Below are 120,336 nucleotides of genomic sequence, written 5' to 3' on the forward strand. Positions count from 1 at the left end.
AGGGTGTGGGGTGGCTGAGGGCAGCCATGCCAAATCGGGTCCAAATAGAAGACCGGACATTCTGCACAAACCAAAATAGAAGTCGGACATGTGTTGTTTTGTACCTAAAAACAAAAACAAGTAGCCTTAAGCATAATAATTATAATATATTTTGACAAGGGAATACAGAGACATCCTTCACTCACCAGCAAACCTGCTTTGCCATCATCCTTCATTTACCTGCAAAACAACACAACCAGATACTTCAAGTTAACTTCATCTTATCAAGAATTGAGTGGAAAATAAACATTCACTAAAGAATAGTAGACAACCAAACAATACAAAGACATTCACTAGATTACAAATTTAGGGAGTGAAAGGAAGTAAGGCAAGGCCTTACTCGGACCCGACAAAGACAAAAGTAAAGGGTTATTATTATTATTATTTTTTTTTTTTGAGTAACACGTAAAGGGTTCAGGATATAGAAAAGACACAACAAAGTCAAAAGTAAAAGACTTTTTAGCAAAAATGATCGATGAGATTTACATAACACATCACTTTGGTCCCTGAGATTGAAAATCAATAGAAATGGTCCCTGAGATTGTCCACCCTCCATTATTTTGGTTCTTCCGTTAAGTGTCCCGGAGCTCTTGCTCGGAAGTTTAAGCAATTTTAAAAGCTTCGTAACTTAATCGTTTCTTAATCAAATTCAACCTATAATATATCAAAATGAAGATAAGAAAGTGTAAAATAAGATTATACCTATTTGGAAGCCCAATGGTTGTGGAGATGACCGGAAAATAGCCTGAAAGGTGACTAGTCCGCAGAAAAACTGGAAAACTCGCCGGAAACTGGGTAAACTTTAAACGTTCATAACTTCTTCAATACTCAACGAAATCGAGTGATTCAAAAACCAAAATCATACTTCTCAATGAGACGAAGATAATGGTACCTTTATTGACAGATAAATCGTAATGGTTTTGCTGGAAAATGGCTCGAAAATGTTTGTCTTGGTCTCAAGTTAGCCACTTTCAAGCTGTTTTTCGGCCAAACCAAGGCGAATTAGCCATTGATAAAGACACCATTATCTTCATCTTGTTGAGAAGTATGATTTTTGTTTTTGAATCACTCGATTTCGTTAAGTATTAAAGAAGTTATGAACGTTTAAAGTTTACCCAGTTTCCGGCGAGTTTTCCAATTTTTCCCCCAGCTAGTCACCTTTCAGGCTATTTTTCGGCCATCTCCGGTAACCATTGGGCTTAGAAATGGTATAATCTTATTCTACACTTTCCTATCTTCATTTTGATGTATTATGGATCGAATTTGGTTACGAAACGATTAAATTACGAAACTTTGAAAATTGCCTAAACTTTTGGCCAAGAGCTCTAGGACACTTAACGGAATTTTTAACGGAATGACCAAAATAATGGATGGTGGACAATCTAAGAGACTATTTCTATTAATTTTCAATCTTAGAGATCAAAGTCATGTGTTATGCAAATCTCAATGATCATTTTGACTAAAAAGCCAAAGTAAAATTACTATTCTCTTGAGTTGTCCCGCATGTGGGTGCACGAAGAGACACGTGTGTGTGCACCCTACAAAACGCAATAACACATTAGGAATAAACCTAGTATCAAACTTTGCTCTCTAATACCAAGTTAAACAAATAATTTGGATACGTAATAATTCTCCCTAAAGATGTTATTTATAATAAAACAAGATACAAACCTAAACTGAACGAGCAAGCCAAAATAGAGGAGTAATCTTGTAATACTGTCCTATTTTCTCACTCTCCGCCATTTAACCTCATGCACAATTAATGTGTATAATGTAAAGTGGTAAAAGTGGCTTACCACTCTCAAAGACACTGCCAATCATGGTTCTTCAATTTCAGTGGTGTCTATCCCCAAACCCCACGCAATGAAACCTGAGAATCTGCTTTCAATTTGGTCCTTAACATTTCTTCCAACGAGAGATGGGCAACGGTTATGACAAGCGGGTAATCGTGGTTATTTATCTATAACCGTTTATGTTCCTACCCGTATAACCGTTTACCCGTTGGGTAATTGCATAAACGGTTATACCTATAACCATAACCGTTTATAAACGGTTATCCATACCCATTTAACCATAACCATTTACCCATTTAACCATGACCATAACCATTTACCCATTTATCCTTTTTTTTACCCATTTACCCCTTTATTCATCCGTCTACATGTTTTTTTTTTAACAACTTGAAAATTAAAGATGAAAAATTTGTCATTATTTTCGTTTTCTAACAATTAAACACCGTTATAGGTACATTTTAGCATGCATTTCCTTATTTTAATAATTTAAGTCCTCATACAAGTCTAATAATTGAAATAATAGTTTACGAATGATATTTTTCTGTTACACCCAAGTAAGTCTTTAATTATAATCTATATGATTACAAAGTAAAGCTTCTAAAAACAAAAAGTAGTTATTATCTTGAATACTAGATGATTCAAATACTTTCATAATATCCCTCTTGATAGTAATGCTAGCAATAGCCTTAAATAAGGGTTGCAATGAATTGTAAAACCTCTTAAAACCCAAGTGGTCCACCATAGATAAAGGATACTCATGTAAGATAATCATATAAGCTAGCTCTTTCCTAGCATTACCTTCATCAAAACTATGTGCACCATGTTTAACAGACCCATCACCAGTTATAACTGGACTCTTTTTCTTTATCGTCAATATAGGACATGTTCTAACATGTGAACGTAAAGATGAAGAGGGTTCGGACTAGAAGGGGGGAGAGAGAGAGAAAGAGAGAGAGAGAGAGCCAGTTTCCAAAACCCTCAAAATCCTTGCGATAATTTTTTTTTAAATTTTTACATATATTAAATTAAATGGGTAAATGGATACCCGTATAACCGCGGGTAATACCCATAACCAATGGATACCCGTTATAACCATGGGTAATACCCATAATCGCCTATTTAAATTTCACGGATAAATGGTTATACTCATAGCCGTTTATTCATTTAAACGGTTACCCATAATCGTAACTGTGAACTTTTCCACTCACCAGCCAACACACGATTCTTTTGGAAAGATTCATCCTTGTTACGTTGATGGGGCCACCGGATGAATACCATAGCAAGATCCTCACCTATTTTTCAAAATGATTATTTATCTTTTTACATAGACTTTACTTTTAGAAAACAAATTGATCACCACCACTTGTCATTACAACCACTAACCTTACATCACCAGTGTCATTACCATCACCATCGTTACGACCATTACTGCCACCGTAATCATCATCACTAGCACCACCACCACCGTTGATGCCACCACCACTACTACCACCTAAAGAAAGTTGAGGTTCCACCAAAAAACCAATTGTCAATATAGGGAATAACCCAACTTCTTATAGGCCCTTGCATGGTTTGATCCCTTACTGATGTGGGACTTTATCCTTGCATTCTCACACACCTCTTCCAATGTGATGAATTTTAAAGCCTAACAAGTGTACAACACAAATTGAGTGGCGTGTAGTACGTGTGGTCGTTGGGCTTCGCACGTTCTACTCTGATACCATAAAGAAAATGTTCCACCATAAAACCAATCGACAATATGGGGAGTGGCACAACTCCTTATAAGCCCTTGCATGGTTTGGTCCTTCATTGTTGTGGGACTTTGTCCTCACATTCTCACACCACCACAACTGCCACCACTAGCACATCAACTACAATTGCCATTAACATTGTTGTCATTATCATAGCAACCATTACCACCACAACCACAGCTACCACCACTAGCACCATAATTACAACTGCCATTACCACTAACATCATCGTTATCATAGCAATCATCACCACCACAACCACAACCCACACCACTGCCATCATAACAACCACCTTTACCACCATTGTAACTAGGAACATGAAATTTCCCAAATTTTCAATGCCTACAGTGACACGCCCAACCCTAAAATTCTCCAAACACCAAAGTAGGCACGTGTTGGTCGATGCCTGAAGGTGACAAAGCCATATTAGGATGCATGAGAAATAATATAGACAAAACTTATAAATTTAAATACAATGAATATGCAATATAGGAACTTGTTCAGAGCATACAACTAACTAGAACACTAAAAAGAAATAATATAAAATTGAATGAGCAAAAGAATGAGTCCTACACCGAGAGGACTCGAAGATGATGATGCGGAAGTGCCTTGACGCTGGGATTGTACGCTTTGATTCTAAACCCTGAAGGGGTGTAAAATAAACATGAATGGACCAAGTTGATATATATATATATATATATAATACTGAAACAGTTGCCAACATACTAACCCCCAAAGTTTTATGAAAACTCAATAGTATAATATGTAATAGGTTTTCAGAAAACCCTTGCATGCCATAAAACTTCCCATGAAACATACATTGAAAAATGTGCTAAATAGTGGTATCATGTAATTGTATCTCACGGCCAAAGCCACCAACCTACGCCCGACCGAAGCCACCAACCTACTTCCGGCCAATATATGAGTATCATCGGCCTTAGGCCGAACAATGACCACTAATTATGCACAAAAAATTGAATATACATTCTTTCTAACATAAGTATGTATATCTCAAAGACATCTTCATGGCATATAGTCATCCATCATATAGATTATAAAGAAGTGTAAAAACATGTTCATAAGTAGTATATAGTCATCCATCATATATACTACAAAGAACATAAGTTCAATAAAATATGGTATTCCAAAATATTCTCCGTAAGCATGATAAACATTAAGTGTAAATCTAATTTACTCATAAAACGTAACCATTAAATCATGCTTTTCATGTATGCATTTCTACTAATAAAACATGCATTTTGGAAGAGGTCCACTCATAGATACTTCGTCATCGAAGAGCCATGCAAACTAGCGAAGATGGAAACGCCACAATAATCGCACCTAAGCACATAAATGGTCCAAATAAAACTCTACCATAATGGTTGAATTTGGGAAAACGGACGTAAAAAAATGGATTCAGGACGTCACAATTAGCCTAGGAAGGGAGATTAGAGAGAGTGCACGGGAGAGTTGAGAGAAAGAGAGAAAGTGAGGGAGAGAGGTTGAGTGTTCTGGGCCAAAGAACAAAACAAGGGTGGGCCCCTCTTGGGAACACCTATTAAGATCCAAAAACAATATTTTAAACAAATATCTCATACCCCAAATGAATTTACCACAATACCCTTCCGTTCTAAAAAAATTCAGACAGGGTTGTTACATACATTTATATTTATACCAAACGACCACACCCCACTATAGACACCACCATAATACCTTTACAATTGTTAATACCATCACCATCGCCAGCCCCACTATTACTGCCATCGCTACCATTTTCGTCGCCACCACCTATGACTGCAACTGGCAACATTACACCATTGTCGCCATCACCACCACCACCACCACCATTGCGACCGCCAACTATGTTGCAATTGTCACCACTACTGCTATCACCAATGCTAGCTCTACACCCCAACCACCACACCCTATTATTAGTACCACCACCCTCTCCAACCATTATCCTCAACACCGCTGTCGTTGCCAACACTACCCCACACACTGTCTATTTTTGTTACTACATACAATTATATCACTTTTACATTGAAATTTACCAAATACTTTTACACCGGTTTTCTTACTCACAACACTTTTAAAAGTAAAATTTATCAAAAGCCCAACTACTTTAATTTATAGCTAATTATTCTTAAACACAGCAGAAGCAGTATTTTTGAAAAACACAGCAATTCCAAGCTAATTGTAAATTTGAAAAGATTAAGAGAAAGGAATTTAGGTGAGAGAAAATAAGTTTCATGGGGAACTCAGTTGTAAATGGCAAAAGTACATACATTATAAGAATTGCATTTTTGTACAATCAAGGCTTGACAACTAATTTATCAATCAATCAACATGTTTCATGATCTGAGTTTGTAATAAAGGTGTTTAATCCATTTCAAGCATCTAGATGAACAAGTAGAAAACCGTTAAGGGGAAGCCCCAAGACGAGTCTCTAACCACAACCATTTCTTTCTACTACAACAGACCGACGATATTCTATCGAGCAGCCCCACTGCTAGAACATGTAAATTTTATGAGGTTATATAATTAAAACGCAAACAAGGACCTGATCGTGAAGTGATAGTCATTGGAGACCAAGTGGAGATGATGTAGGATGCGGCAACACCAAAGTCTTCTACAAAGCACCTAGCTGATACAACTATTTTATGGGAAGTGTTTGTTGTGTATCTAGGATTCACAGTATCTACATTAATCTCCAATATTACATTCCTATTATATGTTGTAGACCATTTAAGGTTGATTTACATCGGAATAAATCCAACATTCTCCCATTGGTGTGCACATATAATATTTATGTTTATACTTGAAATTGGAAATTAATGCCACTTTAATGGCCATGTAGTTGTGATAGCATCCTATCCTTGATACAAGTTTCTGTCAAATAAGTCTATCAACATGGAACTAATAAGGTTGTAAGGTTGACACAACCCAAAACCTTCATAATCACACATGCTAAAATCCTCATTCACATGAAACACCGTCAAATTATGATTGTAGAGATGAACTTTAATTACCTGAATGTGTCTCAACTTTTATCATCTCAGGTCCTCTTTAATGCAAACTTCTATTGCAGTTGCAAACAAAACTTCATAAAACATAATTAATTCAAAACCTACGAGCAAGATGAATTAACATGTTTTTAACACTGGTTCATATACCATATCAATTACTTTCGTGAGAAAATTTTCAACACTTATGAGCAAGATGAAAAAACCGTCACAACTAATACAACATATAAATCATGTCATGCCATTTTAAGTTGAACCAAAAGAATTAATCCAAACTTACAAGCAAGAAGATTAACCCTTCCGTTATGATTTAAAATACAATTTGATTAACTTGATATCAGATATATAGTCATCTGATAATTGACCAACACATAAAAATATGACTATATGAATCCAACTGGAGATTGAACTGAATAAATGGATTCAAACAACCATACATACCTTATAGGTCATCTGCAAATGTAAGGTATTAATTACATGAAACTCTAGCTTCCATTGATTTGCAACATCGTCACTTAATTTGCAAATCATTACTTAAATCATACTTTTGAAATATGCTTGTGGGAACACCCTTACTTAGTCAATGAATGCATATCACTACAAAATTGTCTTTCTTTATCCTTTCCTTAACACCTTAAATAGCATAATCTCAATGAAAGGTAAAACTAAGACATTCACCACTGTTTATACAATATCATGCATCCAACAACCACCTTATTTGTATTAATAATTCCATATTTATTCCAAGTCCCCATGAGCCTCAAAATTCTTTCTAAAGATTAACAAATAATCAACCAAGGCATCCAAATGATTGCAAGTAAAAATATTGACATACAACAAGTACTCATTCTACAACTTAAACATATTATTGTCATTCGAATCATGGCATAATTCTAATTTCATCAACCAAAACACATATTCATGGAAGATAGAATGACACTTTAATAGATTCATGCAAATCCACTTAATGCTCAAAACTTTAGAACAACTCCCACTAAACTTTTAGAGTTTATACACTTACAACAAATAAGTTAATAAGTGTGAAGCCAAATTTTCTTTCACTAATTCTCCCACTTGGGCAAACACTCATCAGTACTTAATGTACATTATTTCAAAGATATACCAAAATAAAAATGCTTCATATTTTAGACATAATAAAATAGACATCACAACCAACATAAAGTTGTCAAACAGAATTTCAGCTATGAATTACACTTACTTTAGAATTTATCATAATTAATTTATAAGCTTGATTGCTACCAAAATTTTACAGATCAAAATAGACATACTAATCTTAATAAAATAAAAATATAGAGTCGTTTTAAGTCAAAATAATTGTCTAAAGTGACGTCCCAAAGACAAAAACAATCTGCCAGCAAAACTGTCTGTATGAGCATGGGTTACTAGTAAATTCACTATAATTACATTACATTGCAAAAAATTACGAACGGTTACAGACACATAGTAGACATATATATGTTGAACATATCAAAAATTCAGGTCATTTGGTGATCATTAGATGTGTCATTCATCTGATTTTAACCAAGACACGCAATCTGCCAGAAACAATTATGTGCATCTATCATGAATTTATGCATCCATAACAAATTCAATTTCATATCATTTCAATTTCAATGTCCAAAGGAAACTCTAGTAGTCAAATTTTATCCTCTATACCGATATCATAGTTGAAATTGAAAATATTTACAAGCATAAAAACTCAAATAATGCGTACCTTGGCAATCCTTGATTAACCTTCATGGGTCCAATACTTTGCATCAACAAGTCTCATGAAGAGACACAAAATACGTCATGAAGCAACCGATTTCCATGCCTTAAAACCACAACCTATTATGGGGCTCATAGTGGAAATATCTGTAACTGATGGTATGGGACTTTATCCCCAATAAGCTTCATGAAACTAGATTAATGTAAACCTACGGGCAAACAAATTAATTAGTTTCTAGTATTGGATTATATGTGACAAGAATTACCTTCATGAAAAAACTTCAACACCTACTGGCAAGATGAAGCTTTCACAAACTCTTGTGAAATAAAACTCATTCTATGTCATCTTAATTAAAAAAAAAAGAAACGATCCACACCTACAGGCAAGAAGATTATCCCTTTCATTCTAATAAAGATGCAATGTTGATCGAAATAACTTAAAACCATAGTCCCAGCATCAACTAAGCCGCTACGGCTTGCTTAGTTGACAAGACATTGATCAACTCCAGCCTGAAACCATACAAACGTCACATAGATTAATTAGCTGTAAGTGTAACATCCCGTTCCGGGATTTATTAAAACGTACGTGTGAATTTACGATTTTACCCCTAGATCGTTTTTGTCACGTTTTTGGTTGTTGGTGTGGTGTGGAATGTATTGGATTACACCCACACACACAATCACTTTAACTTTCCCGGGATTTCCTCCCTCATTCCCTCACTCTGTCTCTCTCTTTTTCTTTCTCTTTCTCTTTCTCTTTCTCTCTCCCTCCCCGAGCTCCATTATTCCTCTTCTTCTTCCTCTACACACGGCCACACACACAAACCAACTCAAACCTTCACCAAACAAGAAACCAATTACACCATTGAACTCGTGAGGTTGTGAGGAGCACAACCATACCAATTCCAGGTAAGAATTCGAACGTTTTCACGTCGTTTCAACAATGGCCGATTTGAAACACTGTTCATGCAAACCTAATCTAGCTTGTTTTTGGAATTTCTAAGCTTGTAGATGTGTTTGTGAGGTCCCAAGGAGCCTCGGAGTGGTTCGTTGGGTGAATTTGGACGTTGGGAAGGCTAGGTTCGAAGTTGGCCGAACTTGGATCGTTGTTGCAGGTGAGATTCTTTAATTTTTAGGTCTTAAAACTAGTCTAACGTTGTTCTACTAGTTCTAAGCTTCATTTTGGTATAAAGAACGTGAAATTTGGTTGAAAAACGAAGGAGAAAACAAAGTTGGAAAATTTCCCAGTTTTCCGGCCACCGGCGCCGGAGGTTCGCCGGAGAAGAAAGGGGAATATTCCGTTAAGTCTAACGGAATATTCCTAACGGCAGTGGACGGAATCTGGTTAAGTTTAACGGAATATTCCGTCAGTTAACGGAATATTCCTGACGCCGTCAGTGTGCAGTGCACGTGGGCCGCGCGTGGGGGCGCGTAGGTCCGTGCGTGTTCAGGCGCGTGGGGGCGCGTGCGTGGTCCAAAAATTTTTCTAAAAATATGTGTGTGATCCTGAGGTTGTGTAGGTCACGTTGGTATATTCAATTGTCCAATTTGAGCAATGTATGAGAAGTTATTACGAGAAGTTGCTTAGGTGCTTTTAAATTAACGTTTTCGTAACTTTGTCGCGTTTAGGTGATTCGTATTCCGAGGACGAGCGTACACACTCGAGGCAGGGGGGCTACGACCCTTCTAATTACCAGTGAGTGGGCTTTTGTTTTCCGTATATACCTATATACATATTAATTCCCAGAAATTAAATAGAAAAGGTTATATGTTTTATGCCATGCATCATTTGAATATTGTTTACGCATCATCGCATGTATTAGTAGTGGCATACATATATATATGTGTAATTGGTGCTGTGGACGCACAGGTAAGTGCCAGGTAAGCGGTATTCATGTGGTTATGCATTCCTGTTTATTATGCAATAGTAGTTTGAAATTTTTAGAGAGCTCATAATCTGCACCCCCGGTGTTAGTGCTCCCGCCCAGGGCCAGGGCACAGCCTTCACGTGTATGTTCACCAGCACCGCATGCTCGCCTTGGATCCAAGATAGGTGCAAGCCTGTCGTACAGACCACAATAGGTGGTTCCGACTTGTAGGTGACCCGCGATTTATCGCACAGCTTCACGTGATCGTAGCACTAGAGCATACATATATATATTACACCCAGCCTGTCGTACAGACCACGTTAGGTGGTTCCGACTTGTGTGCAGATTCAGTTATTGAGTTGAGAGTGGAGCTCTAGATGCAGCCGTACAGGTCACGTTAGGTGACTCCCGGCTGCCAAATTATATGTTATTGATGTGAATTACGCTTGAGCATTTACATTTGATTATGAAGTTCTGTTGTGGCATATTCTCAAGCATGAATGGCATATTGTGAGCATGAATGGCATATTGTGAGCATGAATGGCATAGTGTGAGCATGAATGGCATATCATGGAACATGATTGATATATCTATACATACGTATATGTTCATTTTCTGGGAAGTATACAGGTTTTACGGCGAGGGGTTAGAATGTGTTTTGCTAAAGAGTTTTCAAAGAACTTTGTTTTTGCCCACTCACGCTTTTGTTTTTGCGCCCCTCCAGGTTCTAGTGGTCTAGCAAGTTCGGTGGTTTATCCCAGAGGGCGTCCCGGCATTTCTGACAGACATTCACCATTGTAGGGTCACCTTCGGGTGTAAATATGTCGTATCTTTTCCTTTTGGACTGTTGTAGACTTGCTCTGAATTGTGTCTCACATACACTAGTACTTTGTATGCTATTAAGTTTTTAATTATTAGTACTTTTATATTACCTTCTTATTAGCTTCCGCACGCGCACATGGCTACGTCACCTTCGTGTGACGGCCAGCATGCCCTGATCTCGGTCGGGGTGTGTCAGTAAGTGACAAAATTATGATAACCTGATTTAATCTTAGAGTCTTGCCAACACATGGCATTAATTTAATAATCTTATGCATGACTCCCTTCGATATTTAATTAATCTCAAGAAACCTGACAACATACTTGAAAGAGATTAATCACGAACAAGTTGTATAAGAACTGTAATATTAGTCTTCCACCACAAGGATGTCAATACGCATGAGAGAACATGATGGAGCTAATTGATTCAAAATAGAAACACTTTAAACAATACAGTCGCTTTAATTCAAGAGCCAAAATTGTGATATCACCTAAATGCTTTCTTAAGTCAAATGGGTTCCCTTCCTTCTGTGCCTTTCTTTCCATAGTACAAGACTCCTAAAAACTTTAGTATCAAAATCGTGCATTAGCCTTGTAAATACCAAATTAAATAAAGGAACAACTAAAATTCTTTTCCTCCAAAAGCAACATCTCCAATATATTGCCATACATTAGCCTTGAATAATTTATTTTCTTCTCCCCTTATGGCACATAAAAATTAACTGATAAAAGCATTGTTTAAATTCTTTAAGCATAAGAAAAACTAAAACTATATACAAGTTTGAAAACTTATGCTTATCAATTAAGCCACATGCTTTGAATGAAATACTTACCTCATGCCTTCATATGTTCACTACTTTATAAACATATATATAATCACATGATTAACCAAAAAGCTATAATTCACCACATTCCAAACTCACAACAATGTTTAAAATTGCATCATCTCATACATGCTTGAACCAACACGCCATTTGCTTAATAATGTTGCCAAAATTTATATTAAATTACTTTCATATTTAAGAAATACATTAAATTCATTGACAAGCATGTATAAAGTTGAGCTGCGGAAAACTTAACATATGCATCCTTGAAACACAACTTTAATATATGTTATCATAATCATACATATGATCACAATCTATATACCAACAATAGTATTGAGACAATCTAAAAGTGAACTAATTCCGTCTCCTGTATTTAGAAAGATGTCAAGCAGCATTCGAAATCTCATGCCCATCTCTTAATTGTAATAATTAGGTAATTGGATTTGAACTTAATTTAATTTACCATTCATACGCAAAGCCATAGGCAACATATACGCTTTTGCACTAGTGTCGGAATATCCAAACTATTTTGACAAAACAGTCTCGAACAAGTACGATAATCTATATGCATATATAAATGCTTCTCGGCATGCCTTCTTTATGCATACAATTTGGATAATGGTGTTATGATAAAATTTACACATGCAATGCAAGCTCTATATGCATAATTGGCTTTGGAAAATTACATGTACTTGCTTGATCAAAATATTAGCAACTTCCAGGCTTCGGTGGTGCGACCAAAACATATTATATGCAATATAATGCATGCATAAACCATATTATATGCAATTATTATAGGTATGGTTTGAATACTGTTGGGATTGGAGGCTTATTCCATATTTGGATCATCACCATTTAAATTTTTATGCTTCAATATGTTCAATCATATACCATGGTTACAATATTCATGGACGCTGAAGAAATTTGCTTGCTTAGATCATCAATCAATGGTTTTGGAATCCAACACAACCATTCTTGTATAACTGAACATGAAGACCAAAAGAGAATATCATACCAGGATCTCATATGCCGATGAACTTCCCCATTGGGCTTGCTGATGTACAGGTATCTCCATATTTTCTCCAATACAAGGTTAGAACAAATGTAAGTATATACACAACTTGAAATTATAATTGTATATATTAGCCATACTTTTGCAGAAGCTACCAACTGGTCCAGTCTTTGATTTTATCATTCCTTTTATATTTAACTGGGTAAATATACACAATAATGTAGGCTTGTGACCCAAATGTGCGGCATTAAAGATGGTGTGGAAGATAAATGCATTAAGTCGATCTCACTCTCTCCTCGGGAAGGTGTCTTCCTATGTATACGTACATAACGGAGCCAGCCATAGGGGCCTCTTCACTGGGACGGCAGGGCCGCCACACCGACAACCTCTTAACCGTGCGGCCTCCATCTTTGATTTTTATATTTAATTAACAGTTTCAATTTATAGGTTCAAAAGAAAATAATAGGAAAAACACCTTTACATAATAGCACGATATACATATATTTATCTGCTTCTCCAAATTCCTATATAATTATAGGATTGGTCCACAACTTGCTGCTATTCTTGATAAAGTTTCCCCAGATTCATGCCATAAGATTATTAAAAGATATTATTGATTAAAACAGAATGGTTATACAACCTATTAATAATCCTCAAACTCCACTATCCAACACGGTGGTGTTGCCGTGTACATGCAGGTATGCAGTTTTCATGGAGGTTCGGCGTGGTGGTGTTGCCAAGTGCAATCACAATTTGAATGTAAGATCAAAACCGCAGTTCATGAAAATATTATATAATCAACCTTCAAACTTAATAAGTCTTAATCATATAACCAGTGGCTCTGATACCACGTGTAAACTTTATGTGGTTATATAATTAAAACACAAACAAGGAGTTGGCTGACTTGATCGTGAAACAATAGTCATTGGAGAACAAGTAGAGATGATGTAGGATACGGCAACAACAAAGTCTTCTACAAAGCACCTAGCCAATACAACTATTTTATAGGAAGTGTTTGTTGTGTATATAGGGTTTGCAGGGACCTTAGTATTTATACTGGATAAGGCATTAAGGTTTCGTCTATAAAGAAATCTTAAATCCGACTTTTTTAGCCTATCAATTAGGTATCATAATCACATAAAATCAAGAACTCCATCAATCTTACTTGTAGTACAAGACACCTAATATAAGATTTGATATCTTTAGGAAATCAAATCACAATATATACATTAATCTCTCATATTACATTCCTATTATATGTTGTAGACCATTTAAGGTTGATTTACATCGGAATAAATCCAACACTTGACCCTATACTCAAGAACTCCATCAATCTTACTTGTATTACAAGACACCTAATATAAGATTGATATCTTTAAGAAATCAAATCACAATATCTACATTAATCTCTCATATTACATTTCTATTATATGTTGTAGTCCATTTAAGGTTGATTTACATCGGAATCCAACACTTGACCCCATACTTTTGGCAATCGTTGGACCCTCCACTGTTATATATACAGAAGAAATTAAGGAACCCAAAATTGTTATGGTTAATTTTTATTCAAGCGGAGAAAAACAAAAGTAGTTAATTCAAATTATTGTATATTGCTATTAATGTAAGTAATATATTAGTTACCATTTACCAGTTGTCACATCCCGGTCCAGGGTCCATTATATTCAGGGCCCGTTTCATCACCGTAATACGATATTGTCTGTTTTGGACTCCGACCATGGCCTCACGGTTTTATTTCTGGGAACTCATACGAGAACTTCCTAGTGGATCACCCATCATGGAAGTGCTCTTGTGCGCTACTCGTTTAACTTTGGAGTTCCCAAGGAACTCGAAGTCAGTGAGCTCCCAAAAAGCCTCGTGCTAGGTAGAGATGAGAATATACATATAAGGCTTCCAGGATTCACTCCCCTAATGATGTGGGACGTCACACTAGTAGTACTGGGAGCAAGACTGTTGGCAGTTTTAGTAGAGTTGCCTTCCAATTGATAGAAAACTTGAGCTTCTGGTGATTTAGGATCCAGATGCAGAAGTTCTGCGCGCATTCAGTAATTCCATGCCAACCAGAAAATTAAGCAGAAAAAATAGCGTGTCAAAATTAGAATACTACTGCAGAGTGGTATGTATGTATGTATGTATATAAAACTCGAAATACTTATGTACGTACGTACCGGGACACTTGGAGACATTAGCAGGGGCCTTGCAAACGGCAGGCAGACCTAAAGCAAGCGTTACATTCATCTGTAGACTTAGTGCAGGATCATTGCGATTTTTAATGATAACACAAGGGCACCTCTTATTGTTGTTGCCACTTGTTTGTGAGCAGTGCAACAGACTGGTGTAGGAGCCTTGGCTTGACCTCCAACGTAAGGCAGACACGTGGCCATCCCTACTAACTGCTGTGTACATTCCTCTCTGTCTTTTGCTGAATCTGCTGTTGCAAAGCTTGCTGTATAACTTGATGTCATAATTAACAGGACTAGGACCAAGTAGACAAACCCTAATGCCATTTTCTGAACTGAAATTAGTAAAGGATAATATTTCAGTACAAGGTAGAAGATAGAGAGAGAGAGAGAGAGAGAGAGAGAGAGAGAGAGAGGCCCTTTGTTAATTTATAAGAGAAATGAAGGCGGTAGCTAGAGTGTATTGGTGGACTAGTAATGGTCTGGTAGCTAGAGTGTATTGGTGGACTAGTAATGGTCTGGTCTTGTTAGATTTTTGGATCGGCGGAGCCCCACTCTATCAACACCATATCATATTAGATTTTTGGATCAGCGAGCCTGCGAGGTTTCACTCTATCAATATTGATATTGTTATAACTTTATTACATGCCAAATTGATCAAGTGTTGGATTTTATCACAAAAGATGTGACAGCCCGTTCCGAAAATTTTAAAACGTACGCGTGAAAAGACGATTTTGCCCCTAGTGCGATTCCTTTATGTTTTGTGGTTGTTTTTGGGTTTTTGTTGGCATGTTTTGGGCCACACACACACTAACCTACACCCACACCCTTTCCCCTATCCCTGCACCTGTCCCGAGCTCCCTTTCCCTCTCACTTTCACCCATTTTGTACGGACACACACACAAACACACCAAATCGTCACAGATCAAAGAAACCAAGTACATATCCATGCTCGTGAGGCTCGTAGGAGTCTAACCATACCCATTTCAGGTAAGAATACCTTCGTTTTCACGTCGAACTCGGGATACCCGATTTTGGGTACTGTTCATGCACACGTAATTTCTTATGTTTTTGGGAATTTCAAGCTTGTAGGAAGCTTGGTGATGTCCTTAAGAGGCTCGAGGTGGTTCGTTTGAAGGTTTTGGACATCGAGATCACGAGTTTCGAGGTTGGCTGGAGTTGGGGTGATTTTCGAGGTGAGATTTCGTGGATTTTGGCACTTGAAAGTGGTATGATCTTGTTCCTCTCGTTGTAAGCTTCATTTTGGTACCAATTTTGTGAAATTTGGTTGAAAAACGAAGAAGATATCACGATTTGAAAATTTCCCGATTTTCCGGCGCCGGCGACGACGCCGGAGTCTCGCCGGAGAAGACGACGGAATATTCCGTCAGTTTGGACGGAATATTCCTAATGCCGTTGACAGAATCCGTTAGAGATAACAGAATATTCCTGACAGCATTAACTGACGCCGTCAGCGTGCCAGGCACGTGCCTGCGCGTGGCCGGCGCGTGGGGGCGCGTGGCCGGCGCGTGGGGGCGCGTGCGACGGTGAAAAATTATTTTTAAAATATGGGGATGTTCATGAGGTTGAGTAGATCACGTTGGTGTATTCATACACCCCATTTGAGCATTGTATGAGAAGTTATTTCTTGAGTTTGGTTATGTGCTTTAAAATTAACGTTTTTGTAGTTGTTTCGCATATAGGTGAATCCTATCCCGAGGACGAGCGTGGTCACTCGAGGCAGGGGGGCTACGACCCTTCCACTTACCAGTGAGTGGGCTTTTGGTTTTCCGTATATAGCTATATACTTATATTTTTCCCAGAAAGTGATTTAAACGTTTATTAGTTATATGCCATTTGTTATGCATGGTTAGTTGCATATATATATGTACATGTATTGGTGCTGCGGACGCACAGGTAAGTGTCAGGTGAGTTGAGATTTATGTTTACAGTTAGTAGCGATTTGAGATGCATAGAGAGCTCATAACCTGCACCCCCGGTGTTAGTGCTCCTGCCTAGAGTTGGGCACAGTCCTTCACGTGATGTTCACCTCCCGCACCACACGCTCAGCTTGGATCCAAGTTAAGTGCACAGTCCTGTCGTACAGACCACTTTAGGTGGTTCCGACTCGTAGGTGACCCGTGATTATTCGCCCAGCCTTCACGTGATCGTAGCACTTGAGCGTATATATATGTTACACTCAGGCCTATCGTACAGACCACTTTAGGTGGTTCCGACTCGTGTGCAGGTCTAGTTAGTGAGATTGAGATTTGAGCTTTAGATTCAGCCGTACAGGTCACGTTAGGTGACTCCAGCTGACAGTTTATTTGATGTTGATGTGTTATTACCTGAGCACTTGCATTTCATTTTGAGGTTTTGGCATAGCATATTCTTGAGCATTGGTATATATATCTATATATCTATTTTCTGGGAAGTATACAGGTTTTACGGCGAGAGGTTAGAACTTATTTATTAAATGGTTTTCGAAAAGCTTTGTTTTTGCCCACTCACGCTTTTGTTTTGCGTCCCTCCAGGTTCTAGTTGGCTAGCACGTTTGGTGGTTTCCCTGAGGATCTTCCCGGCATATCTGACAGACGATCACCAGCGTAGGGCCACCTTCGGGTGTACTTTTGTTGTGTCATTTTCTCCCGGACTGCTTTAGGCTTTATGCTCTGAACTTAGCGTCACACTGGCTTGCACTTGTTGTTATTACTTTATGTAAGACTAGTTTTTATTTATTGGTATTATTATTTTATTAGTTTCTGCACTGTGCACATGGTTACGTCACTTCCATGTGACGGCCAGCATGCCCTGATCTCGATCGGGGTGTGTCAAAAGATATCTGCATTAGTTAAAATGAGGTAATCGTATTTAAACCCTATTGTTTTCTTTTCACCCACAGATGTAAAATTCCAACAAGCCTTTGGGTTCATTCTTTCCGATGGCCACTTCCATTTCATAATTTTCTTTCAAGGCTATTTTTCAGCGTCGATGCCACCATGACATCGTTCAACCGTATTGTCGACATCATGCACAACACATCTTATTTCATTAAAATAAATAAAGATTTGACAGGGTTGTGGTGATACACACACTAATTTTTTATTTTTTTATTTTTTTACGCTCTTGTTTTATCTTGTGTATTGTTTTTTTATTTGATTTATTTCATCTAATGGGAACACAAATAATAATAAATACTGTGAGGCTAAAAATAGTATGTGAAAATCAGCAATCTACGAAAACTTTTTCTCAAAGTGCACTTGGTTAGGGCTTGTTTGATATCTAGTTCACTTTCAGTTTCTAGTTTTAATATTTTTGTGCTTAAGCTATGAAAACAATATATGGAAAAAAAATATGGTGAAGAAGGATGGTGATAGGAAGGAGAAGAAACAAAGAAGGAGAAATGAATCTTAAAACTTAAAACAACACATAAAATGATTTTGGTTTTCATTTTGTGTGTCTCTCTTACATTATGTTTGGATGAGGGAAATAATTTTGGAATTTGGATAAAAGTCAAAATTTATAAATTGATATGCACAAATTCACTTGTTTGGATCCATAACTATAGAAATTTAGAATTTCCACATTGAAAAAAAACTTGAAATTTAAGACCTCCAATTCCTAAGTTTAAATTCCTTGTAAATATGTGTCATTTCTCAATTTCTATGATTGAGAGTTTAAAATAACAAATTTCGTATTCAATTCCATTTTAATTTTAGGTTAACCAAACAAGAAAATTCACAAATTTTAGAAAATAAAGTTCCGTCATTTCAATTTCCGTCAATTCCTTAATAATATTAAATTTCTTCATTCAAACTATGTTTCTACGTCTCTCACCATCCTTCATCCACAGTTCTATTTCTCTTATGTCTTCCATCTCCTTCTCCGCTATCTCTAACACAAAAATAACAAGAACGAAATGGTTATCAAATGAGTCTTTAGGTGGCATGGGTTTCAACCGAATCAGTAGCAAATGATTTTGGTTCGTCTCTCAGCATCCTTTTTGCCTCGATGAGTTCTTCCTTCCTCTAGTTCTTATTTATCTCAAATTCTAACCATCTTGTTCGCTCAGTACTTCTCTCACTTTCGACCGGTGACATAATTTAGAATTTTTGAGCCAGATGCTGGTCTTGAGTTTGTTGTGTTTTGTAGTTTCTCTAGAGGAGTTTTTTCAGTGTGCTTTCAGGGCTCTTGGTCTTTTTATTGGTTGTGAATCTCTTTGACTGAATCTTAGGATTTTGCCCCTCTCGTGAAACTTCTCATGGTTCACTTTTATGGGCTTGCTCTGTAGGAATTTCCCATGTCCCATGGCCCTTGGATATGGTCAAGTCGAAAATTACTTAAGACAAACTATTGGCAAGCAATACATATAATTGAGATAGGTCATTTACTTTTGCACTCAAGATCCTTACATGTACCATCTAGTGATTTATATCGAATATTGACTTTATGTGGAATCGAGTTGAAATTACCCATTGCAAGAATTAAAGCCCCAAAGAGCTCGTAGAGAAAGTGAAATAACCGAAGAGCTTCATATCCGATCGAATAAGAAAGCAAAAGGATCAAACAAGAAGGAAACAATCCCCAAAATATATATATATAATTTGGTCCACCTATATATTTTCTTCCAGATCTCTCCCAAACAAATATAAATTCCTTCAAAATCAACCTTCAAATCCCACTCTTGATGACTAAGGCCTTCTGAAATTTCATTATCTACTAAAGAGCTCATAGAGAGAGTAGAACTTGATTGGTTGTAATTAGAACACACTAACGATATAAATTCACTTCATTCCTATTCTTAGTCTATTTTGTTAGTAAACAATTTAGTGGCATGAGTTTTCCCATACCAACTTCTTACTTTTCCTATTCCTAGGCTATCTGATCACTTACTTCTCATTAAAACTTACTTTAAGTAAACATGCCCTTAATGAAACAAACAAACCTAAATCTACAACTACTAGAAAATCTAAATATTGTTTTATGCTAAAAGCTAACTTAAGAGATAACCTCGAAAATACAATGCGATTATGAAATTGTCATAACACATTCATATTTTGTCCCTCTCCAACATAAACAACCATAAGAAGAAGACAAAAAAACGATATTGCATCAACAAAGAAAGAATAAGCCTTCACACATATCCTATGGTAAAGACTAACTTGTACAACAATGTATGATACAATATAAAGGAATGTTTACAATCATTAAACGTTCTACCTTCTTTAACTCTCATTCCAACCATGTTGTGTTGCACCATGTTCTTAACTATTTTCTTTATTTTACGAGTCACTCCTTAAAGATTAAAATGGACCAAATCCAACAAATTAATTATGATATGAATACAAGTGGTATACCACGTGTCTTAATAGAAGTGATGAAAAATTTTATTTTTTAAGTTATTAACATTTTAACACGCATATTCTCATTCACCATTTATATAATAACACGTGATGTACAATTCTGTGCATCAGTCACATTGAAAAATATCTCCAAACACAGACGTTCGAAGTAAGACAAGGACTCCACCCTCCACTCTCTCATTGAAAAATATCTCCAAGCCCAGACGTTGGAAGTAAGACAAGGACTCCACCCTCCACTCTCTCGTTGAAAAATATCTCCAAGCGCAGACGTTCGAAGTAAGACAAGGACTCCACCCTCCACTCTCTCCGCTCTCACTCTCGGGCTTCGCTAGGGCTAGGCTAGGGTTTCTGAGAATTGGAATTGTAATTGGAATTGGGGCACAGAAACAGCAGCAGCAGCTGCAGAAGAATATGGCATCCACCTCCATTGCACTCTCGGCTCTCTCAATATCACCCTCTTCTACCTCTCAACCCCACAGAAACCCTAGCGCCTACTCTTCTGCCTCCCTTCCCCGCCATCTTCCCCCCTACAACCTATCTACCACATTTCTCGGCTCAAGGCTTTCCATTCGAATTCCGAATCTAAAGCACATGGCTTCCAAGCCTCGGACGGCCGTCGCCACCGTCCTCTTCAGCCTCCCAACAGCGTAAGTCTTCTTCTCCCAAATGGTGGTTTTGTAATTGGACCTAGATTAAAGCCCAGCCCATCTTAGTGGTACTGTACTGATTGTTTTGTTTTGCAGGAAGCCCGACAGGATTTCTACTGGGGAAAACTCCAAGTGAGTATATTCGTTTCATTTGATTGCATTTCTTGTGTTTCTTCTTTCTTGTGCGTGCCTATATGTTTCCATGTGAATGTGAGCAGTGAGTTATTTATTGAATTTTGGTGTTTAGATGGTCCGCTAGAGCGATAAAGTCGTTTGCTATGGCTGAATTGGAAGCAAGGAAGCTTAAATATCCCAATACAGGGACCGAAGCACTTTTCATGGGGATGCTGGTTGAGGGTTAGTCAGCTTCTTTCGAGCTCATTCTCGTCCGTATTTGTGCTTCCATTTTGTTTTATTTTTTATTGATTTTTTGTTATGAAATGTTAAAACGCTGGTAATTGCCCTGCCTTCGTAGAAGTGGTTCCTTTTGTAGATTACAAAACGGTTCTGTGTAAGTAATGTGTTTGCTAAGAGAAAGTGTGCCTGCACTTTAGCATTTCGAGAAGTATGAATGGCTTTGAACTTGTCACTGATGATTTTATGATTTGATGATGCTGCATCTTGGGTTTATGGAAAAACCACAGAGGAAACAATATTTGTATTTTCTGTCAAGGGAGTTGATTTTCCCACACCCTTTTTAGCCTCCCGCAAACCCATCTTTGTTTCTAACCATGATATTGAATCAGTTAAACTGAAACAACGAACATGATTAAATAAGGTTGTGTAGGAAGGGATAAAAGGGTGTGTGTTTATCATTTCCCTTTTTGAAAAGTGGTATGTTTGAAGTCTTTATTATGGTTCTTGTTATCTTTACAGAAACCAAGAGAGGAAAGTTTGTTCATTTTCAAATCATTAGTCTTATTTCTACTTGATCTTTAACAATTAACCTTTATCTGGATGAGCTTTGGTTCACTGGATCATAAGTTGTTTACTTTAAGAATCTTACCATGCTAAAGACTCACCTAGCAGCTCCTTCAGTGGCTTCCATGTGCCCTTGCCTCTTTGTCAACGTTTGTTTAGTGTTCTTTATTTTTTCTTGTTCATGTTAATCAGATATATTACTTTTGACTTCAGGAACTAGCCTAGCTGCAAAGTTTCTTAGAGCTAATGGAATCACGCTCTTCAAGGTTCGAGATGAAACTGTAAATTTACTTGGAAAATCAGACATGTACTATTTCAGCCCTGAGCATCCTCCATTAACTGAACCAGCTCAGAGGGCCCTTGACTGGGCTTTTGATCAGAAACTAAAATCAGGTTGGTAAATTTAGGTTCAGAAAATCTAGTGATGGTGATTTTGTGGTTCTTTGAAATCTAGGATTGTCATCAGTTTCCACCTTTCCCATGTAGGCATGTATGCTCTCCATGCATAATTGTTTGGTTGGCTAGTGCATTTTTATCCTCACTTGTTATTGAGATTGTCTTCTCTGATGCAGGAGAAAATGGGGAAATAACAGTAACTCATCTGCTTCTTGGGATTTGGTCTGAAAAAGAGTCGGCAGGTCACAAGATCTTGGCTTCCCTAGGTTTTGATGATGATAAAGCTACAGAGCTTTCCAAATTTGTAAGTTTTAAGCTGGATTTTCTTCTTGAGTAGTTTTTGTTTTAACGACTGCTAATATGGCTATTGTTTCATACAGATGGATAAGGATTATGATCGTAGCTTTAAATAAGGTATAAGGAAGCAAAAACGTCCCATTCTCCAAACAATTGCTTGCTGTCAAACCTTCGCCTACACAGCCTCGAAAAGATATCGCTTCCTGGTGCTTTTGGTTCAGGAAGTTCCTCTGCATATGGTGTGTTTCAGGATGGAGATTCGCAAACAATTGTTCGTTGATATAAATTTTGTATTCGTTGTATTACCGAATTCATGGAATTCAAAAATTCCATGCAGCAGTAACATGGCGCGTAATTGACTCTTACTTGCAAGAAAGAAAAGAAAAATGATTCACTTGTTTCTATTTCATTAGTTTTTACCTTGCCTTGCTAAGCATTCAGCCGCTTTCCAACATCTGATGTATTGACGCTTTCATTGTATTATAAGACCAAGAGTTGAAACATTCATTGAACTCGTACAATGATTTTCGAGGTATGGATGTTTATCCTTGGAATACATTGTGGCGTCGTTTATTCTTGTATTCTGTAATTTGAGATATGTGGCAGGTTCCAGGTCGGTTAAAGAAACAGCTGTTTCTAAGTGCATAAACTCAAAGAGGTTCTAAGTGCGTACGCTGACGGTCAAATTATCACGTCTTGTTTTGGCCTTTTGGGGTAGTAGTAATCTGATGGCTCGTGCATAATCTGCTACAAAATTAGTTTCACTGAATGTAGCGAGGAAGAGAGAGAAAGTAGTGAAACGCTAGAAATAAAAAAAATTATAAATGCACAGAGTTGCTCCTTGGATCATTCTTTCTATGTTTCTCAGTTACATTTGATCTGCCACGGTGGTGGTGGTGCATGATGAAGAGTCACTTGCCACCGGAGAGGACGCAAAATGGGGACAAAACTTGTCCATTGAAAGAAATTCTTAGTTGTGATAAATCTTATCGACGGTAATGCCAACCCTAGTTGGAGATTATCTTCTTTGTTGAATGATATCTCACACTTTTACACAGTTTTACCAGTCACTAGTCACCCATTTGGTCGCATGTGTACTTGATACTCATGGCCCCATTTTAAACAATCTTTTTTATATGTGTACCATAACTTCCCATACAACAACATACTTAGGACTTGTCAAGTTAGCTAAATCAGTGTGTTTCATTATCTGCACTTAAGTTCAAATTTCATTGTTTGTCCTTTAAATAAATTTAGTTTAATATTTTTACCGCTTGCATTTAAACCTCCCAAGGGGAGCCAATTAGTAATTTGAGCATGCAATCAATAATGTAGGAGAGGAAAAAGAGTGCAAAAACTAATTTTCTAATTATACCATGTGTTTTGCACATAGTCCACATGCATGGTAATAAAACCAACAAATGTCATTGCATGAGTAATTTTGCCACTAGGTGTAATCTCAGGTGCAAATTTTTTATGGAGTTTAAACGAAAATCGTGATGTTAGCCTTGACGTTCTGGTGGAGCTTGATTCTTTTATACCCACCTCCTCCTTCTCCTCCTCCTTGTGCGCGGCTGTTTATGCCTTTAATTTATTTTTCTCTTTTCGCTTTTCCTTTTTCTTTTGCTTTTATCTAATTTCAACCATGATTGATAGGCTGATCGCTAAGCATTTGAAAAAAAAGGGAAACCAAAATGCATACTTGCAGCGAAGAACCGGTAGATCAAAATTCCTATCAAAGTGCTCCTGGACTCACTTTTTTCATAAAAGAATCTGCAAAATTAATTTTTCTAAAAAAGAAGAGAAAATATACTATGTCTAAAAGTAGGAGCCCTCTAAAGAGGAGAATTTGCTACCTAGTGGCCAAGATAAAAAAGAACATTATCATCTGCCCTTCTATAGTGTATATGCTTTAAGCTACAACAAAAAATACTCACTGAGCATTGGGAATCCCACTTAGTGCCTTCTCATTTTACATGTTAGCATAAGGCTGGTTGAAAATTTGATATGCTAGCTACGAGAAAATTATCATCTTCCCTTTTCTGTGACTAGCTGCTAGAAACTTTTTTTATTATCGAGAACAAAAATCATCAAGTGGTATGCCAATCTACATGTTATAACAAATGTGGACAACAAAACTGATATGTTCCACATCTGGTATATTTTATTAAAAACAAAATTCACGTGGTACAATTAGTATCATTGGAACGCCAAGCGATCAAGTGGTTACTACCGCAACTGCTACCACAAAAAATAACCCACCTTCTTGGCTGCAGTTGCAATCTCCCAACCCCTCTGATTGTCACCACCGCTTGCACCAAATGACCACCACCAAAAATTGACTTCTTGTCTTGAAGGCTCGACCAGCAACCCTATCGCCGCCGCCACCATGAGAATCTGTCACATCAGTTTTCTTCTTCTGGATCTAGAACTAAGAACTCGTTTGAACGTACTTTTAAAGTGACTAAAAGCGTTTTTGGTGAAAATGTTTTTAGAACCAATCATTAGTAAAAATGAAAGTAAATTATGGAAAAACACTTAAAGTATAGACTAAATTTTGAGGTTTGTTATTGAGTACATTGTGGATGCAAATTTCCATCTTCTTCTTGGACAAATTTGCACCTACAAAACAAATAATACCTTAGGTCAAGGCCAAGAGCCTCACGCGCCCACGATGAATGTGGGGGGGGGGGGGGGGGGTGCTTTGGCCAAAGAATCTCCGATGCCAAAGTTAGAATTTTGAGGGAAAAGTGTTTGGAGAATTTTGCAAGAGAGTTGGAATTGAGTTTTGGAGAAAATGAGGTAGTATTTATAGGGGTATGGCCAGCCCCTTTGGGAGGATGGGGACCAGCCACTTGAATGGTTTGGGTGTGATTCATAATTTGTTAGCTAATTAGTAAATTAATTGAGCAATAAATCAATTAATTAGCTAATTAATATAATTTGAAATGAATGATTTTGGGTTACCTTGTGGAGAAGATTTGATGAGGATGGATGAAATAGGTTTTGAATAATTACCTATTTTGAGCACTTTTGACCTTAATTGAGTCATGATTGTCCACTGCTCGCACGTAAGAGTTTCGGTATTCCTCGAGAGTGATTTTGTCCTTTTTACCCTAGAATCCACCCGTCGCCTCCATATTTTTCTTGATTATTTTTGGCTCCACAAATGTCCCCACACCTGTTGGCCTGCTCGCAAGAAAGGGCAGTAGGTGTAAAGATCTTCTTGCTTTAGAAAACGTAGGATTGTTTCCTATTTTGATGTAGATTCTTTCTTTAATTGGAAATTAGATCCTTCTAGGAAAGGGAAATAAATCACTTCTAAAGTCTATTTAAGTCCACCTTAAGTAGATGATTAAATCAACTTTAGAGAGCAATTTATTCTACCCTACTAGAGAAAGAAAGCTAGAGGATATTTGTTCCTCCTCCCCTAGCAATCTTTTACAATTGCCCATGCAAAGGACCGTCTTTTGTTGCTTTCTTCGTCTTCTCCGCGCCACTTAATTTTCCTTGTCTTCTTCTTGGATAATGCTACCACGGGGCAACCGTCGAGGTGGTGCAGTATGACGGTTAGCAGGGGCCAGGAGTTGGCTAAGCATGGGTCGAGGAAGTGTTGTGGCAGGGACCATTGCTTGGCCTGCTCAGCTTGGCTAGAGCCAAGGGCAGTTTGTGTGGCTTGGGTCGCGAATTAAGGTGCTGAGGTGAAGTGCTAGGCGAGCCACATGGCTCATGTCCTTTGGGCTCTTGGTCCTGACGCAGGCCAGGTCGGTGATTGAGAGAAATGAGGAGGTCATGGGTTTTATAGGCTGCTGGAATGTTGGGCATGCAGGTCTCATGGTTGCTGGTCCAAGAGAAAAAAATGAAGGAAAAACCAGTATAGGTTGAGCTCCCCTATTGAGTACCGTGAATGGCGTTGGCTGCTTAATCCTTTTTGTCGGGAGAAAAGTGGGCTGCTCTCGAGAGAGGAGGTAAAGAGGATCAAGGCGAATACATTGGCTCATTTGATCGTTGTCGTGGAGCCTACTATGAATGAAGGTGGAAAGAAGAGATCTTCCCCTCTTGCTAAAAAGATGCCGGTTAAGAAAGAACTGAAGACTTCATCCGCTACTCGTAAGGGTCCGCCTGTTGCCGAGAAGCCTGTGATTGACATGACTTCTTCCAATGGAAAGAAAAATGAGGCTGCTAGATCTGAGCCTGTGGTGCATGCCATGTCGAGAATGGCTAGTACGATTGCTGATAGGATTGCTCAGCGTAGAGGTTTTGTCATGTTCCAATGCCGAAGTCTGTACCAAGACGTTCGTTGGGAGTTAAGTCTGGTTCACATTTAGAGAGGCTTGCTATTTATGAAGAGTGATAATATGGACTCTACTGCTAAAGTGGCGCAAGGTCCACTCCTCCTGTTGCTGAAATTGATTTGCCTGTTGGGAATGAGGAGACTGCTCACGTGGGCAGCTGTGAGAAATCCATTAAGCTTGCTTCTGGGGAGGCTGCTGAGATCTATGCGTTTTTTAAACTAGATCTGCTTGAAGACATGGATGTTTGTGCCAAGTTTGTCGATGGCGTTACAAGGGTTGTTTGCCCAAGTTCCTTTGCGAAGCATATGACCGAGTATAAGAAGATTGCTCTACTTGCCATGATGCAGAAGATGACTATTTTGGCAGCCGAGTCTATGCTCATTAACCAAAAGGATACCAAGGCTGCCAAGGAGATGGCAAAAACTGTGGCAGCCGAAGCTTATTATTCTGCCGAAAAGATCAAGAGGTTGGAATCTAAGCTCGTCTCTTTGAAGAGGTCTAATATCTCTGCCCCCACGTCTCTGCAGCTTGAGACCGCTCGCCAATAGATCGTTGACTTGAAGACTAGGCTTGACGCAATCCAAGTTAAGTATGAAAGTGTAGAGAAGGAGATCGGATGTTATAGACCACATATTCAAGATCTTAAGCGTGCCATTTCTGAGCTTTGTTCTGCTGCTTATAACCAAGTGATCCATTTCAAGAAAATCGTTGATAGGCTTGAACCCCAGGTGTTAGAACTCCAAGGTGTGCTGAAGATCAACGAAAGTTTGAAGAAATAAGTGGATGAGCTGTCGCGCATCTGTGTTGGTGTGCTCGAAGAGAACGAGCTGCTGAAAGGTGAGAAGGCTGGGCTCAAGGCTTCACTTGTTCAGAGTCATGCCGATTTCTACAAGCTGGGTTATGTAGATTATCTCTTTGGTAGGTTGTCTGGCTTTAGTTTGCTGGGAAAGACTTCGAAACCTTTTCTATTTCTCAGGAAGACTTGTTTACCTTTACTTTTGAGGCTTCCATTGGTAAAGTAGTCGAAGAAGTTGGTGCCGAGGTTGGGGCAGTAAAGGATAAAGTGTTGGATGGTGCCGCTGCTGCTAAAAGTGTGGCGACCGAGTAGTCGCGGAGCGTCCAAGCTGCTAAGGAGTAGTCTTCTATGTAGTCTTTAAGACTTTCTTTATTTTCCTTGTTGCTTTTGCTTTGCTTGAACTCCTTCGGTCTTTGCTAGTCGTTTATCAATTTTGCTCGAAAATTTAATAAACTTGCTTCCTTCGTTTTTCTCCATCTTCGCTTCTTTTGTTCATGCCCTAACCTTTAGACTTTATAGACCAATGGCAAGCGTGCTACTTTTCTATAAGCAGACAGACGGCGTAGCCTATCCAGCCGTAGATGTTGGTGTAGAACTTTACAAAGTTGTTAGCCATATGGTCGGTAGCCGAATGTCTTACTTACCAAAGCAGACAAGTCTGCGTGACCACTAGGTTGCTAACCTTGGCTTTCTCCAATTCCATAAGTTGCGTAGCAAGTATCACAACACTTTAGGACTTGGTGTAGGTTGTTCCGCACTTAGCAGAGGTGAAGCTTATCAACTACGTAGCTTGTCGCCAATGAATAAAACTTCGTATATGCATGCTAGCTTGTTTAACCTTTCACAAGAATGTGTGGTTGTATAAGTCTAGCGCGGCTTTACTGCTCGAATGGTAAGCCGTAGGCAGTCTTTCAAAAACCGTAGGCTACCTTAGTCTACTCAGTAGCAGCTTTAGGGTTCCAGGGCAACCGTCCATAGAGCGTACTGCGTAATGTGCCTCATCTGTTTCTGAGGCCTAGTTCTCCACGGATTAGGCCAAGAGACCCAAAATCCTTTAGTTAGCTAATCCTTGAAAAAGACCTTTATGGCTATTTCTAGGAATCTCGACGCAAGCCATCGTGCACCTAGTTATACCAGGGCAGCTAGGCTCATCCACGTCTGGATATTCGGAGTGTAAGTTTATCATCTTGCCTTAGAGAGTATACCCATATGGGTGTCGGGGAATTGGTTTACCCTCTCACACTGGAGAGCAATTAGTTTATCCTTTCGCACTAGAGAGCATGTTTGGTCCTTCAAGGGGCGCAATTTCTGCATTAAGTCCTTAAGAAGGGCGTGATCTTCTTTTGAAGTGCAAGAATGATCAGTTGTTGTAACCATGCAGCCGAGCCAAGTTATAGATTACTTCTAAATTCCTCATTGAAAAATGAGTGAAATGAACGAGAACTTAGCTGTAAGGTAAGAACTGCATAATAACTGGATGGTCCTCAGCTTGGGAGGTGGTGCCCGTCTAGCTACTTAAGTCTTCGAGCTTTGATGTGGCAGGAGGTCACACATGGTACTTCCTCAGATTATAAATGTTCCACTGCTTTTCGATCTCTTTGTCGTTTATAGTGGTGAGGGTGTAACTACCCTTGCCGCCTACTTTGCTGATCTTGTACGGACCTTCCCAGATGAGATCCATCTTTTTAGAGCCTTCTTTACAAGGCAGTGATGAAGGCTTTTCTTAAGACTAGATCTCTGGGTTGGAACAACTGGATCTTGGCCTTTTTGTTGTAGCTGGAAATGAGTTGCTACTAATAGGCTGCGATGTAGGTGATGGTCTGCTTGCGCTTCTCCACTGCCAGATCTAAGCATGTGGCCATCTCCTTACTATTCTGCTCAATGCCTAGCAATAGAGTGCTGATACTTGGCATGGTGACATTTGGGAAAAATGATTGCTTCTGAACGAAATGCCAAAGAGAAAGAAATCTCATTGGTGGCTTGTTATTTGGTCGTGCGATATGCCCATAAACATCTAGGGAGTTTGTCTGGCCACTTTCCTTTCTTTTTGGAGAAGGATTTCTTGAGGCAGTCGAGAATCGTTTTACTGGATGCTTCAGTCTCCCCATTGCCTTGGGGATATCTCAGTGTGGACATGTGCTGCTTGATGTTATACTTTTGGAAGAACTTCGTCAAATCTTTGCCCATTAATTACGAGATGTTGTCGGTGACGATGAATTGGGGATACCAAATTGGCAAATAATGTTCCTCCATATGAAGCGCTATATGTCCTCTTGAGTCATCATTGTCATGGGCTTTACTTCTACTCATTTGGTGAAGTAATCGGTTGCCACGATCATCATGCCTTTGCCCACAGTAGTGGGCAGCATTGGCCCTACCAAGTCGATTACCCACTGCATGAATGGCCAAAGACTCATCTGTGGGTGTAGCTCGCTGGCAGGCAATATTGGTACCAGCTTGTAGAGTTGGCAACGATCGCACTTTTGCACTAACTTATTAACGTCTTGATGCATGGTAGGCCAGTAGCAGCTTGTATTAACAGCCCTCTGGGCTAAGGATCAGACTCCAGAGTGATTTCCATAAACGTCTTCGTGGATTAAGCTTAGAACCATTAAGTCGTCGAGAGGCGCTAGGCAGCGAAGATGTGGTCCAGTGTAGGATCTTCGGGCAACAATGCTATGATACTTTGGCTGCCAGTTCTTCTTCTATGTTTGGCTTGTCTAAATATTCCATCGGGATAGAGCAATTCAGTTGGTGGTTGAGGGTGGAGCCTAGGCCGACTAGTGCGTCTGCGTGGGCGTTGTCTGCCCTTAAAACTTGAGTAAGGGTGTAAGTCTGAAATGCCTCAAGCTGCTTGCGTACTTTTTCTAAGTATTGCGCCATCTTTGGATGTTTTGCCGTGTACCCCCCAGTGCTCTAGTTGGTGATCAGCTAGGAATCGGAATGAATTGTAAGCTTTTTCACTGCCAAGTTTTTTGCCATTCAAAGGCCTGCTAGTAGGGCTTCGTACTCTGCTTCGCTGTTGGATGCGTTGAAGCCTAAAGTATTCGCCTGCTCGAGCATCAAACCGTCTGGGGTGACAAGGACCATGCCTGCTTCCGAGCCTTTGTAATTGGATGCGTCGTCGACATGCAAATGCTAGAAGTCTCCATCGGGCGAAGCAGGTGTGGCTAGGGTGTGCTCGGCTGCCTCCGGAGTGTCGTTGGGTCGCTATGTTGCGTCGCCTAGGCTAGGTGTGAAGATGCGGTAGGGAGCTATGGAGCTAGGGCCATGATACACGTAGTAAGAGATGCTCAACTGTTGGTATCGGGCCGCTCTAAAGCTGAATTATGAAGCAAGGTCGGCTTAGGCCATATGACGCGTAGCAGAAGTGATGTTCAACTTGCTAGTATATGTTACTCCTATGTAGAATTTTCTTGGGTGAAGAGGATAAAACTTGCTTCTGAGTGTCCTTGTAACATCCCAAATCGTCCAGGGGAGTGGATCATGTAAGCCTTATATATATATATATATATATATATATATATATATATATATATATATATATATATATATATATATTCTAATCTCTACCTAGCACGAGGCATTTTGGGAACTCATTAGCTTCGGATTCCATCGGAACTCCGAAGTTAAGCAAGTAGTGCGCGAAAGCAATCTCATGATGGGTGATCCACTGGGAAGTTCTCGTGTGAGTTCCCAGAAACAAAACCGTGAGGGCGTGGTTGGGGTTCAAAGCGGACAGTATCGTGCTACGACGGAGTCACGCCTGGGATGTGGTGGGGGCCCAGGCTAGGATGTGACAATTTGGTATTAGAACCAATCCCTAGCCGGAAGTGTGCCGACGAGGACGTCGGGCCCCTAAGACCACCTCCAATGGTGGGCTAAATGCTAAATTCCCCCCCCCCCCCCAAACCATCTCCAACCCATGCTAAAACATTGGGCTAAATGCTAAATGTTAAAGCTGGGCCAAATACCCCGCAGAATTCCCCCCCACCGTGCGACTGGACTTGTTGGCCATTGGGCCAGTCTTGGCCCGTTCACGCTCTAATGCGCCCTACTTGCAACTCCTGCAATTCATTCCCGACAAGGGTGGGCCCCGCTGTCAGCAGTTTATCGACCACCCAATGCAATCTAACGGCTACATTTTCAATCCGATGGCTGGTTTTCACGTACCGTTGGTTGATCCAACGGCCCAGATTCAAATTTGATTTTTTTAAATATGTTATTTTAAAATATATTGAATCCAACGGCTAAGATCGAATATAATCAAATCTAACGGTAAAAAAAAAAAAAAAGATCTAACAGCCCAAATTTAAATCCAACGGCTAAAATAATTTTAAAAAATTATTTAACTCAAAATTCACCTAAAAACTCAATAAATACATATGTATTTGTTCAAACATCCACACAAAACTCAATTTTCTCTTACAATTCTTCCAATTTATCTTTCTACCATTTCCAAATTGTTTAACATGGCAAGAGAGCATATTAGCGGTCGTAATTGGAGTTGTGAGGAAAATGTTGCTCTATGCTTGACATGTTCTGTTAGCGAAGATGGTGCAGTTAGCATAAATCAAAATAAGAAGGTTTTGTGGGATAAAATCATTGCAAAGTTTCAAGAAAACTACAATGACGGCGGGCGGGATGGTGGTGGTGTTTATGATCGGTGGAAGACTATCAAAAAAGCATGCAATTTATGAAAGGGAAGCTTGGAGAGAGCTGTGGTTGGCATGGCTAATGGAAGGAGCGCCACAGAAATTGTGAGTTTTGTTCTTGATATTTTATTTGTCATGTACATAATATTATGTTGCAACTCATTATTTTTATGTATTTTTTGCATAGGGTGACAAAGCAATGGAAATTTATAACACAAGAGTAACACCAAAAAATCAAGTTTTTAAGTTGCAACATGCTTGGGACGTCCTCAAGGATTGCCCGAGGTGGGGAACCGATGTGGACCAACAATGGGGAAGATTATTTCAACGTGAAGCTGCACAGACAAATGACAGAGATGAAGGTGTCGATGAAATGACCCCATCTCCTTCTTTTGCAAGGCCCTTGGGAAGAGATAAGCAAAAGGAAGCAAAGAGAAAAGGGAAGTCCCAAGATCTGATGAGTGGACACTTTGATACCGGAATTGCAAAATTGAACGAAACTCATAACGCTCGCCAAGAAGAAGCGGCCCAAATGCGTTTGCAAATGAAGGAAATCTCGGATAGGGAGGAAAATAGGTTTGAAATTGAATTCATGATGAAGGACCTTAGCAAATACACTCCAGAGAGGAAGAAGTTCTTACGTGGTAAGCAAAAGGAAATTATGCGAAAGTCTACCTCAAGGAGTATGTTTCAAGATGATGAATCCTCTGAACCCTATATCCCAACATTTCAACGAAGTCCATCACCAAGTGAAGATGGTGGATATGATTGTTAAGTTTATGTAGTGTATGAATTATGTGCTTTATTAATTGTCGTTTGTATTAAATTTATGTAGTTTATTAATTATGTGGTTTATGAATTATCGATTGTATTAAGTTTATGTGGTTTATGTACTTTATTAAATTTTTGTCTTATTAATTATCCAATAATTTATGTCTTATTATTCCACACTTTGATGTAGAATAGATGCCTTCAATAATTCAACCTCCATTCAATAATTTATCCAACGTACTAGACAAAATACTTTGCATAAGAAGACACTTAAATTTATTTCTCGAAAATAACAACATAGTACATTTAAAATTATTACATAAATGCTTAACCAACATCATCAACATTCATTTTCTCAGCGCCATACATGCTCAACCAAATCCTTACGGAGTGTGTCATGACATTGAGGAGCTTGAATTCTATTTAAATGTCTCATATACTCACTTAAGGTGACCCTATCCTATCGAGTCTCATTTGTGGTTAGAGCGAGATATTCAACATCTCTTGCAATAGCTCTCGCATGTGTTGGTTGGTCATCATCCACATCTTCTTCTAAATCTTCTTCAATTATGATGTATTCATCTTCCATAATCATGTTGTGCAAAATTATGCACGTCACCATCATTGAATGGAGGTCTTCGGACTGCCAAAATCGTGCAGGCCCTCTAACAATGGCCCATCAAGCTTGTAGGATCTCGAACGCTCTCTCCACATCCTTATTGTAAGACTCTTGCCTCTACGAAAATAATTTCTTCTTTGCACTATTGAGATGAGAAAAACTTTTGACAAAGGAAGACCAACTAGGATAAATACCATTAGTTAGGTAGTAACCTAGCTCATACCTATTACCATTTACCTTATACTGAAATTCTGGTGCCCATCCATTGACAACATTATCGAACAAAGGAGAAGACCAAAGAACGTTGATATCGTTGTTTGATCCAAGAGCGCCGAAGAAAGCATGCCAAATTCATGTGTCGTAAGACGCCATAGCCTTGAGCACGATGGTTGGCTTGTCATGACGGCCTTTAAATTGGCCAGCCCAAGCAGTAGGACAATTCTTCCAGTCCCAATGCATACAATTGAGACTTCCTATCATGCCAAATAAGCCTCTTTTGTCTGCCTTGCGTAGAAGCTTCTTCAAGTCTTCACGATTTGGGTTGCGGAGGTATGTGGCTCCATATATGCATTCAATTGCCTTACAAAAGCACTTCAGGTTCTCAATAGTAGTACTTTCTACAAGTCGGCCATACTCGTCAGTTGAGTCTGCAGAGCACCCATTAGCTAGCATGCAAAAACCAGATGTGAGCTTCTGATGAGGTGATAGACCTTGTCAGGTTGCAGCATCTAGCCTCCTTGCAAAGTAGTGGTTATGATTGACAACTGCATTCAAGATGCTTTCAAAAAGCTATCTCCTCATCCGAAACCGCCTCCGAAAATCATGAGCAGGAAATCTCGGACGCTCGATGAAATAATCTTTCATCATTCGGTCATGACACTCTTCTCTAACACGCTATACATATGAACGTCCCGTGATAGAACCACGATGGCTAGATTCGCCATGGTGCTCATATTGCATAAACGAGTTGATAAGTTCAACTTTGGCGTTGAACAATTCTGCATCCTCAATCTCGATCCTTGCTTGGTATTGCGCCATCTGCACTGCCATGCTACGCCTTCTTCTATCACCCATTGATAAGATATTGAGGATTTTTAGGAAACAAAAACTCTTTGAAAGTTGAAAGATTGGTGAATATAGAGGATGATTGAAGGTTGAAAGGTTGTGTGATCAATAAATATTGGACATATGTTTATATACAGGATGATTGATGAAAGTTGAAAGTTTGGTGTTGAACGGTTGGTGAATTGAAAATTTGGTGTTGAAAGGTTGGTGAATTGAAAGTTAGCCCAGGGTTGAAAGATTGGTAAAAGTTGAAGGCTTGCTTTGTGGAAAATTTAGTGATTTTTCAATATTTATCGAAATTTAAATTTTCTTAGATTAAAATGTTCATAAAATTAATTTACAGTAGTCTACATTTTTTTTTTTTTGAAATTTAATTTTTAAAAAAATAGCCTAAATTTATTCTTTAATAATCCCAGGCTAAAATTTTAGACCATAACGGTTGGAGTAAAAAAGTTGTTTCTGGGCTAAAAGCTAAATTTTTCGAGCTAAAATATTTGGCTTTTAGCCCAACCATTGGAGATGGTCTAAGGGGGGTGGACTATAACATCCCACATCGCCTAAGGGAGTGGATCATGTAAGCCTTATATGTATATTCTCATCTCTACCTAGCACGAGGCCTTTTAGGAAATCATTGGCTTCAGATTCCATTAGAACTCCGAAGTCAAGCGAGTAGTGCGCGAGAGCAATTTCATGATAGGTGACCCACTAGGAAGTTATCGTGTGAGTTCTCAGAAACAAAACCGTGAGGGCGTGGTCGGGGCCCAAAACGGACAATATCGTGCTACGACGGAGTTGCACCCGGGATGTGGTGGAGGCCCATGCCTGGATGTAACAGTCCTTCTAGTGTTCGTCTGCCCTTGGCGTGCCTTTTGAGCTAAGTTGTTGCATTCATAAAAAAATTTTGCACCACCAGTGTCTGCGCCTTTATCGTCGCGTGTCTGGATTAGGCAGAATAGTGTGTCATGAGGATGATTGAGTGCATCTAAAGGTATAACTTGAGTTTTCAGGTTGCAACAACTATCGCCAAAGTTACCTTTTGAATTTCTGGTAGCTGGTTTCCGCATCGATGAAAGATTTTGAACTATGGAATATAGGTAATTGGGCCCCCAGCTCTTCTCGTATAAAGGTAAAGCTTATTGATGATTCAAATGCGGCTACTCGTCCAGTCAGACCTTGAATTTCCTCCAAAGTAATGGGGGACTTCATATTCAAGATCGCTCGGATTTGCATTGAATGTGCATCGGCGAACCTTGTCCCAAAGTGCATGCTTTTCCGCCAAAGCGAAAAAGTCTACCAGAGTTAGATCTTCTTTCATGATCAATTCTCCGAATAGTGGGTGGTCTGCTGGGAGTCCTTTTTGAAAGGCTACTCTAGCTATCGAGTCATTGCATCCAACTATCTTTGCCTTCTCTACTTTGAACCTTTTCACATAGTCGTGAAGCGACTCCTTTGGGTTCTTCTTGACTTTGAACAAATGGTAGGACTTTTTCTTGATCAAGCGATATGATGAATATTCTTTGGTGAAAACCAAAGAAAATTCATCGAAACTCCGGATGGATTGTGGCGGCAGGGTGTAGAACCAATCTTGCGCCTTGCCTTGTAGAGTGGTGGCGAATATCTTGCACATGAGATCGTTGTTGTTTCGATAGAGGATCATTGAGCTTCGATAATGCTTTAGATGTCTCTCCGGGTTTTCATCCCCTTTGAAGAATGTGAAATGTGGCATGCTGGAATTGCTTGAGCAACTGCTTTAATTAATACCTTTTTGCTCGCTTGAGGGAGAGTATTTTGCTTCCACCCTTGTATTTTCCACAAAATCCTACCTTTGACATAAGCAAGATCTTGCCACTTTGATCTTCTCCACATGGCAGGAACACTAAGGTATGTCCCCAGATCGGAAACAACATGCATATTAAGAACTTGTCCCAACTTCGTCAACACTGCCATCGGCATATTGGCACCAAAGAAAAAGCACAATTTTTGTAGATTTACTTAGTCTTCAATGATTTTGACTAGATTGCACAATAGTCTTTAATGATTTTGACCAGATTGCAACAGTTCATTCTAGTGGGCTTCAAAAATATTAGTGTGTTATGAGCAAAGAAAATATGGGATATTATCAGACCATACGGCTTCATCTTCACCCCTTCCAAATGTTTTCGCCACACCGCTGATTGAAGCATCTTGGAAATAACATCACTGACCAATAGGAACAAATAAAAAGATAAAGGATCCCTTTGTCGTAAACTTCTTGAATGAGCAAACTTCTTGCCCGGTAGCCCATTAAGAATTACCGCAAAGTTAATCGAGCTCACACACCCCATGATAAGCTTCCGCCAACTAGAATTAAACCCATCTTCTCCATAACCGCATCAAGGAAATCCCACTCCATTCGATCATACACTCTATGCATATCCAGCTTAATGTCAAGCTCAAACTTACTTCTTGTTTTCCTTAGTTTAAGGAAATGGAAGAGTTCATGAGCAATCCCTACATTATCTTGAATTTGTTATGAGAAAAATGCTTGATGGTGAAACGAGCTATTTATGTGGATGAGGAATTACAGGACATCCCAGTTGGGTATTAGGATATGTGGGAGTTCATGGAGGAGGTCTCTGAGCATAAGAGTGAGGCATTATTGGCCTGAAAAGAGGGAAAGTCTTCTTAAGGTGGTGGCGGTCGGCCTTCAACAACCACAAAGTCACCATGATTTACGTCTTTTGGAACTGTCGTGGTCTTGGGTCGGACACAATAATTCAAGCCCTTCATGGGCTTATTCGGAAATATAGGCCCTCTATGATTTTTCGATCAGAAACTAAGACGAATGATCATAGAATTAATGGTGTGAGAAGACGAATGGGGTTCAAGAATGGTTTCGATGTTTCCCCAACTGGTAAGTCTGGTGGATTGAGCCTATGGTGGAATGACCAATTGGAAGTTGACATCAGTTTTTCTTCAAAGCATGTTATTGATGCTCGGATGTGAACGGTGGGGGAGTCTCGATGGGTGAGAGTGACAGGGGTCTATGGCACTGCTTATCGAATGAAGAAAGCACTGCTTTAGGATTGGATGAATACTCATTTCAACCCCTCTAGTATTCCTTGGCTATGTGGCAGCGATTTCAATGAGTTTATTTGGGATTACGGGAAATCTGATGGAACGGATGTTTTGTATAATAGGCCCCAATATCTGGCAGATTTTATGAACACGGCGAAGCTGGTTGATCTCAACTTCAATGGCCTCTCCTTCACTTGGAAAGGTACTAGAAATTGAGAACTAGTGGAGGGGAGGTTAGATAAGGGGCTTATCAATCAGTTACGGCAGGTTTCTTGGCCGTATACTATGGTCACACACGGTACTATTTTGGGTTCAGACCATTGCCCTATTATCATCTTGTGATCCCGGCGAACTGCTGGTCAAAAGTTATTCCACTTCGAAGCTTTTTGGGCTAAGGATAAAGAATGCAAAAGGTTGGTGAAAGCTTGCTGGGACCGTCCTTGCAGTAGCGATGCGTTTGATCGATGGCAAAAACAAATCAATGATTGTCAATCTCAACTCATTACTTAGAGTAGAAGGAAATTCAAAATGAGGGAACAAGAAATTGCGGAGCTTATGTCCCAGCTTGGGGAGCTTCAAAAAGATTGGGGAGCACATATTGATAAGATTCATGAGAAGACAAAGTTGATTGATAGGTTATCGGCACAAGAGGAAAGCTTTTGGCAACAAAGGTCAAGGGTTAAATGGCTTCGTAAAAGAGATGCTAACACCAAGTTTTTCCATCAATCCACCATGCAACGGTAGAGGAGAAATCATGTGATGAAACTTAAAAAGGAGGATGGCAATTGGGTGGAGCATCTGAATCGAGTGAGGAAGCTAATAGATGACTATTTTCTAAATCTCTTCACCTTTGCAGGGAGAAGGGAGTGGGGACCAATATTGGAGTGTGTAACTCCGTCGGTTGCCGGCAGCATGAATAAGTCCTTGATGTCTTCAATCTCGGATGTGGAAATTAAAGAAGCAACGCTGCAAATGGGCAGTCTCAAGGCTCCGGGACCTGATGGCTTCCAAGGTGTGTTCTATCATTCTTTTTGGGAGAGTATTAGGGAGGAGGTTAATGCTCTGGTTCGGATGCTGGAATTTGGGGAGGTTAATCCTCGCCGACTCAACGCAACTCATATTGTGCTTATTCCGAAAGTTCAAAATCCAAAATATGTTTCCTAGTTCCGACTGATTAGCTTATGTAATTATTCTTATAAGATCTTGGCTAAGGTTTTGGCTTCACTATGACATGACGTGTGTGAACTGCAAAAAATGTTCAATACTTGAACTTTACTAAATATGTATAAAGAGTTGAATTACTCTTAATATCATTATATAATTGTATGTTGGAGAATAGATTATTACAAATGAAAATATAACGAAATAATATACAACTTAGATGTAAGAATTTCACTACTAATATCACTGAAACTTTTGTAAAATTCAATACAATAAATGGTTGAAATAATATTGATGATGTTGATTAATCATAATAAACCTAAAAATTTATCAAATTGTGACAAAACCTCAACTTTCCTCTTCATTAAGAGTTGGACTTGTTTCGTGAATTGGTTTTATTGTTCATGTACTCACCTTGTACACGAGAGAGTGAAGCAGAATATGAAAACCTCTACGGAATGGGGATAGAGAATATCAAAAAGCAAAAGAAGAAGAGTCAGCTTTCTGCTTTCTGCTTTCTGCTTTCATGCATCATCTTTATTAGCCATATTCTTTTGCTTTGCTGATGCTTTTTCAGCCACCTCTAACAGTAGATCTGAACTCCATATTAATATGGTGAATGAGATTTAAAGACGCCCCCAGTGACCAGTCAGATATATTTCCCCACAATATCGCCCTTTATTTACATATTAAGTAATTCTAGATAGACTAATTTTTTTTAACTAAATTTACAAATTTTGTGATATGTAACCAATAACGTTAATTGAAACTTAATCATACAATCATCAACAATCACACCATATTATTTATAAAATTTAATGATTTCCGTAGCATTATTCTTACACAATAAAATGTAATGGTTTCCTAGCATTATCCTTACACATTAGAATGCATGCAACTCTGGCCCCGGCCCCTGCTTAATAATTTGTTTTCTTCTCCCATAGTACATATAAAAATAAATAATGCATTTCCATGCATGAAGATAAGGTCCTCACATGACATTAAGTAGACCATCTCCATGGCACCTACTTAATTACTACAACTACTTCTAGACAGAGACAAAATCGCAATCGATCAGTGATCACTGCGTACTATATATAGCGGCTGCAACTGCAAGTCTGCAAGCAAGACAAAAGATAGGTAGCCAGAGAAACGATTAGAGATTTATAGATGTTGTCACAGCTGTGGTCGTTGCTGGGGCTGCTGACAGTCCTCCAGAATGTGCTGCCTTCCCAGCTGCTCTCCCTCCTCCACTCCCTATACGAGTCCCTCCAAGACATGCTCAGCCCCTACTCCTACTTCGACGTCCCCGAGTTCAACGGCTACTGCGGCGTCCACCTCAATCACCTCTACCGCCACGTCAACCTCTACCTCAACTCCCTCGTCAACGCCAACGCCTCTGCCAGTTCTGCCACCTCCTCCTCCTCCTCATTCAATTCCCGCCTCACCCTCTCCCGCTCCAACTCTTCCAACCGCATCTCCTTCACCGTCGCCCCGAACCACTCCGTCCACGACTCCTTCCGCGGCCTCACCCTCTCCTGGACCCACCACGTCGACACCGTCCAAGACTCCCTTGAAGAGAAGCGCTCCTTCGTCCTCAAGCTCCCCAAGCGCCACCGCCACGCCCTCCTCCAGCCTTACCTCCACCATCTCACCGCACGTGCCGAGGAATTCGAGCGCGTCTCTCGTGAGAGGCGGCTCTTCACCAACAACGGCCACGCCTCCTACGAGTCCGGCTGGGTCTCCGTCCCCTTCCGTCACCCCTCCACCTTCGAAACCCTCGCTCTCGAACCCCAACTCAAGAACCAGCTTACCGGAGACCTCACGGCGTTTGCCGAGGGCAAAGAGTTTTACCACAGGGTGGGACGCGCGTGGAAGCGGGGTTACCTTCTGTACGGCCCTCCCGGTTCAGGCAAGTCGAGCTTGATCGCTGCCATGGCCAACTACCTGTGCTACGACGTCTACGACCTCGAGCTCACCAAGGTTTCTGACAACTCGGAGCTGCGAGCTCTGCTTATACAGACCACCAACCGCTCCATCGTAGTCATAGAAGACATAGACTGCTCCCTCGATCTGACGGCTGACAGGCAGCAGCAAATGATCTCGAATTCAACTTCCAAGACTAGGCTGAGATCATCGAGGAAGCAGGCTCAGCAGAAGCAGGACGACGACGAGCAAAACGGCGGAGGGAGAGTGACGCTGTCGGGGTTGCTCAACTTCACGGACGGCCTCTGGTCTTGTTGCGGAGATGAACGCATCATAGTGTTCACCACCAACCATAGGGACAATGTGGACCCGGCGCTGCTGCGCTGCGGACGCATGGACGTCCACGTCAGCCTCGGCACCTGCGGTCCCCACGCGTTCCGGCAGCTGGCAAAGAACTACTTGGGGCTCGATGCCCACCCGCTCTTCGAGGCAGCGGACGGGTGCGTGAGGTCGGGCGGGGTACTCACGCCGGCCCAGGTGGGAGAGATTCTGCTCAGGAACAGAGGGGATGCTGACGTGGCAATGAAGGAGGTGGTGTTGGCGATGCAGGCCAGAATCAACTTGGGTGTTGATGGGGGAAGCCGAGATCAACTACCGGAGCTTTACTCATCGTGTGATGATCAGACGGTGAGGATGAGGTCATCGTCACCGGAGAGCGTGCTGGTGGGAGTGGGTGGTGGGTCACCGGAAAATTGGGTGACGTCGTCACCGCGGGGGATGGGGAGGAAGAAGAAGGCGGCTGCTGGAGCTGAAGCTGAAGGGGATCAGAGCAGCCAGAGGATGAAGATGAAATTGTTAGTGAGGCTTAGGTCTTTGACCAAGTCCGACTCCGGAAGGAGGGGAGTCTGACCCTCCGCACCTTTCATAACTCCATCATTTGTTAATTAATTAATTATCTAGTAAATTAGTTTTTTTTTTTTTTTTGGTATAGATTTGTTATATTAGAGGGTTGATGGGATTTAAACTCATGTCATCGTGTAAGAGCAACACTAAAATTTGATGAAGTTTAGAAAAATGTCTTATACAAGATTAAAATTTGATTCTAGTCCCTAAACTCTAATTAATGTCAGTATATGCTTTCAATGTCTTCCTTTTTTTATAATATGTTTAGGTACAGACATTTCGCTACACTAATTTAGCATAATATTTAGGTACGGACATTTCGGTACATTTATTTAATATAATATGTTTGGGTACGGACTTTTCGTTTACACTTATGTTGACACACCCCGACCCGAATGGACTCCAAATCGAGTTATGCTGGGCAATACCAGGAGGGTGACGAAGCCATAAAGTGTAGTCATGTGGAAAATGCCAGTAAATTTAAACCTAAAAGTGCCAAAATGGAAGAATGCATAAGTGAGCATGAATGAACCCAATTCACATATGATGTCAGAGCATAAGTAAAGTACAATAAAGGTAGGATAAAAATTATACCGTTGAAGGTAATCACCTATACCAAAGTTTGTCAAGAATCCTCGTCGACACAAAAGCTCAGCCACTAAAACCTGGAGGGGCGAAAAACAAGGTGAGTGGGCCTAAAAATAAAGTTTTGTAAAAACCTTTTTGAAAACATAATAACCCCTTGCTGTAAAACAATTATAGTTTCCAAATATAACATACTACGTATAGTATGAAAATACTTACTGTAAACGATAATATCTCGAGCATACAACATTTTACAACATCTCCAAAATAAACACATAATAATCCGGTAATCACAACAAATCGCATAATTGAATGTCAAATCGAGTGTTCATCAACGTATGCTGACATACGAGTTCATGCAAAGATATTCTAACATGAATAGGACTAAGTGTAACAATGATTTACACTCTAGCACTGCAATCACGTGAAGACTGGCACTATGCGCATCACGTACGAGTCTTAATTGCCTATAGCAATCTAGGACATGATTGGCACCTACAATGGATCCAAAGTGAGTGTGCAATGCGATGTAAACATACACATGAAGCCTGGCTAAAACATCTCATATTAATACGCATACATGTGCATCCCGCAAGATTTAGAATAATTTCATAATTTTCACCATTTCGACAATTCTTATAACGTCAATTTAATTATGCCATTACATGGAAAAGACATTATTAATATATGTATGGCAACTCAAATAATATATATACACACACTTTATGAAAGAAAAAACCCACTCACAGATTCGAAATGAATTAAAACATTTCAATTTGAAGAAATTGACGGCATATTCGAAATCAACACGTCGAAACATGCTAAGAAGGGTCACAGGCAAATTTTGTAAAAGTCAACGATCAACCCTAAAAAGTCAACCGAGACGCCCCAGTAGTCAACTACGTTAAAACTTTGGAAATTCACTAAATGGATGTCAAAAACAGACTCAGGGTGTCGAAATTAGCCTAGGAGGGTTTTCAAGAAAAATTTTAAAAAAGTCAAAGCAAGGAATATTTCAGGAATATTCCAAATCCATTAGGAAGTGGGCCAGGTCGGATCCTAGTTTAGGATTAATAGGCTAAAAGATTGGGTCGGCCCATGGATCAAGCTTTGGGCTTTTCTTTTTTTAAATCGGGCCGAGTCAACCCGATTGCAAGTTGCCAGATTCGGCCGGAAACTGGGCAGCGAACCAGAGCTTTGTTCAAGCTCAAAACTCAACCATTTTCAATGAAATAAAAGTCAAAATGAAGTTCGTGAACTAAAGGTTCAAAATATACCAATGTGGGATGGAGCCGTGGCCGGAGTTAACCGGAAATGGCCTGCAAAACCTTGGAATCTCGCCGGAAAAACTAGGGAAAACATCCCCTCATGATTTATGTCCTTAAATCCTACAAACACAGGCCTATATCTTCAAAATCTTTCACAAACAACTAGAAAGGACGAGAGAGGGGGATTCCCAAGGCCTACCTTGGTCGGAAAAATCATGAAATCTCGCCAGGAAGTATAGCGATGGTGGCTGCCATTGCTGCATATGTGCATCGAGCACAGTATCAAATATATACTCTAACATCAGATTTTTATTAAATTTTAATCTTCTTAAAGGATTACAGTTCAATAACCCCTTTATTTTATTTTTATTAACTATTAGAGCTGTTAATTAGTGATGTTATATTTTGGGTGTATGTTGCAATTCCGGTTGTAGGCTTCTAGCAGCTAGCAATTAATAGTAATATACATGCAATAGGAATTAGTTGTGAATTTGACTTGGAGTAGTGAAGTGACCACTAGAAACATTCGTCGGAAAATAAATAAATATGACATGTAAGGTAAAACCGGAATGGGAACTACTGGTGTGAAGTGAAGTTCAGAGATTAGGGGAAGTCTCAGAGTAGTGCTTTAGTGCGGCGAGAACCCATTATGAGACTTCATCTATTATATACTCAAATTTGGAAAACAAACAGCAACGCCACTACTCAATTCTCATCTATGAAAACCTTGTTAGTAACTACATCACACCCACCACGTACTACTACAATTCTAGTGATATTAAAAAATAGAAACAAAAAAAAAAAAAAAAAAAAAAAAAAAACAAAAAAAAGGAAAGAGATCTACTCTCTTTATTTTTTTTAATAGTTAAAAATTGTGTAATAGATAAAATCCTATTAAGAAGATAAAAATCACCATTAGGGATGTGGTTACTTTCCCAATTTGTACAAGTATTTTTGTTTTACTCATGATTCTTCTTCAATCTTGTAACTTGTAAGTGAGAGGTCTTAAATTCGATTCTTATTAAAGGTGATTTCGAACTACATTATTACTAGCACATTCTCACCCTTAGTATTAATAATATCGTTTGTAAAAAATAAAAAAAATAAAAAAATAAAAAAAATAAACTACAACACACCCAAATACGGATAATGCTATACAATAATACTATAGGAGCATAGCTTTAGTAAAACTATTATTGTAAAAAATTAAGCATGATATTAATTAACCGAAAGGCTCCTCCTCCTCCCACTCCCCCTCCCCTCCTTAGATCCAATATCAAAGTGATGATATATGTGGCTAACCCAGCCCAGTGAAGTAATTGAGTCCTGGCCTAATATGAAGGCCCATAAGATAGAGGGCCCGCTCATCCATTTTGCGTATAAGATAGAATAGAATGAACCAACAACCGTAAGTCTTTGTTTTGCGTCTTTTTAGACCAATTTTCAAATCAAACAAAACGGGGAGGTAATTTACAATGTTACACTTAAATGGTGTTGGTGTTTGGTGTTTGGTGTGGAGAGTGCATTTTTGCTCACCACTATTTATTTGATGTATGTTTATCATTCTATTTATTATATGTTTAAATTTTAAGATTTCTGATTATCCATTACACAAATCTTAAAATTCAAACTCAGTGGCAAATAAGATGTTGAGCAGAACACTCTCTTGGTGTGGGTGCCAAATTGCCAAGTTGTCAAATTGGCAGTTGGTGGAAGAGCAACGTGTTGCATTGTGTGTCATCATGCATGAGTCCATCCCATCTACAGCACTTCTACCTACCAGGACCTGTACCACTGCCAGTCTACCACCACCACCGCTTCATCTAAAACCGAAAGCTATTACAGATTTTTTTTAATGTAATCAGCATAAGGAATGGTATATCATATGTTATTATATAAATAATGAAATATATGTATTATAAAGTTAACAACTTAAAAAAGTAAAATTATTGATCATTTACATAAAAACATATGATATACCGTCAATATTCTCATCACAATAAAAAATTTCTCGAAAACTTTCCCTTCCCTTGATCCTTTCCATCACCAAAGTGTTATTCGATTATTATTCCACCCCACGACACATGACAATTATTCTGCTTGCCAAGACATTTTACTTGCTTTCTAAATAATAATGGCTACTTTGTGTACATTTATTTATTATTTATTTATGCACACACAGTAACTGCACATGGCAGGTGCCACTCCACCAATTTTGAGAAATTTTTAGTTGGGACGGAAACATAGATGGTATATTACGTGTTTTTATGTAAATGGTGAAAGTTTTATTTTTTAAGTTATTAACTTTTTAACACACATATCTCACTATTGATAGAGAGACATGACGTACCATCCCGTATGACAGTCACACTGATTATTATATAAATAATAAGAGATGTGTATTAAAAAAATTAATAACTTAAAAAAATAAAATTTTTTATCACTTATATAAAAACATATGATGTACCATCAGTATTCCTATCATAATAAAAAATTTCTCAAAAACTTTCCCTTCCCTTATCCTTTCCATCACCAAAATGTTATTCGATTATTATTCCACTCCACGACACATGACAATTATTCTGCTTGCCAAGACATTTTACTTGCTTTCTAAATAATAATGGCTACTTTGTGTACATTTATTTATTATTTATTTAAGCACACACAGTAACTGCACGTGGCATGTGCCACTCTACCAATGTCAGTCTTGAGAAATTTTTAATTGTTACGTGTTTTTATGTAAATAATAAAAAAAATTATTTTTTTAAGTTATTAACTTTTTAACACATATATCCCACCATTGATATAACGATACGTGATGTAGCATCCGTATGACACTCGTATTCAAAAATCTCTCGTCAATCACCGCCCACCAATCCATATATTATCCTTCTCCTTCATCCATGGACCATCTCCACCATCAATAAACACAAACAACACCAACACCAACACCAAACAATCACATCTTAATTTGAATTTCACAACACAATCACTGAATCAATCATCGATGGGAGTGGTGATAATCGACGGAAGCACTGTGAGGGACTTCGTGAGTGACGAGGCCCAGTTCAAGAAGAGCGTCGACGACCAGTTTGCCGCCCTCGACCTCAACAGCGACGGCGTCCTCTCCCGGCCGGAGCTCCGCAAAGCCTTCGAGTCCCTCAGGCTCATCGAGGCCCACTTCGGCATCGACGTGGCCACCCCGCCGGAGCAGCTGACGCAGCTGTACGACTCCATATTCGACAAGTTCGACAGCGACCAGAGTGGGACGGTGGATCTGGAAGAGTTCAGGGAGGAGATGAAGAAGATTATGCTGGCCATCGCCGACGGGCTGGGCTCCTCCCCCATCCAGATGGTTCTGGAGGACGACGACCAGAACTTGCTCAAGAAAGCAGCAGATCTGGAGACTGCCAAGGCCTCTCACTCAATCTCCTCCGCCGGCACTGGCGCTGCTGGCTTGTAGGCTTCTAGTTTCTAGCTAGACTTGCTGGCCTTGTGCCACGTGTGAGTGCTGGCATGGCTCTAGTCTAGCTTAGTGTTCCTCTGTTCTTGTCCTTTATCTTTTCTTTCAAAAGTTTTCCTCTTAATAAGAAACCTGAAAGTCATCGATCGTAATCATAAATAATTTTTTTTTTTAACAAATAATCATAAATAAATTGAATGTTAGTCCTACTCTCCATTGTTCATTGGCCTTATGTTTTGTTATATATTGCTGGATGATAAAATTGATGATGATATCAAATTACGAGATTGGGATTCAAATGTTATTGTCCTTAATATATAACATTTTGATAACCCATTAGTGTACCATTTTAAGTTGTGAGTAATATATAAATTATAAAGGGATCTCAACAAACCATTGACATTTCTTTGAAACAAGTTTAAAATATCACAATATTCATTTTATGTTTTATTCCCCATAAAATGGCGTAGGCAACATCTTCATTAGATCTACCAAACAAGCCAATGAATGGGACAATATAAAATGTGCCCAAGTCAAATGTTGAATTTTTTTTTTTTTAGTACAACGATATATTTTATACTAGAATGAGGAGGAAGTTTAGCTAAATTACATAATAGATAATTTAATTTGACATCAAATTCGTCATTCACGAAATTCAAACTTAAAATTTCTCACTTACAAGTAAAGATAAATATTACTATTGAATGACAAATGTTGATTGTTTTTCAAGTAAAAGAAAAGTGTGTAATACTAGATTAATTAATAATTAAGAAATGAAGGTCAGGAGTAGGAGGTAGAAGTGAAAGTGGGGGATATTTGAACTGACAGGACAGGGCTGGTTCGAGTGACGATATATCAAACATGTTTCCAGCTCTAGGATAGTTAGGTTGAGACTCGACTTAAGAAACCTTCTAGGTGAGAAAGAAACTGAGATGGTATGGATTGGATACAAGAAACTTTTATATATGTAAAACGCTGAGAGGCTGATTTTGTAGATAAAATTTGTAAATTTAATGATAAGTCCCTAATAAGAATGAGTATGTTTTATTAAGATAATAATCTAATTATCAACTTCCATATTATTTAATTTATAATATTTTATCTATAAATTTAATCTCTTTAGTATTATCCTTTGAAATGTCGTTGTAGCGGTATATCTCAAGTAATTTATTATCTCAAAGTCATTGAAAGAAATTTTTTGAAGAAAATTAAGGTTTTATTATAAAATAATTGATAATATAGATAGTAGTTTAATTATTTATAAGCTTATGCAAGGTTCATTATCTCATTAGAGGAAGCCCAGTGTGGGCAAATGCTCTGGGGACAGGGGACAGAACAGGGGCCTGAGGCCCCGTGGACTAGCTCCAGCGTGGGCAAACCCGAGTGAAGGTGGAGGCCCGAGCTCCGGGCCCATGCAGAATTGCCAGCCCGAGAGCCTGAGGCCATGTGACGTTAGCGTTGACGTCAGCCTGGCATCAGGCATTATTTAATTTTTTTTGTGTCAGGCGCGTGCACCCCACTCGCGCGTGGGGGCGCGTCGCCGACACAAAATCAGAAAAAAAAAAAAAAAAAAAAAAAAACTTTTTCAGTTACCGTTGGGAAGCCACGTGGCTTCCCACGGTCTGTTCGATCTCAACAGTTATTTAATTTGGACCATTCGATCTCAACGGTCAAAAAAAATAAAAGTCTTATTTAATATCCACCATTCGATCTGAGATCAACGGTGGATATTAATATGCTTTATAAATAAAAAAATAAAAGAAAAAATAGTTTTCAAATTAAGAAAAGTTACCATTGTGACACGTGGCACAATCTAGAGTGTTGGAATTCATATTTTTTTATATCCAACGGCAGAGATTATTTAATTGAATAAAAATTTAAAAAAAATTGTAAAAAATTCAAAAAAATTCAAAAAAAAATCTGAAATTTTTTTTAAAAAAATTCTTTTTACTTTTCTATAAATACCTTCTCATTATCATCTACCTTACACAACAATTTCATATTTTCTCAACTACTTTCAATCACATTCCTTTCTTTGTCTCAAAGTTTGAATCCATTTTTTTTCAACAAAATGACCACTGGTGCAGGTACGAATTGGTCGCTTATTGAAGATGTTGCGTTGTGTACTAGCTGGGTTGAAGTTACTCATAGTTCGCTTATGGTTAATGAGATGCAATTGCGAGAAATGTGGAGTCTTATTCATACCAATTATCTTGAGAAAATTGGTGGGCAAAGAACCAAAGAATCGATGTCCAGTCGTTGAAAATTACTTAGCCAATCGTTTAGTACGTGGAGAGACGCCTTGTCACAAGCTAGTAGTAATATTCGAAGTGGGGAAAATTACTCGGATCAGGTAACAATATATTATTTATTCGATACCCAAATTTACATTATAATTATTTGTTTGTATTATTTATTTGTTACCTACATAATTTATTATTTATTGTTTGTATTATTTATTTGTTACCTACTTACATTATTATTATGTTGTTTGTATTATTTATTTGATGCTTATTTTTATTATAATTATTTCTTCTCCCACATTGTGTAGGAACTTCAAGCACAAGATTGGTACACTGCCAAAACCAAAAGCAAAAATAAATCATTCAACCGGTGGGAATGTTGGAATATTGTCAAAGATTGTCCTAAATTTAGAGTTGTGCCAGTTGGTCCAGAAGTGCACATGAACAGCACCCATTTACACTCTACACCCGATCATGTCTCGCATGTTCATGAAGATGATGCAGAAGAAGTGCCTGAAACGCCCCTCCCTGAACAAGCATCGGGTTCGACCCGTTATCCAATTAGGCCTCAAGGTAAGAAGGCTTCAAAGAGAAAAGGGAGTGCTTCCAAGAATGATTATGCAAAGTTCATGGAAGAACTTACTTGCCAAGGTGAATTGACTTTGGTGAGGGAACTAGCGAAATATGAGGCTGATAAGGTTAGAGAGGACGCAAAAGCTGCAGCTATTGAGAGAGAATTTCAGGCTAATGAGAGAGAAAGAGAGCTACTTAGGCAAGAAAGGGAACATATTAGAGAAGAAAGACGGGCTCAACGAGATCATGAGATTATGAACACGCCTTTAGAAGGGAAGTCTCCAAATTCTAAATTTTTTTGGAAGTCAAAGACAGCGGACGTGGTGTGAAGGAGGTGTGCAAGAGAAGCGATAGCAAGCCAATGTGGTCCTAGCACCACAAGAGAAGATCATCCTAGCACCACAAATTGGTTAAGTGATGATGAATAGAGTACTTTTTGTAATCGGAGCCCATAATTTTCCAATCACTTTGGGTTGTAATTTATTATTTATTGTTTGTATTATTTATGTTGTTTCCAATTTATTGAATATTTATTCAAATTAATTTGGTAAGTTATTTATACTAAGAGAATATTTATTGAAATGACAAAAACACACCAAATAAAATTACATAAGCATACGGAATAATTAAAAACTCACTAAAAAAATTACATAAACATACCAAATAATAAAACACACCAAATAAAATAACATAAACATACCAAATTCAAAAAAACACACTAAATAAACTTAATTATCTTCAGCTTGTTTCAATGCCCACTAGTGCTCTATCAAGTCAATTTGTCAGGCATTGTGCATGTCTGGCATTTGAAATGCAGTATATCGTTGAATGAGCCTTTCATTGTTACGTCCATCCCTTTGTAATGGCTCATGTTGCATGGGCTCATCGGTGGCGTCATGAGCACAATATATACGTGTTCTTGAATTGTTCATCGTGTCTGGCTCATATTCATCAACGGCTTCATAATCGTACTCATATTCCACAATCATGTTGTGAAGAATGATGCACGTCATCATGATGGATCAAAGCGACTCTACATCAAACAATCTGGCAGCACCCCTGACGATCGCCCAGCGAGCTTGGAGGATACCGAAACAATGCTCCACATCCTTCCTGCACCCCTCTTGACAGCTTGCAAAGTGTTTTTCCTTTGCACTTCGCCGACGTGGCACTGTTTTGACAAATGTTGACCATCACGGGTAAATGCCGTCAGCTAGGTAGTATGGCCCGTCGTACATATGTCCGTTGACCTCATACGTGACTTTTGGTGCCTTTCCTTGCAGGACATCGTTGAATACTGGGGATTGGGTAAGGACGTTGATGTTATTTTGAGCTCTCGGGACCCTGAAAAAGGCGTGCCAAATCCATGTATCAAAAGATGCCACCGCCTCCAGAATAATACTTTTTGCTCATTTTTTGTCCCCATTAGCGCCTTGCCATGCACTTAGACAGTTTTTCCACGTCCAGTGCATACAATCAATGCTTCCAATCATCCCAGGAAAACCACGCATCTCAGTCTTCTTCAACAGCCGTTCCAAGTCCATGTTTGTAAGTTTGCGAATGTACTCAGCGGTGTAGATAGATTTGATTGCTTCGCAAAACCTCATCAGGGACTCAAGAATGGTTGATTTCCCATCCTCGTTATCTCATCCACTTGGTCTGCAGATGCTCCATATGCAAGCATCCGCAAGGCAGCAGTAATTTTTTGCTCAGGCAGTAGACCCATAGCACCAAAATCATCTTTCTTTTGCACAAAGTAAGAATCATGGTTCCAAACAGCAATCATGATTTTGTTGAACAAATGTCGTTCCATTCTAAAACGACGTCTAAAGTACGTATCAGGGAATGTACTATTAGGAACAAAATAATCATCCAACAGTTCCATACCTTGTCGTTGCCTGCTTCTATCAAGGTTTCTGGAACGGTTGGGCCTGCAGATCTGACCCATAGCTTGGACGACTCGACGGGAATGTGAGGCTCTGCCCATTCTTACTTCATCATCTCTCCTACGTTCCTCATCCTCTTCCCTCTTATTTTTTGGCCCCTGGTGATTGAACATTGCTTCTTATTGGTTAAACAATTCTTCTTCTTCTTTATCGAGTTCCCACATCATCCTTGAGGAAGAAGAAGACATTGTAAGAAAGAAACAGAAACTATGAATAATGATACAGATTTTTGTGAAGAAGGAAGCAGAAACTATGAATAATGATAGAGATCTTGAGAAAATTGGTGTGAGATTTGTGAGGATGGATGGTGGATTATATGGAGGATTTAGAAAGGATTAGGTTGTACATAATGCCACGTGGCATGCCATCATTCGTTACAAATCTGATGGAAATCTATCCTCAAAGATTGTGAACAGATTATGACACGTGGCATGCCGTCGTTCGTTAAAAATCTGATGGAAATCTATCCTCAAAGATTGTGAACAGATTATGACACGTGACGCGACGTGATTGGTTAATAATCTTATCAGGAATCCATCACCAATAATTGTATTTTCGGATAATGACACGTGGCATAACGAGTACGATTAAAACATTTATCGGAAATACATCCCCAATAATTGTCTTTTCGGATTTTATGACAAGTGGCGCAACGACAACAATTAAAAATCTTATCCGAAATTACAAATAAAATTATTTTGTATTATTTAATAATACTTCGGATAATGACACGTAGCGCAACGAGAACGATTAAAAATCTTATCCGATATTACAATTAAAATTATTTTGTATTATTTTATAAATAAAAAAAATACTAATATTTTATTGCCTATTGCCAGGGCTATTGAAGTGTAACGGTGGAGATGCAAATGCTATTGCCAGGACTATTACTATTCATTAAGGGCAGTCACTGTTCATTAGGTGGATTGAATAGTGCATAGCCTGGGGGGAGGGCTCCAACGCTGGAGTTGCTCTTAATGTGAGATTTATTCTCCACATACTCGTCACGTTTATGAATTTTAAAGTCCACGTGAACAATACAAATCGTGTGACATACAACACGGCGTAGCCACTAATGGACCAAAATGGCCCCCGTCCCATCCTGCCTTTGTTTTCCTTGCTACTCTAACATATATTGGTGCTACATATCAATCCAATACCCTTAAAATCAAGTGTGTTCTCTATCTTAATTATTTTCTGTTTTAGATCAGACCTCATTTTTCTCTCCATCCCTCTTATTGTGGTGCATTATTTTTCACTTCCTTGTTCTGGTAACCTTTCTTTAGTTATAACTTCCTGAAGACAAGGTTGCTAGTGTTGCAAAGTTCATAAATCGTCGGCATCGGGTTTGGTTTCAGTAATTATATTCGTGAGAATATAAGTACGCTAAACTGGTACCAGACTACATGGACACAAATACTCGAAAGAGATAAATGTCTTGATCGTAAATGTGGTTCGGCCGTCGGAATGCCGATCAATGAAATGTACTTGTGAATATCCAATCATAAAACAAAACTCTGTTTTCAATGTGCTGAGCCTAGTAACTTAGTAACACCTCACTTCGCCGAGAAGGCTGATGAGATGACCTCTGCCAACAAAGACTCGAAAATCCTTCTTAACCGAGACTTGGATAAATAATTAGTTGGCCTCAAAGCAATGCTATCTATCCAAACTGAAGGTGCTCCTCGGTCGGTTGATTCTACGGCACCAGTGATGCCTATGCAAACTGAAGATGTCGCCAATTGCCTTCACAGTGCTGTTTATCCAAACTGAAGATGTGTTGGTGAGAAGAAAAGGGAAAAGGAAAAAATCTCAAGGTTGTTGAGAAGCTTTGCACAAGGCAATTTGTGTGTTGATTTTAAGGGGTCCTGAACAATACACTGAGTCTTGTATTTATAAGGTTGGATATCTGCTTGGCACGACCTGATGGTGTTTGTAGAGTCCAATCAACAATCCAACAATAGGGAACATCATCCTGTATTCAAACTTTATCTCAAGTTTTGCGCATCATATCTCTCTGCCGTTCACTTTCTCCAAGATAATTCAAAGCATATATCTCCCAATTTCTTAAAGATAATGTTGAAAACTTCAAAACTGTAAAGCCTTCCACATGATTAAAGCTTCAAAGCTTTCTTGGAGCCTTATGCACCAATGAAATCGCATCATCTCAAACTTAGACCCACACACCTGCATGCAACCCCATCCTTTGACTATTTATTCTCATCTTTATTTCCTTATTCTATTATCTGACAAACATTCAATCTGCATGCACACTGTTATTTTGATCAGATATGAAAACAAAAGAATATTCTTTCATTCTTTACCAATTTTTATCTCTTCAAAACCCATATGATCACACCCATTGCCATTCCAATTATCTTTTGGTAATCATCAGATACCACCATTACCGAGATAACCTGCATGCATGGTTTAGTTCCGAGCAAATTCGGCCCTTATCCACCTTTGCCATCTTTTGTCTCCATTTCCAACTATTATCTTATGCATGAAATGCATGGAAAATAGTCTCTTAACCCGCCACGTTAGCTTTCAAACCAATCATCATGTAAGTGTAGCAATTCGAACTGGAATTTATCTCCTTTGCTTCCAAAAATATATTTCATAGATAATTACTACGAAAATCTAATAGTAATATCTAGAAAAATATGAAATCCAACAATCTAGAACCCGCTCATTCAACGGTCTCAATTGCTCGGGCCGATATTGTAAAATCGGGTCCAAACAATGGGACAACCTACTATGATACCATAAAGAAAGTTGAGGTTCCACCATTAAACTAATTGGCAATGACTAAGGGTCTGTTGTCCCCAATTTGGTATCTCGTTCATGTCTCTTTACTTATTTCTTGATGTGTCCAATCACTTAACCTCAAACTTAACTCTGTTAACTATTAATAAAATTGAAAAATCAAAACTAAAATCAAAACAGGGAAAACTATTGCCCATCGATATCCACACATACTCCGACAGCAACCTCGACCTTGACCCAAACGCCAACCACCTTTACGTCACTAACAACATCCCTGACGAAGTAAGATTCTCTCCCATCTTTTTTTCCCTCCCCTTCCCTTTCCTCCTATTTGAACTATCACGGTTAAGCCACGCCAGCATCTTATATTAATTTTTTATAGAAAGAGAAAGACAAAATAGAGAATGTGAGAAAAGGTGATGGAAGAGGATGGAAAGATGAAAGGAGAGAATCCTCGCAGTCCGCATGTCACATCCCAGCCCGGGCGCCCACCACATCCTGGGCTCGACTTCACCGTAGCACGATATTGTCCGCTTTGGGCCCCGACCACGCCCTCACGGTTTTGTTTTTAGGAACTCACACACGGTTTTGTTTTTAGGAACTCACACAGTTTTGTTTTTGGGAACTCACATGAGAACTTCCCGGTGGGTCACCCATCCTGTGACATCCCACATCACCCAAGGAAGTGATCCTTATATGTATATTCCCATCCTTACCTAACACGAGGCCTTTTGGGAGCTCACCGGCTTCGGGTTCCTTAGGAACTCCGAAGTTAAGCGAAAAGAGGGCTTGAGCAATCCCATGATGGGTGACCCACTGGCAAGTTGCTCGTGAGTTCCCAAAAATAAAACCGTGAGGGAATGGTAAGCCCAAAGCGGACAATATCGTGCTACGGTGGTGGAGCGGTCCCGGGAAGTGATCTGCCCCGGGCCAAGCTGTGACAAATTGGTATCAGAGCCTAACCCTGGCCGTGGTGTGCCGACGAAGACGTCGGGCCCCTAAGCGGGTGGATTGTGACATCCCACATCACCCAGGGGAGTGATCCTTATATGTATATTCCTATCCTTACCTAGCACGAGGCCTTTTGGGAGCTCACTGGCTTTGGGTTCCTTAGGAACTCCAAAGTTAAGCGAGAAGGGGGCTTGAGCAATCTCATGATGGGTGACCCACTGGGAAATTGCTCGTGAGTTCCCAAAAACAAAATCGTGAGGGAATGGTAATCCCAAAGAGGACAATATCGTGCTACGGTGGTGGAGCGGTCCCTGGAAGTGATCCGCCCCGGGCTAGGATGTGACACATCCTGGAAATGCTCTCGCACGAACTCACTTAACTTCGGAGTTCCTGCGAAATCCGAAGCCAGTAAGCTCTCAAAAGGCCTCGTGCTAGGTAGAGATGAGAATATACATATAAGGCTTAGAGGATCCATTCCTCGTCGGCACACATCTGGCCAGGGATTGGCTCTGATACCAAATTGTTACATCCAAGGCTTGACTCCACCGTAGCACGATATTGTCCTCTTTGAGCCCCAACCACGCCCTCACAATTTTGTCTTGGGAACTCACACGAGAACTTCCCAGTAGGTCACCCATCCTAGAAATACTCTCGCGCGAACTCACTTAACTTCGGAATTCCTACAGAACCCGAAGCGAGTGAGCTCCCAAAAAGCCTCGTGCTAGGTAGAGATGGGAATATATATATATATATATATATATATATATATATATATATATATATATATATATATATATATATATATATATATAAGGCTTAGAGGATCCACTCCTCTGGGCAATGTGGGATGTAACACCGCAAAGCTTCATCTCCTATAAATTAAATCTTAAATCCTAACAATATAGTATATCTAGGATTTGACCTATCATACTCTGAATATAATAGATTAGAATTTCATAATTATCATGAACCCTCTTTAGAGCACTTCCAGTGTGCTCTTTTGCCCTGTGGGCAAGCTCCATTTGCAATCTAATCCCTTCCCAAACTAGCTCCAGCCCATTCGGGCAATTGAGCTAAGAGGAAACCCGTGGGAAAGGGTAGGCGGGAGTTCAAGGCCCAAGTGCCTAAGAGGGAGTGATGTTGACATCAGCCACGTTATAAAAAATTTGCGTCAGGCGCGTGGGGGCACTTCTCAGGCATATTTTTAGACGATGGGGCTCGCATGTCAGCCTCACTCAATCACTTTGAATCTGGACCGTTTAATTTCTCGATCAACGGTCCAATTTTTTAGGCTTTAAAAAAAATTAGAAAAAGAAAAAAATCATAAATGTTTGGGTGCCCATGTGTCTTATTTTGGACTGTTAGATTTTTTTTGTAATACGACGGTCCAAATTAATTAAGTTAATAATTAAAAAAAAAACTAATTAAAAATCCAAAGAAAGTTTTAAAAAAGAATTATAATTTTTTTTTATAAATATGTTACCATTTTCTCCCACCTTATACCACATTTCAATATTTTTAACGATTCTAAATAGGTAAGGACATGTCGCGTGATGAAATTGATTAAAAATCTTATTGAAATCTATTCACAAAAATGGTACTTTCGAATAATGACACATGGTGTGACGAGATTGGTTAAAAATTTTATTCAAAATTTAAATTTAAAATTTTTATTATTTTATAAAATAAAAAATAGTAATATTTTATTGCCTATTGTCATGGCTATTTAGTTTAGAGGTGGAGATGCAAAAGGCAATTACTGTTCATTAAAGGTAGTTACTATTCACTCGAGGGGATTCAATTGCCAATTGCCATAGGAAGCCCTTACACACTGGAATTACTCTTAGCATCCCAATCACAGGCACACTAACTAGACCTTTGCCTACCTCTTGTTATCAAGGAAAGTTATAATTTGAAGATGGGAGAGGCTTTGCTGACGGTAAGTAAGGTCATCTCCAACCGAAAGCTGAGCTATAATTCTATGTAGCCCACTAGGCCACTTATTTGGCCAAATAAGCATCAAGCTGGCCATATGTAGCCCACCTCTTAGCCCTTTTTTGTTGTTGGGAGGGGGGGTGAGCTCCTCAGTTGCAATAATTGATTCAAATTCAACGGCTAAATTTAAAAACTTCCAAATGTAGTTTAATTAAATTAATTAATAAACTTAAAATATAAACTTAAAACTAATAAATTATTAAGGGAGTTATGTTTAGCCCTTTAAGTTGGAGGATGTGGTATATGAGTATAACATGATACTATTCATTTAAAAATAACATTTTGCAGAGTTATAATTATGGACGGGGCTATATTTAGCTATTTTAGTTAGAGATGGCGTAAGAGTAAGAGTAGCCGTTGGTGGAATGGAGCTTGCTACCATGGGTGACTGTCTGGGTTGCTGACGCGGGGGAGATATAAAGCAGACACTAAATTGGAGAACTCGTTGTCAATGCAAATTTTCGTTGTCTCTAGTTTTGACGAAAATGTATCTGCAAAATAATCAACACCTTTGATCAAGGACCTAAGCCTCACGAGCCCGTGAGATGGGGGAGTTAGGCCAATGGATCTTCGATGCCTAAGTTAGTTTCTCTTAGAAGAGTACAGTGTTTAGGGCTTTTAGGGGTAGCAAAAGTTTACCAAAAATTGGTAGAATTTGGGGAATATATAGGAGGAGAGGGCGGCCATAGTGGTAGGGTCTTACCCTACACATGGCGGCATCCTATTGGCCAAGGTTTTATGGAGAAATATTCTCAAGATATTAAATAGGAAATAATATCTTGAGATAATGAAGTAAGTATCCTTAATTGATTTAAATAGGGATTACTTACTTAAATGGAGTCAATCTTCAATTAGGATGTATTAAAGATAGGATTTGGGTAATTAATCCTTATTTTAATGTTTTGACTTTTCCTTGCCAATGGTAAGTGAGTTGTGGGCAATCGTATTCAGCTGCAGGGACTTTCAGGGGTGTGAGCTGCGCATGAGAGTATATGAGAAGCCTACCCATTTAACAAGGGCAATCTTGTCTTTCTAGAGAAAAAGTTCATATGTCACCTTTAGAATATTTGGGATTATTTTAGGCTCCACACCCGCAACAATTGGCAGTATAGGAAGTAACCCAATTACTTATAAGCACATGTAATGTCCCTTTTCGCATCAGTGTGAGATTTATTCTCAATACTTTCTTACACATGTATCATAGTCTTTTGGAATAAGCTTTCCTATACATCATTTGTCATGCTTGTAATTGTTTCTGAAAAATTACAAACGCTTTCTAATAAGTATAAATTCTTTTGGTTTCATGTTACATAAAAAATTGAAAGTGCTTTTGATCATATATATACTTTTTTGAAGAAACAAATATCATATACTTTTTTTCCAAGGCACTTCAACTCCAGCGTGTTTCTAATGAAACCACTTCTAGAAAAAAGTTTAGTTATTAACAAATATGCTTACTACATAAACAATCTCGAAGAGCATTGACTTGTAATACAAACAAAGTAACATGAAACGTGCCTACCTTCACAGAGATTTTTCAATGTGCTGGAATACAGGCGATATGTCATATGTTATTATATAAGACTAACTCCAATGATCGGGTTTAAAACTTAAATTTTTAGCCCATAAAATTTAGGTTCTAACGTAGAAATAGTTTTTCTCCTCTAATGTTTTGGATTAAAATTTTAGCCCGAGATGATTAAATAATAATTTTACTCTGATGTTTTTGGTAACTTTTTTGAAAAGTACAATTTATATAGATTATCCTAATTTATTTTGATGAACATTTAACCTAAAAATATTTAAATTTTGATAAATAATGAAAATTACTAACCTTACCTTATTCTTACACATATGCTGTGACATCCCACATCGCCCAGGGGAGTGATCCTTAAATGTATATGCCTATCCTTACCTAGCGCGAGGCCTTTTGGGAGCTCACTGGCTTCAGGTTCCGTAGGATGGGTGATCCACTGGGAAGTTGCTCGTGAGTTCCCAAAAATAAAACCGTGAGGGAATGGTAAGCCCAAAGCGGACAATATCGCGAGTGATCCTTAAATGTATATTCTCATCCCTACCTAGCGCGAGGCCTTTTGAGAGCTCACTGGTTTCGGGTTCCGTAGGAACTCCGAAGTTAAGCGAGAAGGGGGCTAGAGCAATCCCATGATGGATGACCCACTAAGAAGTTGCTCGTGAGTTCCCAAAAACAAAACCGTGAGGGAATGGTAAGCCCAAAGCGGACTATGCTACGGTGGTGGAGCGGGCCAGGGAAGTGATTCACCCCTGGCCGAGATGTGACAAATTGGTATCAAAGCCTAACCCTGGCTGTGGTGTGCCGACGAGAACGTCGGGCCCCTAAGGGGGGTGGATTGTGACATCCCACATCACCCAGGGGAGTGATCCTTAAATGTATATTCTCATCCCTACCTAGCGCGAGGTCTTTTGGGAGCTCACTGGCTTCGGGTTCCGTAAGAACTCCGAAGTTAAGCGAGAATGGGGCTAGAGCAATCCCATGATGGGTGACCCACTGGGAAGTTGCTCGTGAGTTCCCAAAAACAAAACCGTGAGGGAATGGTAAGCCCGAAGCGGACAATATCATGCTACGGTGGTGGAGCGGGCCCGAGAAGTGATCCGCCCCGGGCCGAGATGTGACATATGCACCACATGAAAGAACAAGATAAACCGCACAACATAACCCATTCGTAAACACAAATACATAGGTGCATAGAAAGAAAAAAAGAAGAAGAATTGTTTGAACAATAACATAGGTATTTATAGTTCATGGGTGAATTTTAATTTAAATAATTTTTTAATTGTTTTAACCGTTGAATTTAATTTTTGCTGTTAGATTTGTGCAATTTCAATCTCAACGGTTGGATTAAATGTATTTATTATTTTTATTTTTTAAAATTGAAGTTGGACCATTGGTTGAACCAACGGACAACCACGAGGGTCATCCAATAAAAAAAATTAGTTGTTGGTTTTTCCTCAAGTGGCCAACGATGTCATCAACTGGGTCTCAATAACTAACCTTGACTTATTTTCCGGGTCAAATTTTCCCCAAAAAAAAAAAAAAATTGATCCAAAATATATTTTAGCCCAATGATTGAAGAAGCTTAAGAGTGAGTTTAAAACCCTTTTTTTTTTTTTTCTTTTTTTTCTTTTTTTGTAACAAAAGATATTATCTACACTAAGGGAGTGGGGGAGTGGGTTTAAGCCTTATAGCGGGCTTACCAAAATAAAATGGTTCAACTTTGCTTTTGGCGAGAATCGATCTCTTACTTACAAGTGAGGAAGAATACCATTAAACCATAGGACTAAGTATACGAGTGAGATTAAAACTTAAAATTTTGAGTTTTAACAAAATTATTTTTTTCAAATATCCATAATTGATATTTGACACATTTGCTCGTGTTCAGAAACACTGGAAAATCCCCTCTACTTCCAATGGATTTGAGGGAACTCGGGTTAGGTGGGAGGAAAAACGTAATGACGAGAATGCCCTCATATCAGCAAGCCCAAATCCAAAGGAAGATCCAAGAAGTAGTCCCCACTGCACTGCTGCCTGGTGGTGAGTGGGACGTCCCTGGCCGCCTCCTCCCTCCTCTTCCTTCCTCTGCATTTTCCAAAAATTGCCAGAAAAAATTACCAAAAATTGGTGAATATCAGATTATGGATGATCACCATCAGCAGACGTTCTGGTGCCACGAGTGCGACATGAGCGTGAGCCTCCTGCCTTTGCCCGCTTCTTTTTCCCGGGAGAGGGAGAGGGAGAGGCAGAGGGACACTCTTCTCTGCCCTCACTGCTTCAGCGACCTCTTGGAGCTCATGGATTCTGATTCTCTTCAGCACGACTCCCTCATCCTCCAACCGCCACCACACCAGCCACATCCCCACAGCGATAACTACCTCCTCAACAGCCCATTCCTCCATCGACTCATCCACCACCTCTCCACCCACCCCATCAACCACGACGACCTCCTCCCTTCTGCCACCGCCTCTTCCTCCTCCGTTCCCTCTTCCTCCCTCCCTGCCTCCAGGGCCTCTGTCGACTCCATCCCCACCCTTAAGATCACCTCCTCCATGCTCGATCGTGACCCTCTTCTCCTCTGCGCCGTCTGCAAGGAGCAATTTCACCACTCCGTCGACGCCAAGCAGCTTCCTTGCAACCATCTGTACCACCCCCACTGCATTCTCCCATGGCTCTCTTCCCACAGCTCTTGCCCTCTCTGCCGCTTCCAGCTCCCCACCGAAACTCAGCACCACCAGCTTCAGCTTGGCCACCATACCCCCTTGCGCTTCAACTTCGACAATGACCACGACGAGGACCTCAACGATTGGTTTACGGAATATGGGTCCTCCTCCTCCTATGGAACCAGTCTCCGTCTCAACTACATTTCGGCCGGTGGAAGACACATGGCCAACCAAGCACATTTGGGTCCTGCTGCAGCCCCCAATTTCAATGCCAATGCCGATACTTCTTTCAACGGTTGGTTTGCTTTCCTTTTCATTATCTTTGTCGTTAATCAAATCTTATATTGTTGTTGTCTGCTCTCTGCTGTATGTGTGTTGTATTGTATTAAGTTGTGAATTGCATTGCCCTTTGCTTGCATTCTCATATCATCAATCTCTCTCATGTCTCTCAACACCCAGCTTCTTCTTTCAGCTTACTGAGTTTCTTTGATTGCTTTCTGCTCTGTACTTTACTAATCAAACAAATCAACGGTCTTATAGCTTTCAGCAAGCATGTGCATATCTTCTAGTCGTAATTAGCAGTTCCAAAAAACAAAGCCACCGTTTCAGACAAGTCTTTGAAGAAAGTTGAGGTTCCACCATAAAACACATTGGCAATATGAGGAGTAGCCCAACCTCTTATTAGCATTCATTCTCAACAGTCTTAACATGGACAATTGGAGATACATACACCCATTCACTACATTGCATCTAAAATTTTACAATACTTTTAAAGGAATAAAATTTAGTGAGCGTTGCTAGTTCGTTGGCTACCAAAGACTCATATTCATATCAATGAGAACATTATTGTTTTAGATAGTTTCCAACAGTTTCCTCCACGATTTACTATACTACATTGAGATTCTTGGATATAGAGAAGCAAAAATCATTGGCCTTTTAAGTAATTAACATTACTGGTGTATTGGTGTTTATAAATTATAAAGCTATGATTAAAACTAGAAAAGAGTTGATTTTTATGCAGGATTACTGTGTTGTAGGGTTAGAATACAATGGTAAACAATATTATGCATGGGTATGGACAACATTTTCCTGGGTTCCATTTTAGATCATACCAAAGATTATGCTTCCAGTGAAGTCAAGTCTCTGCGACTGCCAGTTGAGCTCATTTTGACTGTTTTGTGTGGGTGGCTTGAGTGTTATTCTTCTTCAAGCTGTTTCCTAGATGCTCCCTTCTTTAGCTTTGTAACTTGTTAGTACTATAATGCCCAATTTATCATGGCTGAAACCTATGATCAGTGGTCAATGGTCTAGTCTGTTTACTTTCTTTTTCCTTTGGGATGCCTTTACAGGGTCTGTCCTAGAGACTTGTAAAGAAATCTACATCATTAAGAAATGACAATTGGTCAAAAAGAAAAAAAAATTAAACTTATAAAAGAAATATTTTATTGAGTTTCAAAAGTTGAACCTTAAGCCTAGGGAGATTACATGGTAAAAATTCTGATCATTGGATAAGCATACTGGGAACATATACTAATGTACTGGTTTAACATGGGAAGAAGATTCAGGTAACCTCCAAATTGAGAAGTTGTAGGGGGAAATTATATCTGTAGAGTTGAAGAAATAACTCTACTAGAAAACCATGGAAAATTTGGAATTTGATGGATTGCATTTCGTAATATTTTGCACCTTTCTCTTTTGAAAAAAAGGACCTCTTTACAATGACCAAGAATGCTTTTTTCACATTTCTTTTTCTGTTCACAATCACATATATAGTAAATTATTTTTTTGAAACTCCTCCCTCAATGTGGGATTCCATGACCTGCTGGTCCCCCACTGAGGCCTGTCCTGTGCCTATCGGATTTCTTGCTGAGGCAGGGCATGAGTTTAGGCTCCTATTAGATTGCTAAGAACCTTGAACAGCTTGGAGTACACTTTTGTGGTCTGATATGCTCTTGGATTGTTAGGAGAAAGTTAATGTCATCGGCCATTTAGAAAGGCCTTGGTTTAAGGGTTTACTAAAGCCATTTTATTTTGCTTGGGTTTAGTAGTGCAACTATGCCTAGTTGCCCACCCACCTGTACTATTTTTCCGCCCACCTTATACTGATTTGGCATCCATATTTTAGTTTTATGAGTGCTACTATACTTAAACCACAAGTGCCGGATAGTTATATCATTTTTCATTTTAATGAGCTAGTCTTTTCCATTTTGCCTCTATCACACTTGGCTATTCTTTTTGCAATCAACAAATTTCTACCCGTCATTGTGGTTCGTGTGTTTATATATTGAAGTCTGTACTGGGAGGATTTTCTAACAGGACATATTCAGAATTTGGGATTAGTATATTCAAGGTAACATAAGTTGCCTCGTGTACCACTTTCAAGGTTCTGGCAAGTGCAGCCTGAAGTTGGGGCGAAATCTTGTTTTCTTTATTTTGCTTTATTATTGTAGTAGTTTTACTCCAGTAAAAAACAAGACATTGAAATTGTCTGCATGGGGAATCTTTCGGAACATATCCAGCCTAGCTTTCTATGCATAAATGGTGATGGCCTGAGTGGGGATTACTATTTATGTCACCTGAGATACATTTTATCAAATTTGAAAAGCTAAAAGAGCAAGTGTTGTAGTTTGTAGATTTAACTAATGTATCTATTTGAACAAGTGAATGCAGGGAATTTATAGCAGAAGTGTTTGAGGAATGTTGATTGTCTTGATAAAACTCAAGTGTAAATCTGCAGAGGATTGTTCCTTGGTGTAGGTCAACTGTCCCCATCTCCCCCTTTCAGAGCTTGGGGTTCAATTTTCAGTTAATAAATGGAAGGATTGTCCGCCTCTTTGGTTTGGTGATGCATGAAATCAAAGTTGTTTTGAAGCGGTGGAGTTTGTGAGGTGCCTGTGGTGATGTGTGTTGTGGACGTGAAGCAGCTTATCCACCCAGGAACGCAACTTCTGTTTTAACAATCCACGGCTCTATATTGTGGCCGCCGCCTTTTTTTTTTTGTTTCTGTCTTCTTCTTTTCCTTTATTCTTTAGATTTTCCGAGCCTAAGCCTCTTAGAATTAAATGTGCTAGTATGTTTTTTGGCTAAGAGGATGATTGAAAAAGGTGAATGGATGACTGTTTGGATTTGACGATTTCCAATTTTTCCATTAGAAATGTGATATGAATGGAGAAAAACCGTTAAAAAGGAATGGTCAAGTCAATTATGTTTCACTAGAAAATGTGTCTGCGCGCGTTGCTGCGGGACTTGAATGCATCACCTTAAATTGCATGAATATTATACATTTTACCTGAATAAATTTAACACAATCATAAATGAAAAGAGGGATAAATGAGTGAATGAAGTTAGTAAGATATGCAGCTTCGTTTTTATATACATTCAACTGAGCTGACATGAAAATACATTGTACAATGAATAGGACGAAACTGAACGTTTTGGTTCCCTAACCTGAAACCCCTCGTCTCAGGCACCCAACACCTCTCTCCCTCAGAAGATTGAGGCTACTTTTCATATTTTCATTTTAATGTACCAGCAAGGAAACGATAGTATATTACAAAATTAGCAGTTTACAGAGAAATATAAATATTGTTTTCAAGGAATTAATATGATTGCAAATGTAATAGCTCCATACATAGTCAGGTAGGATAAATGATGGAAGACGCACTGAAATTTGAGGTCCATAAGTTGAGAAGAGTCCATAGCATTGATCCATATATGGATAGCTTGCACAAATCTACAATTCAAGCTCCGAACAAAGTATCAATTTATCAGCAATTGTGACATTCATTATTCCTAAAAAAGTTAATGATTCACAAATAAACAAATGAAAGTAATCGGAAAAGAAACGCTTACCACATGCTAGCTGAATCTGAACTCAAAATGACCAAGATATTATCCCAGCAATGATCACAAAGAGATTGCTGCCGGGGACTTCTGTCCATCCCCTAATATATCCATTAAAAAACGTCACAAAAAGATTTACGGTAACTGCCCAACTATCATAATTATATGGTTCTATTGGCATATTCAGAATTCAAAATAAAATCTGGCAGTTGTTTGCACTTGTAAAAAAAATTCTCTTTACAAAACTACATAAATTGTAATGACCCAAGAAATCAAAATTTGATTAGGCATTAGAAACAATGTTACCTTTTGGAGAAAAGATTGCTCAACCAAACGGAAGCCCAAATTTAAAACAGCAACTGAATGAGAATCTGACGTTATAAAATTCGTAAGTGTGTAGTGCGTCTAATTTAAAAAGTCTCTCACACATATGTAATTGCATGTAGGGCACCAGATTTATACGGAAAAAAAAAAACCTTGATACCAAAGGACTGCAAAGGATTGCTTTGTCATAGAAAGTAAAAGAATAAATTGAATCAACTGAACATGCTTCTTGCCAACCAACAAAGTAAAACACAGGGCAACAAAATCACAAATCAACGTAGGCATCTCTTAAGAATTTAAATAACCAAGATTTCGATGAACTGATTGTAATCATTTGTGCATAGATATGTCACTATTTACATAAAACACGTGAAGGACAATCAGTTTAGAGTTTCAAAATATAAAATATTAAAATTTCCATAAAAGATAAGCATTGGGAAACAAAGTTGGCATCTCACCTTCCACAATAGGTCAACAAATCCTTTGATTACGCTTTAGCTTCTTGTTTAACGGAAAACACAAATTCATTGTTCAGAATATCATAATTTCATGGAATGGTTCACCTTTGAATCAAGAACTCCCTTGTTTTATGTATGGTACTGATAATCAACTCATAATATTGGATCTCAATTTATTTCAAACTTTTATGCATTTTTTACTATTCTAGGATCCATTTAGGCAATCTCTTAGACCATTAGTTTGTTCCATTTGACTAAAATTAAAAACAGCACATCCGCTTGCTGTTTAGTGACTTGATAAGCCAGTCACAAAGATAACATGTAGAATGCAAATATGGATCAGGAAAAACAACAGCTATAGAATTGATTATATAGAAGAAAAATACATACTTATTGTGAGGTTATCCCAGCTATCCACTATGACCCAAAATATATATAGCAAGTAAAAACTATGGCAGCAAAGATCTCACGTATATAAATCTTACATAAACTTTGTTTTTGTACAGTGTCTTCTCCCTTCAATGACAGTTTGTTTCTTATCCAGAAAAATAAAATGAGCAGGTTAATGATACTCACATGTGCAACAAAATGCTAATCCTATGGTCTAAAGTTAACTGAGTTTTTTAGTGTAAAATCCCTAATTTCACTGCATTTCGATTGATCACAGTTCGTGACTTGTTAAACTTGATATATCCTTAGACATTTTGGGAACTTGACAGCTTAAATTTTCTTTAGTCACAGATGTGCTCATAAAAGCAAATTACAGCGACCCAATCTATACTAAAAACTTGGAGAAGGGACTCAATTAGTCAACGAACAGGTGCCTCACCTTTCATGTTAAAGACCAAAGAGAGAAAACCAAGCCGAACTCTTCAAAATTCATTGGCACACATGCATCGTCGGCTCAATTGAATGTATAATGCATGCTTAGATACAACCATTCAAACAATTGTTATAGATTGATATAAGCCTCCAAACTTCAAAAAAATTGAAACCTTCAAAAAGCAAAACATTTTTTCCTTCATATTTGAACTGTTTCGATTAGCTTATCTCTCTATCACTTGATTCATTATTTCTAAAGGAAGTTATAATCACTACCAAAACAGCTTAATAACAGTTGATTATCTCTAAAAAAAAAACAAGAGGGAAAATATGAAATACTAACTGTACTCAAAATCCCAAATGCGTAACACATGGTTCTAATCTAAACCCTGATTCTAAAATTTAGAATTGGACACAAAAATGAAAATTGGAATGATTAGCATGGAAATGAGAGAGGGAGAAGGTCTTCCTTACCAACGACGATGAAATCCAACTACTATTTCAAGCTCCCTCAATCACAACCTGTAGGAAAATATCAAGCCCAAACATAAGTTCACTAAAATCCGAATTCAATATAATCAAACACAAACAAAATACCAAAATTATAAATAAATAAAAAACTAAACTAAACTATAAATTAAAACTTTCAACTAAATACCCCAAAATTTAAATTACTTACCAGTAACAGATTTCTCTGAGTAATCAACTTCTCGATTATGGTCATCGAACACAACATTCTCCAAAACTGCCAAACACTTGCAACCATATTTGATAAGAATTTGAAATATCACTCCAATCATGACACAGAACATAAACATTTCGCGCTAACTGTCATTTTTAAAGTAGAATGTTCAATTAAATCATGATGTTAAGTACCAGTCCCAAATTTGATAGCATTCCAAATATCTGGTTCCCAGTTCTTTGACAAATCAATGCACTTGGCATAGCAACCACCTTCAATGTTTGACACACCATTGTTGCTCCAGCAGTGCTCATCAAATCCAATTAGATACCGATTATGATCCGTAGACAGAGTCGTCTTCCCAGTGCCTGCAACAAACATCCTAGGATCAGTTACACAAACACAAAAGATTGATGTATCATCGCCAATTGATCATTGCACACATAAAATTATCATGATTCATACCTCTGCATCGATATGGAATTTTATAAACTGGACAAATGGAACCCGATTTCATTGACTTCACGGTGCAAATGCTGTAAAAAATAAGCAAACACTGGCAATATGATCAAGCACATTCCAAGTATTAATACATCTAAATAAAACCTAACATTCATATGCGAATAATAATGAAGGTAGAGATTACTTGCAGAAGAGATGATTGCAATTGAGTGAATCCGCAGAACTCAGTAGACTCAAACTGCAAAACAGATGGGGAAAAATCAAACCCATTAACAGAGTGAAGAGAAATTTTAAATCTTTAAATGAATTCTAGACAAAATCATGTAAAGGGTCTGTTTTGGCTACCGAGAAACTTAGTATACATTTGAATATTATAACATTTTAATACAAAAATTTAGCTTTATTCAGATGGGAGGGATCAAAGGTTGCATCATTTAGCTTCACACATGGCTACAACACAATTTCAAAAACTCTGTCATCTCAAAGTCACATTCTTTATCAAACTCCCACTCCGGAATCGAACAGAGGTTGATAACGGACAAAAAGAAATACAAAGTACGAAATATAATCAATATCATCAGTCGAAACTTGGTGCAAAGGATGAGGGATCAACCATATGACTTTTTTCCCCTTAACCTCTGCTTGCATGGACAAACAACGGAAGAATTCATACCCAAATAACACAATAACATAAAATGCACAGTTGAAGATTTGATAAGCAGTGTACAGTACATAACCAAACCTGATAATATATGCCCTTAACAGATACAAAGACTTTACGCAATTTATGAGTCCAAGATATGTAAGCTTGTCATTCATGACTCAACCTGGTACGAAAGCAACACCAATATTAAGGGAAGATTCCACGAAACGATTAACTCCTAGAAGTAACTAAGCATCATTTCATACTTCAGAACTCCTTTTTTTAGAAAAATTCAAATATACCTGTCGACAGTTATGAATGCGTTTGACATCAATTCTGTCCTCAATAGCTGAGGCAGTCGTCTATATCTCTAAGTGCATCAACGAATTTTGGATATCTGCAATTCCAAACATACCAAACAACAACTGTCAGAGGCCCTACATACAATAACAAACATGCAACTAATTTTTTAACAGTAAGAAAAACCCAACAAACCTCTGCAAAATAATTCTATCTAATTTGTAAGTGGGTCTTCTTTCTTTCAGGAGAGCAGCTCGTTCCTTGTTCTTCTTCGCATCGGCTCTCTTTACTTTTCTTTCGTATGCTTTTATCTCTCTCAACTACTCGAGTAGCGGTTCATGCTGAATGAAAGAAACATCCTTCAAGTAATAATAGGTATGGTGATTTCCTTTCACCTTTTTCTTCAGCTCCCAAGGGAACACGCCCTTTAGAATACAAAATTTTCTATAATTTCCAACAACATGCACATATATTAAGCAATCATACAATAATTCAACCGATAAATCCGAATAATGCACAAACCCTAAACCCTAGATTAACATAAATTGCATAAATCATGTGAAAATACAGAAATTACAACTTGAATACCAAAGACAGACCTGAAGAGGGGAAGACTGACTTGAAGCTGCTTGACAGCTTGTGACCTGGTGACGTACCTCGCGGCATTTCCTTCCTTCTTCTTTCCCTGCAAATTCGAGGGACAATCAACTGGAAGTGTGAGAAAATGGTGAAATTAAATATTGGAAATTGTTCTTTTAATACTTATGTATATAGGAGAGCTTATCGGAGATGGAGGAGGTGACCTAGAATTTACTGCAGGCCTGTAATGCTTATGCTTCACCGGGGCCTCGATTTGCAGATAGAGGCTTGGCCCAATTGAAATGAAGCACAGCCTCTCTCCCCCTTGAAATCTGAAATCCCCACCCAAAAAACCACGCACGGGCCTTCCTGACGTGAACAGTGGAGTAAGACGACATAGGCGAGAGAAGAGATCGGCGAGGGATCTGAGGGAAATTACAGAGTGAGAAAATTTTTCTTGGGATTTTTATTGTGTCATTTGAGGACTACAACAGTCAAATATAGTGAAAGAATAATTAAGGGCAAGCTGATTGTATGATTAAAGAAATCTCATACCTTCCATAAAAAAAATCAAAGTGAAAACCAGGAAGAGATTGATACCTTACCAAACGTTGGGGGAAGCCCAAGTTGACCGAAATGGACGAAACCTTGCTCGACCTCTCTCTCTGTCCACATGAGAAAACAACATCACCCAAAAGGTCAGAGATTTCCAAAACCAAAAGGAAATTAAGAGAGAGAAACGGAGGAGAGTGAGAGAGAGAGAGAGAGATCGGAGTACCGTTAGTTAAATCGTGGACGGCGTCGGTTCTCCGATCACTGTAATCCCTGAAGATCTTTTCGGCCGTTCGCCGACTCAAGCCCATCTCCCTGCTCCTCTCCTTCATCTCACCGAAGCTCTCGAGCTACAGAAATGAAGGCCAGACCCTGCCATTCGTCCCTGAGGCATCCCCTCATCACCGACTCTATTCGTAACCTGTCAACCCTAAAGAATACACACACCCATGCTTTCCGCTCTGTATCTCTCTCTAAAATGGGAGAAAATCCCATAGATCCTGGCAGAGGAGCTAGCAAAATCTTTCTCTCACTCAGTCCAAATCCGTAGCACCCATCCGTCTCCAATCTGTCAGGCCCTGTGTCTCCCTCCTCTGTAGTCTCTCTGTCCCCCTCTCTCCGCTCGCCACAGCGACACCCAGCTGTCTCCGAGTCAAAAATGGGAGCCATTATCTCTCTCAAATTCGTCAGCCATGATGTCCCCTTCCCCTCTCTCTCCCCAAGTCAAAGCTGAAATGCAGGCCCTGTGTCTCCCTGCTCTGTAGTCGCTCTGTCCCCCTCTCTCCGCTCGACACAGCGACACCCAGCTGTCTCCGAGTCAAAAATGGGAGTCATCGTCTCTCTCCAATCTGTCAGCCGTGATATCCCCCTCCCCGCTCTCCCCGAGTCAAAAGCTGAAATGCAGCGAACGGTAGAAAATCAGTTCTTAAGCCTGAGTGGCAATTGTGTAAATAAAACGAAAGTGTGTTAAAAGCAACCGAGTGGCAATCCTGTAAATAAACTGAAATGTGGTCCAAAACACTGTTCATTTCTACAGTGCAATTTCGCCTCCTTCTTTAGACTAAAGTAATGTCAAGCGTGAAAGGGAGAGAACTTGGCTTTGCTAAGGACCAAGTTCAAGTTCAAGTTCAAGTTGTGGCTAATTTTACGGTAGAGCCGTGGCAGTAATCACTACAACGAATTCAAACTAGTTGCCTCCTTCCCTTCCCCTTCCTTGCAAACAAACATTTATTCATATATTTACAGCTCAGCTACTGGTTTACTTTTCAACTTGCAATAAATGGTCAACATAATAATCACGTAAGCACAAGTTCTAGATTGATACGGCAAAGTCAAAGAGGTTGGCTTGCTTGCCTTCCAACATCCCATGCCATGTTTTCCATGTTCCATTTCCCCTCCCCTCCCTTCCTCCTTCCCTCCCGCCCTCCATAATCCCATCTCTATATATATGTATTTATGAATACTTGTTTGGCAATATAGTTTTGATTGAATCCAATTCATTCATTCATTCACTCGTCCACTTCCACCCAATCAAACTTGTCTAATTTATTCTGGGAAATATGATGCTGATGATGATGGAAAGCAGCTTCGCAGATGTGCTGGTGAAGGTAGGCATGTTCATCCTTGTTCAGGGCTTGGTATATCTCATCCTTTCCAACTCATCCAATATCTTCTCCAAAACTACCCCGAGGTCCCACAGCTTCAAACCAGCTCGCTCTGTTAGTATTCGCCGGATGCTTGCTGCTCTTTCTGACTTACCCGCCGGCGGCGAGCTCTCTCCTTCAACAAACTCAACGGACTTGAACACGATGATGATGCACTCCCCTAACAGCAAAAGTAGTGGCCAAGAAAACTCAACCGCTCGATTCTCCTAATTAAATTAAGCACATATTTATATGTGAGTCCATTTGGATTTAAATTTACTTTTGTACACAAGATTGTTAATATTCTAGGCTAGCTACTAAATTTGTTTGTGAGTTGAGAGATTATTCATTTGTTATTTTGGTTAAATGCCTTGTAATATGTAATACTGGGTATATATTGGTATTAGAATTTTGAGACAATATTTTGAAAATTAGAATGAATTTTGATACATGTGTGTGAACGCGTGCGAGTACACTAGAATATAATCTAAAATCTCCTCTTACAAGCTAGCTGGGCAAAAGAAAATTGAGAAAAATTGTTATGATTGGTATTATTTTGTATAAATTAGCTTTGGGGAATATTTCTCAGTTAGTGATTTATCCCCAAACGTTTTAACAAGCTCCTTCACATATGGTCTTTCCAAAAAGTATTTAAATTTCACAAGGAAACCAGTCACCACCTATGATCTATCCATTTAATCCACCAGCTATTGAAATAAATTGAAAAAATTTGCGAGTGGACAAGGGCATGATCGATCATTGATCACACTCCTTACCAAGCGCTAATCAGAAATTCAGAATCAGTTCAAGGCTCAGGTCCTTTGCAGACTTGTTACAGCTAAAGTTCGGGTAGGACTCGCAAGTATGAGTTTACTTTGGTGGTTAGGGTATTTCTCTCTTCAACTCAATGTGTCTAACATTCAAATCGTCCCCTCCTCCTAACGTATATTAAAGTAATGATGTCGTTTGTATTTTACGAAAAAGAAGTTTGTCTGGGGGAAGGGGGCTCAAGTAGAGCATTTACGTGGTTCAATCTTCCATGAAAAGGCCTAAACAAATGAAGGGATGAGTTTTGGTAGGCCGATCATATCTTGTCGGTTGTGGTTGTACGCCCGCTGAAAATAAATGTGTTATATGGTAGCTCGATCAATCAGTAGTCTCGTGGTCGTGGGGACAAACAAAACCGCTAGTGAAGTTGAGGCAATCTAGTCTTCAACGGGACCATCTTGCCACGTGAAACCAAGAATTAGTTCACTGGGCCTTCCGTCGTCTCTTGAACGGGTTTGGTATGTTGCAGCTGATTCAAGCCGAATTGTTGTCAGACTTGCAGTAAGAGTGGTACTATCTTCTCTAGTACAACACAATGGAATATGGATTGATTGGTAAATGTCATTTCACCCCAACCGCAGTCTGCAACATTAACGTTTGCACTCGAGCGTACGTGCACATCATATTAAGTTGCATGCAGATGCAGACCCTCGAATCATTGTACCTGTATCCGTGCAGTGCATGCCCGTTTTTATTTTATATATATATATATATATATATATATGTATGTATATATATTATTTTTTTTTCTTTTTTCTGTCACTAGCTTTAGCCGAAAGCCTTCAAACGGGGAATGGAGGAGGACGAGGGATCTTACCTTTCTATGGTTATGGCCTGCAGCAACTTGTTGAATATTAATACTACTACCTCCTTTATTTAACAGTTCCTCCATTTCTCTCTCTCAACTACGCGGGGAGATCATCCACATCGTTGTCAGGCGACCTGCACAGTGAGAAGATAAACGGTTTGTTGGATGGTTTCTCAGATTTGGATGGCTTCATCGAAGAGTTAAGTACTGGATTTCCTTAACTTCATTCATGATTAACATCTTCCTCCATCCCCATGGATTTACTTAGAGATGAATGACTAACTATATCATCTCTCTAGAGAGTTTCTTAATTAAGTAGCCGTGGCTAGTGCAAACTACGTATAATCCCATATATTAAGATGTCATTGCTCATCATCTCTCTCTTTTAATTACTTAAATCTTTTTCGAACTCCCACGTATATCCCTATGCCTCTGGTTTAATTTTTTTCGTCGAGTCCATTGTAGAGCAGCAGTTGTAGAACAAGTAAAGTACATGAGAAAATGAATGCTTATTCATTGGAAAGATTACACACAATTACGAACAACTGCTAAATTGCTCAGTCCATACAATTTAGCTATTTATTCCTTCGCTACTACACAATATAGGTTACAAGGAAAAATGTTTCTTTCACCATAAATGCCAACAAAGATCAGAGGAAATCTAAAAGTACAAATCCAACATCTTTTTTCTTGTCCTGGCTCAAGTATCTCACTGCTTGCTTATCCAGATGCCAGCAGCCCCAGTAACAAATAGCACCAACATTTTCTTTCCACTCTTTAATGAGAGGCTCAGATCGGCACTACAAAATATGACACACGGCTCTGTTTATGCTCTCTACGTCCAAGTTTATATTCTACAGAACCTGCAGATACAGTTATTCCATTTTGTATCACTCTCACTGGATTAAGGCGGATCAAGTTTTTACCACTAAATCTGTAGATGTTTCCTTTGAAGAAATTGCCAATATAGAATTTCGTGAATAGAGGTCATACCAAGCATTAGCCACCAATATGTATCATAGGCCTATTCGCCGTCTTCGCAATGTCAAACATTCCGGCGTGCGAAGCTTTCTTCCTCTTTACCTATAGCAAACATGAAAAGAAGGCTTCAAAATCCAAACCAGGAAAGCTTGAAAGCTGAATTTTGCATGAGAACAAGAACTTTTGATCAAACACAAAACAATTCGATAGTTGAAGCACTGAGCATTTCTGAACAAATTATCATGCACATACCGCTGACCCGATTATTTCTCTCAGCTCGTGATCATCAGCACCATCACGAAGAGGATCTCTTAAGCTGACCTGCAAATTAAACATCTTATTTTAATAACAGCAAAGTATTATTTAAAATTTCTGTTGCACATATTCCTAATGCCTTAACTTAAAGCTAATATAAGTAGACCACAAACAAAACCAAAAGAAAAACAAAAGAGATTAAAAAGAAAGCCTCGTGGAGAATAAATATAGATTTAGGAATAATAACATACAGATAGAGGATCTTCATCAAAAATAAAGAATCACACTTTCTACTCTGGTGTTTCTTGAATTTCTTTTATTGTTTGTTAAATTTCAACTATGATTTTGTGAGCTTTTAGTTGATGTGCAGGAGATAATGTTGTGTTCATCAAGAATTTCAGTTCTATAGACGTAGTCCAGCAAAGTTGCCAGAAAAGCCTATGATCTTCTGTGAGATAAGTCTAGTGTCACTGTCCGTACTGATCAGCACCCCAATTTCAGATATCCCTTACCCTTCATGGCTATCAATGCATCCCACCCATATATTATATATTAAGTTTGGACTACAATGGCCTCTTCCCTTTAATAATTTTGAGCTTATAGCCTATCCGGTAATCGATATGAAAAACCTAAAAAAAGGGGAGGCTTCTTATAGCCAGAAAACTAAAATGTGGACCACCTTTACGCTGAGCTACAAAAATTTAAAGGTACGCATGTTTGAGAAATCTGGAGGGTGGCTAATAGCTATTTTAGGCTATCTTAATAACAAGTAAGGAGTATAGTACTACTACTAGGTGATTTTATATAACTATAAGAAGATGATGCGCAAAATCCTTAATAGGAATAAACTCTTGCCCTTAAACCATCCAAAATCCCGATACAAAGAACACAAAAGGACACAAAAACCTAATGATAAGTGCAACTATGGTACTATGAATAGTAACCGAGCACAATCTTTTCTTTTCCTTTGTATGTTTCTGGTCTAGTCCTGTATCAATGGTGCACTAAGCAAACTTAGCACTTGACTTGCAAAAAAGTAAGCATCAATCTGTCCAAAAAGCTAGATGGATTGCTTAAGCAAAAATAGCATATGCATACATCCCTGAAAGTATTCTTAATAATCCATGGCAGAAAGAAAAATATCGGAAATGATGACGCTGGTTTACTGCATATAATACTTGTCAAATTCTAGTACTAAGCCAAAAGCTTAAACAGGGTGACAACTCACCTCTGAAGGACCAAACAAGCAAACTTTGAAGTTCCCATCAGCTAAGAGTCGCAGTCTATTGCAACCCGCACAAAAATGCTCAGTCATTGATGTGATAAAAGAAACTATTCCAACATGTTCATCTACCCTGAAATTCTTGGCCGTATCTGTTGGGTGATCCTTAAGTCTCTTTAGACCTGTAAAACGCTTTACCTGTTCATTAATAGCATGTGAGGTGAGGGATGTATTAAGGCATTAAGAAATAAATTTGCAGGATTCTTAGTCCGAGTTCTACCTTACCACTGTATCCAACATTTCCGAGTAGCGTACAAGTTTTTTAACATTCCAAACATTTCCATCAAAAGGCATGAATTCAATGAATCGAATGTTAATCGGTTTATCACGTGTCAGCTCTACGAAATCACAAATTTCATCATCATTGAATCCACGCATCACCACACAGTTTACCTGAATAATAGAATAGAAAGCATATAATGAATGGCACTTGTGCATGATAATGTATTAGTGTATGCAAAGTTCAGAGGAAATGAAAATAGTAGTACAAGTTTGAGAGAAAGAAACATACTTTAACAGGATTATATCCAAGTTCTATGGCAGTGTTAATTGATTCCATAACCCGTTGATGGCCTTTACGCCTGGTCATAAATTCGAACTTTGAAGGGACCAACGTGTCTAAGCTAATATTGAGAGCAGTAAGGCCACATTCTTTGAGCTTGGGAAGTTTTCTTGCAAGAGTAATTCCATTGGTAGTAATGGCCAGCGTTTTCAATCCATTCAAGTTAGATAAGTTTAAACATATGTCTTCAATATCTTTCCTTACGGTTGGCTCCCCTCCAGTCAAACGAATTTTGTCTACTCCTGAGCTTACAAACAGCTTTGCCAAGCGAACAATCTCAGTCTGTGAAAGAAGTTTAGGGCTGGGGGTGAGCTCCACACCGTCAGCTGGCATACAGTATTGACAGCGGAGATTGCAACGTTCTGTCAAGGAGATCCTCAAGTAAGTGTGGAGCCTCCCAAATGAGTCGATTAACATATCAGAAGCAGGATTGTTTTTAGGAAGATGTTCTGATAAGTTAGCGCTAGAAGTAGCGAACATCCTTGGCGTGGATGCATTCATTTGAGGGGGAAGTGAACCGTTAGCATGAATAATTCCAATTCCGGAGGTGGAAGACGAGGCAGTTTCCAAGTGGGCCTAATAGAAAGCGTATGATTTCGATAGTCACATATATATAATTCTCGCTCAGAACAGATATGAGCAACAAGAAATGAAACTATTGGGTGCTTGTGAGAGTTAAGTGCATCTGCCTCCTATCACAGACAGAGTCTGCGTTGAGTATTGGAAGCAAAACTAAGGGAGTTGGGAATTCATTTTTGCATCAATTGATAACGGAAATCAAATGAATAAGCAAGCAAAATAAAATTAGAAAAGAAAGAAAAACGGGGTAGAATTGCAGACTAATTTGATTTCAGCTAGAAACAAAGCTAAAAAGTGGCGTGGCGTCCATGGGAATAGAAAACAAAGCAAAGCAAAGAGAGATACATACCAAGAAGCAACTGGAATTGGAAATTGAAACCAAGCCCAATTCCAAAGCCGAGCGGGCAAAGCTGAAATGGTGACGACGCTTCATCATCATCATGGTGGTGGTGGCGGCGGTGGAGGTATGAAAGAAAGAAACCGACCCTCCCTCCTTCTTTCCTACATAAATAAATTCATAGTAATCTTAAATCTAAGTTTGGGGATGATGGATATTTTGGGAAGGGATGGGAAAAGGAAGCTTTGGTGGTCTCGTCTGCTTCTCCATCATTTTTTCTTTTCAAGCGCCGAAAAGCTTATTTTTTGGGGTGACATTTGAGTGCACCTTTCTTTGGAGACTCGTGCTAATTTTGAGCTCTTCGTTTTAAACCATGACCTATTCTCAATAGGTGGATAAATTCGCCAATTGGGCTCAAGTAGTCGGCCCAACCCATGCTCATTCTACTAATTATTGGAAACAAACACGTTTTTGATGTTTTTTTAACTTTAAAATCTAAGCTCCCATGCCTTCTCATCTTCTCTTATTTCTGTCTGTGATCATAATTAAGCCACATTAACATATATTTATATTTTTATAGAAATAATAAGATAAAAAGCAGGAATGTAAAATATTGACGTGATTTAACCGTGATCACAGAAATAAGAGAGAATGAAAAAGGTATGGAATGAGGAAGGCAGACAATCCAGATCTTTTGTCTTTTTTGTTGTCTAAATAAAAATCTTTCAAACTAGATTTTTCTGAATTTTGAACGGTCAGTGAAAGGCATCAGATACCAAAGTGATGTTGACAGCTATGCGCTGGCCGCCCGCCAGGAAAATGCTCTACCTATTTCTATTTGCTCTCCTATAATATAAATATATTGCCTTCGAATTTTTTAAATAAAATATTAGTATTAGTCCAAGTCACATTCTTAATTTATTATGATATCAAATATCTTTCAATTGTTGAAACATAAAATCTAGCACTTATGAATAAAAAATTATTAAAGTCCAATTTTCTTGTAAAATAATTTCGTTAGCCGGTGAAATAGGCAATTGATAAAAAAAGATGGAATCCTTATCAATTGATAAATAATTTTTTTTTCCTAATGTATTGTTTAAATAACTAAAATATAAATATACCGGAGTGTAATGTTAAAACAAAAAAGGAACGAGGGGAAAAGAGGGGTTTGAAACTTTGAAAGGTAAACGAGGGAATGACTGCGTTTGATTTGGTGGTCGGTCTCAAATTACGTTTGACGTTCAGATTCCACTACTATTTCTCTGACTTTTGAGTTTTGACTCACTCCTTCCCTAGTCCCTACGTACTTTCCTTTTTTCAGCCATTTTGAATTTTCAAGCGCAACTCCAAAATTAGATTGTAATTCTCCCCTCGACTCTTCATTCTCTCTGTCTTTCGGGTTGGGTTGGGCTGGGCTCTGGAATGTTGTCTGCATTTTGTGAAATTCATATTTAATACGTAATTGAGTTGGATCGGTGCAGAGTACCGCAAGAGAGAGACAGGTGATCGATCGCTGCAGTCATCGATGGTGTTCTTCAGGAGCGTCACCGCGCTTTCCAAGCTCCGTTCCCGTCTCGTGAGTTCCTTTTCCTTTTCCCTTATTCAGACTGAAATCGGCTCTTTATTATTTCTCAGATTCTTTGGAATTTTTATTTTTCTGGAACCAAATGTGGTTGTGATTGTGATGGCGATCGCTTTTGGTTGCAGGGGCAACAGTCGAGTCTCAGAGATTCCGTCAGATGGATCCAAACGCAGAGCTCCACAGATCTTGTGAGTTCTTCTTCTTCCTTGTACATTCGAGGCTTTTGGTTTCAATTAATTTACTAGCATGTGCAAAGTAGTAATTAACTTGCTCATGACCATCATTTTGTTTGTGATTGTGATTGTGTTTTTGTTGCCAATGCCATGCAGGAACTTCGTTCTCAGCTGGCTGAATTGATTCCTGAACAACAGGTTTGTTGTACGGCATTTACTTTCACAATGGTTCCGTTTTCTTATTTTTAGTTACTCATATGCTAAGATAGTTCGGTTGAGTCGATATAATTTGAGTTAGTTTCTTTTGGTGCAATCTTTGTTTATTGAGATGCCTGGGTGTAATGTATGGGTGAGAATCCGTGCTTTCCATCTGCTGCAAAAGCAGTGTATCTGTGCTGAAGAGCTATCTATAACTCTAACTTGTTTTCATTCTTCTATGAGAATTAGCTGTGGAGAAAGGTTTGAATAGAGGTCTTATGCCATGTCTATTTCAGTTAAAACAGTTTTTATGACTTTGAGCGGTTCTGAGATCTAAAAAGTAAAACAATTACTTATATATGAATATTAGATATGTTAATATTATCACACCCGTATTTTTTGTTTTGTTTTTTTTTTTTTTTGTGGTAACAGGAACGTCTGAAGAAACTCAAGGCAGATTATGGAAAAGTTCAACTGGGCAATATAACTGTTGATATGGTAAAGTATCTTTCTTTCATAAAGAAATTGTAGAATGTTTCTCTTTGTTATCAGTGGAAGAACTTAATGCTTGTACGACTAAAAGCCAATTAGTGAACCTTCATCTGATCTTTGTTATTTTTCTTTTGAATAAACTCTTAATTTTGGACTTACATATGGTCATAGTTTGTAACCTGTGTGTGGATTCGATCTAAAATTGCGTAGGTGATTGGTGGAATGAGAGGAATGACAGGGTTGCTGTGGGAAACCTCCTTACTTGATCCAGATGAGGTCTGCATTTGAATTAGTCAGCTTGAAACTTTATGAATCAACGTGGATAAATTTCTGATAATTCTAACAGCGAATTGAAAAGATTATGTTAATAGGATGTCTTGGCTACTTTATGCAGGGAATTCGCTTCAGGGGTTTGTCAATTCCAGAATGCCAGAAAGTATTACCAGCTGCAAAGCCAGGTGGAGAACCTTTGCCTGAGGGTCTTCTGTGGCTGCTTTTAACAGGAAAGGTATCGTTTTTTAGGGCATTTTCCATCACAAGATATTTTTTGAAGGTGCACTCTTGAAAAAAATACAAAGATTCATTTACTGTAATCTGTATCCACACATATCTTTAACTCCCTATACACGTCCTGAAATATTTAGCCTCAGCTGAATGTCATCGTTAATGTCACAGTTCAAATTTTGCGAAAACATTTGTTGCCTATAACATGGACTGTATTTGTATTTATTATTTATGTGGCTTTGTTTTCCTTTTTGCTTTGTGTTAGTTTTGGTATATCCTAACATTGAACACACCTTTTGCCTTGCTTATGTGTCATAGGTACCTAGCAAAGAGCAAGTAGATGCATTATCCAAGGAATTGAGGACTCGTGCCGTAGTTCCAGGTTCGGTAGCTTATATTTGTCTATTTTGATACCCATAATTTTATTAATGAAAAAAAAAAATTGGATAATATTATTTGTCTTCATAAGAAGCCTACTTACCGAAGATGTTTGTTTCACTTGATATTTGTATCTAGAAAGGCTTTTATGTGATTGAAGTGCTTTGGTTTTGATCATTAATGCAAGATTACTCCTCATATATATATAATTCTCCATTGCAGATTATGTGTATAAGGCCATTGATGCTCTGCCTATTACAGCACATCCAATGACCCAGTTTACCACTGGTGTCATGGCCCTCCAGGTTGGTATATGGGCTACTCAGGGTTGCATTATACTCATATTTCAGTTATTTTACGTTTGCCCTTATGCCATAATCACAGTTTGTCAAAATCAGATTTAGTGTTCTGTATTCATGCATTTAGTTTCGTTTCTTGGTTAGCCAAATTGTCTTTCGTGGAACCCTCAGGCTTCCAGGTAACTGTGAAATGGAAGGTGGGGCATTTCTTTTAGGCTTTTCCCTTAGCTAAGGGTGCGTTTGCATATGTGAATAACTTGATATTTTGTAATCGTAATATATCATTGATGATGTAATGTATGCCAAATTTTCTCATTATTACCCGTCTTGAGTCTTGATTGCTTGATTTCAGACATCCAACTGCAAAGTATTATGATTATCAGGATCAATTCCAGGATGTTTTGTTTTAGGGTTTGTATAAATAAGTGTTTTAAAAAGCACACCCCGAGGCACACCTAGGTGGCTTCATAGGTGGGGAAGAGGAGGGCTGAAATCGCCTCTGCCAAGTGGGAGTAGGCGAAAACTCCCCTAGACGTGGTCGAGGCACGCCTGAGGTGTTCGATTGGGCCTTTTTTTGTTTAAAAGTCATCGGAATCTGGAATTTTTTTCAGTTGAAATCTGAAAGTTTTAGTTGTAGAGCCGTTGCACTTTGAAGAAGATGAAGAAGACGGTGTTGTTTGGAGTGATTTATTTTGCTGATTTTTCGTTTTTTTTTTTAATAATTTTTTTGGCCTTTTTTTTTTTTTTTTTTTCTCTCTTTAAACTTAAGCCATTGACAGTTGTTCACCAGCAATCCAGCATATTCCCCAATATATTCTTTTTTATTACACTTTACGTTTAATATTGTTTTATAGATTTCAAGAGACTAAAAATAATACATTTCTATAAAAACATTATTCTTTACTAAAAAATGTGATTGACCAGCAAGAAAAAATAAGCATTTTTTTTGTTTATTTTTTGGTAATTTTAAATATATACTAAAAATCTCAAGTCCCTTGAGGCTTCGCCTCACGCCTCAAGGCTTTCGTGAGGGGCTATCCATGAAACCCCTCGCTTGTGCCTTCGCCTTTTAAAAATAGAGGAAAATTTGCTGTACATTATGTAAGATTGATCTGGAGAGCTACTACTTATATGTAAGAAAACTTAGGAGTGTTGAGTCCCCAGATTTTCTCTTCATAAACTTTTTCTGAATATGTAAAATGTGAGATTTTGTTTTATGTTGTAAAATTTCCTAATTACTTTCTGAGATAAGAACTTAATAGACCTGAGTTTACTATGCAATTTTTTCTATCACAATGAGTTACATACAATCAAGTAATTAGATGAAGTCCTTGCTTGGGCATGGTCTGTTTGGCTGTACAGTTATCAATTAGTATTTGTCACAAAAGGCTGATGCATGCTACTGATTATGTGGTGCAATACTGCGTGTTGTCTTTCATCTTTGTTCTTGTTGTTCTAGATTTAAGGAGGCTAATTTTTCTGAATGACTATTCCTTATCGGATCATTCAGTCAGCTTCAGTGTTTCTTTTTTTTTTTATTGATTGTATTTCATTGTAGGAGAATGAAATCTTATCCATGTGAATGAAATAATTAATTATTTCATTAAAAGGCTGGCAGTACTCATTTACCGGATTTTCTGAGTATCTCTAGTATATGCGACTAAATATCCCACTTTTTAATACCGCTTTCAGGTAGAGAGTGAATTCCAGAAGGCATATGAAAAGGGGATACATAAATCAAAGTAAGTTTGATTTTACATTTTCTCTTTAACCTAAGTCTTCCATTACTTTTTAGACATCTTAACATATGGTATTTTTAGGTACTGGGAGCCAACTTTTGAGGATTCACTTAGCTTGATTGCACAAGTGCCAGTAGTAGCTGCCTATATTTATCGAAGGTTAGTAAAGCAGATTACATCTTCCTCATAGTTATGGGCTTCACCTTGTGTTCTTTTCACACACACACACACAAAAAAAAAAAAAAAAAAAAAAAGGGTTTAACATTGTGAGTTGTGCATGTTTTAGAACAGCATTAATCTAAATCTGTGAAACTTTTGTGTGTTAAAAAGTTGTTTCTTATGTATGATATTCTCAACTGACTGGTGGTCGGTGGCATTATTTCTCTTCTTCCTCCATGTGGTTTGAAGAATTTTCAAGGATGGAAAAGTAAAACAGATTGATGATTCTTTGGATTATGGTGCAAATTTTTCACACATGCTGGGTTTTGACGATCCCAAGGTGCATGAGCTCATGAGGCTTTATGTCACCATCCATAGGTTTGTATAAACCTCTCTTTCCAGGACATTTATGATATATTATTTTGGTTTCAAGTTATATGACTTCTTAAGTAATAATGCATTACAGTGATCATGAGGGTGGGAATGTCAGTGCTCACACGGGACACTTGGTAAGCTACCCAATTTTTGTTCTTTTTTCCCTTGTTATTTTCTTATACATTGGTAACGAGGACTCTAGTTAACATCATTTCATCTTGAAAAATGTGAATCATGTGAGTTTGATCGATAACTTGATATTTATTCCAATTTTGGATGCGGATGTATATGTTCTTTGATGTTACCTTCTGAATACAGGTTGCTAGTGCACTTTCAGATCCGTATCTTTCATTTGCAGCTGCTTTAAATGGCTTGGCTGGCCCACTCCATGGTTTGGCTAATCAGGTATTATTTTTTTCTTTTGTCTGGTTGTTTCCATTTGTCTATTCTAATAAAAGCGGGAACTATATTTTGTTTATCAAAAAATGGTATTGCTGTTTAGAAAGGGTGCATGTTGCAACATGTATTCTCTTTTCCTCATACGGAACTGTTTTATTGCAGGAAGTATTGCTTTGGATAAAATCTGTGGTAGATGAAGTTGGAGAGAATGTAACTACCGAGCAGTTGAAAGATTATGTCTGGCAAACGTTAAAAAGTGGGAAGGTAAAGCCATTAACTTTTACCTAAATAATCTATTTAGATGTGGCCCATGTTTAGTTTATTCTCTTGTTGTACTAAACATGCACGGTTGATTCTTAGCTCATGAATTTATTATTATTTTTGTATGGGTCTATTATCTAACGAGCAATATGCATCTTTGCTCGTTGACATTTTCTGCCAGAAAATTGGCTAAACCATTCAATCTTTGTCAGAACTCGTCTACTGAGCTTAGTACTGTCATCCAACAGATAAAATAAAATAAAATAGGTAGTCATAACTAATAGGTGATTGACTATTCTACCTGTGACTTTGTAGAAGTTTTAAACTTGCAAAGGAAGTTGCCTCATCAGACCTCATTAGCTTGTGTTTTCATTCCCTAAGCAAAATGGACTTTCACTTTTCTTGAATCTTCACCATTTGAAATATTTTTGAAACTTCGTTTGACACCATTGTTTGATGAGCTGCTAAATTCTTGTCTCTAGTTGTCACCTCTCCTCTTTTTCTCATATTGCAGGTCGTTCCTGGTTTTGGACATGGGGTCTTGCGTAAAACAGACCCACGATACACATGTCAAAGGGAGTTTGCATTGAAACACATGCCTGATGATCCGCTGTTTCAGTTGGTAGGTGTAACCCTGATTGCACAAGGGTGTACGCTTTTTATGCACACTATTAATTGTAGTTGTAATTGCATCCATCCTTTATGAGCTCACTTATCCATTACCTTAAACAGGTCTCCAAGCTTTATGAAGTTGTGCCTCCCATACTTACCGAACTAGGCAAGGTAATTTAATAACTTTACTTTATGAAAGTAAAATATGTTATATCTTTGCCTCTCAGAATATACCGTAATCCTTTAGATTTGAAATTAATTATTTTATGTACCAACGGAAGTGCAAAATCTTTTATTGTGCTTGAGCTAGGATCTTTCGCTTAAAGCTGAGTGAGAAATTGATAATTTTTCACAATCATTATATCTGTCTTTTCCATTTAAACTGAGGAGCAATCTGATGCTGATTGTATCTGGGATTTTATCATGTTCGTAGGTTAAAAACCCATGGCCCAATGTAGATGCACACAGTGGAGTTCTGTTGAACCATTTTGGTTTGACTGAGGCAAGGTATGATATTTCATGTTATTATTTCTTCCGTTGTTCCTGGTGATGGTCCATGATATTCTGAAGCGGCACCTGTTTGGAGATGATAATGTACTTGAAATTCAACTGTGGCAGATATTTTACTGTTCTCTTTGGTGTGTCGAGGAGTATAGGGATTGGTTCTCAGGTTAGCTCCCTCTCTCTAGTTTATTACAAATTGTTAAAATTTCATTATCTTAATGTATTGTCTTGGTTTGGTTTGGTTTGGTTTGTTTCAGTTGATATGGGACCGAGCTCTAGGTTTGCCTCTCGAAAGGCCTAAAAGTGTTACGATGGAATCGCTTGAGAATTTCTGCAAGAAAGCAGCTTCGTCTTGAGAAATGGAGTGCTGTATGAAATCGCTTGTTTGAGTAATAATTGCTCCCGATTGATGGCTTTGTGAAGGATGTAACGGTGGTGTAAAAATGTCAGTTTCTGTTGGTTTTAGTTGAGAAATTGTTCAATGAAAACCTTAACACGCACACACTTGAGCATTTTCAACTACTTTGAAGGAATTTTGAGGTGACATAGGTGCAGGGGGTTTTGCTGCTCTTTTAATAAACAGATTGGAGCTTTTCGAATAAATCGTATAGTTTAAAGATTTCCACAAGTTTTATGCATTTTATTTTTTACGCGTGTTCTGCTCTCGCCGCTTGCCACTTGGTATGAATTTGCAAAAAAGAAAAAAATTATTTCTTTGTATGTTGTTAATTTATGCTTTGTCCTCTGTTCCTTGTCGTCGGTTAATCTGGTAAACTCCGTGGTTCCTTTTACCTACATCTCTTGTTCTTTTTGGCCAATGCCTTTTCTCTTTCTGGTCTGAAGAGAACAAAATCGAAAAGAAATGTGTCAAGCCTAGCCCTTGGTCAGTGGTTACAACTCTCACCCGATTTCCTCGAACTCCATGTTTAACAAAAAAAAAAAAAAACCAAAAAAAAAAAGTAGTGGTGTCTGTATACTTGTTTTTATTTCTCATATATCTCTTTAAATTTTTGATCGTTAAAATGAATGGAAAAAGATTAATCGATAAAAATTAACGAAGATGTGTAAAACATAAAAATAAATGTGTGAAAAATACTGTTCAAAAGAAATTAAATAAAAAAAAAGGAGCTCCACGTAATTTCCGAAATTATAAAAACAAAATAAAGGAAAAAACAGTTTTGGACGGATGGAAAAAGGTGAAAACTTGCTATGAAATGGTAAAAACTTGAGGCCCAAAAAAAATAAAATTATTTTGAAGAAAGTCCAAACGTGTGATACTTGGTTGTTCGTTGTGTGATTGTGTGAAAGTGCAGGAAAATGGCAAGATCTGTGTTGTTGGGTGGAGGCGGAGCGCGACCATCCCATAATTCTGATTGCCGGCGGCTTCTGCTTCGTCCAAGCGCGGTAGCACCTCAGACTTCCCTCAAACTCAGCGCCGTTAAAGCACCAGCAGCACCACCGACTATCCATTTAAGGTAGTTTAATTTCTCAATTCTGAGCAATATTATATCCGTTGTTTGCGGATGAGAATCAAGACCACTAGTCTAGTTTCAGGGCATTCTCTAGTAATTTAATTGGGGAATAAAATTTAGAATTGGTCGTGAGCTTTTAGCATAGTTCAGATTTGTTCTTTAAACTATTCAATTGGGATTTTGAGCTTTTAGGATAGTTCAGATTTGTTCTTTAAGCTATTCAATTGGGATTTTGAGCTTTTAGCATAGTTCAGATTTGTTCTTTAAACTATTCAATTGGGATTTTGAGCTTTTAGCATAGTTCAGATTTGTTCTTTAAGCTATTCAATTGGGATTTTGAGCTTTTAGCATAGTTCAGATTTGTTCTTTAAACTATTCAATTGGGATTTTAGGGATTTTAATTCTTTTAATAAATTCGTATTCAATCTAGATTTTAAGTGATTATCTGAAATTCAATGTGTATTCAATCAGGATTTTAAGATAGTTTATTAAAATATTTTGAAATCCGGGTGTATTCAATTAGAATTTTAAAGAAATTTATAACATTCGAGGTGTATTCAATTAGAATTAGAATTTAAATAATTTGGAAGTGTTAGGAATTAGAAGGAATTGTAGAAATTTTGTGGTGTATTTTAAGCATCCACAAATCTCACATCTCCTCATGAGATTTCGAGAGAATTGAATCAAAATCCATGAATTTATAAATCCATTAAACTATCTCAAATTCCCAATTGAATACCCCCTCTAAAAATTCGTTAATTGTAATCCAAATTTAACAAAACGCCTTCTATGAGATCTTCCTTCAATTTGATTACATGGCAGGACGTGTGACTCACAATTTGCCCTTTAACTTTCACTCTAGTTTAGATTTGGTCCATGAACGCGTTCAAAAAGTGGGGACCCACATGTGTTCTACGTCATCAAACTAACAAAACCTTTGACGGAAGTTAATGATAGGGACCAATGGTGCACATTTTGCTAAACTTAGGGACCTCAGTTATCAAATTTTTAGTCATGAGAGCAATTGTAAACTATGGTAAAAGTTGAAGAACTAATTTTCACAAATATAGACATTATGTTGATGTAATGTAATAACTTTAAACAATCATGTTTTGGTTAAGTAGCCTATAGCGGCTTTAAACATTCGTGCTTTGACCAAAAATAAGCCTAGGGTGCTGGCTGCTCTCAATAACATTTGACTTCATTTATATCACCAAGACCCCAGATTTCAGAAGAATTGTTACTTTATGGATGAATGTTGTTTTGTCACTTACTTGCTGGGTCACATCCAAATCAAATGCGGATGGACTGTTTTGATCTTGTGGATAGTGTCCGTCAAGGAGGAAGAAAGTGCTTCGTAACCATGGCCATGGGGTCTCAATATATACCTTGACAACTAGCACTATTTTCCGCGGTTGGTAATTACTTTCTGAACAATTGATATGAGTATCGTGGTTGGTACTTCATTCTGTAAACTTAGTTGTTTGCTTGATTTGTTGTCCGAACAAGTAGAAAATATGATGGTTGTTTGTCATATACTGTATTTGTACGGGTCAATTTTTGGTCAACTATAATAGGTTTGCTGTATAATATCCTAATGTTAGCTACTTTCTTTTAACAGGTTCAACAAGAATGTTTTGGGATTGCAAATAAAGGAAACAAGGCACGCTGTGTCTGCATCAAACTCCAACCCTCCAGATGGAGATTCGACCAAAGATAAATCAGGTGGGGTTGAAACGAATGATCCTGCTCCCCAGGGCCCTCCTCTGCTAACCATTTTGGCTGGATTTCTAGTCCTTTTTCTCGTGTTTTGGGTTCTTGGATCGATCCTAATGTGGGTGATTAGTCTTCTTTTTAGGTTGCCTCCGTCAAAATAGGAACATAATTCCGTCTCAACTTTGTTCGATCGTTATGCTGAAAGTATTTATGAATAGCAAACGTGTTTTATTGGATTGCAAATTTATGATTCCATTCTTCGGTGTTTCTGTAGACTGACTTGGGTGGATGGATGGTGCAATGTAAAACCTGAAACCTGTGTAGAATCCAATACAACACCTGACAAGGACACATAGTTACGTGCAATGTATTGTATTGTCGAGTGGTAAAATACGTCAATCACAAATGAAAGATTGAGGAGAAATGTTCTAACTACCTAATCCAGATGCGGAATCGACTTCGTCGGATAAAAGTTAGATGTGGGGTACTGATCAAGTTTGCCATGGATGCATTGCATTTTGCATGATACAAGTCTTAAGTCTCCAGTCGATAACAAATTAAGGTAAGTGATTAGGTCAGTCATATGTATACATTTAGTGTACATGATAAAAGATAAGTGATTAGTCTTAATCAATGGGACCCACAACACAATGACTAACATATATAATGTATAATGTGTACATAAAAATATACATATCATGACATCTGCCATCATCCAAGTGACCATTGTTTAATTAGTATTGAAATTATTGGTGTCACTTTTCTCTCTCTCGTGTTCGATGGTTTTCGTGTTCTTGCATGCTAATTACTAGCTGATTTCTTCAGCAGATAGAGAAAGTTTATCTATCTATCTTTTGCTGATGCTAACACATCACTAACTTTATATTTTTCCTTTACAAAAAACAACTTCACCACATTTTCTCCATTGCTTTACATTTGTCGCTTTATGTCTTTCTCCTCATGCTTTCTTTTGTTAAATTAACTAATTAATTAACACCACCTACTTGAATGCATGGATGCCACAAATCAATTTCCTAAAATGAGTGAAAATAACAGTTTACTCTAAAAGTTTTTATTTTTCTATTTATAAGAAATATGATATTCGTTCATACAAAGAATAAACAAGTACATAGAAAGATACCGTGCATTTATTTCGACCTCAGTAAAAACCTTGCCGCGGCCTTGCCGGGTCATATAACACGTACTTTAAATTAAGCTAGCAAAATAGGTTTCCAAAAATTACCCAACAATAACATAGAGAAAATCAGTGCTGTCATATAAAAAAGGTGCATGTTAAGTTAGGTATCAAAACTGTAGAAAGCAAAAGGTAACTATTTAAAGGGATCAATTATTAAATTTAGAAGATACTTTTTCCACAGGTGAGCCAATAGCATAAATATGGATACATGCATGGTAACCAAATATTTATATATAAGTCACCATTGTCTTTTGCAGGCTGCAAAGTTTGGTGGATGACGGGACCCTATGTTTTCTATGTATAGCCGTCTTGGCTTTTACCGGTCTTATCTTATCTTCGAATATCATATTCCCTAAGGAGATGATTAGCATTATGAAAAAGAGCTTCATCTGATATTTCTTGATGCCTAAGTAAGCAAGCACCACTTGCAAGAAGAGAAACTTTTGATGTAAAAAGATCATCATTCATAGAGAGAGATGTAAATGTAATTGTATTTATGTCAGATTTCTACAATAATTCTGTTGTAGGGTTTCAAGATTAAATATGGATTTTCAAGTAAGAAAAAGAATAAAATGAGTAACATACGCAACCATGAAGTGTATAATTAGATGAATTGTGCATATTAGAATTGAGAGAAAATTGGAGCAATAGTTTTTGAATTATGATGGAATTATCGCTTTGGTTCTTAATTTAAAATTTTATTAAATAAAATTGAAAAACTATAAACGCACTTTGTTTTTTTTCTGCTGCATGCTCCTCTTTAATTATATATGTTGTTTCTGTCTGATTTATTGAATCCGATGACTCGAAACAACTTAAAAAATTGTGTGTCAAAATCATCCCCTCATAAAATTTGGAGCATTGTTCATTTCATGCCAATTTTGTAAGTTATCCCACACAAGATAAAAAACCTAAACCGTTCTTTCTCTTAATCATCAACAAGAATCATATGATGACTAAACGGTTTGTAATATAAAAAAAAAAGGAACAGTTCTTTCGAATTAGTTTGTCTGTAAAGACGAACAAGTAACGATAGAAAGATTTCATCAAGATGGACCAACAAGATACAAGAGGTGCCAAATGGGTATATAAAACTTCATTTTAATCCTTGGTAAAGATGACTTTTAGATTAAAACCATGAGTAAGATCAAAATGTGTGCTTGTTGTCCTTTGTTGAACCATGTCCCACACCTTTCAACATATGTTAACATCTGCCGAATGCTATTGAGACCCCTTATCGAGTGATGTCGACGCATCCTATTGAAGGATACTGACTTGTCTTGTTTGAGATATGTCAATAGGACATTTCATTGAACACGTTATAGGCACGAAAGGATCCTGTATCAATTTTCAAAGGGTCCTGGAAGTACTTTCACCAATTTTCTTAGACTCTAGTGGATCCTAAGACCACCCAAGTCCCAATATGGATTCGACTCTGGATCCAGGATTTTGGAAAGAAAGATAAAGAGTCATAGAGAGTTAAGAATGACTCTTTTTTACAGGATGATAAATAGAACAAACGGTTTGAATTATGATATATTCGTATATAAGGAAGAATGACTCTTACAAGCCGTTTGGCTTGTATAATGTCTCATCTTTAATAGTAAAATGTCTCGTGTATTATTATAATGTCATGTAAATGTGTAATCATATAGGAAAATGCTATTCATACTTTCATTTTTACTTTCATGCACTCTTGTTATTTTTTAACGATTGATCTTCATCAATTTATTCGATCCGATAACCCAAAATTATAAAAAGTATAAAAATAGTAAAAAATAAATATGTAGATAGCATTATTGATAATATATGGGCCCAAACTAGAAAAGAGGAGAGAATTCACAAAATTTGATACGGGTTTGGGTCTGCATGTGTCTGAGGGAGAAATAAACAATTTGGTTGGGAAGTGGGGGAGGAGGGGAGGATGTAACTGAACGACAAGGGATGGTCGTCGTCAAATAAAAATCATAGGACGGCCGACCTCACCCCACCACGCGCCTTCCTTTCAAAAGAACAAAAAGAAAAAAAAAAAAAAAGGACTTTCCATGTCAGATTCTACAAGTGCCCTACATTTTTCTCCAACAGGCCCCCACACCAAGTACCATTAAGATTATCAAATCACTTGACTTAGACTTTTCAAATTTTATCCAATAACAAAAATTTATTATAATTTTTAAAGATTAAAATAAATAGAACGTTAAAATTCAAAATTTCGGATCATTTGATCCTGTGGGATGTAAGAGATCCGGATCTCTTTCTCATTATAGCAGATTGGAGAGAGGAGAGAAGAAAGAGAATACAGAGAGAAACTTCGTAGACGAGGAGAGACTACGTAGGCCTAGTAGCTATCGCTTCCTTCGCTTGGCACCCATTATCCATGCCACTCTCGTGCGCTTTTTTGTTCACCATCTTATTTAAGCAAAAATACACCCTGCCACTCTCTCTCTAAAGTGTCAGTGTCAGTCTCAGTCTCTTACGTGTGTGAGAGGAGAGAGAGTGCATGTGCTTATTTTTGCTTGCTTGAAAATAAAAGCGCTTTTCTTTCTTCTTTCTTCATTCTTCGTCTTTCTTGTTCGCTCTGCTTTCCCCTTCCTCCTGAAACTTGCCAGAAGTTACACACTTGCTTCTCCCTCACCATCATATCATATGCTGACCGTCTCTGTGGCTGCCCAGACAATCTCAGTTGCTTTCAACTACAAGTAGAAATTGGAACAAAGGTAAATAAATCAAATCAAATCTTTCTACTTCGTATGTTTTCTTGTTTTGGTCTAGTAAGCATTCCTTATCTCCCGCAAGGGCAAGGGCAAGCGCAACTGTGCAAGGGGAAGGGCAAGGTGGTTCGTTTCATTTCTCATCTTTTGTATTTCGATTTCATTCTGTTTTGCTGCTGCTAAAGAGTAAATACACGACTTGGAATATATGTTCAATACTTTCTTTTGAGGGTTTAGAGATTTTTTTAATGGGAAGTAGGGAACTTTACTCAAAACATAAACTGTTCGATTAGAATTAGACTCGGTTGAGCCTACTTCGTGGTTTTCATTGATTGCGATTTTTGAAATTTTTAAGACCAAATTTCTCTGCTTGCGTGACCCCATATTTACTTGGCATCCCACTTGAGATTTTGGTCCAGTCACACCGATCGTTATGCGATTACGGAATTATGGGACTTCCCTCTTCTCCTGATATATGCATATGTCATTGGTATCAACAGGTACACAACTTAGTTTGATTGGTCTTCGGGCTTAAAGTCTACAGATGGCGTATAGAAGAGGAGGGTTTGACGGCCAGCCGCCGAGGCGGATTCTGCGCACCCAGACTGCTGGGAGCTTTGGAGAGACCATGCTGGATAGTGAGGTGGTGCCTTCTTCCCTCTTCGAGATTGCTCCTATTCTCCGTGTTGCAAACGAAGTTGAGTCCAGGAATCCAAGAGTTGCCTATCTATGTGAGTTGCACTTGTTTCCTCACATCGTACGCTTGTATTCTATTATCTATTTGTGTGTTTAGGGTAATGTTATCTTGCTCGATATGTGACATATTATGTGGCCAAAGTGTCAATTTGAACTACACATTTAAATCACGATCCACCTAATTAGTAGTCTAAATTGACACTATCTTATATACATCTCTTGTTTTTCTCACTCGTGAACTCTCAGTTTGTTTTTGCTATTTACCCCTTATTGTACTTAACAAGACAGGTTATGTTTCCAAAAATTTCATGATTGGACAATCTTTCAATAAATTCAATGGATTTTGTATGTACTTTATTATATGTATAGGAATCCAATCCATGCTAACGTCTATGTTGGAATTAGGTCGGTTTTATGCCTTTGAGAAAGCTCACAGACTAGATCCCACATCTAGTGGACGTGGTGTTCGCCAGTTTAAAACTGCACTTCTTCAGCGTCTAGAAAGGGTAAGCTTTAATTTCCCTTGGTATTTCCAACAACTCCGTGTTTTCAGACACATAATGGTCATCCAATAGCATTAGCAATAAACAAATAGGCATAAAGATAGAAATGATTCGTAAATAAGTAAGTAGAGTTTAAAAAAGAAGAAGAAATGACGTATAAATCATAAACGGTAGATTATTCTAAAAAAGAAATTGAAAAATAATATGAGGACTGGAAGTTCAAAGTCCACATCGGACATGTTAAGGAATAAGTAGGTTTCTTCTGAAAGAAGTTAATAGTTTCTTGGAAAATATCCATTTTCTAATTTTTTTTCCAAGGATAGCTATTTCATATTTGGCATTGAGCAGAGATATTACTCTTGTCATTTCATTCTTTTCAGGAAAATGAAACAACACTGGCAGGAAGGGCAAAGAGTGATGCTCGGGAAATGCAGAGTTTTTATCGAGATTACTACAAAAAATACATTCAAGCTTTGCAGCATGCTGCTGATAAAGCAGATCGGTCTGTCTCTAGGAGTGTAGACATGTTATTTGTTTGATTGAAGAGTTACTACGTTGTTTTACTTTAGGTTCTTAAGCTTCTTTTTCCTTACACAGGGCACAACTTACAAAAGCATACCAAACTGCCGCTGTTTTATTTGAGGTTTTGAAGGCTGTCAATCAGACGGAGGCTGTTGAAGTAGCTGAGGAGGTGAAATATAATTTTTTGACCAGCAAATTTTGTGCAATACTAATCTTTTTTATTTGTTTCCTTCGTTGTAAGAATATCTGTATTTTTGGTACTGTAGATTTTGGAAGCTCATACCGAGGTTGAAGAAAAACAGCAGATATATGTACCTTACAATATCCTTCCTCTTGATCCTGATAGTCAAAATCAGGCGATCATGAGATATCCTGAGGTTTCAACCTGTTCATGTAGTGCGATTTTTTTTTTAATTTCATTAGACTACAGGTAAAACATTGCCTCTTGTTGACAGATTCATGCTACTGTTTCTGCACTCCGGAACACCAGGGGTCTTCCATGGCCACAGGGCCACAAGAAGAAAGTAGATGAAGATATTCTAGACTGGCTTCAGGCCATGTTTGGTTTTCAGGTGCGTGACTAACCAAACTGAATGTCATAAATTACTGAGTTTTTCGTCTTTCATCAGCAGCTATGCTCTGCTCATTAATGTGCAGAAAGATAATGTGGCAAATCAAAGGGAACACTTGATTCTGCTGGTTGCTAATGTCCACATACGGCAATTGCCCAAGCCTGATCAACAGCCCAAGGTCTTCACCCTTCTCAGTTGCTTTATATTTCCACTTTCTGAACTTGTTTCCATCCCTTCTTACCTTACTTTATATGCCAAATCTTTTTTTTTATAGTTGGATGATCGAGCTTTAACGGATGTGATGAAGAAGCTTTTCAAAAATTACAAAAAGTGGTGTAAATACCTGGATCGGAAAAGTAGCCTGTGGTGAGGAATCCTATTTAAAACATAGTAATTTAATAATTTAGTATAATACCGATCTGTTCTTAGAAATGTTAAGTGGATTAGTTATACTGTGATAGTCTTCTATAAGCGGCATTAAACTTGCTTTGTTTACTCAGTGCTTATAGTAATTCAAAGCAATATTGTGATGTTCTTCTTTCCTTTTGTTCCATTCTATTAACACACAAACACTGCTTTTAACTGGCAGGTTGCCAACTATTCAGCAGGAAGTACAGCAACGAAAGTTGCTATACATGGGTTTATATCTTCTTATATGGGGAGAAGCTGCAAATTTGAGATTCATGCCAGAATGCCTTTGCTATATTTATCATCATGTACACTTTAATATGTCTTGTTACCTTGCTTTATCTTCCTGCAATGCAATTTAAAAAGCTTATACTTTACACATTGTATTTCTTACGAAGTATAACATTCTTTTTCAATTGGAAGGGTGATAAACCTCTTGAAGCTATGTAATCTGTCTGTAGGTCAGTGAATTATGCCATTTTTACGATATATGTAATTAGAGAGGCAAGTTAGTAAGTTACTCTAAGTTCTTAAACTTTATCTTATCTGCTCAGTGTTTCTGTTAAACAATTTCTTAAGAAATCACAAGGTTATTATATACTAATGAGTCTAAAATGATAAATTTTCAGGATCAAAGTTATTTTACAGGAAACATTTGACAATTTCATGTTTTGTAGTTATATGTATTGCATAAGTTAAAATTATTCTTACCATGTAATCATTATCATTCCTGAATCAAGCCCTAATACTGGGGATAAAGCCTATGTTATATTTAGCAGTTGTACTTTACACTTTGCAGATGGCATTTGAATTGTATGGAATGCTAGCTGGGAGTGTTAGTCCAATGACAGGTGAGCACATAAAGCCAGCCTATGGTGGAGAGGATGAGGCCTTTTTGTCGAAAGTAGTCACTCCAATATATGATACAATAGCAAAGGTGTTGCTTCTGCTACCTTTATTTGATTCACTAGAATTTCTAGCTGCCCTTTTGACATCTTATTGAGTCATAGTTCGCTAATTTTTTTGCTTGTTCTTTACAGGAGGCTAAAAGGAGCAAAGGAGGAAAATCAAAGCATTCCCAATGGAGAAATTACGACGATTTGAATGAATATTTTTGGTACATGCTTTTCTTTGTTTATGTTGCTTTGTCCAATGAAAGACTGTACATTACTAAAACATTTTGGTATGAAATTGTAGGTCAGTTGATTGTTTTAAGCTAGGCTGGCCTATGCGTGCAGATGCTGATTTCTTTTGCCAGCCTATCGACGATATTCAAGTTGACAAAGATGAGGTAAGCGGTAATTGTGGTTGTGGATATAAAATATTCTTTTTCATTCTCTCGTTGTTGATCATCCATGATTTCAGTATATCACTACTGAAACCAAGGAAATCTCAGTTGTCAACTGTAGCAATTTAATCATAGGTATCTGTTATAACGATATTTTAAAATTTAGTTAGTCTCTATAGGAAAATTTAAAAGCTTCCACTTTTGTAAATGTTTTAAGCGGGAATCAGATTAATCAGGTCAAAAAAAGTTTTCCTTAAAATTACTAAATCTATTTTCTTTCTCATCGTATTCTTTGGTTTAAATGTTTTTCTTTATTTTGGAAATTTATGATTTCAGAGAAAGAAACCATACACTGGGGATCGATGGATTGGCAAAGTCAACTTTGTTGAAATACGCTCGTTTTGGCACATTTTCAGAAGCTTTGATAGGATGTGGAGCTTTTATATACTGAGTTTACAGGTTTTTTTTTTTTTTTTTTATCACTTATTTTCTCTCCTATGTTTATGTCTATTTAATCTTAGGACTTATGTGAAAAATAATAATTTTCTTTAGGCAATGATCATTGTTGCTTGGAATGGGTCGGGGGACTTAGGTTCCATGTTTGAGGGTGATGTCTTTAAGAAAGTGCTGAGTATCTTCGTAACTGCTGCCATATTGAAGCTTGCACATGGTAAATAAAATCATGTGACTTACTATTGCTATTGTTGGTTTATTATTTTTATTTAGTTTATCAAACAATTAACATCCAAATAATTTAAAGCAATAACATAAAATAACTTACACGTGCAAAATCCAAGATGGAAGAACCGTGTGACTTAGTCCAGCAGGAAAACCACAAAAGCAAAGAAAAAGAACAAATAAAACACCATACAAACTTGATTTTGGAATTTGGAGTTGCACAAGACTCGTTCAAGGACCTTCTAAATTTTATAATTAACCGTTCTTTCATCTTTTCATTTTCTTTTACAGCTGTTCTTGATTTAATTTTGAGCTGGAAAGCTAGGCAAAGCATGTCATTCTTTGTCAAGCTAAGATATGTCTTGAAGGCTGTTTCGGCTGCAGCATGGGTCATTGTTTTACCAGTGACTTACGCCTATAGTTGGAAAGATCCTTCCGGATTTGCACGGACCATCAAAAGTTGGTTTGGCAATGGTCCAAGTTCAAATTCCTTGTTCATTTTGGCTGTTGTCATCTACTTATCTCCAAACATGCTCTCTGGATTGTTGTTTATGTTCCCATTCATTCGCCGGTTTCTTGAAAGGTCAAACATAAGGCTTGTGATGCTCATGATGTGGTGGTCTCAGGTATGAGATGGACCTTGTAAGAAAATTTCTATAAATCACTTTGTGGGGACTGAAGCAATAACCACTTGCTTCTGGATATGATACCTCAATTGATCATTTCCCAGCCATTTAGTTTTTGTTCTCTTATTGCTTCTTCAGCATATTGCCTCGGTCTAATACATCATTTGATATCTTGCAGACTCGGCTTTATGTTGGAAGGGGAATGCATGAAAGCTCAGTTTCTCTTTTCAAGTAAGCAACTAAGCATACGGATGTTGATTTATCTTTTCTTTCTATTGGATGGCTTGGGCTAGATATTTATCTCCCATTGTTACTGACTGCTTTTGTTTATAGGTATACCCTTTTTTGGGTTCTCCTGCTTGTGTCGAAATTAGCCTTCAGTTACTATGTAGAGGTATTATTTTAGTCCATCTTCAACTTTCACAAGCATCTGCATGCCACTTTAAATAAGTTTGTGATAAATGTTTGTATACATTTTTTCCCTCATGTTTTGCATACCTTATGTCTATGTATATTTAATTTTTACTCTGGTGACATAACATTGATTCTTTACAAATAATTAATGACTTATTTGTTTATTTAGGTAATCGAGGGGGCACAAATGTAACTTTATTTTCTGTCCCTTAACAATAAATCACCTCCTCAACCTTCGCCATAATTCTTGAGGGAAGGATTTAAAGTCTATTTGGGTATCAGAATACTGATGAACTAGAAAAATGCATAATAAACTTATGATGTTGTCATACTTATTATGTTGCCACAGATTTTATTATACGTAATCATTTGTCTAATTTGAGTTTTATCTACTACGTTTGGAAAATAGCAGCCTGTTTGAAAATGCTTCAGTATTCTTGTCGTAGTGTTGTGTAAAAGATAAAGACAAATGTTAGATTGGTGGTGGGCAAGAGGAAAGTGTTAGATTCTGGGAGGATTTGTTGCTGGGAGAACAGCCCTTGAAGTCACTTTTCTGCGGGTTTTAAGGTTATCCAGATTTCATAGCATAGTCAGTGCCAGGCTTGTATTTATTTCTTTTTCTTCGGGGAGTTAGGATTTTGAATTCAGAGGAATTTAAATAAAGTTGAGGTAGACCAATTATCAGCCTTGCCTACCATTGTAGAAAGTTCGTTTGTATGTAGTCAGAGAGGATTTGAGGTGTTGATGGCTGGAATCCTCAGGCAAGTCCTCCTGCATGTCATTGTTCAGATTTTTAGTTGATACTTTTCATCTACCAGGCTTTAATCCAGCTAGGGAGATTTGGGAAGTAAATGTTCCTCCTGAGGTGAAGATTTTGGGATGGCTAGTGGCTCACAAGTATTGTGCGATTTGGGTTGGGGTGCCCATTTCGCCTACATGGGTACCCGTTAGTTGTTAGTTATGTGCCAATCATGATGAGTGGTGACGAGTAGTGTTAATTGGGGTGGTGATGGTGATGATGGAGTATCCATGGTGTACCTTGCCCATCCCTACTCACAGAAGAGTTAATACATGTGAGTTGCTTAAAAAAAGGAGACTTAATTGTTGTCTATCTCGAAGTTCGTGTAGTATATTAGAACATCTTTTTCTTCATTGTCCAGTAGCTCTCTGTTTGTGGCATTTATTATTCAGGGATGCTAAAGTGTGTTGGGTAATGATATCAAATGTGTGCCATTCCTTGGTTGGTGAAAGACTTACTGTTTTTGTTAGAGAGGAAAGAAGGCTGGAGTTTTATGGGGTTTATGCAGGATTGCTATATTGTGGACGATTTGGATGGGCGGTGGGGGTGGAAGAGCTTTGGGAGAGGGTGAGGCTTCTGTTTTCACTTTGGGAAACCATTTCTTCATAATTCAGGGATCATTCTCTTCCACTATTTGGCTAGATAAGAAGGCAGCTATAGGATAATCTTGGTTGAGGCTTTTGTAGATGTCTTTCTTGTGTGATAAGTTGTATATTTTGGTTCATGGTCAACTCCTTTTGAGTTTTTGTATTTTTATTATCTGTTAATAAATTTGTTTCCCCTGAGAAAAAAAAATTGGCGCAAAATTGATTGAATAATGTCATTTATTTTTCTTTGTTACAGATTAGGCCTCTTGTAAAACCAACTAAAGATATCATGAGGGTTCACATAAGGACCTACCAATGGCATGAGTTCTTCCCTCAAGGTAAATGCACGAGTCAAATAAACTTCCTTGTATTATTCAGATGGTTTATGATGTCATTATTTGAACCTTTTCAGCTAAGAATAACATTGGTGTGGTGATTGCGCTATGGGCTCCCATTGTTCTTGTATGTTAATCTTTATCACATTTTTACATCAGTGTCTATCATCCACTTTGTTGTGTTCATTTTACTAAACAAGAAGTTATTTTAATTCTTCTCTGTAGGTATACTTTATGGATACTCAAATTTGGTATGCCATATTTTCAACAATATTCGGGGGTATATATGGTGCATTTCGCCGTCTTGGAGAGGTTTGTGGAGTTTTATTTTCTCTATAAATCATATTCCTTATGTTTGTTTTTATGTTGAATCGATGAAGCTCAATAAGTCCAGTCTTCCATTGCCCAACCATCTTTATTTATCACTTTGGGGGATTTTATTTGAAAAGTAAAAGGAACCCGGATTGTTAGAATGACTTGCTATCGAGTCATGGTGAATCTACAATGGACTCTCAATGCCTCCATTGGGTTTATTTTAACTTTTATCTTTTCCCAGTATGATTTCTTAGGATAAAAATTGGAGATATATTAATAGACACTGTGAGGTTCTTGCCGTTTGACTGCGAGAAAACTTGGCTTTCTGCAAAATAGGGAGTGTGATCCTCAGTTAGTCAATACCAGCAGTGTTTTCAATAGCATTTCTCGTACTTGGTAGTTCTTTTTTCTCTTTTTCTTGTTGTGACGACAAGTCAAACCTTCAGATTTTGTTTATTTTTTCATTGAAGAGTGGCTCTTTTATTGTTGAAGTCCCCGCATATACCTATATACCTGTATTTATAGATCTACAGTAGATGATTCAAATTGTTGAGCTACAAAGCAGAGTTGGCTCCATGAGCGATCCCTTTTTCCAAAGGAAAACTTGTGTTCCTTCTCTGGAACATGGTTAAAAGCACGAAAGAGTTTATTCCTCTCACAATTTATTTGCTACATTGAATTTACCATGAAGTTATTGTCTAGAAATTCTAGACTAAGAAGTACAATATGGTCATCTGCTTCATGTGTTTTTTCTTGCACTAATTGTAGGTTTTTGGAACTTAAAAAACCTTACCAGATGTTTCTTTCTTTCAGATTCGAACACTGGGAATGTTGCGATCTCGATTTGAATCACTGCCGGGTGCTTTTAATAATTTTTTGATTCCAGTGGAAAGGATTGAGCAGACTAAAAAGAAGGGAATACTAAAAGCCACGTTCTCTCGCAAGTTTGATAAGGTTTGATCACTGTTCTGCCTTCAATACAGAAATTGGTACCTTTCTCTGTTAAGCTCTGAAAGAAGAATTGTGTCATTGTATCTTGGCTGCTTGTTTCAGACCCCATCTAGTAAAGAGAAGGAAGCAGCAAAGTTTGCACAGATGTGGAATGAAATAATTAGCAGTTTCAGAGAAGAGGATCTGATAAATGATAGGTAAACATGCAAGGAACTGCGTTCTTTAGTTTGGAATGAATGTTGCTTTCCAATGTTTTACGCTTTGGATAAAACAGTTGAAGTTAGAGTACTTGTTTTTGTTTTGCAGGGAAATGAACTTGCTGCTCGTCCCATATGGGGCTGACCCAGATTTAGCAGACCTCATCCAGTGGCCTCCTTTTCTGCTTGCTAGCAAGGTCTGTCTTATTATGAATATTTTTTTCCGTTAGTCTTAGCAAGACCAATAAATGTACTCACTTTGCACTAATTTTATAGATCCCAATAGCACTGGACATGGCAAAAGACAGCAAAGATAAAGACCGTGAGCTGAAAAAGAGAATGAGTACTGACAATTATATGCGCTGTGCTATTCGCGAATGCTATCTCTCTTTTAAAAGTATTATTAACTCTTTGGTCAGTGGAGCTCGTGAAAAGAAGTGAGTACAATTTTACTTGAATTAGAACTGAAATAATAGAAAAGGTAACTTTATCTGCCAGATTTTGTTATCTTCCTGATGTTTCCTTTGCCCAGGGTTATAAGTGATATCTTCACCATAGTTGACGATCGTATTGACAAGGGAAATCTGACAACAGAATTCAATATGAGTGCTCTTCCAAGTCTCCATGAACAATTTGTTAAGTTAATTGAATATCTGGTATTCTTCTTTGACAATAAACTTTCACATATATATGTTGATGAATCAAGGTAGTAGCTAGTCCCAACCATCTCTTTCTGATGAATACAGATGGAAAACAAACAGGAGGACAAGGACCAGGTCGTAATTGTCTTGCTTAACATGTTAGAGGTTGTGACAAGAGACATAATGGAGGATGAAATTCCCAAGTAAATGACTTTGATCCCAATTTCTCAAATATGTAAAAAAATTTGATGTTTCCCTTAATTTTTCCTTTATCTATATATATATATATATATTTTTTTTTTAATGCAGCTTGCTAGATTCAAGTCATGGATCATATGGAAAAGATGAGGGAATGACACCCCTTGATCAACGGGATACATATTTCGGTGAACTGAATTTCCCAGTCCAAGTGTCCACAAAAACAGCAGATCGGAAAGAAAAGGTAATGTTTCCTTAAGAATATTTTGATTTCAGTGCTGTTTATAGGATTAGCTGCAGGCATCTTGCCGTCACCCAGAATATTAATGCTATTTATGTTTAGAGGACGACCCCTTCTAGTGCAGGCCTTTCCTATCTCGTTTCTTAGTCCGAAAATTTATTGTTCATATCTTCTTATATTCATATATTTTCCCTCTCCTCATAATTGAGTCCATTATCTTTTGCAGATCAGAAGGCTACATCTATTACTTACAGAGAAAGAGTCTGCTATGGATGTCCCATCCAACTTGGAAGCAAGAAGGCGCATTTCTTTCTTTTCCAACTCGTTGTTTATGGACATGCCTCCCGCACCTAAAGTTCGAAATATGCTTTCCTTCTCGTATGTTCTCTTCAATTTAGACTTTCTTAATTGTTATTTCATTTTTACTTTTACAGGTGACCAGTAGTGTCATTTACTGTCATGCCCTTGGACATAGGATAATTTTTCTTTATCATTTCTCAAGCTGAGGCTGTGATTATTAGCCAGGTGTTGACACAGGATACGAAGTGGATAACTTTTTGTACTAAACCAGTCTGAACAACTAAACCATTTGTGGAAGCGTAGACAATTCATAAATTTAGCATCTTCACTACACCATTGTGTCACTGTTGAGTGTTGAGACAAGAATGGAAATTACGATATTGAACTGTACTTAACACATCTTCACATTACTTTCATGTAAATTGCAAGGTGGAGTAACACAAAAGTTAGCACTAAGACGGCCATGTATGCACACAATACTTAGTTTCACATAAATTGCTAGGTGGTACACAAAATTACCAAATTGAACTCCAATGACCATGTATGCACTAAGATATATGTGTAATAAAATACTGTTAGTTAATCAGAATAAACAATGCCCAATAGATTTTCATCTTACACAATTGCATATAATCTTTCAAGTGAAATAATCTATAAGTTCGGGAGATATCTTTTGTTTCAACCTGAACCACTTCATAATAACAATAAGTTGTAGAAAATAGTATGGCAGGTGTATCTATCCTTTTTGGGGAGTAAATTATTTTGATAGCTATATTTTGCCTGACATGGTTTTGATTACTCCATAGGGTTTTGACACCATACCATTCAGAAGAAGTTCTTTTCTCCGTAAATCATCTGGAAAGGCAGAATGAAGATGGTGTCTCTATCCTCTTTTACTTGCAGAAGATCTTTCCAGGTCAGTTGTTTTCTGTTTATTGTTTTGCATTTTGTCTGAACTATTTTTTTTGTATTTATAAATCCATGATTGATTACAGATGAATGGACTAACTTTCTTGAGCGGGTCAAGTGTGAAAATGAGGAAGAACTCAGAGCAAACGATGAATTGGAAGAGAAACTCCGTCTATGGGCATCCTATCGAGGCCAAACATTGACAAAAACTGGTATAAGCAGATGCAGATCTCTCTCCCTCTCTTTAAAACTTGATCGATGTGTTAATTTACTTATGTATGATTTGAGTTGTCTTCTCCTATTCTCTCAATTAAAGTACGAGGTATGATGTATTACCGGAAAGCTTTGGAACTTCAGGCCTTCCTGGATATGGCAAAAGATAATGGTAATCGAGCTTTGTTGGTATTGTATATCTTTAATTACCAATTACCATATCTCTTGTACAGTTAAGTTTCGGAATGCTGATTTCAATTTTCCTCATTATTAGAGCTACTGGCTGGCTATAAGGCTGCTGAATCAACTATTGAGGAAGACTCAAAAGCAGAAGGGTCACTTTTGGCACAATGCCAGGCGGTGGTCGATATGAAATTCTCATATGTTGTGTCATGCCAACAATATGGAATTCACAAGCGATCTGGGGATGCTCGTTCCAAAGACATTTTGAAACTTATGGCAACGTATGTTCCTTAGTATCTAGTTAAATAGTTTTTTCTGTCTGTGAAATGTATATTAATAGTGCAGTATAATAGATTAAGCAAGCTTGTGCTTGGTAGTTATATTAACCAAGGCAAAGCTTTAAATAGATCACAAATTAAAAAAGAAGGTCCTAACAATTTTTCAGGAAAAATATTATTTGAGGTTAAAATGGTAAGTGGACGCATAATTAATATAACCCAAAAAAAAAAAAAAAAAAAACAAAAAACCTATTTGTATCCCGTTATTTGATAAAATTTGTTGGTTACTGTTGGTTACTATTGGTTCCAAAAGTTCCAGCAGTTACTAAATGATTAACCTCTTCAGGTCCAACTTTTGCTCCTCCTAATTGAATAGGAAAAACAATGTTGTGTTTTAATTTTAAGTTAAATACACTCTTTGTCATGAACTCAAAGTTTTGTTGCTTATAGAAGCAGTCATGTTTATATTGCTTTATTTTCCTTGTTGCAGTTATCCATCTCTTCGAGTAGCTTACATTGATGAGGTAGAGAAAACGAGTGAGGATAAATCCAAAAAGAACGTTTGGAAGGTCTACTATTCGGCTCTTGTAAAGGCGGCTCCTCCAACTAAGTCAGTTGATTCTTCTGATCCAGTTCAAAGGTTGGATCAGGTAATAATTTGAATAACGTTCAGTACTGGATAGTGGCAGTACTTTTATATGGAAATTTGAGACCTCTGTGGCTGAGCTTCATAGACCTGTAAGAGATTCATGCTTCTAGTGTTTGTTGTTTTATGGAAATCCAACAATAGGCAACTCTAACATTGCAACACATCTTCTGTACATGGACGATGCTTTATAATGGATTGTCTAAACCTTATTTTACAGGATATTTATCGGATAAAGCTTCCTGGACCTGCAATTTTGGGAGAGGGAAAGCCAGAAAATCAAAACCATGCCATCATTTTCACACGTGGGGAAGGCTTGCAGACAATAGATATGAATCAGGTACACACACAAAAGATCATATGTACATGCTTTGTGCTGACAAATAGAGAACAAGAAGGGTTTAAGTGAACGATACTTCTCCAATATGGAGGGTTAGCTGTGAAAGGGATCAGAAAATGTAAAGTACAAATTACATTAAATCAGACTTTTCTAGAATGTTATATCAATCTTAACTTCTTAAGTCAACCCTCCTATAGTTGAGTTAATCTTGTTTAATTAGGCTAAGTATGCTAACACTTTGTGTGTGCCTGAGAGAATGTGTATACTATTAGTTAACATAAAGGAGAGTAGGCATGGTGGCCTGGTGGGGCCATAGAGAGGAAGGGACAATGAAAGATGTGGATGAATAAAGTCACTTGGTTTAACCCAATGCTGAGGGTTGGGAGGGTGACGGGTAGGACTAGGCTAGGTCCAGGGTTCAAAACCCTCAAACGTAACCCAGAAAACGAGGTGGATGAACTATGCCATTGCAGGGACTTGGACATTGTAAGTGTTTTCAAGATTCTTTTACCTGTTATTAATCCTCACATTTAGAGTAGCTAGCACTACTTTGTGTGAAGTGACTTGGATTTTTTCGGGAAAGAAAATTTGATATGAGATAGGACCGCCACACTAAAATAGGGTTTTGACATCGCTTACTGTATAGGTATGAATTCTGTCTGCTTGTACTTCTTGGAAAGTTGGAAACTCAGTCTCCTAGGCTAACGACATTGTTGTATCTATTCAACAGGATAATTACTTGGAAGAAGCATTCAAAATGAGGAACTTACTGCAAGAATTTCTTGTGAAGCATGATGGTGTTAGATTCCCGACAATACTTGGACTTAGGGAGCATATTTTCACTGGAAGGTATATGTTGTTGCTCTGAAGCTGGATTTCCAGTGCAAATAGTAATTAAGACTGGATTTCCAGTGCAAATAGTAATTAAGACTCCATAGATATTTGTTCTTTGGTGAGCGTGCTTGTGGCTTATCATATCTTCTGTTAATTTTGCAGTGTTTCATCTCTTGCATGGTTTATGTCGAATCAAGAGACTAGTTTTGTAACTATCGGGCAGAGATTGCTGGCTAATCCTCTGAGGTAAGAGTCTTGAATTTGGATTATTTTCCTTTTGCAAAACTTCTGGTATACTATTCGAAAATATGTTTATTTTATTTTGCAATTTGCATCCAAAATGAGATTTAGCTGTCATAATGTGTTTCTTGTTTGTTCAACGCAAGTCTCATACTGACTGTGATTTTATGCAGATTGCATGTTTTTCATATCCAACATTCATTTAGTTCATATTAGTTCATTTGTATGAGGTGGCGGATGATATTTGTTTACTCTTTTGGTTTGTTAGGAATGGTCATGTTTATTTTCAGTCAAAAGTAAAACAAATTTTTTTCTTTCATGATCATTCATGCTATATTGTTTTTGTTAAATATGATCCCCTCTCAGCTGGTTAAAATATGTGAGGATGTGAAGAATATCCCACATTGTAAAGTTACGAAGCCTTGCATGGGCTTGAAAGAAATTGTGATATTCCCCACATTGCCAATTGTTTTTTTTTGGACCTCAACTTCCCTTGTGTTATCAAACCCAAGTTTCTCCACGTACGAAGCCCAATGGTCCCACGTGCTCCATGTCACCCAATTAAAATTGATTACATGTTAGGCTAGAAATTTCTGTGCACATGAGGGGGTGTGTGAGAATGTGAAGTCACATCGGAAAGCTAAAAAGCCTTAGGGGGCTTATAAGGAATTGGCCTGCTGACCCCCTCCCCACCACACAAACGCACACAAAATTGGCTGTATTACTGAATGTGTACGCCAAACTTCTGGCAACACACTAGGTGAATTTTAGAAAATGAATCTTATGTGTGCAATTGTAACATTAATTACTTTGCTTGAACAACCACAACAACAACAACAACAACAAAGCCTTATCCCACTAAATGGGGTCAGCTATATGAAATCATGGATTGCAATTGCGCTCGGTTTTGTGCCATGTCTTCTGTTAGATCCAAGTAGTCCAAGTCTTTTCTTAGAGTCTCTTTCCAAGTCTTCCTCTACCCCTTTGGCCCTGAGCCTCTATTTCGTAAACGGAGCGTTTGTAGGTCTTCGTTTCACATGTACAAACCACCTTAACCGATTCTCCCTCATCTTATCTTCAACAACCAAGTTACTAAATATAAAGGAAACATGAGAAACTTATGTTTAATTAATGATCGATTACTAATTCTTGTTCCTCTTTTAAACTCATATCCCAATATTTGTTGGAATAAGTGTACGCAAAAAATTGATCAAAAGATCAGGGACAGATAGAGCTTGATTTTGTTATGTAGATGGAATTGTTAACGCAGTGTATGATGTTAGATGTTTATTTTTGTTGTGCTTTTCTTGATGCTTTTCCAGGCACACAATTCACAACTTTTCAGTTACCATATGTTTTCTTATCTAGTTGAAGTCTGCTGAATCAAAAATTGTTGTTGCCCATTCAGAGTTAGATTCCACTATGGTCATCCAGATGTATTTGATCGACTGTTTCATCTGACTAGAGGGGGTGTCAGCAAGGCTTCCAAAGTCATCAACTTAAGCGAGGACATATTTGCAGGCATTCTAATGGCTTTGTTTAAGACTTCCCCAACCCCCACAAACGCATCCCCCCCCCCCCCCCCCCCCCCCCCCAACAAGAATGATAGTGAACCAATTTAACATATTTGTTGTCTGCAGGTTTCAATTCTACAGTACGTGAAGGCAGTGTCACTCATCATGAATATATACAAGTAGGTAAAGGACGAGATGTTGGCCTCAACCAAATCTCAATTTTTGAGGCAAAGATAGCTAATGGGAATGGCGAACAGACACTGAGTCGTGACATCTATAGACTTGGGCATCGATTTGATTTCTTCCGAATGCTATCCTGCTACGTCACCACAATTGGTTTCTATTTCAGCACTTTAGTATGTACCCAGTCTACCTTTTTCTTCAATTATAATATAATCCTTTCCCGTTATCTCAAATGTTTTGTTTCTGGTTTGACAGTTGACTGTGCTTACGGTCTATGTTTTTCTCTACGGTCGCCTTTATCTTGTTCTCAGTGGACTTGAAAAAGGGTTGAGTACTCAGCGAGGTATTCGAGACAATAAACCTCTTCAAGTAGCTCTAGCTTCTCAGTCTGTTGTGCAAATTGGATTTTTGATGGCCTTGCCTATGGTTATGGAAATTGGTTTGGAAAAGGGGTTCCGTACTGCACTTAGCGATTTTGTATTGATGCAATTACAATTGGCTCCGGTGTTTTTCACATTTTCTCTTGGTACAAAGACCCACTATTATGGAAAGACTTTGCTTCATGGAGGTGCAGAATACAGAGGAACGGGTCGTAGCTTTGTAGTGTTTCATGCCAAGTTTGCTGATAACTACAGGCTCTACTCTAGAAGTCACTTTGTCAAGGGCATTGAGTTATTGATTCTGCTTGTGGTATACCACCTATTTGGCCGTTCATATAAAAGTGGAGTTGTATATATTCTCATTACAATACAGATATGGTTCATGGTTGGAACATGGCTTTTTGCTCCTTTCCTCTTCAATCCATCAGGGTTTGAGTGGCAAAAGATTGTCGATGACTGGACAGATTGGAAAAAGTGGATAAACAATCATGGAGGGATCGGTGTATCACCAGACAAGAGCTGGGAATCCTGGTGGGAAAAAGAACATGAGCACCTTCTGTACTCCGGGATACGTGGCATCGTTGCTGAGATATTATTAGCATTGCGCTTTTTCATTTACCAGTATGGGCTAGTTTATCACCTTAACATCACAAACAACAAAAGTTTCCTGGTATATCATTTCTTGACCTTTTTATACGCATTCCAAATAACTGTTTTATTTATTATACGGGTGTATTAATTTACTTTTCAATGCACATGCAGGTATACGGTGTTTCGTGGCTCGTGATCATTCTAGTTTTGTGTCTGATGAAGGTGCGTAGTAAAATTTCTGGACTCCTAATATATATCTTGAAGCAGAGCCATATTTCTCTGTTTATAGATTTATATTTATTGCAACATTGTATGATGTCAATCATGAGTTGTTTTATGGGCATAACTTACCACGTAGAGGCTTTCTTTGTTATTGCACTGAGAAGAAACTGAGGCCTTTTGCATTTGCTTTGGGTTAGAAAATTCAAAATCTGTCTTTTGAGAAGTTAAGGAAATATTTTCTTTCGTGTATTTTCAGAAAAATGGTTCACACGTTTGCTTTCGTTTCGTGTACTTTCAGAGAAAAGTCCCGTTGACTCTTTTCTTGCATATTTTGCAGGCGAGGAAAAATTTACTTGGTTTTTACTAACAGTTTTGTTTGGGCAGACTAAATGTATGAGTATGACAATGAAAAGTAAATTTGCTGCCTCTTGGATTTTATTTGACAGTTTGGCTCAACTTTTTCAGGCTGTGTCTGCTGGAAGGCGACGATTAAGTGCAGACTATCAGCTTTTGTTTCGACTGGTTAAGGGATTTATATTTATTACATTTTTAGCTATCTTCATTACCTTAATAGTGGTCCCTCATATGACACTTCGGGATGTTGTAGTGTGCATTCTTGCCTTCATGCCAACTGGATGGGGATTGCTTTTGGTCAGTAAATTGTTTTTCTCCGTTTGTGTGTGTTATTTTGCAAACTTACTCTTTCCTGTTTTCCTCGAGTAATTCCATTGTTTTTTTGTTTTGTTTCTTACAGATTGCGCAAGCTTGTAAGCCACTAATTAAACGAGCAGGGTTTTGGGAATCAGTTCAAACACTTGCTCGCGGTTATGAAATAATCATTGGGTTGCTTCTTTTTACCCCGGTTGCATTCTTCGCTTGGTTTCCGTTTGTTTCCGAATTCCAGACGCGAATGCTCTTCAACCAAGCATTCAGTAGAGGTTTACAGATCTCACGTATTCTTGGAGGACAAAGGAAGGGCTCTCACTCCTCCAACAATAATGAATAGTTGCATGCGGATTCCAAAGGGATGGCCTCATTTATCTCTCGATGTAAATATACCACCATTGCTTGCTCAAATAGATGACTCTGTAATTTTGTTTTCTTGGAAACATTAGAATATATGTAATGAAATACACAGGTAAATGTTGTTGAAAACATTGGCAATGTTGAATGTAGTGTTGAAAACATTGGCAGTATTATGAATGCCCACACAGATTTTCAATGTTCATACAAAATGATATTGACTTGGGAGATAAAGGAGGATCGTACTTTCAAAGATGTGTATTGTAAATTTCAAAATGTTTGTCTGGAGGTGCTCTATAAATAGAGCACTCCAACTACGATCAAGATACACAGACAGAGTAAGAAAAGAAAGATCAATAACATCTGTATCTATTCTTACCTCAGAAAGGAAAGATCAATAACATCTGTATCTATTCCTACCTCGTCATCCTCTTGTGCTATAGTTACAGTGTAATATTTTACACTTGCTTCGCTCCTGTCACCAGTAAATGTTAACTCTCTAACTTTGATCTATTTATAACACGTTATCAGCATGACTCTCTAAATATAACCATTTCTCATTTCTCTTCGCCAAAAGAAATCATTCCTTTTTGCTGAACAAAAAAAAAAGTTTCCTCTAAGGATTTTACTGCATCTTCTTCCTCTACCTTAACTGCTGGATATACCCTCGCAAAAAGCTGTTTGCACCATACTTACTTTTAGTTCTCAACCTAACAATTATATATATATATATATATATTTGATTTCTTGTTTGGTGTAGATCTTGATTACTAACCCAGTGTTTATTTATGTTAATTTTACTACAATCCAAGATGGTGTGGTACAATCGCCCATCTTGAACTGCAAATTTAATCTTATTGCAATCCAAGAAGGTGTGGTATCATCGTCTATCTTGGACTACATATCTAATTTTACTGCAAATTTTAGGCGGAGCGGTATAATCGCCCACCCTATCCTACATATTTAAATTTGCCTGCTGCTTAATTTATTGCAATTTTAGGTGGAGCGGTATAATCGCCCACCTTGCTCTACGTATTTCAATTTTCCTGCTACTAGAATGGTGCGGAATAATCGTCCATCCTATGATTATAAGAATGGTGCAGTACAATCGCTCTCCTAATTCATCATGTAAATCTTGAGCCAGAAGTTTCGAGTGCTTATCATTTTGTCCTGAAGATCAAAATAAAGAATTTGTAAGAACCAGAAGTTCTAACACTACATCCCCCAGATTACATATTATTGCAAGTTCTTACACATCTCAGTTTTCTTTCAGAAAAGAAAATGACGAACTTGGCAAATCTTGATTTTGTTGCCCTGGACATTACTGGGAAAAACTACCTTACCTGGGTAGTGGATGTGAAGATCCATCTGTAGGTATGTAATCTTGCAGAAACAATCAAGGAGGAGAACAGTGCATCTTTTCAAGATCGGGCGAATGCCATGATTTTTATCCGTCGCCACCTTGATGAAGGACTAAAAAGCGAGTACCTAACGGTTGAAGATCCGTTAGCCCTCTGAAAGACCTTAAGAAACAGATACAATTACCAGAAAACGGTGATTCTTCCAAGAGCTCATTATGAGTGGACTCACCTAAGGATCCAGGATTTCAAGTCAGTGGCTGAGTACAATTCTGCGATGTTCAGAATTAGTTCCTAGATGAAACTCTGTGGGGAAACCATCACTGAGGAAGATATACTGGAAAAGATTTTTAGCACATTTCATGCCTCCAACGTGCTCCTGCAGTAGCAGTATAGAGCGCAAGGTTTCACTGAATATAACCAGCTGATATCTGTGCTCCTAGTTGCTGAACAAAACAATGAGCTCCTACTGAAAAATTATCATTCCCGACCTACTGGATCTACACCATTCCCAGAAGTGAATGTTGTTTCCCTCAAAGTGAACACCACATCATCTGGTGGCAATAATCATAAACGAAGCCAGGCCATAGGCGATAACGGTGGAACGAGAAAGGCAAGAATCATGGTGTCAGTTTCACAACCAGGTTCCAAGGCATAATTCAGGCCCAAGCTTCAAAAATATGAATCGCCACAAAGGCAAAGCTTATATGAACAATACTCCCATAAACTCTGAATGAGTCTGCCATAGGTCTGGTGGCAATGGGCACTGGGCGCGTACTTGTCATACCCAAAACATCTGGTGGATTTGTATCAAGCCTCCCTCAAGGAGAAGGGTGTCGAGACCAATTTTCTCGACCAGGCTAAACCAATGGATATATCTGATCTAGTGTGTGACTTATCAGAGCAGTTGAACACAACCCACCTAGATGTCTCAGACTTCATTGTGGAAAGGGGGAATGAAGTTTACCGGTCCGACTAAATCGTTTATGTTTGATGTACTGAACTTGTAGTTCAAAACTAGCATTTCATATTCAATAAAAGTGACATTTAAATTTCTTGTTATAACTTGCTTTTAACTGTGATTCCCTTACTCAGAGAGCATGGATAAAAACTATGGTCATTCTCAAAACATGAGAAATAACAGAGATATTTGTCTTACAGACAGTGCAACCACGCATACAATACTTCGAGATCGAAAGTATTTCTCAAGATTGATGCTTACAAAAGTAAAGGTAACAACAATATCAGGGCAATTAGATGTGATTGAAGGCTCAGGAAAAGCCCAAATTATATTACCAAATGGAACAATATTAACCATACAGAATACGTTGTACACTACTCGATCTACTTGAAATTTGTTAAGTTTTAAAGACATACATTTAAATGGATACCACATTGAAATGAAAAGTGCAGAAAATGTGAAGTATCTATACATTACCTCCAATGATACCCAGAAGCGTATATTGGAGACGTTGCGTGGTTTAATGAGTGGATTGTATTATACATACATAAAGACAGTTGAATCACATACTGTCATGAACCAGAAGTTCATTGATTCAAAAGTTTACAGGCTTTGGCATGATCGTCTGAGTTGCCCAGGATCTACCATGATGCGTAGAATCATTACAAACTCTAATGGACATCTATTATTGAGCAGACACATTACTATCTCAAATGATAACCCTTGCAAGACTTGTTCTCAATGGAAGTTAGTAATTAGACCATCACAACTAAAGGTTAATGCTGAATCCCCATCATTTCTGCAAAGAATTCAAGGGGATATTTGTGGGCCTATTTAACCATCCTATGGGCCATGTCGATATTTTATGGTTTTAGTTAATGCATCTACCCAATGGTCACATGTTTGTCTCTTATTTACTCGGAATGTAGCTTTTGCGAGACTTCTTACTCATATAATTAAGTTGTGAGCACAGTTTCCAGATTACCCCATTAAGTCAATCCGACTTGATAACGTTGGTGAATTTACATCTCAAACCTTTGATGATTGCTGCTTGACATTGGGCATTGATGTTGAACACCTTGTTTCTCATGTCCATGCTCAAAATGGTTTAGCAGAAGCATTGATCAAGCAGATTCAGTTAATAGCTTGTACTCTGTTTATGAAAACAAGATTGCCAGTTTCTGCATGGGGACATGTCATCTTACATGCTGCATCATTGGTTCGATTAAGACTTATAGCCAACCACCAATACTCATAGTACAACTCGTGTTTAGGCATTAGCCAAACATTTCACATTTACGAGTTTTTGGTTGTGCTGTTTATGTACCTATTGCATTACCACAACGAACTAAAATGGGACCTCAGAGCAGACTGGGAATTTGCGTAGGTTTTGATTCACCATCTATCATTAGATATTTGGAACCCTTAACAGATGATATGTTTACAGCTCGTTTTGCTGATTGTCACTTTGATGAGACAGTCTTCCCATCATTAAGGGGAGAAAAGACCGTTCCAGAAGAACGGAAAAAGCTAACATGGGTTGTTCCCACCTTATCTCATTTTGATCGACGTAGCACTCAATGTGAAAATGAAGTGAAAATGATCGTTCATCTTCAAAGTATTGTCAATCAAATGCCAGATGCATTTAATGATGATATGAAAGTGACAAAATCACATATACTAGCTGCAAATGCACCTGCAAGAATTGATGTCGTTGTTGGACAAAATAAAGTGGCAGCGAATGATTCATCTGGTGCACGCCTGAAGCGTGGTAGACTTCCAGGTTCAAAAGATTCAGCCCCTCAAAAGAGAAAGATAAGGGCACAACTAAATCTAAATGAGATCATTCAAGAAGAAAAAATGAATGACAAATCCACAATTCATGATTCTGTACTTTCAGAAAAAGAAAATGTCCTTGATGAGACATATGTACCTGAAGAAACAAAGGTACATGAAAGCAAAGAAATCTCCATAAATTATGCATGTACTAATGAATTGTGGGATCAGAATGAAATAATCATCGACGACATGTTCGTATTCGCGATAGCCACTGAAATCATATTAAGTGATGATATTGAGCCCCGCTCTGTTGATGAATGCAAACAAAGACAAGATTGGCCTAAGTGGAAAGATGCAATCCATGCATAATTAAATTCGTTGGAAAGGCGAAATATTTTTAGACCAGTAGTCCAAACCCCGCCTGGTGTAAACCCCGTGGGTTACAAATAGGTATTCAAAAGGAGACGTAATGAGAAAAACGAGATTGCAAGATATAACACATGACTCGTTGCACAAAGTTTTTCACCAAGACCTGGAATTGATTATGAGGAGATATACTCTCCTGTAATAGACGCAATTATGTTCTGTTACTTAATAAGTTTAGTGATTTTAGAAAAACTTGACATGCAACTTATAGATGTCATCATCGCGTATCTATATGGAGAATTAGATGCTGACATATATATGAAAGTCTCAGAAGGACTTAAGGTATGCTCTCAGTCAAATTAAGGCGATCATTGTATGGGCTAAAACAATCTGGACGAATGTGGTATAATCGTCTCAGTGAGTATTTGATCAAAGAAAGGTATACTAACAATGTCATTTGCCCTTGTGTGTTCATTAAGAAATCCAACTCTGGATTTGCTATAGTGGCAGTATATGTCGATGATATGAATCTAGTTGGAACCCTTCAAGAGTTCAATAAAACTGCTGAATATCTGAAAAGTGAATTTGAAGTGAAAGACCTTGGAAAAACAAAATTTTGTGTCGGCCTGCAGATCAAGCATTGTGCTAGTGGAGTTTTGGTCCACCAATCAGCTTACATTGAAAAAATCTCGAAGTGATTTAGCATGGACAAGGCTTATCCACTCAACACACCAATGGTCGTTCATTCTCTGGACATTAAGAAAGATCCATTCCGTCCAAAAGAAGATGATGAAATGGTCCTTGGTCTAGAAGTACCATATCTAAGTGCAATAGGTGCTTTATTGTATTTAGCATAATGTACTAGACCAAATATAGCTTCTTCAGTAAAATGTTAGCAAGGTATAACTCTGCTCCAACAATTCGTCATTGGAAGGGAGTCAAAGATGTATTGTGATACCTTCGTGGGACAATAGACATGGGTCTTTTTTACTCAAAGAAATCCACAAATGACCAGGTCTTTGTTGGATATGCAAATGCTGGTTTTCTCTCTAATCCGCATAAAGCCCGCTCACAAACTGGATATGTGTTCAAGAATGAAGATACAACAATCTCATGGCACTCAACAAAGCAAACATTAGTTGCTACATCTTCAAATCACTCAGAAATACTTGCTTTACATGAAGCAAGTTGTGAATGTTCTTGGTTAAGATCAATGATCCATCATATTCGGAATTCATGTGGTCTAACTTCAAAGACAGACACTCCAACTGTCATTCATAAAGATAATGCAACCTGTGTTGCCTAAATGAAAAAAAGATTCATCAAGGGTGATAAGACTAAACACATATCTCCAAAGTTTTGCAGTGCACATAAGCTTCGAAAGGCTAAAGTTATTGAAGTCAGAAAAATTCGTTCCAATGAAAATCTGGTAGACTTGTTCACCAAATCTCTACTAAAATGCACATTTCAGAAGATAGTGCAAAGTTTCGGATTACGTCGACTTACCCAACAGCTAAATTTGGAAAATGCGGAATCAGGGGAGCATCAATGATACATGCATGTTGTATTGTTTTTCCTTTGCTTAGGATTTTTCCCACTGGGTTTTTCCTATCAAGGTTTTAACGAGGCAACATAAGCATAACAATCCAAGTAAAGTTGTACTTTTTTTCCTTTGCTATGGTTTTTTCCCATTGGGTTTTTCCTAGCAAGGTTTTAACGAGGCAACTAATGTTGATATGTGGGCATCCAAGGAGGAGTGTTGAAAACATTGGTAATGTTGAATGCAGTGTTGAAAACATTTGCAATGTTGAATGCAGTATTGAAAACATTGGCAGTGTTATGAATGCCCACATAGATTTTCAATGCCTATACAAAATGATATTGACTTGGGAGATAAATGAGGATCGTACTTTCAAAGATGTGTATTGTAAATTTCAAAATGTTTGTCTGGAGATGCTTTATAAATAGAGCACTCCGACTACTATTAAGATACACAGACAGAGTAAGAAGGGAAAGATCAATAACATCAGTATCTATTCCTACCTCTTTTATTTGTCATCCTCTTGTGCTACAGTTACAATGTAATATTTTACACCTGCTTCACTCCTGTCACTAGTAAAGGTTAACTCTCTAACTTTGACCTATTTATAACAAATGTATATTTTTTCCTAAATTTACAATTTCAGACCTTTTGATGTATATTTTAGACACCATCAATTTGTGTTTGTAATTTTTTTTAAAAAAAAAAATTTCATTTGATGAACATGGGCTTTATCTAGGTGAAGGTGCTGGCAATGTAGTTGAATCTTTAGGCAAAAAGTAATGTGAAAGTCTTCCAAGGATTTCAACGAAATTTTGATAGAATTGACGTCGAAGATGAATTTGTTGTTCGGAGCAAAGGGATAGGGTTGAAATTGATTGAATTTGAAGAATGTGTTTTGAATGGTACTGAGACTATTTGTGATAAAAAGCCTAATACTTGATAGCAAATCGCGAGAGGGTTGGAGAAGAGTGTGAGAGCGTGTTGGGGGTGAGACTTGTGTTTTATTTGTCGGGGGAGCTCGAAGCACAAGTCGTGGAGGTAAAACTGGCACTTGGACTTGCTGCATTTGTAAGCTGAAGTACTTGAGTTCATCATCAGCTCCAGGTCACATCCCGAGCAGATGATAATTTCATCATCTTCTTCTTGCACCTGAAATGAGCATAACTCATGACGGTGGCTAAAATGCTTCACCATCTTCACTGCCATTGCATCAATCGGTCTTTATAAGTCTCTCAATCAATTTCTCCTTGGATTGGATGATCAACGTTCTAGTTAATTTCTTACGGATTAATCAATAATGATAGATAATGAAGTTGAAGTAGATACGTTAGTTGTGCTCACATCGTGTGGTTAACTAATATGTGGTCATATGAAGTGGTAGGAATAACAAGATTCGATTAATCTGTTTTGTGTAAGAAGTATGAAGAAAGTTAAGGATCCACCATAATATTAATCATTAATTTGACAATATGAGAGTAGTTCAACCTCTTCGAAGGTTTGTACCTTCAATCTTTCATTGATATGACTCTTTTACTTTTACATCCTCAAACCCCTCACGTACATGTGGTGAATTTTCAAGTTAAACACGTGGATAATACAAAGGGGTAACAAGGAGCACATGTGGTTGTTGAGCTTCACACTTGGAATAACTTGCTCTAATACCATTAAGAAATTTGAGGTTCCGCTATAAAATCAAGTGGCAAGTTGGGGAGTAGCCCAACTTATTGTCAAGGTTCGCAAGATTTCTCCTTTGAGGTTCAACAATTTGAACCATCTATTTTTCAAGTTACATCTCATAGATCATTCTTGCAAAATATTTTCCAAATAAGAAATATTTGAGACATATAATTGAGTTCAAAGAAATTGACAAGCATTATATTCTAAGAAACATTAAAATTTCATCGTGACAATTAAATGACAAATAGTTTCAGATCAAATTGAATTTTGATAAGGATGATCTATAATTCAAGACTTACAAAATACACGGTTTGAATTATTGAAATTTGATATGGAGTGGATCACACAACTAAACTCCATTTCTTTTTTTAAAGAGAGTAGTTATTCCCACCCTAATGTCTTACCTTCCCACTCATCTTTTAATGAATTTTTTAATTATAAATTTGTCCATTTGTAAAATGCCTAATAAGGACCTTAGTTACCCCCTTTTGCATTAACTTTTTTTTTTTTAAATAAAACAAAAAAGAAAAGTTTGGGCGTGATAACTCTCACGCTCTATTTAGACAATTTGTCTCCCTTAAACCCTAACTCATCATTCCTATCTCCTTTCATTCAAAGAAAGCAAAAAGAATGAACTTAGAAGATGATGTTTCTATGGAAGAAGTAGATGATTATGTTTCCGTCAAAGAGGTAAAAGAATATTTTATTTGTGGGTCATCTTGATTTGTCGACAGCTTACAATTAAAGCATAGCTCCGTGGCTTTTTATTTGAATTTGCATTAGGTTAGGGTGCAATTTGTTTCACATTTTCCTATGGAAATTCTTGGAATTCGTTTTCATTAGGTTAGGGTAATAATTCAGGTAAGGCATGTTTTTCGCAACTAACACTAATAATTGTCCACATTGATGTGTTGTCTCCGAAACCTACACACAAATCTCTTTCTTAATTAGCACTATTTTCAACTTGATGTAATGCCCATTTATTTACGTATGGTGGAATTTGTCTGCAGCAGGTAGATAAATCTGGTAATAATTCAACATCTACACATATGGTGGACTGTATTAGTGAATTAACCACAAATGAGGTAATATTTGCTTGACTACGCAATTGATTTACTTATACTCTTGTATGTTTATTCATAATGTGCAATTTTGGTACGTAGTTATTCAAGAGTAGAGTAGAATTAATACAATGGGCTCGAGAAATTGGGAAGGTCAATGGTTTTGTTATTGTGACGTTACGATTCAATTAAGGTGGAAAAGATAACAGGAGCCCTAGACTTGCATTGGGTTGTGAAGAAACGGACAATATATAAATCGAATTCACAAAAAAAAAAAAAAAAAAAAAAAAAAAAAAAAACATAAAGGATGAAGATACAAGGAATTCTAGAACCAAAAATGTGGATGCCCGTTTCAATTAAAAGGTAAAAAACTAGCAATTGATGATGATTGGATATTGACGGTAGTTAGCAGAGCAAGGAAGTTATTCACTTGGTGGTCTTTATCCTGAAATGAGTTCAAAACAAAAAGGCGACCAAAGGAAAAGGTGCATTGCGCTCGTTCAGTTAAGCCAATTGAGTTAACCAATGCATTTCCAGTAGCATTGAGGCCATACATTATTCTTGTAAAAGATGTGGCAATTGATGGTCATTGCGGATTCAGAGCAATTGCATCATTATTCGGTTATAATGAGGATGGATGGATACAAGTGCGAAAAGATTTATTACAAGAGTTAAAGACTTACTCAAGTTGCTACTCTAAGCTATATGGGTCTGAAAATAGGGTCCATGAGTTGAAGCATGGATTGAGATATTTTGAAACTTATGCTAACATTGATCAGTGGATGACTATGCTTGACATGGGCCATATTATTGCATCATGTTATGGTGTGGCTTATCCACTATCGGATGTACAATGTCTTACATTTTTGCCTCTTAGAATAACACCTATACCACTAGCAGCATGTAAGGAGATCGTCATCGAATTCACCAATCATCATTTTGTGCAGGCATGGATATAATGATTTATTTTGGAAATTTTTACAGGTGATCTTATAAGGATTGAATGCATTTACTTTAAGTTTAAGTTATAAATTTCTTGTAGTCTAGTTTAATTAAGTTGTACTTTTATGCAGATGTTCTTGAAATTAGGTCATCCAATTACTCCTATAGCAACAAATTGGGAAAGATATTGTGA

General features: G+C 38.0%; 10 protein-coding genes and 2 pseudogenes across 18 annotated transcripts; 9 read left to right on the plus strand and 3 right to left on the minus strand.

The window, feature by feature from the left end:
* Nucleotides 1–5,840: 5,840 nt before the first annotated feature.
* Nucleotides 5,841–15,385, minus strand: LOC137748117 (non-specific lipid transfer protein GPI-anchored 14-like; annotated as a pseudogene).
* Nucleotides 15,386–20,571: 5,186 nt separating this feature from the next.
* On the plus strand, nt 20,572–23,238 carry LOC137747397 (ATP-dependent Clp protease ATP-binding subunit CLPT1, chloroplastic). Its single transcript, XM_068487502.2, has 6 exons — nt 20,572–21,068; nt 21,165–21,200; nt 21,316–21,425; nt 22,203–22,382; nt 22,562–22,689; nt 22,766–23,238. The coding sequence occupies exons 1-6, from the start codon at nt 20,833–20,835 to the stop codon at nt 22,796–22,798; spliced, it is 723 nt and encodes a 240-aa protein (XP_068343603.1). The 5' UTR covers nt 20,572–20,832; the 3' UTR covers nt 22,799–23,238.
* Nucleotides 23,239–32,500: 9,262 nt separating this feature from the next.
* On the plus strand, nt 32,501–33,203 carry LOC148698318 (uncharacterized). Its single transcript, XM_088678015.1, has 2 exons — nt 32,501–32,533; nt 32,616–33,203. The coding sequence occupies exons 1-2, from the start codon at nt 32,504–32,506 to the stop codon at nt 33,201–33,203; spliced, it is 618 nt and encodes a 205-aa protein (XP_088534141.1). The 5' UTR covers nt 32,501–32,503.
* Nucleotides 33,204–38,263: 5,060 nt separating this feature from the next.
* On the plus strand, nt 38,264–42,174 carry LOC137748903 (AAA-ATPase At4g30250 pseudogene; annotated as a pseudogene). The gene has a single exon (XR_015953261.1). The product of XR_015953261.1 is annotated as an AAA-ATPase At4g30250 pseudogene (transcript).
* Nucleotides 42,175–46,652: 4,478 nt separating this feature from the next.
* On the plus strand, nt 46,653–47,455 carry LOC137748207 (Calcium-binding EF-hand family protein). Its single transcript, XM_068488319.2, has one exon. The coding sequence runs from the start codon at nt 46,791–46,793 to the stop codon at nt 47,244–47,246; it is 456 nt and encodes a 151-aa protein (XP_068344420.1). The 5' UTR covers nt 46,653–46,790; the 3' UTR covers nt 47,247–47,455.
* Nucleotides 47,456–61,196: 13,741 nt separating this feature from the next.
* LOC137747487 (uncharacterized) lies at nt 61,197–65,063 on the plus strand. The gene is made up of 2 exons (XM_068487602.2): nt 61,197–62,209; nt 64,585–65,063. The coding sequence occupies exons 1-2, from the start codon at nt 61,210–61,212 to the stop codon at nt 64,593–64,595; spliced, it is 1,011 nt and encodes a 336-aa protein (XP_068343703.2). The 5' UTR covers nt 61,197–61,209; the 3' UTR covers nt 64,596–65,063.
* A 195-nt stretch (nt 65,064–65,258) lies between these two features.
* LOC137747488 (phosphoenolpyruvate carboxykinase (ATP)) lies at nt 65,259–71,494 on the minus strand. Of its 4 annotated transcripts, none has more exons than XR_015953265.1 (16): nt 70,806–71,480; nt 70,633–70,692; nt 70,252–70,452; nt 70,048–70,133; nt 69,644–69,892; nt 69,451–69,545; nt 69,248–69,332; nt 68,690–68,743; nt 68,509–68,579; nt 68,238–68,411; nt 68,041–68,106; nt 67,836–67,883; nt 66,540–66,591; nt 66,064–66,128; nt 65,767–65,858; nt 65,259–65,647 (listed from the first exon to the last, which is right to left on the minus strand). XR_015953265.1 is itself a non-coding variant. In XM_088679532.1 (12 exons), exons 7-12 carry the CDS (start codon nt 69,322–69,324, stop codon nt 67,873–67,875), a joined length of 453 nt encoding a protein of 150 aa, XP_088535658.1. In that variant the 5' UTR covers nt 69,325–69,332; nt 69,451–69,545; nt 69,644–69,892; nt 70,048–70,133; nt 70,252–70,512; nt 70,628–70,692; nt 70,806–71,494; the 3' UTR covers nt 67,581–67,872. The 4 variants fall into 4 exon arrangements, 1 of the variants encoding a protein (XP_088535658.1); XR_015953264.1 differs by having other exon boundaries at nt 70,628–70,692; XR_015953266.1 differs by lacking the exon at nt 66,540–66,591 and having other exon boundaries at nt 70,252–70,512; nt 70,628–70,692; nt 70,806–71,494.
* Nucleotides 71,495–71,955: 461 nt separating this feature from the next.
* Nucleotides 71,956–72,671, plus strand: LOC137748787 (uncharacterized). The gene has a single exon (XM_068488973.2). It carries the CDS (start codon nt 72,139–72,141, stop codon nt 72,451–72,453), a length of 315 nt encoding a protein of 104 aa, XP_068345074.1. The 5' UTR covers nt 71,956–72,138; the 3' UTR covers nt 72,454–72,671.
* Nucleotides 72,672–74,352: 1,681 nt separating this feature from the next.
* On the minus strand, nt 74,353–78,195 carry CNX2 (cofactor of nitrate reductase and xanthine dehydrogenase 2). 2 transcript variants are annotated; one of them, XR_015953273.1, is made up of 7 exons: nt 77,867–78,187; nt 76,888–77,514; nt 76,602–76,769; nt 76,323–76,514; nt 75,092–75,160; nt 74,852–74,995; nt 74,353–74,721 (listed from the first exon to the last, which is right to left on the minus strand). XR_015953273.1 is itself a non-coding variant. In XM_068487852.2 (7 exons), exons 1-6 carry the CDS (start codon nt 77,957–77,959, stop codon nt 74,858–74,860), a joined length of 1,233 nt encoding a protein of 410 aa, XP_068343953.1. In that variant the 5' UTR covers nt 77,960–78,195; the 3' UTR covers nt 74,353–74,721; nt 74,852–74,857. The 2 variants fall into 2 exon arrangements, 1 of the variants encoding a protein (XP_068343953.1); XM_068487852.2 differs by having other exon boundaries at nt 74,852–74,941; nt 77,867–78,195.
* Nucleotides 78,196–78,948: 753 nt separating this feature from the next.
* LOC137747132 (citrate synthase, mitochondrial) lies at nt 78,949–86,160 on the plus strand. 2 transcript variants are annotated; one of them, XM_088679543.1, is made up of 20 exons: nt 78,949–79,216; nt 79,339–79,433; nt 79,565–79,627; nt 79,769–79,810; nt 80,243–80,308; nt 80,513–80,578; nt 80,697–80,810; nt 81,125–81,188; nt 81,407–81,489; nt 83,176–83,225; nt 83,304–83,381; nt 83,631–83,759; nt 83,848–83,890; nt 84,075–84,161; nt 84,318–84,419; nt 84,931–85,038; nt 85,149–85,199; nt 85,462–85,535; nt 85,647–85,698; nt 85,790–86,160. In XM_088679543.1, exons 2-20 carry the CDS (start codon nt 79,383–79,385, stop codon nt 85,886–85,888), a joined length of 1,422 nt encoding a protein of 473 aa, XP_088535669.1. In that variant the 5' UTR covers nt 78,949–79,216; nt 79,339–79,382; the 3' UTR covers nt 85,889–86,160. The 2 variants fall into 2 exon arrangements, with proteins under 2 accessions (XP_088535669.1, XP_068343256.1); XM_068487155.2 differs by lacking the exon at nt 78,949–79,216 and having other exon boundaries at nt 79,242–79,433.
* A 537-nt stretch (nt 86,161–86,697) lies between these two features.
* On the plus strand, nt 86,698–88,963 carry LOC137748877 (uncharacterized). Its single transcript, XM_068489066.2, has 3 exons — nt 86,698–86,749; nt 86,846–87,007; nt 88,626–88,963. Exons 1-3 carry the CDS (start codon nt 86,742–86,744, stop codon nt 88,879–88,881), a joined length of 426 nt encoding a protein of 141 aa, XP_068345167.2. The 5' UTR covers nt 86,698–86,741; the 3' UTR covers nt 88,882–88,963.
* Nucleotides 88,964–92,452: 3,489 nt separating this feature from the next.
* On the plus strand, nt 92,453–110,579 carry LOC137748419 (callose synthase 1-like). Of its 3 annotated transcripts, none has more exons than XM_068488562.2 (43): nt 92,453–92,635; nt 93,130–93,360; nt 93,731–93,831; nt 94,209–94,330; nt 94,426–94,519; nt 94,617–94,727; nt 94,806–94,922; nt 95,008–95,100; nt 95,197–95,288; nt 95,512–95,638; nt 96,130–96,267; nt 96,371–96,447; nt 96,528–96,621; nt 96,955–97,077; nt 97,171–97,288; nt 97,588–97,922; nt 98,101–98,153; nt 98,256–98,316; nt 99,979–100,060; nt 100,135–100,184; nt 100,283–100,369; nt 101,186–101,326; nt 101,426–101,520; nt 101,630–101,717; nt 101,797–101,957; nt 102,053–102,176; nt 102,267–102,364; nt 102,471–102,603; nt 102,827–102,978; nt 103,707–103,816; nt 103,896–104,021; nt 104,126–104,194; nt 104,297–104,486; nt 104,974–105,133; nt 105,350–105,469; nt 106,200–106,318; nt 106,466–106,549; nt 107,952–108,064; nt 108,184–108,413; nt 108,496–109,290; nt 109,383–109,433; nt 109,899–110,084; nt 110,188–110,579. In XM_068488562.2, the coding sequence occupies exons 2-43, from the start codon at nt 93,174–93,176 to the stop codon at nt 110,437–110,439; spliced, it is 5,859 nt and encodes a 1,952-aa protein (XP_068344663.1). In that variant the 5' UTR covers nt 92,453–92,635; nt 93,130–93,173; the 3' UTR covers nt 110,440–110,579. The 3 variants fall into 3 exon arrangements, with proteins under 3 accessions (XP_068344663.1, XP_068344664.1, XP_088535695.1); XM_068488563.2 differs by having other exon boundaries at nt 92,622–92,755; XM_088679569.1 differs by lacking the exon at nt 92,453–92,635 and adding an exon at nt 92,703–92,752.
* Nucleotides 110,580–120,336: the final 9,757 nt, after the last annotated feature.

The sequence above is a fragment of the Pyrus communis genome, chromosome 2 (genome assembly GCF_041283825.1).
Source record: "Pyrus communis isolate YQ-2024b chromosome 2, ASM4128382v1, whole genome shotgun sequence".
Taxonomy (NCBI): domain Eukaryota; kingdom Viridiplantae; phylum Streptophyta; class Magnoliopsida; order Rosales; family Rosaceae; genus Pyrus; species Pyrus communis.

Coding starts and splice junctions, on each gene's coding strand:
- LOC137748787 (XM_068488973.2), top strand. CDS start 72,139: ATGATGCTGATGATGATGGAAAGCAGCTTCGCAGATGTGCTGGTGAAG.
- LOC137747487 (XM_068487602.2), top strand. CDS start 61,210: ATGACGAGAATGCCCTCATATCAGCAAGCCCAAATCCAAAGGAAGATC.
- LOC137748419 (XM_068488562.2), top strand. CDS start 93,174: ATGGCGTATAGAAGAGGAGGGTTTGACGGCCAGCCGCCGAGGCGGATT. Junction 93,832..94,208: donor TTCTTCAGCGTCTAGAAAGG/GTAAGCTTTAAT, acceptor CATTCTTTTCAG/GAAAATGAAACAACACTGGC. Junction 97,078..97,170: donor TTTATATACTGAGTTTACAG/GTTTTTTTTTTT, acceptor AATTTTCTTTAG/GCAATGATCATTGTTGCTTG.
- LOC137748207 (XM_068488319.2), top strand. CDS start 46,791: ATGGGAGTGGTGATAATCGACGGAAGCACTGTGAGGGACTTCGTGAGT.
- LOC137748877 (XM_068489066.2), top strand. Junction 87,008..88,625: donor CCACCGACTATCCATTTAAG/GTAGTTTAATTT, acceptor TTCTTTTAACAG/GTTCAACAAGAATGTTTTGG.
- LOC137747397 (XM_068487502.2), top strand. CDS start 20,833: ATGGCATCCACCTCCATTGCACTCTCGGCTCTCTCAATATCACCCTCT. Junction 21,426..22,202: donor CATGGGGATGCTGGTTGAGG/GTTAGTCAGCTT, acceptor TTTTGACTTCAG/GAACTAGCCTAGCTGCAAAG. Junction 22,383..22,561: donor TGATCAGAAACTAAAATCAG/GTTGGTAAATTT, acceptor TCTCTGATGCAG/GAGAAAATGGGGAAATAACA.
- LOC137747488 (XM_088679532.1), bottom strand. CDS start 69,324: ATGAATGACAAGCTTACATATCTTGGACTCATAAATTGCGTAAAGTCT. Junction 68,744..69,247: donor TTAAGGGCATATATTATCAG/GTTTGGTTATGT, acceptor TCTGTTTTGCAG/TTTGAGTCTACTGAGTTCTG. Junction 68,107..68,237: donor TGCTATCAAATTTGGGACTG/GTACTTAACATC, acceptor AGTGTTTGGCAG/TTTTGGAGAATGTTGTGTTC.
- CNX2 (XM_068487852.2), bottom strand. CDS start 77,959: ATGATGATGATGAAGCGTCGTCACCATTTCAGCTTTGCCCGCTCGGCT. Junction 76,770..76,887: donor TTGGATATAATCCTGTTAAA/GTATGTTTCTTT, acceptor TCTATTATTCAG/GTAAACTGTGTGGTGATGCG. Junction 74,942..75,091: donor GAGAAATAATCGGGTCAGCG/GTATGTGCATGA, acceptor TGTTTGCTATAG/GTAAAGAGGAAGAAAGCTTC.
- LOC137747132 (XM_088679543.1), top strand. CDS start 79,383: ATGGTGTTCTTCAGGAGCGTCACCGCGCTTTCCAAGCTCCGTTCCCGT. Junction 81,189..81,406: donor GACTCGTGCCGTAGTTCCAG/GTTCGGTAGCTT, acceptor TCTCCATTGCAG/ATTATGTGTATAAGGCCATT. Junction 83,382..83,630: donor GCTGCCTATATTTATCGAAG/GTTAGTAAAGCA, acceptor TGTGGTTTGAAG/AATTTTCAAGGATGGAAAAG.
- LOC148698318 (XM_088678015.1), top strand. CDS start 32,504: ATGGCTAATGGAAGGAGCGCCACAGAAATT. Junction 32,534..32,615: donor GAAGGAGCGCCACAGAAATT/GTGAGTTTTGTT, acceptor TTTTTTGCATAG/GGTGACAAAGCAATGGAAAT.